Source organism: Gossypium raimondii, chromosome 2 (genome assembly GCF_025698545.1).
Source record: "Gossypium raimondii isolate GPD5lz chromosome 2, ASM2569854v1, whole genome shotgun sequence".
Classification (NCBI taxonomy): domain Eukaryota; kingdom Viridiplantae; phylum Streptophyta; class Magnoliopsida; order Malvales; family Malvaceae; genus Gossypium; species Gossypium raimondii.
The window spans coordinates 2,207,058-2,351,236 of NC_068566.1; the positions used below are offsets into that span (position 1 = coordinate 2,207,058).

The 144,179-nt window shown below is 30.1% G+C and overlaps 13 protein-coding genes, 1 long non-coding RNA gene and 1 pseudogene across 14 annotated transcripts in view; 5 read left to right on the forward strand and 10 right to left on the reverse strand.

Annotated features, from left to right (window-relative positions):
• Nucleotides 1–22: 22 nt before the first annotated feature.
• Nucleotides 23–1,203, reverse strand: LOC105787634 (ethylene-responsive transcription factor RAP2-10). The gene has a single exon (XM_012614116.2). The coding sequence runs from the start codon at nucleotides 909–911 to the stop codon at nucleotides 405–407; it is 507 nt and encodes a 168-aa protein (XP_012469570.2). The 5' UTR covers nucleotides 912–1,203; the 3' UTR covers nucleotides 23–404.
• A 27,686-nt stretch (nucleotides 1,204–28,889) lies between these two features.
• Nucleotides 28,890–38,407, forward strand: LOC105787635 (kinesin-like protein KIN-4A). Its single transcript, XM_012614118.2, has 26 exons — nucleotides 28,890–29,434; nucleotides 29,975–30,121; nucleotides 30,225–30,374; nucleotides 30,541–30,794; nucleotides 31,381–31,568; nucleotides 31,653–31,777; nucleotides 32,280–32,316; nucleotides 32,773–32,864; nucleotides 33,090–33,194; nucleotides 33,287–33,400; nucleotides 33,600–33,693; nucleotides 33,908–34,020; nucleotides 34,401–34,499; nucleotides 34,575–34,688; nucleotides 34,797–34,913; nucleotides 35,012–35,092; nucleotides 35,627–35,698; nucleotides 35,914–36,007; nucleotides 36,082–36,113; nucleotides 36,429–36,526; nucleotides 36,611–36,709; nucleotides 36,802–37,020; nucleotides 37,169–37,331; nucleotides 37,424–37,579; nucleotides 37,660–37,965; nucleotides 38,123–38,407. The coding sequence occupies exons 1-25, from the start codon at nucleotides 29,318–29,320 to the stop codon at nucleotides 37,870–37,872; spliced, it is 3,093 nt and encodes a 1,030-aa protein (XP_012469572.1). The 5' UTR covers nucleotides 28,890–29,317; the 3' UTR covers nucleotides 37,873–37,965; nucleotides 38,123–38,407.
• Nucleotides 38,408–39,263: 856 nt separating this feature from the next.
• On the reverse strand, nucleotides 39,264–42,439 carry LOC105787636 (probable inactive receptor kinase At5g67200). Its single transcript, XM_012614119.2, has 2 exons — nucleotides 40,949–42,439; nucleotides 39,264–39,981 (listed from the first exon to the last, which is right to left on the reverse strand). The coding sequence occupies exons 1-2, from the start codon at nucleotides 42,363–42,365 to the stop codon at nucleotides 39,422–39,424; spliced, it is 1,977 nt and encodes a 658-aa protein (XP_012469573.1). The 5' UTR covers nucleotides 42,366–42,439; the 3' UTR covers nucleotides 39,264–39,421.
• An 8,852-nt stretch (nucleotides 42,440–51,291) lies between these two features.
• Nucleotides 51,292–55,338, forward strand: LOC105787637 (uncharacterized). The gene is made up of 3 exons (XR_008191654.1): nucleotides 51,292–52,076; nucleotides 52,952–53,896; nucleotides 54,554–55,338. It is a non-coding gene; the product is annotated as an uncharacterized LOC105787637 (long non-coding RNA).
• Nucleotides 55,339–63,642: 8,304 nt separating this feature from the next.
• Nucleotides 63,643–66,374, forward strand: LOC105787638 (probable 2-oxoglutarate-dependent dioxygenase At3g50210). The gene is made up of 12 exons (XM_012614120.2): nucleotides 63,643–63,714; nucleotides 63,810–63,925; nucleotides 64,016–64,137; nucleotides 64,216–64,279; nucleotides 64,352–64,419; nucleotides 64,657–64,715; nucleotides 64,804–64,960; nucleotides 65,086–65,105; nucleotides 65,188–65,234; nucleotides 65,605–65,685; nucleotides 65,962–66,051; nucleotides 66,143–66,374. The coding sequence occupies exons 1-12, from the start codon at nucleotides 63,681–63,683 to the stop codon at nucleotides 66,269–66,271; spliced, it is 987 nt and encodes a 328-aa protein (XP_012469574.1). The 5' UTR covers nucleotides 63,643–63,680; the 3' UTR covers nucleotides 66,272–66,374.
• A 1,758-nt stretch (nucleotides 66,375–68,132) lies between these two features.
• LOC105787639 (uncharacterized) lies at nucleotides 68,133–70,050 on the reverse strand. Its single transcript, XM_012614121.2, has 3 exons — nucleotides 69,535–70,050; nucleotides 69,359–69,465; nucleotides 68,133–69,118 (listed from the first exon to the last, which is right to left on the reverse strand). The coding sequence occupies exons 1-3, from the start codon at nucleotides 69,991–69,993 to the stop codon at nucleotides 68,377–68,379; spliced, it is 1,308 nt and encodes a 435-aa protein (XP_012469575.2). The 5' UTR covers nucleotides 69,994–70,050; the 3' UTR covers nucleotides 68,133–68,376.
• A 4,142-nt stretch (nucleotides 70,051–74,192) lies between these two features.
• LOC105787640 (probable WRKY transcription factor 15) lies at nucleotides 74,193–75,644 on the reverse strand. Its single transcript, XM_012614122.2, has 3 exons — nucleotides 74,910–75,644; nucleotides 74,689–74,814; nucleotides 74,193–74,598 (listed from the first exon to the last, which is right to left on the reverse strand). Exons 1-3 carry the CDS (start codon nucleotides 75,578–75,580, stop codon nucleotides 74,445–74,447), a joined length of 951 nt encoding a protein of 316 aa, XP_012469576.2. The 5' UTR covers nucleotides 75,581–75,644; the 3' UTR covers nucleotides 74,193–74,444.
• A 9,380-nt stretch (nucleotides 75,645–85,024) lies between these two features.
• LOC105787641 (U-box domain-containing protein 4-like) lies at nucleotides 85,025–89,231 on the reverse strand (annotated as a pseudogene).
• A 5,909-nt stretch (nucleotides 89,232–95,140) lies between these two features.
• Nucleotides 95,141–98,019, forward strand: LOC105787643 (beta-1,4-xylosyltransferase IRX14). The gene is made up of 3 exons (XM_012614123.2): nucleotides 95,141–96,179; nucleotides 96,277–96,816; nucleotides 97,340–98,019. Exons 1-3 carry the CDS (start codon nucleotides 95,449–95,451, stop codon nucleotides 97,572–97,574), a joined length of 1,506 nt encoding a protein of 501 aa, XP_012469577.1. The 5' UTR covers nucleotides 95,141–95,448; the 3' UTR covers nucleotides 97,575–98,019.
• Nucleotides 98,020–99,125: 1,106 nt separating this feature from the next.
• On the reverse strand, nucleotides 99,126–102,033 carry LOC105787644 (protein RER1A). The gene is made up of 4 exons (XM_012614124.2): nucleotides 101,576–102,033; nucleotides 100,186–100,366; nucleotides 100,018–100,083; nucleotides 99,126–99,407 (listed from the first exon to the last, which is right to left on the reverse strand). Exons 1-3 carry the CDS (start codon nucleotides 101,944–101,946, stop codon nucleotides 100,027–100,029), a joined length of 609 nt encoding a protein of 202 aa, XP_012469578.1. The 5' UTR covers nucleotides 101,947–102,033; the 3' UTR covers nucleotides 99,126–99,407; nucleotides 100,018–100,026.
• Nucleotides 102,034–102,780: 747 nt separating this feature from the next.
• LOC105787645 (F-box protein SKIP2) lies at nucleotides 102,781–105,517 on the reverse strand. The gene is made up of 3 exons (XM_012614126.2): nucleotides 103,873–105,517; nucleotides 103,321–103,381; nucleotides 102,781–103,241 (listed from the first exon to the last, which is right to left on the reverse strand). The coding sequence occupies exons 1-2, from the start codon at nucleotides 105,392–105,394 to the stop codon at nucleotides 103,362–103,364; spliced, it is 1,542 nt and encodes a 513-aa protein (XP_012469580.2). The 5' UTR covers nucleotides 105,395–105,517; the 3' UTR covers nucleotides 102,781–103,241; nucleotides 103,321–103,361.
• Nucleotides 105,518–117,522: 12,005 nt separating this feature from the next.
• On the forward strand, nucleotides 117,523–119,278 carry LOC105787648 (cyclin-D3-3). The gene is made up of 4 exons (XM_012614128.2): nucleotides 117,523–118,136; nucleotides 118,235–118,436; nucleotides 118,512–118,642; nucleotides 118,721–119,278. The coding sequence occupies exons 1-4, from the start codon at nucleotides 117,663–117,665 to the stop codon at nucleotides 118,994–118,996; spliced, it is 1,083 nt and encodes a 360-aa protein (XP_012469582.1). The 5' UTR covers nucleotides 117,523–117,662; the 3' UTR covers nucleotides 118,997–119,278.
• Nucleotides 119,279–125,119: 5,841 nt separating this feature from the next.
• On the reverse strand, nucleotides 125,120–127,335 carry LOC105787649 (microtubule-associated protein RP/EB family member 1C). The gene is made up of 6 exons (XM_012614129.2): nucleotides 127,130–127,335; nucleotides 126,868–127,023; nucleotides 126,662–126,768; nucleotides 126,078–126,303; nucleotides 125,878–125,991; nucleotides 125,120–125,772 (listed from the first exon to the last, which is right to left on the reverse strand). The coding sequence occupies exons 1-6, from the start codon at nucleotides 127,235–127,237 to the stop codon at nucleotides 125,494–125,496; spliced, it is 990 nt and encodes a 329-aa protein (XP_012469583.1). The 5' UTR covers nucleotides 127,238–127,335; the 3' UTR covers nucleotides 125,120–125,493.
• A 1,802-nt stretch (nucleotides 127,336–129,137) lies between these two features.
• Nucleotides 129,138–132,318, reverse strand: LOC105787647 (probable LRR receptor-like serine/threonine-protein kinase At4g37250). Its single transcript, XM_012614127.2, has 2 exons — nucleotides 130,610–132,318; nucleotides 129,138–129,989 (listed from the first exon to the last, which is right to left on the reverse strand). The coding sequence occupies exons 1-2, from the start codon at nucleotides 132,228–132,230 to the stop codon at nucleotides 129,313–129,315; spliced, it is 2,298 nt and encodes a 765-aa protein (XP_012469581.1). The 5' UTR covers nucleotides 132,231–132,318; the 3' UTR covers nucleotides 129,138–129,312.
• An 11,766-nt stretch (nucleotides 132,319–144,084) lies between these two features.
• Nucleotides 144,085–144,179, reverse strand: part of LOC105787650 (probable receptor-like protein kinase At2g23200) — a 2,704-nt gene continuing 2,609 nt past the window's right edge. Inside the window, exon 1 of the mRNA XM_012614130.2 lies at nucleotides 144,085–144,179. This exon is cut by the window's right edge and continues 2,609 nt beyond it. The gene's annotated coding sequence lies outside the window, so the exon portion shown is untranslated.

The window sequence follows — 144,179 nt, forward strand, 5'->3', positions numbered from 1 at the left end:
AGAAAAAGTAGAAAATAGAAACTAGTGCCAAATAATAATAATAATATACAGTTGTCCAATTTTGTTTTTACAGTGACCAAAATTTGTTACCATGAAACCCCAAATTATCGAAAAGTAGAAAAACCAAAGGGTTTTTCATTACACTGATAAAATAATTATTAATACAAAGTTTTTTTTTTTTTTTTTCCATTTCTTCAGCCGTCCCTTGTATAGAACTTACCTTACTCCACTACGGCGCACGTTAGCTACATCCCACGGTGCATGCTAGCAACTACCACCTCCACTTTCTTTTTCCCTCCCTTTTTTATCAGCTCCCAGCCGCCACTAGCGACGGACCACCCCCCCCCCCACAAAAAAAATTATATTTTAATCATAACAATTTGGAGGGCCATGATTGAATCAAATCACCTTAACCATTCACCATCCGAATCTTCCGGGTCGGGCATCTTGTTCAAATCAACCCGATTTAAAAACCCACCATTACTGGGCTTTAACTGATCACCATAGTCACCACCATTATAGCTATGACCATGATGATGATGATGATGATGATGGGCTGCTGCTGCTTCAAGAGCATCAACTCTAGCACCAACTTCAATAGCTTTCTTCCTTATAGAAGCCGAAGACAAATCGCCGCCGCCGCCGCCGCCGCCGCATCCGATTTTCTCTCCCGTCAAAAGGTCAGGGAAATTCAACCTAGCAGACGGCCCACGCAAGTAAAAAACCGCCGTGTCGTAAGCCCTAGCCGCCGCAACAGGTGTTGAATAAGACCCTAACCAAATCCTCGACCGCTTGTTGGGTTCCCTTATCTCCGCCACCCATTTTCCCCATTTCCTCATCCTTATCCCTTTGTACGGCCTCTCCGTAGACGACTTCCTTGAACCAGCAACAACCCCTGTTCCATTTTCCATAGCTTTTTTTTCGATAAATCCAATGTTTTTCAACTCTGGGCCTGTTTTTTTTTTTGGCTGTATTAAAATTGGGCACGAAGAACTATAAAACTAAAGACAGGGAAAGGAAGGGTTTTTGAGGCATGCCAGTTTTGATTGTTGTGTCTCTCTGTGTGTGTTTGTGTCTGAAAATGGTTTTTTTTTTTTTTTTTTGCAGACAAATTACGAAGGTTTTTATGTTGCGAAAGAACTTTAAAATGAAAAAAAAGAGAGAAAACAAAGGAAAACTGAAAATTCCAGAAAATCCAAATTCACCGACACGAAACTGTGTGAAAGGGAGTTATTATTATAGTCAGGATTAATTCTCACTTTAGTCCCTCTATTATGCTGAAAATTCGAACTTTTTATTTTTATTCCAAATTTCTTTTAAGTTGGTCCCTATGTATACAAATTAAGTTAACTGTATAAACTTAATAGAAAATTTGGTACTTGTGTTTGACACTTTTTTTCTAATGGCATCTAAAGGCAACAGTGTTTAAGCTTTTTAGTGTTTAATTTCTGTTTAAGAGTTGATGTGATGAAAAATTCATAATTAGCTATTAACTTTAATCAAATCAATCCTAAAACCCAAATTAAATCACCTCTATCGGATTGTATTTGATAAACTAAATATAAATTTTAAAAAATTACAATCAAAACTAAATTTATTCTATTAACAAAAATCATGAAAATTCATACCCAACAAATCAACCGTAAAACCTAAATTATACACACACACAAAAGTTAACATTGTTATCTTTGGGTACTAAAATATATAACTTTTCTCAAATACAAATACCGTGTTGGACCAAAAATAACATATGCTCCAAATGATATAATGTCTTATTTTAAATGTTTTATTGAGTTTTGTTAGGGTCAAATGGGCATCAACTCAATTACTGAAATTACTAAAAGATTCCTGTATATACAAATTAAGTTATATTTTATGAGGATATTTTTACCTATTTAATATATTAAATCAATAAAAAATCAATCATAAGGAGATTTAAAACCCCAAACATCATGCCTGATAAATAATTAATTTTACTATTGTAACCAAACAATCAATTAGTTTGATGTGAATTTTTAATAAGTAGATCAAATTTGAAGGTGTTATAAATTTGGTCTTACTTATAATAATATAAAATAGAATTAAATTATGTTAAATTAAAATAAATGAGGATTAAAACCAGAATTAGTCCTTATTATCATTTCTTTAAATATTATTGTTTTGGAAGAAATAAAATAGGGCATAGATGTAGATGCTTTTGTCTTGGCATCTTGGGGTTTGTTTGGGCCTTAATGAGAATATCTCAATAGTCAGTAAATTTAATTCAATTAAAATAAAATAAAATGAAATTAATTTTATATTAATAGGATTTATATCAATACTTTTTACATCATTTATAAAATTAAAATCAATCTAATTTCTCAAAAAAATTCAATCTTGGTTTAAACTTTGATTTAATTCTAAAAGAGAATGCTTGAAAATTATCGATTTTATATTTACAATAGGTCTTCTTTATAACAACATTTCGTTATGATGAGTTAAGTTTTTAGAAGAATCGGTTTTTATATTTTATTTTAACCCTCGATAATAGTATATGGTCTAAATTTTTAAGTAAAATTATAGTTATTTCATATAAACAAGCCTATTAATTATAAATGATCTTAATTAAAATTAATCTTTGATGAGTTGAATTAAATATATCGATTCGATAAAATATTAAATTCCCAAATTTAATATTTTAATGTGAATTTGGAAAATTATAAACTTATAAATTGATTACTCAAATTTAATAACTCGTGATAAATTGATAACTCATATTGATTAACCGAACTTGTTAAATTTATGAACCTTATAATTAATCACGTGAAAAAAAATACATAAAAGCAATAATTACAATATAATAAAATTGTTAAGATATGTTATAATTACAAGAAAAATAAAATATTTGAAACTTATTTTTAATTATGAATATTATATCAATAAATAATACAACTGTCAGTAATAGTTTAAATAGGTGTCATTAAGGTGCTAGTTTAATAATTAATTAAAGAAATAAATTATTTAATTGGAATAACTATAGAAAATATATACGAACTTTGATCCAATGTGTAATTTCATACGTGAACTTTGGTTTTGTACAATTTTATACTTCAAAATTGATTTGATTCAGTTTTACAAATCATTTACAACATTATCGAATTAACATCATTTTACGTTGATGTATTCATTTTTTAAAATATGTACAATCAATTCAAATTAAAGTTTCATGCATATAATTGTATCAATCAAACATTATACGAGAGTTATGTATATGTTTAATATTTATCCCTATTTAATTAGGTAAAATAATTATGTATTTAGCAGGCGGTGATGAGGGGTTGTCGTTTTGTGGGCAAGTGAAGTGGAATTCAAAAGGTAAAGAAAAAATAAATGTCGTTTTGTTTTTCTCAAGCGTTTTTAATTAATTGATTGATTAAAATTTTAATTTTATGACGATTCTTTGTCTGTTTTTGTGACTGTTTTTCGTTTAATGATAAATTCTATCATTAGTCATTCAATTATAAATAATTTTTCATTTTGATCCCTTAATTTAAAAAGTTACAATTTGATAATTAATGAATTGAAATTACTTTTTAGTCACATGATTGTTAAGTGCCTAACTATGGTACTTTTTTAATTTGTATAGTAATAATTTTAATATTAAATTTATACTTTTTGTCAAATTAACCTTAAATCTATATAAAAATTATAAAATAAACTCAAATTTATTTAAAAAATTAGAAAATTCAATATAAAAATTCAAAATGATGAAATTGGATTACAAAAAATAGATCAATTTGGATCTCTTAACATGATATTCAACTTGTATAAAGCTTAATATGATTAAAGACAAATGTTCATACTAGAAAACTCAAGATTCTGCGCAATAAATTTCAAAATTGTTCAATATTTAGACATAATAACGGAAATTGACTCGATGTCAACTTTTTAACCAAAAGTACAAAATATACCGCATAATTTTCTTTTTCAAACTCAATTCAAAATTTTAATTCATTTAAATTATTTTTCAAAACCCACATCATAAAAACACATTATATCCCGAATCTTTTTCCATTCTTATAATAAAACATCTCCCCTCATTTTCTCTCACTTTATCTATTTTTGAAATTTTCATCTATTTTATTTATTTTTCGAATTTTCTATGTATTTTAGAATTTCTTAGAATTTTTATATAAACTTTTCTAAATTTGTAAAAAGAATTTCATGTTTTTATTGTTTTATGTAGAATCAAGATCAAATTGACAAAAAAATATAAAAGCCGAGGACTAAAATTGTTATTATACCAACTAAAAAGTGTCATCATTAAAAACGTAAATGACCAAATTGTAACTTTTTAAGTAAGTGATCAAAATAAAAATTTACTAGTAGTCGGAAAACTAATGATGTAATTTACCTTAAAATAACTTATTTATTATATTAAAGTCAACATATGAAACATAAGGTTTGTATTTTATACTCTATGTATTAATTTACACACTGATGTAACTTATAAAAAATATTAATAATCAAACATTTTAACTGCTAATTAAATTAATTAGTGGATGACTTCACATGATTTGATGAAAGTTCATGTATTAAGTTTAGATCTTCATCTTTTCATTACCTTAAAGCTTTTGCCTTTTCGATTATAGGTAGGGGTGAAATTAAAAATTTTTATTGGGGAAATGTTTAGGGTGTTTTATAATTTTACAATTTTAAAGGATTATAAAATAATTATATCATTTTAAGGGATAAAGTCCCTGCCTAATCTTTTTAACTCGGCCATTAAATATGAAGTCAATATACTAACTTAAGTATCAAAAAACGTCTTAAAGTACAATTTTCGGTATCTTTTAAATTCACATTTATCTTCTAAAATATTAGTACAAATATCTAATAAAAGCCTTAAAATTTTAGGTAAACTATAAAAATAGTCACTTTTGTTTGACTCATATTACATTTTAGTCACTTATGCCTAAAATTTTACGTTTTAGTCACTTACGTTAGGGTTTTGTTACGAAGTGGTCACTTTGTCGTTAAGCTCTATTACCTCCCTAACGACAATCCTACGTGACAGTGCAAATGAGTTTTAAATGCCAACTTGAATGTCCACCTGGGATGAGAATATGTTTTTAATTAAAAAATTAAATTAATTACACATTGAACTGGAAAATAAAAACTTTTCGTCTCTTTTTTCTTTTAGTTTTATTTTTTTTATTTTTATTGAAAAAACTATTGTCATCTTTGTTGAATCGAAACAATCGAAATCAAATTGAGTGTTTCATCAATCGATTGTTTTTTTTTTTGTTCAACATGAAAAACAAAGGATGGATTCAATGGAAGGTCCAAGTTCATCTTCTTTGCATCCATTTTCTCTTTTACTAAATAAGTAATTTTGCTCTAAAACAGCGACAACCCTAAAGTAAAAACCTTGTTATTTTCTTCCTTTGCATCCATCTGACTTGATATGCCTTCCTTTTTCATATTTTCCTCGCAAAACAAGAAACCTTTGAAAAGAACCCAAAAGATCCAATATTTAGTGTTTTATCTCTGAAACCCTATTTATTTTCTTTTCCCAAAATCCACGTATTGCTTCTTTTTAAATAGGAGAAAAATCGAGTTTTAGGGCAAAATTTTGTATTCTATTCTCATCTCAGCTAGACATTTAAGTTGGCATTAAAAACTCATTTGTACTGCCAAGTAGGACTACCTTTAGGGAGGTAATAGAACTTAACGGCGAGTAACCACTTCGTAATAAAACCCGAACGAAAGTGACTAAATCATAACATTTCAAATATAAATGATTAAAATGTAATACGAACAGAACGAAACTTACTATTTTCCAAAAGAAATTAAAAAAAAACAAATTTAATATGTGAAGCAAAGGGTAGGTCGGTGGTCGGTGGACAGATACCGTTAGGAATTGACTTTTCCCTACAAAAACGAAAACCATAAGAATTGATGGTCATTTTCGTCCTTGTCGAATATGATTTTCCTAGGATAAAATTGAGGATACTATTGGAAACTTTCAATAATGGTCCAACAACTAAATAAAAAAGAAATGGACCAACCCCCCTCCCTCTTATTTACTTATCATAATTATTATTAATGGACGGCTTAATTATTTATTAGCTGTTTAATTTGCGAGATTATATAATTTTATATCAATTCTTCAAATATTGTTTATATTAGATTTCATAGAAAATATCCAATCATGTACCCATAATTACATCAATTTGATTGGAACAAGTCATGAGTAATACTAATATAATATTTCTAGGTCTTATCCTTGCATTATATAAATTGTTAGATATAGTCTCTTATTTTATTACTCTTTAAAGTCTCACAAATTTTGACAAATAATTTGTGGTGCCCTAGGTAAAAGTATCATGGAGAATTTTGTATTAGCAGTTAAGTTGCATTTTACTCTTTTACTCAAAAGATGGGTAATTTAGTCCTTATATGTTAGATCAAAGAGCAAAGTAGTCCTTTTATTAAAAATTTCATCTATTTATGCTGTTAAAATTTGGTTTCTATAAGTCAACATGAGGTACACGTGGCACATCACATGTTATTATCTAGTTATTCCGTCAACCATCCTAGTTTTTAATAGTACAAATGGATGAAATTTTTAATGGAAAAGGACCAATTTGTTCTTTAATCTAATGTACAATGACTAGTTTGTCCATATTTTAGTTGAAGGGGCAAAATGTAATCAGACTTCTACTACAGGGACCTCCATGGTATTTTTCCATGCAAAAAAAATTAATTTAATCATAAAGTAGTTCTGTTGAGGAGAGGTCGAAATGGCTCGAGGGGAAATTTCTAAAGTGTCGACGATGGTTGGTAATGTGCCTGGGATATACTGACCACTGTTGAAGGGTTCACTAGCTCCCGATGGATGACACTTCGAAAACTTTTCCCAAAGCAAGTTCGACCCCACTTCGACAAGTTTCGATGCATTGTTTATTAATTGTCAATGGAGCACAATGTAAGTTGGATTGTATTATGGGATAATGTAACTTTTGGCCCTTGCACTTAGCAAGTAGGCCTACATTGTCCCCCGAACTCCTTTTTAATCCACTTTGACCCTTGAACTTTAAAATTGTTATTCATTTAAGCCCATATTGTTAATGATTGTGAAAAAAAGGGTATAATGTGACTTTTGGCCCTTGAACTTGGTAAGTAAGTCCACGTTGTCCCTAAACTTAACAACTAGGTTCACTTTGGCACCTGTATTTTTTTGGGTCTATTTTGAACTTAAAAACTAGGTCCATTTTGATCCTTGAACTTGAAAAGTATAAAAGTTTGATGATGTGGCACTTTGAGTTTGAAAAATATATTTTTTAAAAATAATGATGTTGTATAATCTCAGAGTGTCATATTCAATGATTTTAATAACCGGTGGTTATAATTTACAATACTAATAGCTTATAAATTACCACAAATGTCCTAAAGGCTAAAGCAAAATAGTAATACTAACTTACAAGACCAATACCTTATAAGTTACCAAAAATGTCGTAAAGGCTAAAGCAAAAGGATTAATTACTCCAACAAGTGAGATGATTTATTTTTACTTTAGAAAAAATCAATTCCTTTTCTACACTTAAACTTATAATTAATAAAATATATATATGATTAAATAAGATCTGATTATATTAAAATGAATAAATACTAAATTTATACATGATTTTTAAATTGATGCAATTATACATATGAAATTTAAATTGTGGTTCATATATCTATATGAAACTTTGATTTTGATTCAACTGTATATGTTTTAAAGAAATGACTGCATATATTTATTTTCATATCGATTAATATAATTTATTGTGCATGCAATATATCAACGTAAAATGATACTAATTCGATAATGTTGTTGATAATTTGTAAAAATTGAATCAAATCAAAATTAAATACGCACATTGAATATCCTCACCAATTGGAATTACAAAAGGAAAAGGAAAATTAAATATTTTGATGGATTAGATAGATTGAGCATGTGCAATTAATGTCAACATTGAATTAAATGTCATTCAAAAGAGAAAGAAAGAAAGAATTAAATGAAAACGAGTAAGTATTTTGAGACAAACAAAATGAAGAAAAACAAATAAAGGGGTAGGTTTGAAAAATAATATAAATTAAGATAGCTAAGATCCTATATCTAATTTTTCTCCTATAGACTATGACTTTTGATCCAATACAACAACAACAAATTAAGTATTTACAATTCCAAGTGTTTTGGAATTAAGGGTTTGCAGATCTTTTATTTTTCTTTATTTTCCCCTCCCCAATTTTAATTATTTAAAGAATTAAATTATTAAATTTTTGAAAGAGGCAAAAATTGTTATTATTGATTCAAAAGGATTAAATTGAATTATTATAATTTAAGAGAAGTTAAAAATAAAATTGTACCATTTATCCGAGTGAGGTCAAAACCCCTCGTGCTTCCCCATTGCTTTAGGGACCGCATGAGGGGCCGGGTTAGGGCTTTGTCCCTCAAAATGGCAAAATTTTATTTTAGTTATTTTTATAATTTTGAAATTATAAGTCAATACGATGATAAAATTATATTTTTGTAATTTTCAATTTATAAGTTAGTACGATGATAAAATTTTATTTTTATAATTTTAAAATTATAAGTTAATCTTTTTATACGGGGTTGGCAGGTGCTTCGCCCCTCACAAAATGGAAAAATTTTTATTTAGGCCTTTTAAAATTTTTAAAATTTTAAGTTAGTAAAGGTAAAATTATACTTTGCTCCCCTAAAAATGTAAAATTTTGATTTAATCTTTTAAAAATTATAAATATATAGGCTATTAAAACGGTGAAATTACATTTTTGCTATCATAAAATTACAATTTAATTTCGGTGCCCTAAAAAAGTTATTTGGTTTCGCCTTTAGTTCTGATCATATATGTTCTTTTTGATACAATGTTTAGAACTACCTATATATTCTCCTCAACTCATAAATAGAATGATAATGCACTTTCTCTTGTATTGACAACAATATTCATACTAATCGAAGTAAGATTCAATCGGCCACACACAAACTCTTAGTAGAACCTGTTTTTGTTGATTAAGATTGCGAAATTCATGGAAAAGGAAGGTTTAATTTATTATTTCTTTTATGTTAAATTAGACCATTTAGATAAGACAGACAGGTTGTACCAAAGAGAAATCTTTTAAAATTTAAAGCTTTTCATTGGGATTATAATTATAATTATAATTATAATTATTGCTTCCCAAATCCCTAATTGTCCGATTGTAATATGGAATTGTGCCAATGACGTGCTACCCAAGATGCATTGCTTAGGGTTCAATTAAAACAAAACAAAAGTTGTTCTATTTTTCTTGTAGATTTCAATGCTTTTTTAATGGGATATTATTCTCTTGAATATTAGCTGTTTAATTTTAGGGTTTAGGGATAATAATATATATTAAATGCAATGATGTAATTTAATAATATAAAACATGAAAGGTTCGATAAGCGTTTAGCTGTTTAAGTTAAGTATTATTAAGCTTAAAGTCGGTTCAATCGATAGTTCAAATTGCTCGAGTTTAGCTCGATAATTATCGAATCAAGTTCAATTTTTTTTTTAATTTGAACTTGAGTAGCTTACGAATACTAGTGTCTCATTTACACCCTGATAGGAGACAATGTGTAACACCTTCGATAAATTTTTGAATTAGGAACTGTGTCGGATCGGGTTAGGAAATATTAGAGAATTTTAGAACCAGATGAATATGAATTTCTATGAGTAGCAATGAACGTAACATTTCAATACTCGAATTCAACGAGCGTATCGAAAATAGGGGTGTTACACAAGTACCTCCAAAATTTTAAAAACTTTTATTAAGCCTTTTAAAGTTTTTGAAGTTTTAGTTACGTCTTTCAAACTTTTTCAAAAATTTCATTAATTCTTTCAATTTTTTTTAAAAAAATAGTTAATTCTCAATTTTCTTTTAGAAAATTTCATCAGAGCTCTAATTTAAAAGGGCATTTTGCTAGGGATTAACCTCTATTTTTTTTTTGGTAACACAACTAGTGCGGCTTGAATCCAAATCACATCTAAAACAGTGAATACTTTAACCATCAGGCTAATTAATAATTAACCTCTAATTTTAAATCAAACTATTAATTATCATATCATAAACGTTATGTTGTCAAATTATGCATGCCATTGTCGATGGCTTTTATTATGAGGTTAGGGTATTTTCCAATAGCCTCTTTTTATATATATATTTAAAATAATTTTCATTATTATATATAATATAATATTTATAATTAATAAACAGACTTTACTCTCAACCAACTATGTTAATGAATATCCTGAAAATTTACAAGTTTTATACTAATTGTTTAGCTAAAATTAGAAAAAGAAAAACAAGCATCTATTACTTTTGCAAGACCAAAAGGGACGGATCATTGAAAAATTTTAACTATAATTTAAAAAAAATTATTTTAGCTCTTCATTTAATTTTTCGTCTCTTTTTGCCCTTGAGCTTATGCTGTTTGTCAAATCACTCTAAAATGAAGGAAAAAATTAGCGTTTGTTAACTTTACTGACATGACATCAACTCAGTCGTATAGATCATGTAGAAAAGAGACAGGAAGTGGCCTTGCCCCCTGAAAAAGGTAAATTAACTTATAGCCCTTTATACTTTATGAAATTACAAATTAATATATAATGGTAAAATTACACTTTGGCCCCAAAAATTTATTATTCATTCCCTCCAAAGCAATTTTCTGGCTTCACCCTAGATATAGATACTTAATTATTGTATTATGCTAGTTGCCTCAAATGTCTTTAAACTATTATTTAAATTTTAAATTGGTCTTTGAATTTCATCATAATGTTTTAACCGAGTCTTCAAAATATTAATATCATACCAATAAGATCCTCTTGTCAACTCAGTGATCAACTTAGATTTTAAACGCCAACTTAGTTCTCACATGAAACTTATCTAAAGCATGTGTGGACGTATTAATTGTATAAACAACTTAAACCTAACATTTTAAGAAAAGTCAGTACCATCAAAGTTTATGAGAGGCATTTTTAGCATATTAAACTTAAATTATTCATGCGATAAGTTTACACGTGTTTAAAATTTGATCTTCATACTCTAAATATATTTCATGAAATATTTGAGCTAATATTTAATACACATGTTGATATGATAACCTAATTACTACAATACTAATGCTTTGATAATTCGAGGGACGTCAACTTATTCGAAAAAAGTCTTCTAATTATTATTCGTTTGGAGTGAAAACTAGCTTGCGAAAAGTAAGAAACTAGAGTGAAGGGCAGAGGTAGCTAAGCCATTCACTAAGATATTTGTTTGATAGGCAAATTTGACTTTGAAATTTCATAAAGAAAATCTTCTTTCAAAATACATTGCATGTAATTTTTTCTTCTTCTTTGGATTAATGGTATCTGGTCATGAGACCGATACAAAATCTAAGTCAAAATTAAAAATAAAATCAATTCAATTAAGAGTGTGTCTGAATGGGCGGTGCGTTTATCTGTAATCAATGTAAAAATAGCAGCGGCGGTGATAGTAGATACTGTAATGATATTGTAACGTGAGACAAAAAATAAGCTAAACACACTGCACTACACCCCGCCACCCATCCAATTCCACCCTAAATTTAATATTTTTTTTTATATCTCTATTACTTCACAACATATATTTATGTTGTGTTATTTTCCATGACGTATTATTAATTATATATTTAACTCATTCCTCAAATTTATATAAATATTTTTAATTGCGATGAAACGTCATAAAAATTATATAAAAATATTAAGTTTGAGAAATAAATTATGTTGGTTTTACAAATAATAATTGGACCTCCAAATCCAATTATTGAATTAAGAAAAGTCAAGAATTTAGGTGAAGGAAAGCAATTAGGAAAGTTGGTATATTAGATTTTCAATTCAACTAGTTTGACACCACACCACCGGCTATTTAATTGTTGCTTTATTATATAATAATTATTTATATTATCCTAGTATCGGTATTGTTGTCGGTGTGAGAAAATGTGAGTTCTAAATATTGTATAAAAAATATAAAGACTAAGAATCGTGATGCTACACTCATATGAAAAGTAAATAAAAAAATTAAAATTTATAAATATTAGAAGTGTTTAATTGGGTGATTTGGATAACAACCCAGCTTATATTAATCTAATTAATCAAAGTCTTTTTAAAAATAAACCGTCGAACTAAAATTCATCATAGATAAATTAATGGTGTTTTTTATCTGAATAGATTAATTTATCTAACGTTTCTTTAGGGATAAATATCAAAACTATAAATAAACTTTGGTATGATGTGTAAGTCTATACAGAAATTCGATCGATCTAATTCTCATATAATATTAGCACAATTATTGATATAGTATCATTATTTTATGTTTATATCGTATAACAAATAATTATATCTATCCAATATAATAATAACTCGATATATTTATTTCTTTAAATATATATAATTAAATCAAAGCGAAAGTTTAGTGTATATATTTGAACTATAATAAAATTTTATGTGTATAGTTATACCAAATCAAAGTTTATATATCAAATTATACATTGAATCAAAATTAATTAAAATGTTAAAATTTTAATAATGTTATCTCTTAACAAAATTTCCCTTTTCATATATGCTACGTTAGTCATAATTTTGATCTCCTACGATATTTCATTTTATGGAAATATACATGTGAAAAAATTGAATACATTCATTTAAACAAGTCAATAATGGATTTTTTTTAAATTTTATATTATTATCCTTTGATCTAATGGGAAATTCGAGGAGGAAAAACAATAATAAAGACGTTTATTATTTTATTATTCTACGTCGATTAATAATGCATGTTGGAATATGGTTTTAGATTCATCTTTGTTTAAAAAATATAAAGTGGATTGAGTGTTAATTCAATTGGTATCGGTATTATTGTCAAGAATATGAGATTCATAACTTGATTTAAACCAGAGAAAGAAACAAACATATTCACGATATATTCCCTATAATAACTAAGTTCATGAATTATGGCCACTAAACAGTCCGAACAGTAAGGTACATTGGTCAAGATTTCATGATCACTTTATCCCCACGCAAATCGTTTACCCGTAACTATTTAATATCCTTATGAATAATTAATCACGTTGTTGATTGGAAATTTGAAACGGATATTCGAAAATAAAAATTGCTTAATTATAGTATTGATTTCAGAATTTTTATATTTTGTGGTAACTGTGTTGAGTATTGTCCAACAAATTGTTTATCATTAATGATTGAAGAATATGATATTTCTACTTATGACCGTCACAAATTGAATTATAATTAAATTGCTTTGGGCAAGACGTGGATTCGAGTGCGCTGAAGCGCGTTATCCTCTTATTTAAGTGTTGAATAGGGACTATGGATAGTTTTAGACATTATATAAAAATATATATAAATATATATATATATATATAGAAAATATTTGGTACACTATCGGTGAAGTTCTTAGATTCTACAAGTAGAGTTAGAAGTTGACAAATGTCCTATAAGAATATAATAAATATTAAAAGATACATGTGGCAATTTTTCAAAATTAAAGTACAATGCAAGTGTATCAAATATTAACCCTAAAAGTTAATTTGAAAATTAAGGGTCCTTTTTTTACATGTAAAAGTTTTTACGAAAAATGTTTTCTACATCTTCCTATATTTATTTCATAGAAAACAACTTGGTTAACAAAAATGACTTACAAGTCAAAGTAAAATAAGTTATTTTTCCTGTAAAATGACTTACCATTTTGAGAAGCTAAGTCATTTTTCGGAAAATAATTCCTCTATAGATAATTTTATTTTTATATAAAATTTAATTTAAATCAAACTTAATATTATTATATTGATAATAATTTTATTTTTACTTTTAAAAATATTAAAATATTAATATAAAATATTATATTTTTAATATTATTAAACATACATATTTAATTATTAAACATACATATTTAATTATTAAACATACATATTTAATTATTAATATAATTTATTAAATTTATTTAATATTTCAATTTTATTTTAATAATAAATTTAAAAATAATATTTTTCACATATTATTAGAAATATTAAATATTAATATTTTAATAATAAATATTTATTAAAATTATAAATATATTAATAATAAATGTTTTGTAGTATAAATGTTAAAATATGTCATAAGTTTATGTACTCTTCACAAATTTGCATTTTAGTCTCTATACTTTTCAAATTTGAAGACCAAGTCCAATTGTTGACATTGTTAAATTTTTGTTGTCAATTTTCCGATGTCATATTTTTAAATAAAAAGTACTCACTTAGCAGTCATGTAATTAAAAATAATATTGTAATGAACTTAAATTTAATAAAATAATTTTAATATAGGCAAAAACAATATAAAATATAAATTTAGTACAATTGTGAATGATTACTTTGCTTTGAAAAATTAGTTTCCTTCTAAAGGACCCGATGAAGTGCTAATAAAGCTGCTCAATTTTTATTAGAGTAGCTTGTAATATAATTAAATTATGTTTTATCTTTTTATTTTTTGGGTTTCGGTTAAGATCTTAAAACCTCGTCAACAAGTAATTGAACGGAGTAGAAATAAACTTCTTTTTCAGGCATTTAGACTAAATTCGAATCCTAAAATTATCATAATTGAAAAAAAATTATCTGAATACTAAATCAATCCAACAAAGCTCACCTTAAACCATAAAATGGATAAAATCATTGTGATTATATATATAAAAAAATCCCATAGCCTTGACTAATGGTGGGTTTGGATGGGTGATTGGGTGCGGTGCGTTTAGCTTACTTTTTGTCTCACGCTACAGTATCACTACAGTATCTAATCTCACCGCCACAGCTGTTTTTACACTAATCGCAGGTAAATGCACCGCCCATCTAAACTCACCCTAAAAGTTAAATAACAAGTTGATTATAAAAACATGCTTAACTTAAGCAGACCGGACCCCATGATTTTATCACCCATTATTTGCAAAGTTGGGCCCAAAAACAACTTCAAATAAGTAATTAACCCACATATTTTAGGTTTTTTCTTTTCTTTTATAATTGATTCAACTTTCGGCCCAAATAAAACTTTCATTTAAAGCTCAATATATCATATGGGTATTTAAATTTGACATTTTTTAATGTGATGTTTTTGTTGTTCTTTTATCTAATCTGGATATGTACTTGAAAAAAGTTATATATTTTGGTATCTAAATATAATAATGTTGACTTTTTAGTGTTTAATTTAGATTTTAGAGTTAATTTGATGAATGTTTATTGCTAATACTGCTATATTTGAATTTTTTTATAATTTTGTTAAATTTTGCATTTAATTTGTTTGTAATTTTAAAAGGATTGAGTCAATCCCTTAAGAATCTCAATTGTAGATAGATTTTAATCTCGACCGCTGATGTAACTCAATCTGTACCGTTAGTTTAAGGAGAGCTCAACTATAAATAGGGGTCTTTCCCCTCAATTGTAATCATCCTAGGATACTCAATTGTAATCTTTCAAAGTAATAGAGATACTTTGAGAGCATTTACTCAAACACCTTGTGTGCATTGCTTTCTTGTGTCATTTTTCTATTTTTGTTGCTTTTTTCATTTTAAGTTGCTTCCACTTTATTTTCAAATTTCTATCGAGAATTCACACTTTGCGAGAGTTAGACTAATTTAGGCGGATTTGAACCCAAGAAATCACCTAAAGCCGCATGAATTATGGGATTAAAGTTCTAACCCCGGTGACAGTTACAATATGATGGATGTAATTAAATTCATGTTTAGTGTAGATTTGGTGATTGTTAATTGCTAATATTATTAGTTAATTATGAATTCTAATCCGATCAACTCTAAAACCCAAATTAAACACTAAAAAGTTTTGTTACCTTTAAGTAACAAAATATATAACTATTATCGAATCTGAGATATCACATTGGACTAAAAAACAAAAATACCACTTTAAAAATATATCAAACTCAAATATCAAATCACATATTAAGCCTTAAATTAGAAAAAAATTACCATCCTTGTATTTTGGTGAAATTGAATATTTAAATATTTATATTTAAATAGATTAAAATTTGATTTGATTTTTAAAATTTTAATCTAATCTTTAACACCACTAATATTTGCAGCTTTTTTTTTTTTGTTATCTAGTATGCTTACTTGTTTGTAATAATCTGTTTAATATGAGATCATTATGATAATATAAACCCTAAGTAGTAATTATAATAATAAAATTAATACATAAAAATAATTTAATTTCAATGGAGTATAGGAAATGGAAAAATCCCACTCACCTAAAGAAGGGGGAGCAGTGAAGCAAAGGCAAGAATTTGGGCCAATTAAAGCCCATGCTATTTTCAATCTCAAGAGTCCAATTTCACCTTTGCTTATGTTGTTCATATTATTTTTAAGTTAATCAAAATTGTAATTACAAATATTATATCGAATTGATAATCAGAATATATCTAGAATTAAACTATAATAATCAGATTAATAACCGGAATATATCTTGATCTATGCCATAATAATTCACGAAATAGTCTACACACGGTGCAACTTAAACTAAAATAAATCCGAACTAAAAGTTTACACTTTATTTACACAACATAGAACTTAAAACTAAGGGTCTGTTTGATTGAAAGAATTGATTTTCCGGAAAATCATTTCCAACTTTTCCAGTGTTTGATTGGCGGAAAACATTTTCCATTTGGAAAATGAACTCCAAAACAAGGAAAAATGAGTTACATTTTAGGGAAAATGTCTTACCCTTTCAATTTCCGTAAGACATTTTCCGTGCTCTCCTCTCTATTGTCTCCTTCATTCCTTCCTTCCTTTTTGGTAGAAAATTGCTTCTGTTTATCGATTTTCCAGTGCTCTTCTTGTTTTTTTAATTATTCAATACTTGTTTTTTTAATTATTCAATACTTGTTTTTTTAACACAATTACAAATAATTTATTTGATATTAGTTTTTTTCAATTTATAACGATTAATATTGTAGCTTAATAATTGAGTATTATTGTAAATAAATCATTGCAATATATGTAAAATAATTTAAAATATAAAATTTATTAATATATATCAATATATGTAAAAACAATTTTTTGGAAATATTTCAGAAATCGCCAAACAAATTAGAAAATATTTTACAGATTCAATCAAACACCGAAAATATTTTCCAAGAAATCATTTTATAGAAAAGTAAAATATTTTCCGAAATCATTTTACGGAAAATATTTTACTGGCAATCAAACATACCTTAAGTCACAAAAATAATATTATAGATTTGTCCTTAATTTTTTATCTTAAATTTAAAAGCACTTCTTTCATTTATTTAAGTCAACAAATTAAATTTTTTGGTACAATATTGAGAATTACCCATAGTCCCTCTTCAACCCTTAAATAGGATAATAATGCATTTCAGCACATTCAAATCTACGTCCTCCTGCACTAGCAACAATGTCGATGTCAATTGAACTAAGACTCAATCGACAATATATGCATAATTTTTATGTAATTAAACTCGGTTTTATTGATTAAATTTAAAATACTTTTCATTAATAAATTATGAGACATAAGAATCAAAAGATAATGTTTGAATTAAGGGTCTACATGGATGGAAAACTTCAAAATCAAATCAATGAACTTATAATAAACAAGTAATATATAGTCAACGAGGCAAAGAAGCTATGATTTGTAAGGATAATCTCTTTCACAACAATGATGACATGCCCAAGTACATTATATTTTAGTCCTCTTTACTCTTTTTTTTTCCATTTTTTTCCCAATTGGATTTTATTTATTTATTTATTATTATTGAAAATCTTTTGCTTAAAGAAAAAATGGGTCATGGCTTATTGGCCCTTTCATTGCTAATCTTCCTAACAACATAGCAAATGTTAATGTCCCTACCAAATTTGATTAGATTGTTGGGATTTTAAAAGATGGATCTTTATTCAAAGTATTAAAAGACTGACCACATGTTTTCCATTGGTTCTTTTAAATTCACTTTTAAGACTGATAAAATTAATACATCAATTTTGATTTAGTGTAATTATCTGCGTGAAATATTGATTGTGGTTTAGATGTATACATAAAATTTTGCTTTTAATTCAATTATATATATCTAATGAAATCAATACATCAATTTATTTTTACATTGAACAATACAATTATTTATATATGCAGTATATAAGCGTAAAACAATGTTACGGTGACAAGGGTGTTGATGATTTATAAAAATTGAACCAAATCGAAATTTTATGTATGAAATTTTACAAAATCAAAGTTTATATATAACATTACAAGTCAATATAAATATCAATATTAATTGATAATAACTTGTAATTCGATTAACTGCTAAGCATTTGAATTGTTATATAATTTTGATTGTTAATTGGTTTAGTAGTTTAGTAGTGAAATTTGATAAAATTGCCCTGAATTGAAGAAAGTATCTATCCTAGCTCTGATCAAATATTATTTTCTATCAAGAATCGAGATTGAAAACGCGGATATAGTTGAATGGTAAAATTTCTCTTTCCTTTGCCAAGGAGAAGACGCGGGTTCAATTACCGTGTTCACCATGTATCTTTTTCTCAATCTCATAAAATTAGAATGAAACCAATACACAAATGGTTATGTGTAATATAAGTAATAACCTCCATTAATCATGTACTAGTTCATACATTTTTTTTGAATAATCTAATTATAGGTTCTGATCATGTCTGCTTTTTTTTTTTGACACAATGTTTCAAACTATCCATAGCCCTTTCCTAACCCATAAATAGAAAGATAATGTGCTTCAGCACACTTGAACCCGAGTCTTCCTGTATTAAAAATAATACTCATAACAATCGAGTTAAGACTCAATCGACAGATCATACATACTTTTAAACTTTATTAAGTACCGAAAGAAAAATAAAAAAGATAGTTTGAGCTGGTGGAACCAACTTTTTTTTTTTCTCTCTCTCTCTTTTACTTTGAGTTTCCTTGTTCCAAGCATATTTCACAATAGATGCCTCAATGCATCTATTTCCTTTTTTCTCTTTTAGGGTATACAAATTCTCCAAACGATATAACTAGCTGGTGCAACTTTCTTTTTAAGTATATTTACATCGAAGCAAGTGGATTTGGTATCTATATGATCACGTAGCCACTACGAGATAGAATATATTAAAAGAAATTTTGCTTGGTGTTATGAAGGGGATGATTATAACTTTGGGGTGCACATGTTTTTGTGCTGTCCAAATATTGAATGATCGAGCTGTAAAGGTATGATAAATGCTTTGAGCTTTGTAAATAGTTAATCAGTTCGAGACAAACACACATGTTGCATGGTGAATGGGAAGAGCAACTTTTAAGGTTAAATCAACTATCTGTGTATTCAGAGGAGCACTCTCAGCTATGATTGTCCTATGGGAAAATGGGGAATCCCTATTTTTTTCAAATTCACTCATGAATTTAGATTTTGTTATAAGATTTTGTTAAAATGTGATGATGTGGAACTTTAATATTGTATTATATTAATATAAAAATTATTTTTGTTGAGGAGAGATTGGTCTTGAACCCTCAAACAATGGAGGTATTGTGTTTGGGGTGTTTATGTTTTTTTTTCGCCTCTAATGATAGTCCAATCGAGTTCACGGAGTTTAGAAATCGTCTTGCCATCAAAGAAATGTGAGTATTTGACCTTGGTGGGGGTTCAGACTCATGACCTTACATAGCATTAATGGGTAAGAAGATTACAACACTTGGGGACAAAATCGAGTATAAACAGTTCAGACACAATACCTCCACTGTTTGAAAGTCCAAGACCGATCTCCCCTTAATAATTTTTAAGATTTTAAAATGATGAAGTAGCATAATATTAGAATATTTATTATCACACCTTAATAAAATAATAAGTTTAAAAACTGAATTAAATAAAACTATCAAATCTCAAAGTTCATATGAAAAAAAAATTAATTACAAAAATAAACTTAATCTCCAAGTTGAGGCTAACCATTAATTTTAACCCAAAACGCATATCATAGTTTTAGAGATACGACGAGGAGGAGGATGATTGATGATTTAGCAAAGCTTGAGGTACTAAAATGATTTTTTTTCTTTCTATTTTAGTGTTGGTGGAGAATTAGTCAAACAAGAAGAGACAGAAAAAAAAATGGCTGATGAATAATCAGATCAAAAGGTGTGTGTGCATGTGAGAAAAGGCCCACAATTGCCAGGGATTAAAGCAGAAATTAAATGAAATTCAAAGCAAATCAATAAAATTCATGAGAAAAAAAAATGGAATAATGAATGACAAAGTTGTCTACTGAAATTCCATTAGGAGTACCGAAATAAAATTGGCTTAATTCTAGTTTTAATAACTCTATTTTGCTGAATTTTAAGATTTAATTTTTTATTACTTTTATATTGTTATAAAATGACAAAGTCGTTGATCTTTAAGCATCCAGATCCGAGTTTAATCGTGCACAATTGCAACGTGTGCCAAATGTATATATTTTCCATAGTCCTTCGTCTATTGTAATTTAAACTTATTTAATTTTGCGCTGTAGTTGTTCAAATATGTATTTATACTTTTTTCGATAAAAGGAAACAACATAAAGCATTATATCAACTTATTAACATTAAGCAGGCAACGACACAGTCAGATCAACAAGCAGAAAATCTTGTACCGAAATTCGAAGTTCTTCAAATAGTTGTAAAATTAAATTACCAACTACAACACACTTAGCCATATGATCTGCAATCCGATTATGTTCCATTGGGATGTGGCACACTCTTACGTCCCACCTCCTACGCAGGAGTTGATGCAAAAGCCTTAACTCCACCATTCTACCAACAAAGCTTTCTCAAATTCATCCTCAATCCTCCTAAACCCCTTTTCCCAAGCTATAAAAAGGCCTTCCATCATCACTCTAGCCTCAACTCTGAAGACGGATTCCTCACCTAATGATGTCGAATAACCACACAACCATTCAGTATTTGAGTCTCGAAGTACACCTCTAATGGACGCATAAGTTTTATCCAATTCCTCCTCGAACAAGACCAATTTTAATTCGTCCCTGCATAACTCTTCGTCCACGTATAACTTGTATTCCCAAGGACTTGAACACAACTATTACTTTAACAACAACCTATTTGTAATAATAATAATTACAATTTCAATCCCAACAAACACAATAAAACCCCAATTTCATCAACCATCTAAAACATCTATCAATGGGATATGCATTTGAACCAAAAGCGATTAGCCTCTTAACATTAACTTTCAAGTAATTGCAAAAATATCAAATCAAATTGGGTTTAACTTGTACTAAAGGCATTCAAAAAAAAACCCCATGGTTGCTTAAACCACTTTTGTTTATTTTTTACTTCAAAAAAATTGAGCCTAATAAAAACAAAAATAGTGCAATAAAACTTATCCAGGCTACCTAATTAGTAATTACCAAGTTTCCAATTATTCCAGTAAAAGCCCTTTTATATCATTTCAAGTCTAATCAAATTGGAACATGTATAATATTTATTGTTCCTTTTCTTGGTTCACTATATATATATAATCATAAATTGACAAAATATATTTATTTTTTTAACTTTTCTTCTAAAATGTTGTGTAGCTAAATGGTAAAATCTAGAACTTTGTTTTTATTTTTCAGGGCAATGATTTAAATTGGTTCCCCATTCAGTACTCCAAGGCTTTTGTTTTAAAATCAATAATTTCTTCATTTAAAATAAAAAAATTTCAAATTCTATGGAATATCTCTTTACTATATTTTTTTTTGATATGACTCATATTTCGGTTAGATTTAAGGGGTAATTTTTCAACCTACGAATTTAGCCTATAAATAGGTTCTTTTACAAATATTGAAACTCATAATACTTTTGGAGAATTTTGTGTTTACGTTTTGAGAGTTCTTTATTTTCGAATTTCGAGGTCTAATTTTTATCTCTATCTTTTGTATTCTTTGTTCTTTTACCATTATAGTAAAATTATATATATCCGTGGTTTTTTTATTCTTTTTAGAGGGGTTTTTTCCACATTAAATTTGTATGTTCAAATTCTCAATTTCTTCCACTATTTTTATTTGCTCGTTATTTAATCGGGTTGATCCCCAATATTTCTTTTTAATTTAGTTTATTTATATCACTAAATATTTTTAATATATTTTAAGCATAATTCCCATCTTAAAGTTAATTTTTTTCCTTTAATTTTGTCACATAATTTTACATTTAATATGGTGTATTTTTTTTTGTTGTTTTTGTATTTTATAATTTGACAAAACTAATGGAGAAAATTTAAACTCAAAACTAAAAATATTCATTCAAGATTTAAAAATTAAAAGTGATCAAATTATAATCGAAAGACTAAATCACATTCTATAAAATTTAACCAAAATAAAAGCAATTTCTTCAATTTGATGAATTATTATCCACAAAACCCTAAAAATCTCGTATTTGGATGTTGACAATGGATTAACAACTATCATTGAACATGTGTTCTTACTCGTTTTACGGTCTGAGCATAATCATGTTCAAGCCGATAACAGTATTCAGATAAAACCCTTTTAATAATATTGATTCCAAAACTTTAACTTAGTCTAAATTAATCTAAATACCCGGGGACAAAAATTTACTTCCACTTCTTCAAATTGATTATTAATTATATCATTAAATTTTTAATATATATTAAGAGTTAATTATCTAAAAACCAATATATACTATGATGTTTAAGCTTGACCTAAATTAAAACTCTATAGGCCATTTTTTTAATTGCCCACTATTCAACACTTGTCATTTAGCTAATGACTTCTCAACTTACATGAAAATTACAAGTTTTTTTTTCTTATAGTTCTTATGATTTCATCTTGAAAAAAAATTAATCATGATTTTCTTAGAACAAACCCACTTAGATTAATGTTTATTGTTTAATGTCATCATCCATCAAATCAATAAAACTAACAAATGTGAAAGGAAATTGATTGGGTGAAAGGGCATGGATTTTCTAGGTTACTTGGATAACATTCAAGCTTAACGGTTGAATTTTATTATAATTAGGGAAAATCCAATGAATAATAGGTTAGGTGTTAGAAAGGGAAAACTTTGAGGTTGGGATTTTTCTTTCTTTCTTTATTTTAAAAAAAAAATTATTCATTTCTTTGGGTCAAAGATATTAAAAATTTAGAATAATATTTAATATATTCCAAGTATTTTCTTTTTAGGTGTGTCTAGATTCAGGGGTTGAAATTAAATTTTAATTTTTACGATGGCAAAAAGTAATTTCATCATTTGAATAGTCTATATCTTTATAATTTAAAAAATTAAATCAATTTTATCATTTTAAAGGGACGAAGTGCAATTTTATCTTTACTAATTTAAAATTTTAAAAATTATTAGGTCTAAATGGAAAATTTTCCATTTTGACCCTCTAGAATTTTAAAATTTTAAATTAATAAAAAAAAATTGTACTTTACCCCTAAAATGATAAAATTTTTGATTTAATATTTCAAAATTGTAAAGATATAGGCTATTAAAATTATAATTTAATTCGGCCCTCCTAAAAAAAAATGTTGGTTTCGCCCCTGTTCTCACCACATTATTCATGGTATTCTTTCAATTATTTAATGACATTTCAATAATTTTTTCCATGTCATTGACAATGTACTTTTGATAATTTTTTACCTTGAACCTCAAACCTAAAACTCCAAGTCCGAGTTTAGGACTCAGAGAAATTTGATTCAAGATTTGGGACAAAAAAATTACTAACATTATATGTTAATGACATAAAAATTTTATTAAAATATTATTAAATTATTGAAAAGGACCATAAATAATGTAACAAGGAGGGTCTATAAAATAATTTCTCATATTTTAACATTTCAACGGGTAATTTTCCTTCACAAAATGTTACCTAACAAACATAAAAGAGAAACTCTTAGAAATAAATTACAATTTATTTATTAATTTATTATTACATGAAAAATAGAGAAGATTTATTATTTTTAGAAAATAAAAAATAAAAAAAGTAATCTTTGTGGACCCCATCTAAAAATAAATAAATAAAATAGCATGTGAGGGAGCCGAAAAAGCTGCTCATTGCTTAATGCTGATACTATTATTATTATTATTATTATTACTATTTTAATTTAATTATTAATTTAATTATGTTTTATTTGGGACATCGTTTTCGCTCCTTTTTCTTTCTACCACTCCCGCCAACTTCTTTTACCGTCCACGCTTTCCGCCATTCTTTTTTTTTCTTTTCTTTTTTGTAAATTTTATAATTACCCCCCCACCTTTAGCCTTTTTCCTAGTTGGCATCTCTTTGGTTAACCAGCTCAGTAATCTATAAAATAATTAAAAGAAAAAGTTAGGTCCAAATTTCAACCTAAGATCTGTTAATATAAAAAAATTCAATGATTAGTATTTTTACTTAGCAAAACTCGTGAATTTAATCTTTATATTTTTATTTTATTATTTTTAATTTCTGTAATTTTAAATTTTAGTTCTATAAAATAATCATTGTCAAATCCATTAAGTAAGGTTTTGTTATTTCCAAAATCTAATCGTCAAACATATTACCATATGCATCTTTGTCATGTCGACTTATTATTTCTACATATTAACGTCATCATTTTGTGTTAAGACAAAAAATTTAAACTCGAAAAATATAAATATTTAAAATGATCTAATTGAAGAATATGGATTAAATCTACAACTTATGTACTAGTAATTGAATTTGACTACTACTATCTGAGTCAGGACTAAATTTCAAATCTTAGAAAGTACAAGGACTAAAATTGACCAGTTCGAAAAGCATGGCAACTAAATTTGATCAAACAAGAATATAGAAATTAAATTTACAACTTTCACAAAGTACAATAACTAATAGCAGAATTTAACCAATTGTTGGAGTTCAATTGAAAATTTACTTTTAAAATTGTCTTTTATACCACAAGACATCATATATTAAAAAGATAAAGTTATTCATTAAATCATAGGTGATGTGTTTGAATATGATTTATTAACAATGTATAGATTTATACATGACTGATAATTCGAAGTTAGAAATGTAGTTCATGTAGCGATAAACCTTTGATGTAAGGATTCAATCGATTGAATCGAAAATTTATCATCTGGTTTTAAATTTTGGGGATATAATTTAAAATCTAATAGCAAACATTGGACAATATTTTTAGTGTTTCATTAGTTTCTCCATAAAATTACATCACATGACATCTTTTAAGTCTAGAAACCCAATTAAATGATGTACTAGTTTCATTAATCTTAGAACTACCAACTAATTATTTGATTTCTTTGAACAAGATTTCTTTATTTTGTATATTTCATTCAGTTTATTCTTTTTAGTAATTCATCCAACAACACTATTTTAAGGGTAAGTTTGGATGGGCGGTGTGTTTACCTGCGATTAATGCGATAAGATTAGATACTATAATGATATTGTAGCGTGAAACAAAAAGTAAGCTAAACGCATCGTACCACACCCTACCGCCTATTCAAACCCACCCTAAATAAGTAATCATCTTACATTATTATCACATTAATAAAATTGTTATTGATTTCAATATTTTTTTAAAACGCATTAAATGTAAATTTTAATTTGTATGATGCAAATATTATGATTTGTTTTATGTGGTGAGAATTTGTGACTAAAACTAAAAGTTCAGCATTCTACCAATAAATTTGAGTATATATATATTTTTAGTATAATTGATGCATTATTTATATCCATTTTATAATCTAAGAATATTAATTTATTTGGAGTTCGTGGCAAGAGTGGCAGGACGGGTAGGTAGAAATTTTTTTTACCCTTTAAAATGTATAAAATTAGTAATGATAAAATTGTACATTGGTTCATCGAAAATGAGAAAATTTTAATTTAATCCTTTAAAAAATTATAAAATTATTAATTAATATAACAGTGAAATTACATTGGCTCATCGCCCCTAAAAAAATTTCTTACTTCACCTTTATGGCTTCTCTTCCACCTTACTATTTCGACACTTATTAATAGAATGAGTATATTATTAAGGCTTAATGACAAATTTTGCCACTAACGTTTGCATGTTTTGTCAAAATAGCCCTAATTGTATTTTTGAGCCTTTTTTGGCCATCAGTCTTTTTTTTTAATCTGTTTTTTCTAATAGATTTAATGAAAGTACCGTTAAAAAAGTTAACAAGAATGACGTGAAATTTCATATGTGGAATATTTTTAATGAGATGTAATTTATTACTAAGATAACCCAATAAGATAATTACATGTAGAAAATAACAAAATAAATAAATAATACATTAAATTTTAAAACAACTCTTAATTTGAATAAAATAAACGTAATTATCTAAAAAAATTAACTCTATAGAAAAACTTCTCAATAAACAAGCGTATGAAAGAAAATAAAATTGAACCTTAACGTATTCATTAAATTTGTTAGAAAAAGCAGATTGAAAAAAAGAACAGAGGTTGATGGTAAAAAATACTCAAAATATAATTAAAATCATTTTAACAAAACATACAAACATTAATGGCGAAATTTATCATTAAGCATGTTATTACTTGCATATAATAATAATCAAGCCTTAGCTTTAGTATTGTAGATGCTTCAATTTTGATCCAAGTAAATGAGCCTCACCAATGTCATATGCTCACAAATGTAAGCAATCTATTATGTATGTGATCGAGGGTGCAATCCTTCTTTGCACTTATTAATTAATGCAACTTCAATGAATTTATTTAAATAAAAAAATATTTTTTTGTGATTGAAAATAATTCACACCTAATTTTTAGGAATTAATTTTAGTTAATTACTAAAGCTGTCTTTTCATTAATTAATTAAAATAATAATTGTATATCAACATTACAGTATCATTTAACCAAAAATAGGATAAATAAATATTGAGAATAGAAAAAAATTATAGCTAAAATTGGACATTATTAATTATTAGAGTTTCATACTTATTATCCATAAAAACACATCACATGGCATCTTTTAAGTTTAGAGACCCAATTAATCAATGTACTTGGTGTTTATTATCTTTAAATCTAATTTCTTTAATCATTAATTCTCATATTATTCATATAATTTTAAAAAATATATTATTATAAGTTACGATCATATTGTGACATAATACCTAGAACTACCCATAGATAGAAGAATAATATGCTTCAGCATACTCGAATCCATATCCTTCTACATTAACAACAATGCCCATACCAATCAAGTTAAGACTAAATCGACTTTATTCATATAAAATTTGAATAGTAAGAATTTGCAAAAAAAGAAGAAGAAGAAGGATGAATCTCAAAACTATATATAAAATTTTGATTTGATCTAATTCTTGTAAATTATTACCACAATTGTTGATATAATATCATTTTATGTTTATATATTGTATACATAAATAATTATATTTATCCAATATCATTTATTTTTTTAAATGTGTATAATTAAATCAAAATTAAAGCTTCAGGTATACATTTGAACCACAATTACAGTTTATTGTATATAATTATTTTTTATAATAAAGAATTGTAAGAGGCTAATTAGGGTAATTTACCAATAAAAGCTTTTTTTTTTCAAAATTTACCGAAATGAGCCAACTATTTAATTATTTACCGGAATGGTCCATTTTCCGTGAAATCGCGTCCACGTCAGAGCGACTTGTTGACGTGGAAGGAAATCGCGCCCTCTAGGACGCGATTTGCTGACGTGGCATGAACAGTTTATGTTTTTTAGATTGGAAAACTTTGAAAGGCCATAACTTTTGGCTCGGTTGTCCGATTGAGACAAAATTTTTTTTGATTTCAAATAACTTTTCGAGATCTACGCACTGACAAACAGCCAAAGGCGGTTTGCCACAGTTTTCATCGAAAAAGATCCTTTTTTGCCCTTAAATTTCGATTTTTTGCCCCTAAATTATGTATTGTAATTAATATTTATAATATTGTAGCTCAAATTGTCAATCTGTCTATACTATTGTACTAATAATATATATTAATGTAATATTGAAGAGTTAATTGATTAAAAAAATAAATGCAACAAGTACAAAAAAAAATTCAAATTTATTGGCAAGAAGATTCGAACCAAAGTACTAAGAAAAAGAGCAAGCATCTTAACCAACTAAACTAAACTAATTAATTGACATATTATAAAAACACTGTTATTATCTTAATTATATTACTTACGTTCTAACGATTTATCGGACCTATTCCATACACGTGTCAAATCAGAAAAAATAATACAACAATTCTATAAAAAAAATCCGGTGTTTAATTCAAATAAATAAGGAAATTAATGATTTGAATGTTTCAAAATTTAAATTTAAACCGAAAAAATCAAAATTTAGGGGCAAAAAAGGATCTTTTTCGATGAAAATCTATGACAAAGCTTCTACATTTGTTAGCGCGTAGATCTCGAAAAGTTATTCGAAATTAAAAAAATCGTCTCAATCAGACAACCGAGCCAAAAGTTATGGCCTTTCAAAGTTTTCCAAGCTAAAAAACATAAACTGTTCATGCCACGTCAGCAAATCGGGTCTTAGAGGGCGCGATTTCCTTCCACGTCAGCAAGTCGCGCTGACGTGGATGCGATTTCTTGGCGCGTACCCTGACATCGAGCTGAAGTGGACGCGATTTCGCAGAAAATGAACTATTCCGGTAAATAAGTAAATAGTTGGCCCATTTCGGTAAATTAAAAAAAAAAAGGACTTTTATTAGTAAATTACCCGGCTAATTACCAAAAAAACCCCCAAAAGGGTTAAAAAAACTGTATTTTGGTATTTTTCGCTTTTTCGCGGTATAAAAATGGAACAAGAGCATGCTGGGGTCGAAAGGCCAATTTGGTAACAAAGAAAAAAAGAACATTTCGTTAAAATTAAATTAAACCAAACGAACGAACGAACACTCACCGGTGGGAAAAAAGTTTAGAAGCAGTGAAGAAGAAGAAAAGATCCCTTCAGCGGTTGTTAATGTCTATATCTTTCATATAACCTCTTCCTTTCCGTTACTCTTTCCCTTTTTATATATACCAAATTCGTTATAACCTTCGCCACCACTCCAACCACCGCCACTTCCACCACTGTCCCCGCCACTTTCTTTTCTTTTTCTTTTTTCAAAATCGTAATCTGTGCTTATTAAGCTTACGGTTGAGATCACTCTGTTTTCAGAGAGATTATTTTTCAAAAAAAAAAAAGAAGAAGGAATCTGAGGCTTTGATATTCAGTTTCTGTGTTTTTGCTTCGGATTCTTTTTATTTGTTGTTGTTTTCATAAATGGAAGTAACGGAGAATTGTTCGGTGAAAGTCGCCGTTCATATAAGGCCGTTAATCGCAGATGAACGAACTCAAGGTTGTACCGAATGTGTCACTGTCACTAAAGGAAAGCCTCAGGTACTCTGTTTTTTAGCTAATTTGGAGCATTATTTCTTTTTCTTTTCTTTCTTTTTTTCTAGTTTTCGGCTTTAGTGATTACTTTTCTTTAATTATAACAGTTTTGTTTATTTCAATGATTTTTGTTTAGGATACTGTTTTCTTCATATTTGCATGCAGAGCCTGAATAAAATTTCTTTAGATTTTTTTTTTTGGATACCGACGTAAGTGAAGATTGATCGATGAAATTTGTCAGATTACTAAAACATATCATGAAGCTGTAGTTATTTAAGTGTAAAAGGCTTTGGTAAAGTACAGGTTTATTGAGTAGTATTATATATTTATGTCTAGTTGGCTCCACTGTATTTAATAAAAAAAAATTTCAGCTGGAAAAACACGGCTAAAGTTAAAGGTGGTAATGCTTAATGGATTTATGATTTAATTATTTTTTAGTTTATTACTTATTACCTGGAATGATTTTTCTTATGTCCTTAGATTTGATGAAAGATAATTGATTTTGAGAAGCAAAGAATAATTTATTATTTTTGGCTCTGGCTGTAGGTGCAAATCGGGACGCATTCCTTTACATTTGATCATGTTTATGGACATGGTGCTTCTCCATCGAGTTCCATGTTCGAAGAATGCGTTGCTCCCCTTGTTGATGGTTTGTTCCAAGGATACAATGCTACTGTACTTGCTTATGGCCAGGTAATAATTTGTTCAATTGATATATGAGACCTACTTTAAGTTAAATAAGCTTTTTGTATGCCTTGATATTAATGTTCATGATTGATTTATGCAAATTTTGCAGACAGGATCTGGAAAAACATATACCATGGGGACAGCCATCAAAGATGGTTCTGAGACAGGATTGATTCCTCAGGTTATGAATGCACTGTTCAAGAAAATTGAAACACTGAAGCATCAAACAGAATTCCAGCTACATGTTTCCTTCATAGAGGTAAAATTATTTCTTACCAGCTTGAGAATTCAATTGGAATATTTATGGAGTCACTCTAGAATATCTTTAATGAATCGAAAATATAGTTGGGCTATTGGTTTCATTTCTACATATTGCACATCATTTTCGAGGATTAACCTAATTTGTTGATGGTTTGAATATGAAGATCCTGAAAGAAGAAGTGAGGGATTTACTGGATTCTGAACCTGTAAGCAAACCCGTAACTCCTAATGGAAATGCCGCGAAAGTTACAGTTCCAGGAAGGCCACCCATACAAATTCGTGAATCATCAAGTGGAGTTATAACACTAGCTGGATCCACTGAAGTTGCAGTCAGTACACTGCAAGAAATGGCTACTTGCCTGGAACAAGGATCAATAAATAGGGCAACCGGGAGCACAAATATGAATAACCAGTCCAGGTAAACCTCTACCTGATTTTTTCCCCCATCACTCTCAAAAGGAATCTTTTATTTTTATTGATCAAAGTTGTTATAAGAAACTTGAAGCATTTTGTTCTTTTCCCACTATTGAGCCGTTATATATTTGTGAGGATGTTACCTAATAGTGAGTTTTATGTCACTGACGAATTCAAAGAAACTATGGGTAGCACTTCTTCCAAATTTCTAAGCAATCATACTAGAATAAAACAAGATTGTCCTTGCAGGCATTAATCGAATGGGCTGTACAATTAGTTAAAATACTAAGTAACTAGTAAAGGAAGTATTGGTATCCTTACAAATTTGACATTTACAGAGTGTTCTTCTGATAATTAAATTATAATTTCCGATTCCTGAATAGTTATATGGTTCTGTGTGTGTATTTTCCTTTAGATTTCTATAACAACTTTTAGTTGCGAAAAAAATTATTATTCTTTTCCCAAAATTTTTGAGATAAAGTGGTTGAGTGACATACCCTAGTCACTCGAGTAGAATTATTCATTTTGTAACCTACCTGCAAATGTTCATAATTAATGACATGGGCTTCTATTCTGCATGATTTTAATAGTCGGTCCCATGCCATCTTCACAATCACGTTAGAACAAATGCACAAAATCCAATCAGTTTCTGCTGTTAATGACACTTCGGATGAAGATATGGGGGAAGAATATTTATGCGCAAAGCTCCATTTGGTGGACCTTGCTGGATCTGAACGAGCTAAAAGAACAGGTTCTGATGGTCTTCGGTTGAAAGAAGGTTTGTAAATATATTATAAACTTAAATACATGCTTCCTGAGTGTGATGCTGATTTTAAATGTTCATTTTTATTTTCATGAACAGGTATCCATATTAACAGAGGACTTCTTGCACTTGGAAATGTAATCAGTGCCCTTGGGGATGAGAAAAAGCGTAAAGAAGGTGTGCACGTTCCTTACCGAGACAGTAAACTGACTCGACTCTTGCAGGTAAGATTTATTTTGGGTTGATTCATGCAGCAGTAGTTTGAACGAGTGACATTTAGATAACCAAAAAGTGGCCAGATTTCAAAGTTAATTTTATGGTATTATCTACTGTCTCAATTATCTCTTCCTTTTACGAGGACGTCCCAAGCTAAGAACAGTTTCCAACACAATTTAGCGTGATCATTCTGCCATATAGAATTTAGTATGTCAGATGCTTTTTTTAACTCATATGACATTGTTCTCGGTGGACAGTGTACATCATATTATAACATTTCTTTTGCAAAGCTTTAGAGCTATGCTATCCAATCATCTTATTTTCTTTTTGCAACTATATTTATTAAATTGTGGCTGAATATTTATTCCTGTGATTTTTTTTTGAGGAAATTTATTCCTGTGAGTTGATACAGAAGTATCTTGGCTTTTGGTCCATGATATTAAATTAGGAATGTTAAATGAACTATAAAAGTTATATTTAACTTCTTTCTCATTTTTATTTCATTTTCAGGATTCACTTGGTGGAAACAGCAAAACGGTTATGATAGGTAAATCCCTAAACCTAAAGCATACTATATAACCTTGTTTTTAGAAGATATTCTGTATGGATTTACACATATGAAGTCCTGTACACATCTTGATCATGCTATTTCTTACTTAAGATTGCCTTGTCTGCTTGCTTGTTAGGCCAATTATCATTGTTTACTATTTGTCAACCTTACCACCGGTATTAAAATCTAAAATGCAATGATCATATTCATATATTTTATGGGTTATGAATCTTTTCCCTTCCATTGTGTTGATTATATATTCTTGAAAAACCTGTATGTTTCTATTCTGCTTCAGGGTTCCTTTTATCATGTTTTTTCATTCTTGATCTCTGTATTCTGTATCTTGCTTTTGGTAACATGTTAGTGATTATTCCTCAAAATCTTGATTTTGGTTGCTTATATTCTTTTGTTCTCCGACTATGTATCATTGTAAATTTTTTATTTCTTTTCCAGCTTGTGTAAGTCCTGCAGACATCAATGCAGAGGAAAGTCTTAATACTCTGAAATATGCTAATCGTGCTCGCAATATCCAGAATAAGCCTGTTGTAAGTTTTCTAGGCTGTTTCTTCTAACTACTTTTGTTGTAATTCTATCCTATATGTGCTACTTCAGAAAATTGTTCAGGTTTTGAGTTCTTATATTCTGATATGAAAAGTATTATTGCTCCTTCTCCCTTTACCTTTTCATTAAGGTTTTGGATCGTATCATTTTTGTTAGATCATAGACGATCAGCTTAGGTAACCTGACAGATTTGCATTTTTATTGTACAGGTGAATAGAGATTTAGTATCCAATGAGATGCAAAAAATGCGCCAGCAGCTACAGTACTTACAAGCAGAACTTTGTGCTCGAGGAGGGCCTACTTCAGACATACAGGTATTACCGTTATCTACGAAAGTACTGGATTCTTAATCAATTTTTTCCCTGTGGAGATTTTACAATGACTGCATAAAATATCTCTTAAACAGACTCTCAAAGAAAGGATTACTTGGCTGGAAGCTACTAATGAGGATCTTCGTCGAGAACTTCATGAATACCGCAGCTTACGTGCTGTTGCAGAGTGTTGTGAAACCGGTGCTCAAGTATGTTGATGAATATGTAGTTGCTTTCTATCCCCCTTTTGTTTTTCTCTTTCTTTGCAAATTGGTTAGAGTATGCTTTTAACTGGATCTTATTCCTTGATAATAATTGAATATGTTAATTCGTATTTGTTTCATAACATTCTTACATCAGAATTCTAGCTTGGTTGTTATATAACCATACTTTCATTCTACATCTCAGGAAAGCCGTTCATGTTTTGTAAAAATTGATGGACATAAGAGGGCCATTCAAAGTATGGACTTACCTGATTATCAAATGGATGAAGTTCTTTCAGGTACGCACTATTTCACTTATTTGGTTGAATTGCATAATGTTGGAACTAAAAGGAGTTGTCCTTTCACATGAACTTTTCATTTTCAATCTCACCTTGTGTTGTGCTGATGCAATAGACTATATTACTCTATAACATGAAAAATTCCTCTGGATCCTATGCTTCTTCAAAAGATACAGGTGCAATGTTACTAATGGGTAATTGCTGATTTCTGCAGATGACAATCCTGGAGAAATTGATGAAGTAGATAAAGAATTGGAGCATGCACTTCGAAGAAATAACATGGATAGAGAATTGAATGAGTTGAACAAGCGCTTGGAGCAGAAAGAGGTTTCCTTTATGCTTCTTGTTTTTTCTTGCAGACATATAAATTACCAATGAATGGACTGTAGTCTTGAAAGAGCATGTTTATTATTCCAATTGAGATTCATGTTTGACAAGGAAATAAATGTTGATATCTCCTAGGTAGATTTCTTTTTTCATGCTCTAGGCCTCGTGCTAGAGTTCAAAAGAGATCTTCATATTCTGTCTTTTGAATAATTTTTTAAGAAGCATTTGTCCTGCTCAAAAAGCTTTGGAAAGGCACTAGCATGAATTTCTAAAAAACATTTTCCTATCTTCTAAATAGACTTATATGTTTCTGGTAGATTACTGGCAGGAACTACATTGATCTTCTCGTGAACTAATTCAGTGCATTACTTCCTGTGCAGTCTGAGATGAAACTTGTTGGAGGAACTGATACTGAAGCTCTAAAGCAGCACTTTCAGAAGAAAATCACGGAACTTGAGGAGGAAAAAAGAATTGTGCAGGTAATACGACCTTCAGTTTCTGTAGTTTTATATGCCTTCTGCTCCAATGCTTAATTTTATATGACACAATCCCAGCAAGAAAGAGATCGTTTGTTAGCTGCAGTCGAGAACCGTGCTGCTAATTCTGACTCACAAATTCAAAAGGCGCAAGAGATCAATGTGCAGAAACTAAAAGCGCTTGAGGCACAGGTGACATTATGATATCCAATCAGTGTACTTCTATGAGAAAATATTGTTTTTAACTTCTAACATTTTATTCTATTACTTTTTTGTTTTTTTTCCTCTTTCCAACTTCAGATTTCTGATCTCAAGAAGAAACAGGAAAACCAGGTTGAGCTCTTAAAGCAGAAACAGAGAAGTGATGAAGCAGCAAAACGGTTGCAAGCAGAAATACAGTACATTAAGGCTCAAAAAGTTCGTTTTTACATGAGTGATATTTCTATGTGTACATCCATGCATTGTAGAATCAAACATCTTATTATTTTTTGAAACATGCCTCCTCTTTTTTGCAGGTTCAGTTACAGCACAAGATAAAACAAGAGGCAGAACAATTTCGACAATGGAAGGCCTATCGTGAAAAAGAGTTGTTGCAGGTGATTCACTTTTCATGAACAAAATATTCTAGTTCCAGCTTCTCCTTTCTTTTCATGTATCTTAAATGCAGAAGGGTTCATACCTCAAAAACAGATGTCTTTCATTATGAAATATGGTGAATCAAAAACTTGAGTTAGCAAGCAACTGAGCATGCATTAATTTGACTATTGTTATCTAGATTTTATTGAAGTTTATGGTGAACAGGGTACAGTTGTATCACTTGTGCTTCCTTCCAATTCCAATAAAATGTTGCACAACTGTAACAGAGTTAACATCCTCCACTTCAAATCATTATGTTTCTCAATGAAGTACTTTATTATCAGGACCTTCAGTAGGGACATCTTATTAGAATCTTTCTTGTTCACAAATGTTTCCTGCTTATCTAATCTTGCATTGTAATAGACACTAAGAACTATTTTTGTTGGTAAACTTTTCCTTCCAATTCTCTCAAAACTTTGGAAGGTAACTTCTGCCAGTCATGCTTGCGTTTTGTATCCTATGTTTTATTTTGACATTTTACTTTTCTTGAACAGCTTAAAAAAGAGGGAAGGAGGAATGAGTATGAAAGGCATAAGCTCGAAGCCCTGAATCAACGCCAAAAACAGGTAAAGGATCATGACAGACATGATTAATGTTTGATGTTTTATTATTTCCTCGGTGTTTAAAAATGTTGGAATTCTGAGGTGTGATCAGTCAAGTTCCCAAGGGATTTCCCCCCTATATGTGAAACATTGTGACATTCTTTTTAGGCTACTTACACACCACTTAGTTGTCAAGGTTTTATCTGTTCAGTGACCAACCATCAAACTTCCTATTCCAGGTTCTTCAAAGGAAAACAGAAGAGGCGGCAATGGCTACCAAAAGGCTGAAAGAGTTGTTGGAGGCACGGAAATATTCTATACGTGACAACTCAGGTAAATTTACTTTGTGAAATTAATCTATTGATAATTCTTTATCTGATATACTAATTGTTTGTTACCCCTTTCAGTTAATCACAATGGACATACACCAAATGGACAGGTAAATGATGTATGATTAAGCATTTTGTAAGCAAATTTGTTAATCTGGGTCAATAATACCTGATGAAATCTAGTAGCATGTTTATAATCCTGATTCAAAGTGACAGGAGTTCAAACCGTCATTTAAAAAGATATTTTGGTTTTAAAGAGTGAATAAATTAAAATTATGCTTAGTGGTTAGTTTGTATTTTATTTTGCATCTGATCACAAAAGGAACGGACTTTTTTAAGTTATTCTTGAGCTAGGGTTGATTTTGAGTTACTTTAGTTTCATAGCTAATATTGGCTGCTTTTCATTTCGATTTTTGTATCCTTAGAGCAATGAAAAATCTATGCAAAAGTGGCTTGATCATGAGCTAGAAGTAATGGTGAATGTACGTGAAGTTCGTTTTGCGTATGAGAAACAGATCCAAGTGTAAGTTTCTATCGGTTTGCTTCTCTTACGTTCACTTATCCATTATAACCTTTCTGACTGTCTGATGTTTAAATCATTATTTAGGCAAACTGCTCTGACAGAGGAGTTAACCTTATTGAAACAAGTGGATCAGTTGTCTTCAAATGGTGAAATTCCTCACAGAGTAAACAAAGGACATTCTAGGTAACTTATTCTGTATATTCTCTCAAAATATTTTCTGCAAGTATAGTGTAATCAGTAACTATGATGAGCTAATTATGGTTTCCAAAAAGTAGATTGTTATCTATGTCACCAAATGCGAGAAAGGAAAGAATAGCCTCCCTTGAGAACATGCTCAGCATGTCTTCAAATGCACTCACGGCAATGGCTTCACAACTCTCGGAGGCAGAAGAAAGGGAACGTGGGTCGGTTCGTGGGCGGTGGAATCAAGTACGCTCAATAAATGATGCAAAGAACTTGCTTCAATACTTGTTTAACACTACTGGAGAATCAAGGTGCACTTAGTGAAGTCCCAAATCTTTTCCGTTTCATTTTTCTGGTTGAGGTCGCTGCGAGAAACATAAAATTGTGTTTTCTATTTTAAAGGTCATGAAGATTATGTCAAGTTTGAATGTTAATTTCCGTGGTAAACTGTATGAACAGGTGCCACTTGCGGGAGAAAGATTTGGAAATTAAGGACCTCAAACAGCAATTAAAGGATCTCACAGCTCTATTATGGCAAAGTGAGGCACAGAAAAAAGAGCTTGTGAAGGAGCAAATGATGAGGGAGCAAGCTGTTGCTATTGCCTTAGCTACATCAGCTTCGGTGAGATTATCATCTCTGCTGTCACCCGTTTTTTTTATGTTTAATGCATTTTTATATTCTATTCCCATTTTTTAATAAATGGATTTCCACAGGGGAACTCTCGCAGTTCGTCTAAGCACTTTGCCGATGATTTGAGTGGTCCTCTTTCACCAGTGTCACTGCCAGCCCCTAAGCAACTAAAATTTACCCCTGGGTTTGTTAATGTATCTGTTAGAGACTCAGCAGCATTTCTAGATCAAACACGAAAGGTAAATTATCTCTGCTCGATTCAGTCTCGAGATTATTGTCTTTCTGCTCGATCATGAAATTAAAAATATTATCCATACAGATGGTACCAGTTGGACATTTATCAATGATGAAATTGACAACCAAGGGACAAACCGGAAAACTCTGGAGGTGGAAGAGAAGTCATCACCAATGGCTTCTTCAATTTAGATGGAAATGGCAGAAACCATGGAAACTATCAGAATGGATCAAACACAGCGACGAAACCATCATGAGATCAAAGCCTCGTGCACTTGCTCTAACTGACCGGATATGATAAAAGCTTACATTCACCACCTTCTTCGTCATGTATATATACATCTTGACTGTCATAATGGATCTCCACGGCTTACCAAGAAAATAAACCCAGGTAATCCCCTTTTGTTGTTTAATTCTCTGTTCACACAATAATAAACATCGAAAATTTTTGTTGCTTTTCCGACCACCGAGTGTAAACACCCAACAAAACCATGCAATTGAAAATTTTCGGATTTCGTATATAATTCTTTGATCTTCCATCAATGCAGGCATGTTGTAAATAGGGAAGAGGTTGGTCTTCCTGGATGTGTCTAAACAATGAAGCTTATGCAACCGTAGTGTGATGGTAAAGGACTTTTGTGATTTCATTCATATATTTTTCCATTGTTTGTAGTTTTCTCTGCTTTATTTGTTTATTCTTTATCATGAAAAATGGAATGTCTTTTTTGTACGATTGATCGAATTTTTATTTTTTCTGTGTATAATAGTTACAGCATTTTTATTATGTGCCAAGTGTTAAAAAGGTTTATAGAAGTTTAACACTTTGACATGTACGTTTATTTGTGTCTAATTAGCTTTCTTTTTTCAGTGTTTAGTTGTTTTTCAAATGTCGTGTAATTGTGTTGTATCTGAGTGTTATTAGATCAAAGAACCAGATTGTTGCTGATTTCAGTAATTCTGGATTACAAAGCACCTTATTAATGACATCTTTTTTTAGCATATAAATCTTATTACCATTTAATTTATTTATTTGCAACTAAATTGCTCGCTTACTATAATAAAAGAAATTAGTCCAATCAAGTATTTTTAATTAAGTTTTTCAAAATTGGATTAAAAATTGAATTAGTCAAGCCATCAGGATCGATTCTCAATTCAATCGTTCTAACAGCTTTCTCTAAATTGCTATTTTGATGGTAACTTGTTTGATTGGTTTGTTCAATCTAATTTAAACATCATTACTTTTAACCGCAAAAAGAAAATCAAAATAGATTATAACACATTAATTATGCAAGTAAAAATAATGTAATAAATTTATAAAAATTAACAAAAACTAGATTATGACATGTTTGTGATGCAAGTAAAAAATTAATGAAACAAATTTATAAAAAAAAAGACATGACAACTTATGTAAATTTGATTGGTATAATAACAATTTAATTTTTTTGAAGGCAATGGCGTAAAAGGGCATTTCCTTTTATATAATCAAGGGATAATTTAAAATTAAATTCAAACTCTTATTCTTCACAAATTAATGCGAATTTAAGTTCACATTTTTTTTGAATTTATAAAAGGCAAAAACATATAAATATTCTTAAAATAACATCTCTTATTTTGTAAAAGAAAAAATTAGTAATTAATAATTAAATTGATATGAAATTAACTCAATTAACCCTAGTATAGATATGAAAATTGCTAATAAAGCCTTTCGTAGACATGGTATAATCTTACCTCACGTATAATAATAGATAACATTGGATCGTCATATACAAAAACCTTGAATACCAACCACACAATAAAATCCAATTTGCTTCCCTTCTTTGAAACATGCATAATTTTTTATGCATTTGCTATGAATGTCCATAAGATGCCCTATCCTCCATCATTGCACTCTCTTTTATCTCTTGTATCATCTTCAACGCTTGCCACATCGCTGGCCTCTGCTCTGGCGACGTTAAGCTACAAACACTAGCAACTTCAGTCAACATCCCAAGCCGACGATATTCCCCTACATCATCTTCTCGTATCGTTCTAACCCATTCCAACAAGTCATGGGGCACGAGCACTGGATGTTGCGAGGGATGTTTACCTGTCAATAGCTCGAGTAAGAAGACGCCGAAAGCGTAAACGTCGGATTTGGGAGTGAGCTTGCGGTTGGATTTTCGAATCTCGGGAGCTTTATAGGCTAAAGAATCGGGATCTTCGGTTGAAGAAGAGTCTGCGAGGACAGCGAGGCAATAGTCGGTAAGGCAGGCTTCAAAATCGGTCCCGAGGAGCACGTTGGTGGATTTCAAGTTGCCGTGGACGAGCCTTGATGCTTGGTGGATGTAAGCAAGGCCTTGTGCTACATCTTCAGCTATCTTTAAACATGATGTCCAATGAAGTGGCTTTGCCCTTGTGGATCTTGAACCTGTTCATATTATAATCCCACATCAGTTATAAGCAATGAAAGTATATTAATAGCATCCAATGATCCCAAATTCAACTTTTCTTTTCAGAACTAAAGTATCCTTCATGTCCGTCCATGGAGATTAATTCTTTCAAGTGTACGTAACTACTCCTCCTAACAATATTATCTCTTAACGTTTGAACTCAAATTCTCTTGCTGAAAATACAATATGCATTTCCATTGTATCCAACACTTGTTAATCTCAACTTCAACTTTCGAACTTTCTAATAATTCAAAATAGTAAGTAAGCAAATTTGGGTCATTCAGGGCATAGGGTTTAGAATGGATTCAGGTCTAACTCAAAGTTGAATTGTCGACTTTCTATGATCAAATTAAAAAACGAGTTAGACTTAATTGTCTAAACTAAATTTGATCATAAAAAAATTGAAAACTCAAAACTAGAGTTACCCCGAACCTAACCTAACTAGAATTCAAAACCATTCAAACCCAAAATGACTTCAATAAACGACCTGAATTGACCCAAAAATCTGAAATCATATAACTCTAAAACCTGAATCACTCAACCCAAACTTGAAATTGGATCAAACAAAAATAACTTAAAAGTTTTAGTATTTAAATTGATGCTATCCAAATTAATCCAACAAGATTTGCCCAATTGAGATGTCTAGTTTGAGGACAATAATGTTCTAAAAGCTGCCAACTTTTTTTCTCAATATTTCCACTACTGTTTCCTCAATTCATACAGAATCCAATGTGTATAAGTCCATAGCATTACCCCACCATTAATCAAAACATCAACGTGTAAACAAAGGCCCCATTTTGATTATCTTTCAAATATTAACCCCCCAATAGAAAACCCTGCACCATCAACATTAACTCAATGGGAAACTCGGCCATAACTCACTGAGTAAACCCCAAGTCCTAAAACTTACAAACAAAAAAGAAAAAGAGTGAAATAAAATCTTACCATGAACAAGATTGAAAACACTTCCATTGGGTTGATAATCATAGATCACAAGTCTTTCACCTTTGGCTTGAAAATAAGCTCTAAGGGGCACTAAATTGGGATGTACCAACCCACCAACAGCCTCCATATGTTGTTCAAAAGCTTCACCGCCGGTCACCGCTGTTCTGCCAGCGTCCAATCTCTTCACCGTCAAAATCAATTGCCGATCAACCACTGCCTTATACGTAGTTGCCATTGTACCTCTCCCTAATAACTCGGCTGAAGCTCTCATTAACTGTTCTAAACTATAACCTTCAACTTCACCACCGACGAACACTAAATTCCCACTCTTTTTCAGCCTTTGAATTTCCGGCATCATTGTCTTCCTCTCCGGTGGTTCTCCGATATGGGTTCTCGAGTTTCCGGCATTTGAGTTTGTTACTTCCGGTGAAGCTATCGTTGTCGGCTTTGTCCCTTTCGAGTCCACTCTTTGTTTTTTAACCACAGCTAAAGCTAACAATACTGAAAATAAGATTAAAGCAATGCCGATGGTAAACCCAAGGACCACCCCAGTTCTCCGGTGACTCTTCTTCGGCGAAGAAGGCGGTGAAAGAACCATAACCCCACCGCCGCCGCCGCTTTGGGCCTCCGCACTTTGACCTAACGGACCGGATGCTGAAGGAGAACCGAAAAAAGGAGCACGAGAAGCACAAGCTTTATTGATAATCTCCCCACATAAATCAGGGTTCAATGAAAACGCCGTCGTATTGAACTTCGATAAAGTAGGCGTCACTGGTATTTTACCGGTCAGATTGTTGCCGGAAACATTGAAAATGAGTAGAAAAGATTGGTTCAACGCCGGGACTGGTCCGTCAAATCGGTTCCATTCAAGCCGAAGGACATTCAACCGTTCCAAAGCAGTTAAATTAGCCGGAATCGGACCGGCTAACTCATTATAAGAAAGATCAAGAGAAGTTATCCTATGAAGTGACAAGATCGACGGTGGGAAAGTACCGGAAAAATTATTACGACCTAAAAACAAGGATTTAAGGTTGTAAAGAGAGGACAAGTCAGGGATAGGACCTGAAAGTGAGTTGTTTCGTAAGCTAAGGACCCGAAGCTGGTCAAGCTTTGAGAGTGAGTTGGCGGGAAAAACACCACGTAGGGCGGCGTTTTGGAGGATGTAACGGACAACACGGCCTTGGGCACATTTAACGCCACGCCATTGACAATAATCGAAGCGCTCATTGAGAGCGTAAAGCAACTTGTTGTCGAGGTCAGCTTTGGACTTGAAAGAGAGGATCGAAACGGCGTCGGTGGAGAAGAGTAAACTGGTTTGTGGAGGGTAAGTTATAACAGGCCTAGAAAAACAGGGTATTGGAAGCCAGATGAAGAAGAAGAAGAGATGAAGTACAGGTTTGAACTTTGTTTTTGGCATTTTTTTTGGTAAAAAAATTTGAACTTTTTTTTTTTTCTTTTTTGAAAGTTTGAAGCTTTTGATTATTATTTTTATAGTCTGCATTTTGTTTTAATTGATTGTAAGAAATGGAGAAGAAAGAGTCACGTGACTCAGACAAAACATCATTCTTTAGCTACCCCACTCAACAGCGCGTGACAGCTTCACTTCATTTTTTTTTACTCTCACTACTAAATTGGAGACTATACCCGAGAGGTCCCTCTATTATAGTAACCTGATCAAACTAGTCCTTTTACTATTAAATGGATCAATCTAGTCCTCGTGCTATTAAAAAGAATCTAATCATGCCAAGTTGGAATAGTTTTAACATTTAATTTTTTAAAAATAGCGTTTAATATTTAACAACATTGATATTTTTTAAAATTTTTTTATGGTTCTGGAAATGAAATCTTTTGTTTGGAACTGAATTGCAATTCAAAAATAATTTTGCAAAACATTTTTATACCATAAATGTTAACTTTGTTAAGATTTGGACTTATTTGATTCTTTTTAACAGTATAATGACTAAATTAATCAATTTAATAATAAAGGGACTAATTTGATCTAATTTTTATAATATAGGGACCTCCTAGGTATTTTAACCGTATTAATTTACTTTTTGGATATATACTTTATTAGTGAAATGACCCTAAATTATATTTTGATTATCAAATAGGCACTTGAAGTTGTTTTGTTAAAACTAGTCCCTAAAGTTGTTTTGTTATATGAACGGATCTGGACAAAATTTGAGTCTCATTTTTCAGGATAAAAATGAGCTTGAGCAAACATAAATGTACTAATATTGTAAATAAATCAAATCAAAACCCGATTTAACTCGGCTCATAAATATCTCTTCTTGTAGGCAATTTCATGTCAATTTGCTTTGAATTAGTAATAAATTCTTTCTTTTAAGAAAATAAATTCTCTTATTTTATATCCAAAAGTCAAATTGAATGAATAAAAAAACAGTTAGACTGCCTAATATGTACTTAATTTTATGTTTCATCCACAAAATAAATAGTCCCATAAATAAAAGAAGAAAATACTATTACTATAAGATACCAAATAGGGTAAAAGTATCTGAAGATCCTTATATTAGAGTCGATTGCATTTTACCTCTTTCACTCAAAAATAAGTAAATTAAATCAAAGAGCAAATTGATTATTTCATTAAAAATTCATCTATTTATAATATTAAAAACTAATACGATTGACGGAATAATCAAACAATTACACATGGCGTGCCACATGTATCTTATATTGTAGTATAAAGACCAGCTTTTAATAGAAAAACTGGATGAAATTTTTAACAGAATGACCAAATTATTATTTGATCTAACGTACAAGGATTGATTTGCTCATTTTTTAGTAGAGGGGCAAAATGCAATCTAACTTTTGTTACAGGACCTCTGTCGTTATTTTACCTACCAAATAGCCACCAAAATTAGTTAAGGAAATAATAGCATCAGTCACGCGCCAACGAGAGTGCGTATTCATAATCTGATTGCATGAAATGTAATAAAATAAATTAAAGGAAGCAAAGACAAAGATTTGAGTCTTTTAACTGAGTCACAAAATGAAGTCAAACGTTAGTCAAGCAAACGGTTGATTAGCTTCATATATTTAAATATTAAATTAATAATTGAATTAATATTAGAAAATCAAAATCTGGTTAATATATTAATTAAAATTAAGTAGGAGATATTAATATTTAATAAATGTAAATTTCAAATTATAAATTTCTATTTTATACTTATTTTTTTAAAAATATTTCACAGTATTTAAAAAAGTTAAATATTAAATGCAATGCCTTTAAAGATAATATGTTGTTAAAAGAAATAAAACAAGATAAAATTAATTAAAAATATTATTTATCTACTTATATTTTTAATTTTTATAGAAAATATTATATGGGTGATTTTTATTATGAATTACCAAACTGATTAAAAATTAAATTATTAAAAACATTAACTTTTAGTTGATTTATAAATAGGTTATCAAATAAGACTTTTGTCTTATAATATAAATTATCGAAGCCCTCGTTTATTAAACAAATTGATCTAAGTATAAACAATCTCATTATAAGTTTTGATTATGTTTGGTCTTTTTTCTTACGCAATGTTTAAAATTACTTATAATTTCTTCTCAACCAATAAATAGGAGAATAATACGTTTCAGCACACTCAAACTTACTTCTTCCTAGATTAACAATAATACTCATACCAGACGAATTAAGACAGATTCGACAGATGTTAATTTGTAATCGGGGAAAAATTATTAATATTTTAATATATTTTCGTTTCCAAACTTAAGATTTGTTTGGTAGTGTGGCATGATTTCTATGAGCTGTTTCGCAATATGGAATTATTGTTGAAAGATAAAAAGGTTCATTGCTTCATTTTAAAGACTTCAAATTTCTTCATTTGGTGTGTATGCCTACATACATATATACATATCATGCTTTATATATATATATAATTTTTTTAATTTTAATCTTATTAATATAATATTCTATATTATTTTGGATGGTTTTGGATGGAAGATAAATATGTTAATATGAATATTTTTTAAGGAATAATTTATTTTAAATTTTAATAAAATAAAATCAGTTAATATTAATAAAGATTGTAGGTTTGATTGATGTTATAAAGATATTAGATTTGATTTAAATTTTTATATACATGATAAGTACGATTGTATTGATGAATGTTGGGAAAGATGCTACTGCTCGTTCCATGTCCTGTTGTAACGAAATTGTTTCTCTACTTAGGCTATCGAATTGAGCTTTTAAATAGGTTTTGTTTGTGTTGAGTTCGGTCCAAACTTGAGTGTGGCATATTTCACAAAACACGAAGCATAGTTCGATTAGGATTTTAAAAAGTCCCAATTAAATTGCTTAAGGTGATTGGATAAACATGAAAGTCTTATTATCTCTTGGTAATTAAAATATTATTTTTAGATATAAATATCATATTTATTTAATGGGGTTTTTCTAGAACTCTTCATATTGAGAAGTTTAAAGTGAAGACCATGTTTATTTGCAGAGGTTTCTTGATTGTATTGTGAGGTATTTAGGTGAGCGATTTGTAACAACTGGGGTCAGCATTAGGGCTGCAACTATTTCTTTGTGTAAGGGTAGATTGAATTTAAGCCAATTATGTTAATTCTTTTCTGGTCTTATTTTTTACGCTACCTGTTTTCATTTCAATTGTCGTTGCAACGAATGTTAATTTAGATTTATCATATCTGCAAACTAATTATTTTTCTTGATTAAATTATTAAAATATTAATTATATAAAAAAAATATGAAAATGTGTATAATAAGTTATGCAGATGAAGTTATTCCATATTTGTACCTGAAAGAAGCCCTTGAAAAAGCATGCAAATTACACATTATAAATTGCTTTGTATTCTATTAAGTCCTTTTAAGTATAATATAAGTTATTAAATATGTTCAATTTTAAAATAAATGCAATATGTATATTAAAGGTATATTAGTGATTAAATATATGTTTATATTTTTATATTATATCTAAAATTCAACTGGCTATAGGAGAACCCACTTCCTAAAAGGGTGAAGACTTGCATCCTAGATCTAAAATTTTCTTGATGGTAGCATGGTGCCCACTAATTAGAATTTTTTTTAATTGTGAAGTAAAATAATATTAATAATTTGATTGTTTATAATACTATTATTATATAACTTATAAAACCCAAATCTTTTCTTCTAGGGTGAGTTTAGATGGGCGGTGCATTTAGCTGTAGTTAGTATACAAATAGCGATGGCGGTAAAATTAGATATTGTAGCGTGAAATAAAAAATAAACTAAATGCATCACACCACACCCAATCGTTCATCCAAATCTACCCTAAATCTTTGTTAATTACAATAATAAATTATTTGGAAACATAAAAAATTATTTTATGTTTATTTAACCTCCATCTTGTCTCCACTTTCCACTACTAAGTTGGGTGGTGAATCACTACTTACAATGCCTTTTAAAAAATGTATATATTTGTATAATTATAAAGTATATCAATTATATGATTTTAATTAAATTATATTATCATTCAAATAACATCAATTTTAATTAAAAACTATAAAATATATTTACTTTTGAAATTATATCATATTTTTTAATTTTTATAGAAGAAGGGTTAAAAAGTAATTAGAGTGTTTTAATATTTTGATCGATATATTATTTCTTTCAATTTCTAATTTAAACTAATGTTGAGGATAAATTCGATTTAAACCGCGAATAAGTAAAATAATGAAGAAATTGAAAAGATCGAATATAAATATTTTACGTGAAAAAATCTCTCCAAAGAGAGTAAAAAACCACGGGTAAAGATAATTTCATTAAAATAACAAAAACAAAAAGCACAAAATATGAAGATAAAACTAAACCCCGAAACCAAAATAAGAACCCTCAAAACGTAAACACAAAATTCTCTGAAAGCTTGTAAAAGCTAATACCTAAATGTATAATAGAGGTGAAAAACTAAAAATAGAGTTTAACTAAGAGAAGAAAAATTGAAAAATACGAGGCATATAACGTATTAGATATTATTATTCAACCTATATATATTATTATTTATTTATTTTAATTTTCACAGTGTATATTTTAAAATGTAATTTACAACCTAAAAATTTATTAATATCAATTGCATGATTTTTAATCAAATTATATAATCATATTTCAAATTACACTAATTTCAATAACAAATATAAAATGTTTTTGCTTTTTAAATACATATATAAATATTTTAATAAAAAAACTATATTCTCATAATTATATTTCCACTAACATGGGTAGCCCTTCTAATTCATGATTCATGGGATATTCCCCTCTCTACCTTTTTTTGAAAATCCCATGCCATCTTTCTAAGCTAAAATGCACTTGAGACATGTGCTCTTCTTTTTCTTTTTTCTTTTTCTTTTTTTAAAGAAAAAAACTTTTGCATTTCTTTTAATAATATTTCAACATTTGCCTCAATTTCGATGAGGAAATATTTTGATGCCCTAGTTGACCAATCCACAAATGTCATATCAATATTGTTTTATTATGGGTTCGGTTTTATTAATTATTTCGAGCGATTATCAATTTTTGAATTTTTATATTGATTCAATTAAAAAATATTTTTAATTTATAATGTATAAAATAAGTATATATTATTCAAACTCAATAATTAATGTGGATTAGCTGACTGAATTGATCGACCTAAAATCAATTCGGCTATGCCAGTATTTAAACTCTAATTCAATCAAAAAAGTCAATTCAAAAAAAAAAAAATCAACCGAACCGACAAAAAGAACCACATACTCTCCCTTACAATTAAGTTGTTGTTTGTCCGACAATGCTTGAGAGCCAATGTACTATTTTCATGTGATTGATCGAGTTGGCATCTTTAACCTGGTAAAATTATCCATCTATAATGACCAAGTTTTTCATAGGCAATATTTATATTTATGTAATAAATAAGTGTGAATTATTGACCGACTTTATCCATATAAAGGCAAATCCATAATCTGTAATATAAAGGAATATAGAAAGAAAGAAATAATGATTATTGTTTGTTGAGGGCAGAATCAATCTAAAAATCAAATAATTTGGCATAACCCTACCTCCATAATGTTTCTACAAATGGTAATCTGTAGCAGGTTACCTTAGAACTAAACCAGAACATTTGGTGAAGCAAAAACGACTTTTGGCTTGTATTTTAGCTATTAAGTCACTATAATACTTCAATCTATCTTTCCTACCACCCTCCCTACAATCATCTTTTTAGGGTTAGTTTTAAATTTTATCATTTCATTTTATAAAATTCGAGGTATCCATCTTTTTGATTAGTTAAAATTGATCTTTATATTTTATAAAATTTTAAGAAGCGTTATATATTAGTGATAGTTAATCTGAGTCTTAGATAATACCCAAGTCAGCTACCCATGATCCGAATAGGTCCCGCCGAACGATTAAGTGCGAGAAGAGCAGGGGAGTTCACTGATCTAGCTCACATGAACCGAGTGAGAATCGCGACCCTAGTCCGTCTATACCCAAGGTGCTCTCTGAAGGCCCAAGGTGCTCACAGAAGTGAGATCAAGTGTTCTGCAGACGACCCAGAATGAAGCACGTGTCCAATGGGCCTAAAGCCTACTCAGACTGCCAATCCCAGGAATAAAGAGGACTGCGTACACTGTAGGCGACCCAGGACGAAACACGTGTCTAACAGGCTTGGAGCCTGCACGGAATATCAATCCTAAAAACGATGAAGTTAAGACAAAACAATAGGGCCAGATCGTGAGCTGTGATAGCATAAATACCCAAATGCTCTTGTTGATGAGAGACGAGATAAAATTACTCAACAAGAAGCTAATCTAATTGTTGGTCATAAACTTTAATTGCCGATTTCTTGTCATATGTGTTGATTTTTATTAATCTCTTACACAAAAATTATTGAATTGTTAATTTTAAAACAAAAATTTAATGACAAAATTTAATAATATTATCTAATTAAACTAACTTCTTTAATCTCCATAAAATTTTCAGCTCAATTATCATGAACTATGTTTGTGAAGTGGATTGGGATGTGACAGTGATCAATGGGCCAATGGGAGATGGACCTAAAGGCCTTTGAATGATGCACCCAAGCAATCCCAATCCTTAGATCAAATCAATCTAGACTAGATCAATTCTGGTTTACGGCTCCTGATCTCTTAAGTCTCAACTAATTTCGAGTCACTTTATTTTAATTCATATTATAAATTTTTATGATAAAATCGAGTTTAGGGTTTACGTTAGAATTAATTTATTTAGTTAATTTAACTCTAATTAACTAATCATAATAAATTTGAAAGAAAATTTGTACATTTATTTTAAAAGCAGCAAATATTAGTGATTGAGTTTTAGTTCGATTGGGATCGGTGTTGTTGTCAATACAGGAATACATGAGTTCGTGTGCACTAAAACACATTATCCTCCTATTTAAGGGTTGGAGATAGACTATGAGTATATTAAAAAGAGTATATATCCATGATAACAACCTATATTTAAGAAAATTAACTTAATCCGAAGAACATCACTTTTGATTATACAAACAAAACGAAGTTATGATAATTTATAATATTTTAATGGGTAATTGATCTAATCTAATAGGAATTAAACGTGTCAAATCAGACAAGTAATGTAATTTATGAATAAATTAATAATTTTTTAATTACAAAAGCAAAAGTAAGACAATTGGATTTGGCTGATCTTAGTTAATTGGTGATTTGCAATTTGCAATAGTAAAAGTTTCTTTTAGTCCTTCAATTTTTTAATTATAAGTTAATGTAATGATAAAATTACATTTTGATTCTTATAAAAAAGAAATTTTAGTTTAATCCTTCACAAATTCTTAAATAATAATTAATGTAATGATAAAATTACACATTAACCTCTTCAAAATTTATAATTTAAATTTCATAAAATAAATTTCTATTTTCTTCCTTCAACATCACTAACATTTACCTAAGGAGATAATGTTAAGGATGAAGGTTTATTCTAATTTCTTTAGCATCCCTCTCTCTCTTTCTCTCTCCATATTAGATTGGAAATTTGACCTTTGATTAAAAAATAAAATGAAATTTTGAGAAAAAGAGAGAGATTAATCTTAAATTATAAAAGGTTTAAAGGCGTAAAAGCTCTTAAATTTTTAATTAAGTCTTTTTTTACTTAATTGGGTACTTAAACTTTTAAAATACATCAAAAGATTCTCAAACTTTAAAAAAAAAAGTAATTAAGCTCCTGCTTTTTTATGCACTCAATTGCTAAAATGCATAAAAAAGACCATTTTACTGTAAACTTTAACAGTTGACCGTTAAAGTTAACTGCCCCTAACTTTTTCAGTTAAAGTCACCTTGTCTCACAACCACACATTTGACAAAAAAAATCATAAAATATAAAAATCAATAAAAGTTATAAAAATTATTAAAATTTAATAAAAATATAATAAAATATTTAAAATTTACTAATAATAGAAAAATATAAAAATAGTAAAAAAATCATAAAAAATTATAAAAAGTATAAAAAAAGACCTTTAACTGTTAACTTTAACTATTGACCGTTAAAGTTAACAATTCTCATATCACAACATAACGTGACATGTGGCGAAAAATGATAAAAAAATAAAATCAATAAAAGTTATAAAAATTATAAAATGCTTCTTTAGTATGATAATTTTTATAACTCTTTACTAATTTTATATTTCTTTATATTTTATAATTTTATTACGATTTTATAAAATTATATTGTTTTTCTATATTTCTATATATTATATAAATTTTTACGATTTTTATAAAATATACAACTTTTTATGTTTTTTACGATTTTATAATCTTTTCTAAATTTTAATAAAAATTAAATATTTCTTATTTTAATTAAAATTTAATAAATTTAGTAAATTTTATTGATTTTTATTTTTTATCATTTTTTGCCACATGTCACGCCATAGTTGTTACACATGGTGACTTTAACTGAAAAAAAAATAGGGGCGTAACAATTAACCGTTAAAGTTAACGATTAAAGTGCCTTTTTGATGCATTTTGGCAATTGAGTGCAATAAAAGGTAAGGGCTTAATTTGTAACATCCCAAACCCAGCCTAAATATTATGGCCAAATCTGACGTTAAATGAATGAAAATTTAGTTTTCGTGTATCTTGAAACTCGACGCAAACTCTTAAAATCTCGTATTAAAAACATTTTTGTATCTATCTATTTATTTGAAAGCGATGTTTGATTATATTTTCTAAAACGTACAGCATGTTTGGTTGGAGGGAATCGATATGCATTCCCCCAATTCCCCGGGCCCACCACCAAACGGGCGTTTGGTTATTACACCCCGATTCCCTTCTGCCCCTATTACCCCAATTGGTTGTAACAGCCATTCCCCACCGAAAGCGCCAAATAGGGATTCCCCCAATTCTCATTTTCTTTTCCGTTTTCTGCCCCTCATCCTCTCCGATTTTTCCTTCCATCGATTTCTGCTTCTTCTTCTGGTACGTTTCTTTTCTTCTTACGTTTCTTTTCTTTTCTCCATTTTATCAACAACGAAAAATGCTCGCACTCTTTCCTGTTTTTCTTTTCTGTAAAATTGATTTAGTTTTGCTTTTGCCAAAATCTGGAATATTTGTTTTTGTTCTCCTAATTTTGATTCGTTTCTAGCATTTTCCATTCGACTTTTCTTTGTATTGCATGTTCGATTGAACAAATGAAATTTTTTTCAATGTGGTTCTATTATTTGCTTATTCTATTGCATGTTTGTCTGATTCTATTGTTTTCCGAATGGCTTGTGATTTCGACTAGCTGAGTTCTGTTTATTTGCATTTCTTGAAATTTGTTGGAGTTCATGTATTGGTTTCTGTTAATTTAAAATTTGTTTGCACAAAAGATGAAGGCTTTATGCTGAGACATGTTAACTATGTTTTCTGTTAATTTAAAATTTGTTTTCTGTCAATTTTAGTTTTAAAATGATTTCTTGCAATAAATGAGGATTGATAACCATAGTATCTGAAAGTTGTATGTGTGCTTGAGTCCATTTTGAGGAAAAAGGAAGATGAGCATTTCTTAGTTGTGGCTTCTTACTTTACCGAGAACAAATAAGTTGTTTTGAGATGTTCTGAGTCTCCTCAAGCTTCCCTCAGAGAAAAGGCTAACAAGGTAAATATCTCAGTCAACCCTCTATTTTACTTTTAATCAAAAAGATGAAAATATCATTTTTGTTATGCTTTAATGCTAGCCCAGGGCATTGTTTTTTATGGCATGCTTGTAGGTTCTTTCTCATTTCCCCTTTTGTTTTATGTAGCAACTACAATAAGCTCTCATTCTGTAAACTAATGTCATGGGAAATAAAGGAAAATTGAACTAACTTATGCTTAAGAACTTGCTTTTAGCGATATGGAATATATTTTTTTTGAGGTTCACTTGAAATGTTATTTGTATTTTGGTTTCATGATAAGTGTAGGAAGGCCAATTGAGTTACCATCCTGTTTGAGTTAATTAAGGTATTGCATTTATTGATGGCATATTTATGCAAATCTAATGTGTTGTTTGTTGGTGCTTCTTTTAACTAATATTAATTAAAAAATCTAGGAAACTACTATTATCTATTAATTAAATTTTGGTTGCTGCTTCATTTTTTCCCCTTAAACATCAGTTCAGAGAATTAAGATCCTTCATTTTGATCAGTCTTTTGTTTCCTCTCCATTATTATTTGAGGACAGTTCCATCTCTACCTTTTCCTTGAACCTACAGATTGAGATATTTTAAGATGGCTCTCAATTGATGTCACATTATGTTAGAGTTCCCTTGTTTTGGTTTCTCTTCAGCAAGATGACAGTAATCATGATCTTCATATGATATTGTACTTCAATATTTATTGCTTTAAATGTTATGATCTATAGTGCTCTCTGACTTTAAAAAGTTATTATTTACACTAAATACTAATTTAACGCTGGTAGGATACAATTTACTAAGTTAATGAAATAGATGCCACAGTTGATATATATATTTATATATATTTGCTTATTAAACAGGTATTAGTCATTTTGAATGGGGAACAACCTGGTGGTTTGGCAAGTACTTTAGAAAAGTTTTTGAAAGCTGAGACCACACTTGTTCAAATACCTGACCTGATCGACACTGGTGATCCAGATGATTACAATGGACTAGATAGTTCCACAAAAGATCAAAATGATCAAAATACTACAGTACGGACAGCAACACCTCTTATTGATGACTTACTTGGAGATGGTATTGGTACTAATCTCAGCACCAGTGAACTTGATGCGGTCGTTGAAAGCACCCCAAATATCCTATCCCTAATAAATAATGAAAAAGAATAGTAAAAGGGAAGTAGGGTCAAATCCTCAGGGACTGGACTTGCAAAATATCTTGTTCCGTGAAATCCCAGGCAGAATCTTGCCCAAGAAAACTTGGGTTCCTGAAAAAAAAATAACAAAATTAAACGTTTGGATTTGAAAACAAAAAATAAAATAAAAACAAATTTAAGAATATTGAATCGAAAATTAGAGAAATTAAAAATAGAGTTGAGAGAAAGGAAATTCTTATGGGAGATTCCAGCCTCCAGTTGTCTCGTTCCACCTTGGGTTCAATCCTCGGCTTTTAGATGATCCTTCCCAACTTGAATAAGCCAGTTATAGTGGAAGAGGACGCCTACGACCACCAGCTACAAGGATTTAGACTTACGATTTGGTAGAACCTGACTCTAGCCAACAATCGCTTCTGTGGGATCGTCTTATGCTAGATCAACACTTCTTAATGGCGAATCCCACGCCATTTTGTCTCTTGGGCTCACCAACCTCTGACGCAGTAAGCTAACAAACCGACTGTGCAACCTTCCCAAAACATACAAAGCGGCCGCCTTTGCATACGTTGAAAAGCTTACTTCTTAAGGGACATGGATGGAAGTGTCAGCCCCGTAGTGCGGAGAAACGATGAATACTCGTTGAGATGGCTAAGTACGTATTCTGAGCCTCATGAACCCTTTTGGGGATTTTCGACAACCTTTAGCTAGATGGGTTTAGTGGCTCATGGTTGGGGTAGAAAAGAAAATAAATAAAATAAAAATGGAAATTTTATTGAAAGGAAATATGAGAAGAACAAAAGCCTAGACTTTTGGGGAGAGAGTGTTTTCAGAAAAAGATGAGATCCTCTTTTGAGTCACTTCACCCCCTATTTATAGTGCTAGGGGAGATAGTCTAATCCTACTTAAATTCCTAAAAGATAAATACATTTAATTAAAGATAAATAAAGATAAAATAAAATCCTAAAAATAATCCTTAATAATTATCTCAATATTAATTATCCTAATATAATTAAAATAGAGTTTAATAAAATAAAATCTCTTCTTTTTGTATTTCAACCCTTGTGTCCTCCATGCTTGCACTTTTGACACCAACTTTTCTTTGTGTCGCACATTGGCCCATTTTATCTCTAAATTCATGCTTTTGCCCCTTAATTTTACTTTTGTCTCAAATTTAGCCCCTATGAGATAAAAGATCATAAATAGCTCAAATTAGTAGGATCAGACTCATAATAAATACATAATTAATATATAAAAATACGTTATTCTAGAGTGTTATCAGAACTGAAAAATGATGATGATCCCTTTGCAGATGTCTCATTTCACACTATTAAGGGAAGAAAAAATGTGGATGATCTCTTCTATGGGATGAGTGTAGATGACAAGTCAGCTATGAGTGATAATTGTATGAAGTGCACGCCCATTTTTTGCATGGAACACTTTTAATTTAATGAACAATGAGACAAGGAACATGAACGGCCGTTTATGTTAATTTGTGGTTTGCCATTTTTAGAGACCATGTGGGTTGGCGGGGTGCACTAACTCCTTTTATCAATTTCGTCTTAAGCACGTGTTTCACGTTTTAAGTGAAAGGTTGTGTGTGCTCTTTTTTTTTCGAGCTGGAAGTTTTCCTATTTATGGAAGTACTTAGATCGGTAAAGAAAAATTATATACAGAAGTAGATTTAAAGAAACAAGATGCTGCTCAAATCCATGTTGGTTGAAATGCTGTTATATCAGGAATTCCTTCCATGTTTTTGTTCATTGTTCACTATGCTTTTCATTAGCTTGGCTTATGGGCTCTTTTAATTCTATTAATATTTGAAAGAGTTGCTATGTAGTTTAGATTTAGCCTTGGTAGTTAGATATCTCTATCTATTATCTAATACTAGAGAGTGGTAAATATAAAAAGGGAAAGTTCCATATTTTTTGGCTTGGATGCTTATTATGGTTCGGAATTCTTGTGTTGATGTTTGGCTGCCATATTCTTCCAGTGCAAGAAGATCATTGGGGTTAAACATGGTGGAATATTAGGTTTCTTGTTGATTGTTTTGCCACTTTTAGAGACATTCTGTTAGATTGCCTAATTTCCAGTTCATCCATTGGCTTTTTTCTTTTCTTTTTTTCAGCTTATATGGTTGCCTAACTTCCATTGTTATGTTTCAAAGCAAACCAGAAACCTTGGACTGCCTCTACCTATCTTCCATTGTTATGTTAAGTAATACTTTTGTTTAGCATTATGTTAAATAACATCCATGCAATATATAAACAAACATCTTAGTAAATCTAATCCATTAACATTATTTACTTTTAAATAATCTTAATAATCTTATTATTATTATTATTGAATAAGGTTAACCTTACGCGCATAATTAGGATTATTTACTTTTAAATAATCTTAATAATCTTATTAAATATAATTTAATAACATTCTTAATATAATTCTCAAGTTATTTATTACTTCTAATATTTTGTTTTTATTGTAGAATAATTAAATTATTTATTTCATTAATGATATTTTAGTACATTAAATATGTATTGCGCTTTAAAAATAATAAAGTAGATTATATTTTTTATAGTATTATATATTTTAATTTTTAATTCATATAATTATTATATTAAGAATGTTATTAAATTATATTTAATAATAATTATGTTAAAATATGGTTAAATTATTTATTATTTTTATTAAATTATTTTCAATAATAATCTTATTAAAATTTAATAACAATAACAATAATCATCAACCTAAAAAAAATTCTGCTAAGGGTATTCTAGTCATTTTAGTTTTTTTCTTATGCTATTACAACATCATTCCATTCAACAAACACAAGAATACCATTATAGTTCTATTCCATTCCATTCAACCAAACAATTGAATTACTATTACAGCTTTATTCCATTACAGCGAACCAAACGTGCCCTTATAGTTTTGCAGCTGAAACATTTAGAAAGATGTATGTCGAAACCATTTTTAATTTTGAAAAGCGGGGATCGACTTTGAAAACGGAAATGGGAGTCGCCACCGATATTTTATTGAGGTGTGATCGGATCACCTCTTAAATAATTTTAGGTCTGCGAATTTTGAGAAAATAGGTTCGGGAATCGGTTACGCACGAGGAAGGGTTAGCACCCTCGTAACGCCCAAAATTGGTACCGAATTGATTGCTTAATGTCTTAATATCGAAACCTTAAAGATTTTAATGTACGATCCTTGATGAGAAAAACTTGAACAAACTAGATTGAATAATAATATGCATTTATTTCGAGGAAATAAATTGTCACACTCAGTAAGTTAGGGTGTTACAATTCAATTACAATTCAATCTCCGAAATTAAATGTGTTCTTTTAAAAAAAAAGAGTTTAAAGAAGGTTATTTGATTGTTTAAGTCAATCGAGAAATCAGAATCTCGTAAGTTAGGGTTCAATTTCTCGAAATTCTTAAGCCTCAAATATTGTCTTTATTTTAAAAACGAGATAACAAAATGTTGTATCCAGTAAGTTAGGATCAAACATTTTGAAACCTTAAGAATTTTATTTTAATAATCGTGATTTTAATAAAACGGTCGCTTGATCATCTAAATTCATCGAGAAGAATCGAAGCCCAGTAAGTTAGGGCTTGATTCTCTCGAGAACCTACGAACGCCAAGCCTCTTTAAAGCTTATAAAATAAAACGATTATGATGCTTTAATAAAATACAACTTTTACGAATGGAACATGATTGAATAACGATACATCTAATAATTCAATCTTAAATTAGAAACAATTAAACGAATAATAGTGATTTAAATCCTATTACAAACATCCATATAAAAATTAAGCAACCCATAAATTCATAATCAATTAAAAAACAAACAAAAACAATACAATAAAAGAAAAAAAACAGTGATAATAATAAATAATGCAAATATTTGCTACAATTTAGTAAGAGAATAAAAAGGGTTTGAATAAATTTTAATGAAAGATCTTTAAAACACAAAGAAACAGAAAACGAAGTAAAATAAAAGTGAATAGCTTGGAATTAATATCTACATTCTAGTCTATATAAATAAAACTTAGTAAAATAATAGTATACACCTAGTGATGATATATAAAAGTTGAATAAATAGAATAAAATAACAGATTTTAGAGGAATAAGGTTTTTTTATGCATAAAAATAAAATAAAAGAAAAAGAGAATCGTTCGAAAATGACAATATATCATTATATATATGCGTATACTAAAAGAAAAAATCATGTTATATGTGTATGTATATAAAAACATAAAGCATTATTATTAAAAATTAATTTTCTATAAAGATGTCTAGTTACTTATATATGAAAAACAAATATATAAAGAAAGTTAATAATAAGAATAAGTATAATAAAAATAACAATAAATTTCTAAAAAACATAATAACAAGAAGGATTAAATCACAAATAAAATCGAATTAACAGGGAATAAATAAGATTAAGCTAAAGTGAGGGACCATGCTGCAACACGCGTATTACATGGGGGCCTGATTGGGAAATATCCCGCTTCCCCAAAACGCAGCGCCACGACACAGACCAAATTGGAACCCACCTCCAATGCGGAGGGACTAGAGGGTCAAATAACCCATTTAACCAACAACGCTCGGATCCCCCACGGAACGGGTCGGGTCGAGCGTGGGTCACTGAGTAATACGACGCCGTTTTGGGAGCCACTGATTCAGGCCCCAAACAGCGCCGTTTAAACACCCCTCAATAAACAAATAAAAAAAAACCTAACAGGGTTATTCGGTCACCAAAAGAAAAACAGAAGAAAAGAAAAAAAGAAAAAAAACTTTGCCTCTCCCCTCTCCTCTTGCGCCGTTCTCAGGCTAAAACCATCTATAGTCTCTCCGGTAGCCACGAAACCGACGAGAACGACGACGGGATCACAGAGGTATGTACTCACTCCATTTTAACTTATTTACATCGTTTATTGTAAGAAAGCAAAAGAAAAAAGAAAGAACGAAGCCGAAAAAAAGAAGTCGGAATCTACCTTTCAAACGATCTTAGAGAAAGTTTTTTTTTTGTATTCTGCTTCTCTGTATTTTTTTGTGTGTTTGTAACCGTTTACAAAAGCTTTTGCCTTTTTCTTTTATAGGCCAAAAAAACTAAACTAAAAAAAATCAAAAGAATACAAATTTCTCTGTTTTTCTTTGCTGCGTTTGCTCGTCTCTCTCTGCAGTGCACGTGTGCGAGAGGTGCGACGTGGCACGACTGAGGCGAAGGCGCGCGCGTCGAGGGCTCAAACGCACGTCTGGGGAGCAAGGGGCGTCCATCGCTCTGGCACTGGGAACCCTTGTTGCTAGGGTTTTCGGTGTTTGGGGAAAACTTTGGGCTGAGTTGGGTTCTGGGCTAGGCTAGAATTTGGGCTTGTACTGGGCCAATTGTAAATGGACTGTTTTTTGGACTGAATTTGATTTTTTTGGTTTTTTTTTTGCTTATTCTGAATGGGCCCCGGGCAAATAATCGTTGTTTTTGAAAACATAGCTTGTTAATTGAAACCCGTTGTTTTTGTAGAAAATAATCGTTGTTGATAAAATGTTTGAACAATATTATACAGAAACAGAAAATATAGTCTAAAACTCAAAATAGCCTCAAATGTCCAAAGAGTCCAAATTTTACAAAACTCTCAAACCAAAATTTTCAATAAGTCAAATTTAAGAAAAATACGATATTAACCGAGCTCTCGATTGCACCAATCTGTCTAAATCTGAGGATTACTTAAAAATAACAGTCAAATAGAATATTAGTTTTCGGAACTCTGTGTGTAATAGGCAACTCAAACAGATAATTATTAACAGACAATTTAATAGTACTGAATCTTAACAGAGCAGTTCAAATACAAATATATATATTTCCTACCCCAATCGCCACACACCATCTCTGACCATCCTAACACACCACGTGGGGTTTGAAACACCCATCCAACCCTACATACCACTTAGCGTAGTTAAGACACTTACAAGATATTTGCAGCTATGCTACCAGCATAGTGGGCGAGGTGTCGCCTCTCATAGAAACACTTTCTCTACATAATATATCTCTCATCCCAAAATCAGATATAATTAGAGCAGAAATCATGCATAACATTTTAGATACAAATCACATATATAACATTGTTCTCGATTTTATTTTCATATGACATCCCAAATACACTTACAGATAACATAAATTATACTAACAGATGACCAAATTTCATGTTTTATAGTATATTTAATCACATATCGACCTTACGGAAGACCCACGGTCGATCGAGACTACGTGTATGGCCCTAGGAAAAAATTCTAAATTTTGGGCCCACACGGCCCAGACTGTGTGTCACACACGGTCCAGCACACGGCTTGGCACATAGCTATATGGTGTCGACAGTGTTGTTTTTCGGCTTTCACCATTCGCTGACTTTCAGGTGTCTCGTTACATACCTTGACTGATTCTGATGCAAAAACACTTTCCAAACCTATACGTATTCATTTGAACCCAATCAATGACGTACACGAGTGAATTAACAATACAAACTCTCGATTACTTCCTAAAAACAATACCAAACGAACAACTTAAAATTCAAGAACATAATAAAACATTACCACAGAACGAACAACAATCACACACATGAATTAAGTCGCCGGAGGAAAGCCCAATGATTCTCAATCTTCTCCTATAACGTATTAGATTTAATTTAATTATCACCCAACCCAAAATTAACAGTACATTCTTATAACTTCAAACCCCCAAACATCATCGACAACCTTCGACAAAAGTGCAGAAAATGAAAGAACGAAAAGCGTTACTTACACAAACGGAGTAGCAAACGAATTAACCACGATCACCTCCCAAAATTGAGAACCGCAACAGACCACAACCACGAAGCCAAAGAGATTCGAGTAGTAAATTGAAAAAAAGAAAGGAAAGAACTCCAAAGAACAAATGTTGAATTCTTTTTCTGGAAACAAAAATATAATCTAACAAAATGGGGACTATGGAAAACGTGAGCAATAGGGACTTACGGCAGAAAAGAAAAGAATGAACAACAAAAATAAAATCATAACTACCCCATCACCACAAAATCCTACCCCACTTCTCTATCCCAATTGACCCCAATCACTACAAAAAAACATAAAAATACAGCACAAGCAAAATGCCCTTAACTCACACCCACCGACTCACTAAACCACCGAAACAAACACCTAATTATAATGAAAATTAATGAATCAAAACTTAAGATTTTTGAGATGTTACATAATTGCTTTTTTTTTTTTTAAGTTTAAAGGTTTTTTTAATGTATTTTGGTAGTTTAAGTATCTAATTGAGTCAACAACAAAAAAGGCAGGGCTTAATTGTTCTTTTTTCAGTTAGAAGGTATTTTTTATGCATTTTAAAAGTTCAACTATCTAATTGAGTGCAAAAAAAAAAAGTAGAAGCTTAATTGCTTTTGTTGAAAAATTTTGAGGATTTTTACATCTTTAAAACGAAAAGAGAGAGGAAATTATGATCATTTATAATATTTTAATGGATAATTGACCTAATCTATGGTTAATCTAATTCTAATTAAACATGTAAGTAATCTAATTTATGAATAAATTTACAAAATTTTAATTACAAAAGCAAAACTAAGACAATTGGATTTGGCTGATCTTAATTAATTATTGGTTTGCAATAGTAAAAGTTTGTTTTAGTCTTTCAATTTTTCTAATTATAAGTTAGGTAAACTACACCCATGGTCACTTTTGTTTACCTTAGGTTACGTTTAGTCACTTATGTTTGAAATGTTACGTTTTAGTCATTTACGTTATCATGTTGTAACATTTTAGTCCTTTGAGTCATTAATCGTCGTTAATGGTGTAGCAGTGGTGACGTGTACGTTAAATCATCATTTCAAACAAAATTTTAGGTTAAATTATACAATTGATCCCCATATTTTTTTCGTTTTAAGTAATTTAATTTTTTTTCTTTTATGTTCTTTAAACTTTCCTCTTTTTTTCCATTCTTTTTTGTTTCTCCCTCTGATTTCATACATTTCCCATTTCTTTTAACATATTAGGAAGTCGAATTGGCAATGAAAAAAGAAGTAGGAAGTCAACTGTCATCATTTGCCTATAACCAAAACCCATAAACCCATACCATGCTTCTTTCTTCACTACCAATTCGACTTCCTGGTATGTTTAAAGAAATAAATAAGGTAGAAAAACAGAGGGAGAAGCAGAAGAGAATGGAAAAAGAAAAAAGAAAAAAAAAAGAAAGAAAGTTAAAAGAACATAAAAGAATTAATTTGCTCAAAACGAAAAATTATGGGGACCAATTGTATAATTTAACCTAAAGTTTTTGTTTGAAATGATGATTTAATGTGCCACGTCAGCTTACCATTACACCATTCACGACAATTAACGGCTCAGTGACTAAAATGTTACAACAAGATAACATAAGTGACTAAAACGTAACATTTCAAACATAAGTGACTGAAATGTAACCTAAGGTAAACAAAAGTGACCATGGGTGTAGTTTACCCTATAAGTTAATATAATGATAAAATTATATTTTGGTCCTTACAAGATGATAAAATTCTAGTTTAGTCCCTACAAAAAATCCAAAACAATAAATTAATATGATGATAAAATTACACATTCACCTCTTTAAAAATTTATAATTCAAATTTAAATTTCATAAAATAAATTTCTAATTTCGTTCTCAACATCACTAACATTTACCTACCGAGACAATGCTAAAGGATGAAGGTTTCTTCTAACTTCTTTAGCAGCCCCTCTCCATATTAGACTTTCTCTGGAAACTTGGCCTTTGACCTTGCTTATTCTTTTGGTTGGGGTGTTTTTAAAATAGATAAATATATACGTTATGATAATCTCTTCTCTAATAATATTACCTCTCCATTTAGCGTACAAATATCGAACCAATCTATTAACTTCGATTGAATATGCAATATCACGCACGAGCTTTGATTTTGTGTGATTTTATATATGAAATTTTGATTTGATTCAATTTTTACAACCACTGTACATTGAAATATTGCATATGCAAACAATTATATTAATTTAATGTGAAAACACATGTGCATATTTATTTAAATATTCTTCAAATATATACAATTAAATCAAAATCAAAGTTTTATATATACATCTAAACCACAATTCAAGATTTATGTGTATACCAAATCAAAATTCATGTACTAAATTATACATTAGGCCAAAATTCATGGATCAGTTTGATATTTATCCCTTTTATTTTACTTAATAATGAATAAAAATAATTAATATCAAAATAGGATAAGAGATACACAACAGAGGCAAATTTTGCGTCTAACCCTTTTACAATTTAAATATGGTTAAAATATGCTATCACTCCATATACTTCTATAGAATTTTAGATTTAGTCCTTATATTTTAAAATTTTAAAGTTCAATCCTCTTACTTTTTAATTTAAAATTGACTAGAATTCTAACAATATTGGTTGGACTAAAATTTTAAATAAAAAGTAAAAGAACTTAATTTTCAACTTTTTAAATGTAAAGACTAAATCTCAACTTTTGTTAAAATACATGTACTATCAATATATTTTAACCTTTAAATATATATTTAAGATTATTTCTTTTCAGCAATGCGCTGGCATTCTATTGAAGGGTAAATATTTCAATTTCGAAATTAAATAAATGAGTTTTCCTTTTAAAAATTTAGAGTAATTTAATTTTGTTAATTTCAAAATGAGGTTAATTTTTTATAAATTATACATAATTTTGATTAGTATAATACTAAATTTAGTCCTCAAATTTTACATATTCTATCGATTTAGTCCTAATTTAACAAATTTATCTTATAATATTTGTGTAAAGGTTGAGGTTGAATTTGTTGATTTTTAAAAAGTTAAGGCCAAAATGAAAATATATAAATATTGAAGGCTAAATTTGTTATTATACCAATCAAATTTATGTACAATTGATTATTATCTTTAGTTGCTCACTTTCAAATTAATAATAATATTAAATTGCTCTAATTTTCTTAGAAGGATTAATTTTCTCACTTTTAAAACTGAGAGAGATCGGAGAAGTTCTTTTACCGAATAAATCTTAAATTTAATACATAAATTTTAATTGATGTAATCATTTCGATTCAATTTTTAAAATAAAAATTAATTTCGGTTGAATTTTATATATTTAAAATAAATAGATACTTTCTATTTATTTCATGTTAAATAAATATAAATATTTTTATATACAAACATAGATCTAAAATAAAATATTCACAGTAGATCCATTCGATAAAAAAAAATTAAAATTCACATGTCGCGACTCGACTAGACCTAAAAAAAAATAGCATCCTTCTATCTCTATATAATGGACTGTTTTGAACTCCATTTTTGAGCATCAGCTTAGCTATATAGCCATTGCAGCTTATATTAAAAAGAAAAAAAAAAAACACCAAAATGACCACTGACTTCAAATCCATCCCCATCATTGGTATTTCCAGCAATTTTCATTCATTAATCATTCACCCAGGTTTTAGGATTACCATTTTCTCAGCATTTTCTTTCATTTTCTTTTCTGCCAAACAGATGTTGGTCCATTAGTAGCCAAAGGAGATGATCTCAAAATGGGACAAGATCCAAGCGTACGTGAAGTTATCAAGCAATTGGATCAAGCATGCAGAGAAACTGGGTTCTTCTACGTGGTATACTAATTAATTCATTAATGAACTTGTTTTTTTATAAATATTCTTTTTAATGTAAATTTGTATATATGGTAATGAATATATTTGCAGAAAGGTCATGGTGTTGTTCCACAGACACTTATGAACGATGTTAAAGACGTGACCCACAAATTTTTCCATCTTCCTTTGAGTGAAAAACTCAAAATCAAAATGACTCCCAACACTGGTTACAGGTTTTTAATTTATTTCATTATTGTCTGCTAAAATTGACTTGCAAGTTAAATTCATAGCAGTGCTTTTGAATGCTACAGAGGATACCAGAAAATCAAAGAAAATATAACTAAAGGCGTCCCTGACTTGCAAGAAGCCATTGATGTAAGTATATGTTGGAAAACTTTTTTCTGGCATTATTATATAAATTAATAACTTTATGGATGATGATGACAGTACTATAGAGAAGTGAAAAGAGGGATGTATGGATCACTTGGGGAGATTTTGGAAGGATGTAACCAATGGTATGCACATTTTCTCGCTCTAGGAAAAGTTTGTGAACTATTATTGGTCCAAATTTTATTTTCTGCCTTCATTAAGAGTCTTGGGTTCTTCACCTATCTAGAGTCGCTTTCTTGAGCTCTCGATAAAGTTTGGAAACAAAATTTATCGACTCCCAACAAACAACAATTCATAAACCATACCCCGAAACAAGTTCCACCTCGCTCAACAAGCTTAAATATTATTTTGTATGTATATAGGCCTAAAGAACCTGCAAACTTCAAAGCATCAATGGAAGAGTATATCAGACTTTGCACAGGTGAGTTCTTGAGTTTAATGAAGTTTCTTATGTATTAGATATTTAAGGTTGAAGTTTGATTATATCCATTGAATTTCTTTAATATCAGATCTTTCTAGGAAAATAATGAGGGGAATTGCATTAGCATTGGGTGGATCGGCGGATGAATTTGAAGGTGAAAAAGGTGGAGACCCGTTTTGGGTGGTGCGGCTAATCGGGTACCCTGGAAAATCAGCTGCAATTCCCCAAAATAACGACATTGGATGGTACTTCATAACTGAAAAGACAAATCATTCCCACATTTTCTTTTATTTTATTCAATTTCCCGGCTGCTAAGCTAATTGGATATGCCTTCTTGTCTTTTCTCGTTGACCAAACAATGTATTTCCAGCGGGATTCACACAGACTATGGTAATTAATTAGTTAATATCTTTCATGATTAAATTAATTAATTAAAAATATTATCTAATAAATCGAATGATTAAAAACACAGGTTTGTTGACATTGATTAACCAAGATGACCGTATAACTGCACTTGAGGTAATATATATATATATATATATATTATTAATATATATAGAGAGAAAGAGGAGGAATTGATTCAGGTTTTGTTTCCCGATTTAGCTGAGAGTCCGAATGCTTGCAGTAAGGTTCAATAGAACATGAGCACTATTGTCATCTACAGGGCATGGATTCAAACCCTATCAAGCGTGGATGCTTATATCCTCTTGGTAGATGTTGAGAAATAAAACCCTAACTAAAGATGATACCGGCCCATTGAGAGATCTGTCAATTCTTGACAGACGACATTTTTAAATTTCTTTTAAAGGAATCAATCATCTCTCAACAATATAAATATAAATTAGATTCGAATTTATAATTATCGTACACATAACCTGCGTTGCTGCAGGTTAAAAACCTATCGGGAGAATGGGTACCAGCTACTCCCATTCCAGGAACATTTGTATGCAACATTGGCGACATGTTGAAGGTATAAATTGTTGATAATGCAAAGAAAATCATGATTGTTGAGGATTTAGTGGAGATATTGTTATGAATTTTTTACAAAATTGTCTATGCATTTTTATCGTTTTGCCCTTCTGTTACTAGTATAAATAGAATGTTGATTTCCTCCCCCTCTGCAAACATTTTTCTCCTCTGCTTGCTGTTTGCATTTCTTTATAAAATTTGTCGCTTCTATTTAGGAGTTTGAGTTTTAAGCGGAACCGACTGTAACCCCTCCAAACTTTCCTTGAAATTGTTACAGATATGGTCCAACGGTACATATGAAGCCACTTTGCATCGAGTGATTAATAATTCACCAAAGTATCGAGTATGTGTGGCTTATTTTTATGAGGTAATTACATTTATTAATTAATTGATTAATTTCCTTTGTTTTATTTTTTTAATTTTATAAATAGTTAATTTTGATGGTATAAATTAAACAGCCAAATTTTGATACATTGGTGGAGCCCTTGGAAATGTGCGTAGAGAAGAGTGGGGGAGCTCGGCTCAACCAGAAAGCTGTTTATGGGGAGCATTTAGTAAATAAAGTAAAAAATAACTTTGTCCCCTAGAAATTAAATTATCTTTTATGTATTACTATCTGTAATAAATACTAATAATTAATGTAAAATCAATGCCATAAGCAAAACTTGAATAAATATGCTCCAAAATGGAATTAAGTGATTATTATTATTTTTTATCTTTATTTATTATACTCTTGCAGAGAAATTATTTTATTAATCCTTCTCATCACATCATTTATGATTCTTTTTCAATTATTTAATGATGTTTCAGTAATTTTTTCTATGTCATTTGACACATAATTTTGTAACTTTTTTTTTACCTTGAATCTGATTAAACCCAAGTTCAAGGGTTCAAGGTCGAATTTGGTGTTCAAGATTTAGGGTTTGAGGTTCTGGGTTCGAGGTTCAGAGTTCAAGGTTCAAGATTTGGGATAAAAAAATTACTAAAACGTCATTAAATAATTGAAAAAAGACTATATATAATGTGGTGAAAAACGTCCATAAAATAATTTTTGGGTGATTGTGTTGTACTTTTTCCCCTTCTACTGTATCTATCTGTTTTGGTTCATTAAAATTGTAAATAATTTTTCTTAAATAAAATGTAATTTATAATTGATTATGGTGATAATGAAGTTTATTCAATTCTGAGTGATCTAGAAAATTTTATTGATACATAAATGTGAGGTAGTGATAGAGACTTTTCACCCAGTCGAGGAAGTGCTGGAAAAGGGAATTAGTGAAGGAATAAGGGAGGCAAAGTTTGGCTGGAATAGAGGGAGAGAGGGTTCTAAGAGGTATATACAAATGATGGGTTGACCCCTCTTATGCATTTACCAATTCTTGATGGGTCAGCTTGTCACTCATTGGTTCATTGCTAGGTTGGTAATGTGATATGAATTGATTAAGTTGCAGCACATATAGATGATTAGTGCAAGGTGTTTCGTTGAAGTGGTTAGGTTGCTAGAAATGGTTGATTCGCGTACTCCTAACAACATGGCAAAGAAGAGATCGTAGAGGTCGTGCTCTAATGGAGTTTGTTGCTGAGAAGAGTATTTTTTTTTATAGGATATGTGTAACAAACTTTCAATTAAAAAAATCTGCGTATAACTAAAAAAGAAAGGAGGGGAAGATTAAAAAACATAGTTACAATTCAATCCCGAGACGATCATCCACATTTTTAGGTTTTTCTTCACGAAACTTTTCTTGTAAGGTATGAGTTTAGGGATTGATTTAAAAAAAAAACTAAATAATCAAAAAGAGGAGACAGAAATTTTAGAAGTGTGAATTTTCTAAAAAGAAAAAATCGACTGATGACGATAATCACGTTGAAAGATAGATCAAATCTAGAAACTGAAGAGTGTAAGGTTCAAATAGAGGGAAATATATATATATATATATATATATATATGATATAGGAAAATATTTGATATATTACTAGTGAAGTTTTCAAACTTTACAAGCGAAGTTAGAGATTGACAAATATCTTCTTATAAGAGTACATGTGACAACTTTTAAAACTGCTTGTAAAATTAAAAAAATATTACCAATGAATCAAATATTCACCCATGTAATATTTCTTACATAATTAATAAATATATTTTATAGTATTTTACATTTACTTTTAAATATTTTATATTAACTAAAATATGCCTTTATAATTTCTTTCAAGGGTAAAATTGATATTTTATTATTTAATTTATTATTAAATATAAATTATTTAAGTTTATTAAAAATAACAAAAAAATATTAATTATTTAACTCAAAGTATATAATGTCATTTACATTATTCCTTACATATTTCTTAACATTGTTTAATGCTGTAACTAATATATTCAATTGGACCAACCAAATAAATAAGATGAGCAAAGTGTAATTATACATCATAAAAATAAATGACCCATCTTCAAAATTTCTAGTGTACAATAGCAATTTCAATATATAAATTGTTCTTCAATGTTATATAGGAAACAACAATGCCTTACAAACAAGGATTATATCCCATTGAATGAAGGGACGAAATTGTAAAAAGAGTAAAATAATCTTACACAAAAAAATTCATAAGGGTATTCTTTCTTTTTAGCTCAAAAATTCATTAGCGTCTGATTTTCCCCTATTCTAAGCACCTACAACTCAATTAACTTTGGTCCGGCTAATCAAATACCGATTACCTCGGCCAAGTTTCCGGTTGCCGAAGCATCATCCTTTTGATGAAGTGGAACTTGTACACCCAATTCTCGTAACTGATCCACCAGACCGTAAAGAAATTCGAAAGTTAGCCTGGACTGCGCGTTTAGTTCCTCTCTAACCTGCGGTTGAACCCTAAACCAGTCTCCTAGCATTTTGTGAACGTGAGACCGGATCATCCTCCATGGGACAGGGTACTTTTCACAGAGCTTCAAGTACTGAACGACGAGATCGGCTTGATCTAGTTTTCCATCAATAGAGTCTTTCTCGTTATCCGCAACCCAATTGGAAGTTCGGAATCCAGCAAAAAGAGCAGGGTTCTCAAGAAGAGTCTCAGCCGAAAGCACACCGTCGGCACCCGTTTCTTCCAGACAGTTTCGAACATCATCCATATGCCTAATGTTCCCATTGGCAAGAACCGGGATTCTAAGATCGTTTTTAACAGCCTTAATGGCGTTCCAATCGGCTCGAAACTTCTTCCCATCTTTCTCATCTCTTGTGCGGCCGTGAACAGCTAAAAGAGAGCAACCGGCATCTTCCAGCATCTTGGCATACTTCAGTGTATCCTCTAACTTAGGAAACACTCTGATTTTACATGAAACTGGCACATTAAGGTTCAAAGCCAGTTTTTCGACTAACGATTTCACAAGAGGAAGGTTATCCATCAAGAACGCTCCGTAATACCCTCGTCTAGCGATCCGCTGCGGACAACTACACATAAACCACATAGCCATTCATACAAAAGCCAACAATTTCGATCTTTATAATAGCATTTTACTACCCCAATGGCAAAATGTAAGATCAAATATACAATTCAACATCAACTCAATGAAGGATATCCAACATAAAAGTTAAATTTATAATCTTTCTATGGTTCTTCTACATCCAAAGTTAATAAACTCTAAACAGAATTAATTCGAAATGAAAAAAAGAGAGGAAATATAATTTTACCCCAAATTAATATCGACATAATCACAATGAGATTCCACTCTCCTTGCAGCTTCAAGTAATATATCAGGATCATTGGCACAAAATTGAACAAATAATGGACGGTCCTCCTGCAATCATCAAAATTCATCAAAGTTCCAAACAATTTTTTAAAAAAAATTCAACCCAGAAAACTTTACCTTGCAAGTGGTGAATTCTTCAGAACGATACTTTGGGTTCTCGTTAAAAATACGTGAATGTAACATGGGGGTATAAGCAGCCTCAGCCCCATATTTTCTACAAAGCATTCGAAACGGAAGCTCCGAGTTATCAACCATGGGTGCAACGATTAGCTTAGGCCGACCTAGCTTGGTCCAATGAGCCCATGCTCTTTCAAATCGTGAAACCCCGGTTAAGTACTTCCCTGGAGAACCAACAAACGACGGCGTTTCATCGAGGGAAGGAGAAGAAGGCTGTTCCTCTTGGGTCTGTTCTGGGTTGGAACACAGAACGTCATCCTCGGCATCGTTTTGGGGTGGATCCGAGTGGGTGGTTCGGGTTTGAGTTAGGGCCATGAGATGAATGGGGTTAGAGAAGAGGGGTTTTGGGTGGAGATTTAGGTTTAAGATAGCGGAAATGAGAGGCTTTGGTTTGTTCATGGGCGGGCAATGGCGGTTGAAGGGGAATCCATCGCCGCCACTGCTTAGGGATTGTTGGAGAGAAAAGGCTTTTTAAGTTGTAATAAATGGGCTTCAGCTGTTTTCGGGTTTGACTTATGATTTTAGTTGCTCTTAGAAAATGGGCTTGGGCCTCACATACTATGCAATATTTTGGGTTGAAAATTTAAACCCTGATTTTATCAACTAAAGACTTAGAGGCTGTTTGGTAAACAGGGTTTAGACAATTTTAGTTGATTTTGGCATAAACGAAGGATTGAGTAGTTAAACCGTTTAATTGTAATGTTTGGTGAATGGAGATTTGCAACAGTTTGTTGAGTTAAAACCTTCAAAATAAAAAACGTTGGGATGTACAACTTTTTTCACAGCTGATTGAGAATGAGATATGTGAAATGACATATCTGACCATGCTTGCTCAAAAATTACTCCCTTTGCCACATGCTCTCAAACCTAATTAATTTGCAAATAAGGAACTTAAGAAATTTATTTATTTAAATTTTCAAAAATATTCACTAATTAATTTCCGCAATGAAAGTTTTAATTCCTTGGTAATAGTGTTTTATTCCAATAATTTCATCTAATAAAAACTAAAGTATTATAAACAAATAAATATTTAGCAATAAAATGTGTCATGCCCTTATTTGTCATTTTACACATATCATCTATCAGCTAAGTTTTACCAAACACTTTAAATAAACAGTTAATGGTCAAACCAGCCACTGCAATCAGCTACTAGCCAATTGCCAAACAAGGCCTTAATAACACTAATAGTTTACCACTATATATATATATATATAAGTGATTTAATAGCAACCTAAATTCTTTATTATTACTAGAAATTCTATCACGTATATGCATGAAGAAATTACGTATTTAAAATACGAGGTATGGTTAAAAGTAACATACAATAAATAATGAAACATAAGACTTGAAACTAATTAATAATACTACTATATGCAATATGTACGATATTAAAATAGAAAAAATTAGATTAAATTGTGAGTATAATGAGTTTTAAACACATAAATACATTAGATTAATAATAGTAAAATGCAATATAATTGTTCATCACGGTGTTGTCATCGATATTAAGTTGATGTCGAGTTAACTTGTGACACCATATAAATCATTAACATTATCAATATATATACAATTGATGAAGGTAATGAAGTGTGCATAATACAATTAAAATGTACAAAACATTTCAAGATAAAACTTTGGTTAAGCGGTAAAGTTAAAGTTTTATTAATTATTTGTTTGTTTGTTTTTAAAAGTACTCTAGAATAATATAGCTTCTTTTAAATACGATAGTACATTTGTGTAATTTTTCTAACCGAGTTAATGTCCGATTGACTCAATATATAAACTCAATCATGGGTTAAAATAATAGTGACTTGTATATTATTAGACTTGTTCATAGCTAGGCTTCCTATCCAAACTCAAAATTCGCCTAAAATACAAGAGTATTTAAATAAAAGCACAAGACCCAGAAATGGGTTTAAACATTAAAATTAGCCCTGTTTAAAATAGGGATTGACCTTTAACATATAAGGTTCAAACCTAGTCCCACCATCCTCGATGGTGAATTAAATGAAATGAAATTTGAAATTTAATAACTCTATTTTAATTTAACTTAATTTAGTTTATTTATTTTTATAATATTATTATTAAGGATCAGCGTGGTTAGGTTAAAATTTTTGTAATAATTCATAATAATTCAATCCAGATTAGTTCGGTTTTTATTTTTATATTAATTTTGAGTTTTGAATTTTTCGATTTCATCTTAACAAAATGTATTTTGTTTTATAGTTTTCGGATATTATTAGGTAAATTTTTAAAGTGTTTTTTCATAAATATTTGTAAAAAATTGAAGTAAATAAAAAATACTCAATAACTCATGTATATTTGTTTTTGAAAAAATGATTTTTATATCGTATTTTAAGTTATTTTCACTAATTTAATTATAAAATATATTTTATATCATAAAAATTAAAATTAATTATAAATTAAATAAAATTAGATTTCAATTTAAGGTATTCTAAATCTCTCCAAACACCACATTTCAAATAACTTTCCCATTTTTGGGGTTTTTTCTGTCTTAATTATAATTAGGTTCAAATTGATATCACCATTAGTTGGTGTCGTTAAAGTAATAACATAATTTTTTCAGTCTTATTATAGGTTTTTATAATATATGCTCTTTTTTGATACAATGTATAGAACTACCTAGGGTTGTAAATGAATCGAGTTTGAATGAACAAACCTTTGTTCATGTTCGTTTGTTTATTTTTAAGCTTGTTCGTTTTCAGTTTGTATTTGTTAAGAATTTCAAATTTTTGTTCATGTTCGTTTATTTAAAATTATGGGTATTCATGTTTGTTTGTTTAATATTCACGAACATGTTCATGAACATATAATTGAACATGTTCATGAACAATGTTAATAAATAATAAACAAACAAACCAACGATAAATACATACACACATAGTTTAGATATAAAATAGTCAAATATAAATATTAGTAATTATATTATAAATGAAAAATACAAACCAATATAATTTTATTAATGTATACTAATAGAATTTTTATAAGAAAATACCATTAATAAATAAACGAGCTTGTTCGTGAACATAAATAAACCGAACACACCTCTGTTCGTGTTCGTTCATTTATTAAACGAACATAAAAATTTTGTTCATACTCGTTTATTTAGCTTAATAAACGAACGATTCACGAACAGTTCATCGAACGTTTTATTCATTTACACCTTTAGAACTAGCCATAGTCCCTCCCCAACCCTAAATAGAAGGATAATGTGTTTCAGCGCACTCAAACCCACGTCCTTTTGCGCTAACAACAATGTGAATACCAATTGAATTAAGACTCAATCGGTAAAAAAAACAACAACCCTTAACATCTGCTCGACAAGTAAATATATTATTGATCCGACCTGATTAATCCATTAAACCTCATATTTTAACAAAATTAAGCTAATAATTAAAAAAAAAGGTTACAATCAATTCTCTCATCTTAAAACAGGCAAGAAAGACAGATCTTTGCCAAATTAATAAATTGGCTCAAATAATTGAGAGAAAGAGAGTCAAACAAATCCACTATAAGGAGGCAAAAGCAAAGGCATAGCAGTACTTATTTATGTGTTTATTTTTTCGTTTTTGTGTTTTAGTAGGGATGGGTTGAAAATTATTGAATGGTGATAAATACCCAATCCACCACATGTCAATCTTGTTGTTGATAATTAATAATTTTTTATAATAAAATGAAATGGACCGTCCATATTCACTTTACTAAGGTTGACGTTGAGCAAAGCCAAAGCAAACAAAAATAATAAAAAAATTTAAAAAATTAATTTATGAGCATCATGTCGTGTCCCAATCTGTCCCCAATGGCCACAAATTTGTCCAGTCTCTACCCACCCATTTTGACTTTTGCCTAATCCTTTTTCATTTAGACCCTTAGAGATAAGGTTTAATCAAACAATGTTGCTGGGTGAAACTCGAATTCAGTAATTATCGAATTGAATTTGAGTTCAAATACTTAATTTAAAGCAAATATGAATTTGCTAGTATTTAAACTTATACCCTTGTTTAAAGCTATTATGAACATACATAAAAATCTTATATTGATTCATACTGTGAATTTTAAGATCTAATTGAATGAAAATAAAATATGTTTCACTATTTTAATAATATTATCTAACGATTTTCTTAATTTTAGCATAGTAAAAGGACTAAATCATAATTAGACATTAAAATCTATACACCAAACACAAACCATAGTTAATTAGGCTTCCCAACTAGGCGACCTATTTTCCCATAGTCAACTCATCCCTAACAAGAAATTTGGGTCCACATCTTTCCAATTGTTTGACTAAGCCCCTTTCTTTTACTTTATGATGAAAATTGTCGTACTATTATACCCAACATTTATTATTTTTTATTGAAAATTTCGTAATTATATTACAAATTAAATTAAAATTAAATTAAAATTAAATTAATTCAAGATAAAATTTCTAATGTTGTTTTCAACCCTCACAAAAATTTTAATTCGAGATTTTATTTTGAAAACATCTATTTTTTTACCACTCGATTTAACCCACATTGCTTCAATGATGCAAGAGAAAATAAAAAGTAATCTAAAAACAAGAATCCAAAGCAAAACAATTAGAAAAAACAACAAAAGGTGGCATTGGAAACTTTAATTTGGAATTGAATTTTCAATCCCTCAATAAGTGCAAAATCTAATACCAAATCTAACACCTTTTTCTTCCCTTTTGATCTCAAATGGTCTTTCAATTAAAGAAAGCACAAAGCATATAATTTACAAGGAAATAAACGAGCAGATTTGATAATATCCTCGAATCCCGAACATAAACACTAAAATCAACATTAATAATAGAAAAAAATATTGTTCATCTATGAAGATTCAAGTATGGTGGTTTCTGCAACAGATAGAGAATGGCTATGATCACCTTCATATGTAACTATTAGCATTGAAGCATCATCTAAAGCTCTTTCCACATGTTTTCTAGCAGGACATCCTCTTACGCTACTGCACTTATAGTATCCCCTGTTTTAACCAGACAAAACGTGTTAGAAGCAGAACAAATAAGAACTGAAAGAAATTATTTCGAAAGGGTTAGATTTTTATGTTATTTACCTTGGATGTGGTGAACCCTTGATTGGTTTTTGACCATATTTTCTCCATGAATAATCATCCGGTGGAATATCAGCCATTTTCAAGCTTATCGCAGGAACCCTTACCACCCTTTTCGTCCTCTGTTTTCTGTCAAAAAAAAAAAAAAGAAACAGAACAAACATTTTAAAAGAGAGAAACAAAAAACACGGCAAATTCATGCAAGAAAATATGGGATTATGTACCTTTTTTTAGTAGAGCAATGACAACGACAAGAAGAGCTATTGCATTTAATCCCAGAACCCAAGTTCTCAATACTACACTTTCTCTTCAAAGAAGACGACAATGGTGGTTTACCAGCGGAGGAAAGGTTACTAATTTGAAACGCTGATGAAGATGGTTGTTTATTACTGTTATTATCAGTAGTCGTTGTTGTTGATGAATACGAAAAATTGATGGTTGTTGTTGGTGAATCTTTTCTTTCTAAATAAGTGGTCACCGGCAGTGGGATCTGTTGAATCGGAGTTGGTTGATAAACCTTGGTTTCATGCTCTGTAACGGTGGTTGTTGGTGGTGGTGGTAAAGGGGCTCTTCTAAAACGAGCATGGCCGGTCCTGGTTCGACCCAAAAGAGAGATGACTTTCTTGAACTTAGAAACGGCGGCGTGGGCGGTGACTTTACAGTCCATTTCTAAATCCATGGAGGATCTCGTCGGAGAAGATTGGAACTTTTTTTCTTGATTATTGGAGGTGTAATTTTGTTGGGTTTGGGAGAGTAATTTAATGAGTTTCTCGACACTTTCGAGACCAGAAGCGGCTTCTTGAACGGCGGTTTCTTCCATTTTTGATGAGAAACCATTGTTGTTGTTTCTGTAACTAAGCATCAACTCCATAGCCATGTCTGCAAATAAAACCATTCAAAGAAGGGGAAAAAACAAAAGTGAAAAGAAAAAGAAGAGAGAAGGAGAGTTGATAAAGGGCAAGGGTGGACTTATGGTCAAATTGCGTGACTAAGCTGTCATCTTTTAACATTTGTAATTTATTTCGGGTTTTTGGTCCCTTAACTATGATCAAATTCGTGATTTAATCCTAAATACTTCAATAGTGATCTTCAGATTTATAGGGAGGGGCTGATGGTATAATTGCAATATAAGTCTCTCAAGTATTAAAATCTCAATTTAACTTTTTCTAGCTTTTTGGTTAAATGAAAAAGTTGCATTTTAGCCCCTCTCATAAAAGTAAAGCATTCAATTTATGTCATTTCAATACAAACTTTTTACCTTTGCTACTCAAATTTTTTAATTTTATTTCGGCTTTACCCTTCTCCAAATAATTAACACCGTTAATTATTTCAATCAATATTCCACTCAAAATAATTAACGATGCTTTAATCATGAATTTTGTCCTACTTTACTAAAACTAAGGAGTTTCTCCCTCAACTTTAATTTGTCAAAATTAGTCCTTATACTTTACAAAAATTTATAAATTAATCCAATTAATTGACACTACTAAACCTTACTGTTAAACCATTGACTCGGAAATTATCAGTTGAACCATCTATAAGCAACAAATCAACGAAAAAATCAATAATTTAACTTCACATGTTTACCAATAAATGAAATAATTTTTCAATACTCTTTAATTTATTTTAATTTGATCATCGTATTTTATGAAAATTGAGAAGTTAGTATGAAAATCAAAGTGACTTCCAAATAATCACATATAAAACCAAAATCATTAATTTGACCATGAAGTTTCCAATTTTACTTTATAATATAGTTTTCATGTGATTATTGTGGTCCAAAGTAAAATTGGCGTCAAGGAGTGACATAGGGGAAGGTGGAGTCAAAACATTGTCCGGAAAATTTCAGATCTGTAATAATTATTAAATTTAATAATAATATATTATAGTAGAGTAAGAAGAAAGTTGTTGCCAGCATGAAAGAGTTGACTTTTAAGATTTTAGGGCTAATTTCTTGACCTTTGTCTTTGTCATTTTCTTAGTCACGATACATAATTGCCGTATAAGGCCACTCTTTGCCAATCAAGATTGATGTTAATTTTTAAGTTTTTAATAATTTTATATTAATTTTGGATTCGATTATTATATAATTTCATTATAAGCATTAGGTCTTACTCTATTAATACTCAGGTTATATTTTTCAATTTTTAGGAGAGTGAGAAAAGAGAGCATTGTACGAGTAAGACTTTCAATTAAAAAAAATTTCGTGTACTTGGAAAATCACCTAATAATTGAAGTAAAATGTAATTATTTTTAATTACATGTATAACGTGTTTGGGTAATCCATTGTAATTATTAGGTGTTATTGAATTAAGTATAGTTGAAACACTCAAATTCCACTATGCAATTCTTAGGGGAGTGCGACTCGTGAGCGTTCGATCGAATTGAGTGAAAAATTTCGAGTTAATCGAGTTGACTAGTCCTATTTTATCATCCTAACTCAATTTGAATTTTTTTCGAATTGAGTCAAGTGAAATGAAATTTGAGTTGAGAAGAATCGAGTGAAATATTCGGGTTAAATTAAAATATGTCAAATTAAAATATTGTTACAGTATAACTAATCTCCTGTTGAAACACATAAATTTGAAACCATATATATTTGAAAAATTTTTCAAAGCAAAATAATAAAAACTATTTTAGTATGATAAACTTGAATCATTAATTAATTTATTTAGGTCCCAATATTATTATTCTAGAAATTTTTAATTTTTAACTTTATTTATATATTTTTAGATTTTTTTGAAATATTTATAATTTTTAAATTATAAAATTTGAAATTTTATAAATATTCTGAATTTTAAAATCTATTTTGAATTATTTTGTAATTTTGTTGAGAGAGAGACCAATTTGCTCATTTTCAATATTGACAGAGACTAAAAACGTATTTACACCAATTTATTATTCGAATTATTTGAATTGTAAAATTCAACTCGATTCGAACTCGAAACTCAAATAATTTGAATAACTCGATTCGATTAACTTAAAATTCAATTTTTTTTAATTGAATCAAGTTTTATTCACCCCTAAGTGTGAGAATTAGGGTAATTATGTGAGAAATTACAAACACGTACATGATTTAAGTTTAAATTTTTTAATTAAAAGAGGGGTATTGGATTGCTTGAGATCGAACCCAAACTCTCATGCCTACAACATAATACTCTTAACATAATTGTATACCATGATAATAACATTTTAGTATTAAGATATGTATATCTTTTTTAATATAAATATATGTTATTTTACTATCTCCTTCTCTTTTAAATAATAAAAAATTTATTAACGAATGATAATTTTCATATATTTTGATGTACTAAATATTTAATTAATTACAAATTATTTATAATAACAGTATTTATTATTAATTATTTATACTCGACAAATGATCAACCGGTGATGACAATAAGTACATGTTTGATGTTAGAGAGGAAATAGTCCATCAAATATGACATACTAATGTAATTAGCTAAAATTGAATAAGATGAATTTTTTCTTGTTAAATTTAGACATAATGATAAATTAGCTTCTAATGTTTACTCTAATCATTTTCGCTTAACTTTTAAATTTTAATCAATTGAATAAGTGCTTTTGAAAAGCATTTCTGAAAATGAGCTGAAAAGGAGAAGTTAAAAGTTTTAGCTTTTCCTCTCCCAAAAGCACTTTTGGTGCTTAATTACTTTTTCACCCCTTCAATAACATAATATTTTCCTTTTTTTTCTTGGTACTTAATTACAAATGTGTTAAAATCATTAATTAAAAAATATTTTTAAAATACTAATTATAAATATTTAATGGTTATATTTAAATATTTAAAATATAGTTTATATATTCTAATTAAATTTTATAAATAATTAATATTTATTGCTTAAAATATTTAAAATTTATATTTTATATATTAAAATATTAACAAGTTATAATAAATTTTTATATTCTTACTAAAATATAATAATATTAACTAATTTAAATATTATTTAAATGCATATTTGTTACTTGATAATAACATGTCTAAAATGAACATTTTATTTCTCAAAAGTACTTTTGACAAAGAATGCTAATCACTCAAATTTTAAACCAAACTTTTCAAAAACACTTCTCAAAAGCACTTTTCAAAAGCAATAAAGAACTGGCCCTTAATGTATTGGATAGACCCTTCAAACAATATATATATATTGAAGTTTGGAAAAAATTAATATATATATATATATATATATATATTTGTTTGTAAAACAAATATACCCCAAAATTTTTATTTGAAAGTTTGCATAATTCAAATATGAAAAGAATGAATAAAATATATAAAATGAGAAGCAACTAAGAAATATATTTGGTCACACAAGGATAAAAAGGTCAATTCAAATCCTTGAACTTGACATCCCTAATTGCATTTCCAACAAGGATTATATTCTAATTTAAAATGTTTTGGTCTTCAACTCCAATTTCATGGAACTTCAACTTTGACCACTATTCTTTTTGAGTGATTCTTTGTCCACCACATGGATTCACATGCTTCAATTTCACATAAACTACTATATATTGGACAATATGCCCTTTTATGTATACTTAATCTAAGCTTTTTAATGAGTAAATTGTATTGTTTTGAAGGAAATTTTATAAAATAAATTATATTTTTTAGGGTTATTTTTGTCTTTTAAATATTTTATATAAAAATAAAAAATATACACATAGTAAGACTTGAATCATCAAAGGCTATCGTTTTCAATATTTATATTTTACTACTTCAACTAAAGCATCATCTGTTATTTACATAACCTTTTATAAACATATTTGTTACATAATTCTATTTTTCAATCACGTCGTGGTGTGATATAATTTAGTTATTAGTAATATCTTTTAAAATTAATATTAGTAATATATTCTCAACTTTTTATACATGCACAGTTTTTTTCTAAATTCTTAAAATTGGAGTATTTACTGATTATAAAGTTGAAATAAAATACAAGTATACATGTATTTATAAAAATATATTTTGTTAAAATGGTAAAGTTGAAAATATAAAGTTTCCAGTATCTTATATAGGGTGAGCAAAATCCGATTCGATTAAAAAACTCAATAATAAATTTAAATTCGAATTAAATAGTTCGAGTTATTTGGATCAACTCGAATAAAAATCAAAATTTTGATTTAACTCAAATATGAATTACATAATTTGAATTATTCAAAATCCGAATAAGAAAAGACAAAATTACATTATTTTGATAAATGTTTACCTTTTCTAAAGTTAAAAGTCAAAACCATTAAGTTAAAAAGTAAAAATACGTCGTTTTGATAAATGTTTACCAATCAAGTTTAAAGACAAAACAATTATATTGTTTATGTAGTTAAATAATCTTGTATTTCATCTACTAATTAAATAATCGGTCCATGTAAACGCAACATTGAATATTAATAATAGGACTCATCAACTCGACTAACTTAAAATTTTTTATTTGATTCGACTCGATCGAATGCTCACCCCTACTATACTAGGGTTTTTCTTTAAATTATCTTTATAGATTTTGTATTCTTATAATAATATATGTTACATTTTTAAAACAATGAATTTTAAATATTTTTTAGCTAAATTGATGTCTCATTAACTCGTGATAATATTCAATTAAAAACTTAATAATATTATCGATAATAATTTTTATAAAAAAATTGAATAAATCCAATAAGACTAGTTTTTAATAAATTTGTTTTAACACTATTGATCTTTATATCTAGTAACACTATTAATATATCAAATAGGGATAAATACTATAACTATACATGAATTCGATCTAATGTACAATTGTATACATTAACTTTGATTTTGTGCAACTTTATACATGAAATTTTGATTTGATCCAATTCTTATAAATTATTAACACAAGTATTGATATAACACCATTTTATGAGTATATATATTACATGCATAAATAATTATATCTATCCAATATAAAAATAAATTGATGTATTTATTTATTTAAATGTGTATGATTAAATCAAAATTAAAGTTCTAAGTATATATTTGAACCACAATTAGAGTTTCACGTGTATAATTACATCAAATTAAAATTTATATATATATAATTACACATTAAATCAAAATTCATATATAATTTGAGATCTATCCTATTAAATATTAACCAGTTTTTAAACACTAATTAAACTAGTCTATAAATAAAAATTGTGAGCAGGATTTGATGTAAACTTTTGTTGATAATGGAATACTGTTGTGTAGGTTGATTGGCTATTTTTTTTTGCAAAGTTTTGATTCCTTGATATTGCCATCTTCAATGTTCCCAACAAGGATTATATTATAATTTAAAATTATTTATTCAACAGTCAACACCAAATTGCTAAATCAAATAAAAAGAGAACACCAATTGCATGAAACTCAACTTTGACCACACTCTTTTGTGTGATTCTTCATCCACCACATGGATTCAAATGTTTGAATTTTACATAAATTAATATTGGACAATATGTCTTTTTCAGCAACGGTGTTAACTTTTTAATGTTTAATTCGAGTTTTAGGGTTGATTTAATGAAAGTTAATTAGTAATATTACTGGGTTTGAATTTTCATAACTTTGTTAGTAGAATAAATTTATTTAATTTTATGTTTTGTCAAATACAGTCCAATGAATGTGATTTAATTCGGATTTTGGGGTTGATTTGATGAAAGTTATTTGTTAATATTATTAGCTAATTATGAATTTTCATGAAATCAACTTTAAAACCCGAATTAAAATTAAAAAAGTTAACAATATTACCTTCGGTACTAAAATGTATAACTTTTATCAAATAAAAATATCATATTGGATCAAAAATAACATAGGTATCATATTAGAAAAAATTTCTTTTATAAATAATGAAATATTATTTCATATATTGTTTTCATTAAAATTATTCACGAAATATTACTTTTTATTTTTATTAATAATTGTATACGTTTTCATTATTTTGTCAATAATAATTAATTTTTAATTTTATTTTGAGTTAATTGCACTAAACATCCCAAACTATGCAGTCTAAATTGATCCTAAACTTCAAAACATTCTAATTACATCCCCAAATCATCGATGTTATATCAATGAAGTCCTTCCATTGTTAAAAATTAAAACCGTTAATTTAACCATTAAAAGACATGTAAAATCTTATGTGACATACTTTAAAATGAAAATTTTAGAGAAAAATAGAATATTGTCGCATAACTTTTAGAATTAAAAACTAAAAATAAAGTAAAACTGAGAAAAAAAAGAGAGTGGACGATGGTTTCTGTAAAAGCTTTGAAACCCTCAAAACTAAAATTTTTATAACATCCATTTTTACAATATTCATTTTGTTAGAGATTGTGTGATCTGAATCCCGTCACTTGTTGAAGAAATAAATACATGGCAAAAAAAGAGGATCTGTGAGGGCGAAAGGCTAAGGGCTGCACAACACAAATTGAATCCGTATAGAACTATTCTTCTTCTATTTGACTTTGATTAAAACAATATTTTTCAACCCTTAAATAGTTGTAGTCAAAACTCCTCTTGTATTTTTCACTTTTCAACATTAGTGAATTTCTCCTCCTCTGCCCGTGAGTTTTTCCCCGAAAGGTTTTTCACGTAAAACCTGTGTGTGTGTTTTTTTCTTATTTCTTTGCGATCGTTCTACCACCATTATCGACGTTTATTATAACACATTTTTCTTTAAAATTTTCATTTTAAATTATGTCACACAAGATTTAACGTCTCATTTAATAGTTAAATTAACGATTGTAGCTACTGAAATGGTTTTATTGATATAACATCAATAGTTTGATAATGTAATTAGAATGTTTTAAAATTTGAGGATCAAATCAAGATGAGAGTCATAGTTTAGGGATGTTTGGTGCAATTAACTCTTTTATTTTTTATTTTTCATCAAGCAATTTTATTTCTCCTCCAAAGTTTTAATCAAAATGTCTCTTGAAATTCAATGGATCTAATCAGCAAAAGATAAAATTGAATGGATCTTATCTTCTATTCATGGATCTAATCTACTTGTTTAGTACATATATTGGCAATAAATATAAAAATTATTTCACAATCACATGCAAAAATAGATGTTGACCCTTTTATCTACTCAGACCAGACAGATGCACCAGCCATTCAATTATTTTCTAGGTTTTAAAACTCTAAATTTTCCAATATTAATAATAATGGATCTTGGCATTAAGGGTTAAGGGTCTAATTAAAATTTTTAAAAATTTTGAGGGTTTTATTGAGAATTTTCAAAATTTTGGTAAGTCTAATTAAAACTTTCAAAACTTTTAGAAATTTTATGAAAATTTACAAAAAAAAAATTTGAAGAGCCCAAGTGAATTTTTAAAAGTTTATAAATAATAAATTTCAAAAAAAAAATTAGGGGAGAATTAAAATTTTAAAAAATTTTGGGGCTGAGACCCCTAGGCCCTAATGAGGATACGCCTTTGTTTAATAGATAAAAATAAATAAATGTTTGTTAAATCAAATGGTAAGAAGCTTGATATCTTTTAAATAAAGTCTCGAGTTCAAATTTTATGAATGAAGAAAACAGTGTTAGGAAAAATTTATCCTCCATTTAACAATTCAACTCGATTCAACTCTAAATTTAATTCGAATCGGACTATCGATCCTATAAGTTCTTATAAATAAATAAGTATAATGATAAATTTAGTCCTTAATGTTTACATCTTTTGTCAAGTTGACCCTTATTCTCTTTTTTTTTAAAACTAAATTCAATCATCAACCTTTTAAAAGAGTCGAATTTAACCATCACATTTTTAAAAAGAAACAAGTTATTATTTTTTAATGAAAATACTGACTAAAATGTTAAATTTTTAAACATGACAACATGTATGGCAATCCACGTGTCATGTCAACATGAAATATAAGTGGACTGCTACGCAAGTTGCCACGCCAACATCATTAATAGATTAATGTTTTAGACAATATTTCTATTAGAAAAAACGATTCGAATCCTTTCGAAAAGTTAATGACAAAATTTATTTATAAAAAGAAAAGGACCAAATTGACCAAAGATATGAATATTGAGAATTGAATTTAACATTACCCCAACTAAAAAAGGAAAATGAACCAAAATGTTCAAATTTCAGCCACGAGATTGCAACCACAAAATTTGGGCCTGTGGTAGCCTACAAATTAATGTTCAAAACTTTTTATTCAATCATTGTTTCAAGTTATTTATATAAATTATTTAATTTATTTTAAATATTAAAGTAGGATAATTTCTTAATATTACGTGTGGGATTGAAAAACTTGGCTATTAATACATAAAAAAGCAAATTCATGTGCATGGTATTCCATTAAATTTGGTTCATCAATAATTCCTAAATTATGATTTTCATTGTAAATCAGGAGATACAAAATAAATAAAAATTTTAGAAAGTTAAAGTGTAATTTTATCATTATATTAACCTGTGATTTCTTAAAATTTATAGGGACTATGTAAACAAAATTTTTTTTCCAGGCCAAGTCCATTGCCTACCCTTCTCTTGGCATGACATGTGGCGACCACAACGACAATTAGGGGGTTTACACATAATTTGGTGATTTTGAGGGTTTTATTGATTGCTTATATTTGGTTATGAGCTAAATTGAGTGTTGTTTTCGGTTAAGGCTTAATTGATTATTAAATTATTTTATAAGTTTTTTTTTTGGTTATATTAAGCCTTAAAAATATTTCAATAAAAATATTTAAAAATAAAACTTTATTTGAACATTCGAATATTTACTTGGTAGTCATGTAATTTAAAAAATGATGTTATAATGAATCTAAATTAGATGTGTCCAGGGGATGAGCTAGGTCAAGACTTGGTCCCAAAATTATTTTCAAGCTCGAGCCCATTCTGGCCTACCCACTTAACCCAAAAAGCCCGTTTTACTATTAAAAATTAATAAAATAGTAAATACATATATTTTAATTGATATTTTATATTTTTTATAATTAAAAAAATATTTTTATTATTTAAATTGAATTCAGGCTAAGTCGAGTTGACTTGAGGTGAAAAATGTTTGTCCAAACGGACTAGGCTTATCGGTCCAAGCAGGTTACCCAATCCACGGACAAGTTTAACCTAGATTTAACAAAAGAATTTTATCCGTGTGAACTATTAGATTTACATTTTTAAATCCAAAAGTTAGAAGAATTAAATTTCAAATTTAAATAGATTTGAACCCAAAATATTAAAATCTTTACTTATTTTAATTTTACCATTTTAACTAAAACCACGTTTTTATTTATGTAATATTAAAATATACATATATAAAAGTGGATTTTGGTAGCTGAATAGTAGCTTAAATAAGTTTCAATGGACAGGGTTAAGCAAATGGAACAAAATCAAGGTTAATAGATCATAAATTCATGATCTTGGTAGCCTGCAAACAAAGGAAGAATAGCTTACAAATCAATCTGAATGTTTAATAGTGTATGAAAAACAGTGAGTCAAAAATGTATGAAAATCCCTTTCCAACATGCACAATTTCTCATATACACAAGGTATTTAACAAGTTGACTCTCAACCAAATCCTCTAAAAATTTATTTTATTTTCTTCTCTATACAACAAACCCTGTAACTTCAAGCAGCAAAACTTTCACATGCATCACTTGCAACATCAAATGTACAGCAAACATTATAGACCAAAATACCTTGGACGGCAATGAAGGTTGTGTTCCCTGACATTCAGTCACTTTCAGCATTACCATGTCGTTGGTTTCGAAAGTAGCTCAGATGTACCTGTGCCTCCAACATGCAGAAGCTTATGATATTGTTTTTGCTCAGACTTAAATAAAGGAGATGATTTAGAAGCAGTATACCTTCTCTTTAGCTCTCGGAGTGCCGGACCGAGACGATGCCACTAATGGTGGAACAGCTCCTTCTTGCAGCACCACACTACAAGACTTAGAGCTGCATGTGCAGAGATATAAAAGAGCAGCCGCGGCATGTTCCTTTCCTCTCGCTGAACCCAATTCAACAACCTCAACAAGCCTGGGAATCCCACCCTCTTGTGCATTTGCGGTCCTCCCTTCAGGAATTGTAGCAAGGTTTGCCAAAAGAACGACTGCCTTATCAACCATTCCAGCTTGCACAATTCGGGCCTTGTTTTCATTAAACAAGGCTGATGTTGCATCTTTCTTTCCCCTAGGAGTACCATTCCCCAGCAAATCAACAAGAGGCTGGATTGACCCGAACCTTCCAATCCTGGCTCTGTTAACCTCAATGACCGAAAGGCTGAAGAGAGTGGCAGCCGAGTTTTCTTTAGCTACTGGACTTCCAGTCTCAAGCACATGAATCAGAGGCTCAACCGCATTTGCATTAGCAATTGCCGTTTTGTTGTTATAAATATTTGATAAGAAGTGCAGTAACAGCATTTTCCTGAGTCTTTGTATCTGGTGAACAAAGCAAATCAACTAACAAGCTAATTGCCCCATAGTTGGCTATTATAGTCCGATCATCTTTATTTTGCTTGGAAAGTAACCTGAGTTGAGCTGTGGCTGCCCTTTGAGTGTCAGTTGATGTACTCTTCATTTCCTCAACCAACTTCTTAACCTCGGTTGCACGAAGCGGATAGACCTGATTTAAACTCGTGGACTCCATGGGATCAGGCTACTTCACATTGTTTGACTCGCACCAGTTTGCAATCAGTGCCTCCATTGTGTAATTAGGTATAGAAAGCGTGTGAGCCAAAGTCTTCCGTGTCTTGGGGCACACAGTGATCCCGAGATCAATCTATTTCTTGATGAAAGCCTGTTCATATGTTCGTCCCGATGCCACAATCACCGGATCGGTTATTAGCTGTAGGGAAAGGGGGCAAATGAAATCAGGAGGTATAAGAACTGGGCAACAGGTCTGAGATTGTTTTTTTAAGACAAGGCGACGATGCATGTGGGTTACAAGAGCAATAAGTTTATCAATACACTCGACTTCTGTAGTTATTTCAGCTTGTTCAGCATTCTCCTTCAACTTTTCAAGGGCAACAGCCTCTATCAGAATCTCCATGTTTGAATTCAAGCTCAAACTCTCGGCAATTCTCACTAGTATTTCTGAGCTTGGTCCAACACTACCCACTCGATCCCATACGGCTTCCTTAATGACGGATGATTCTTGTTCATATCCTACATGCTTAATTTGCTGCAATCAATCATACCACTTTGTTAGACCTCCTGAAATGTCGATACCTCTTAGCTTTCTTTAAACATAAAAATCGAAACAAAAGGATATCTAATTATTTTCTTACATCTTAAAACTTTACAGGTCAGATGCCATTCACCCTCCAGTAGATGACCTCTCATCTTAGTAAAAACCTTTGGTAATCATTGAGACAATATGATAATTATGATCTACTTGTAAACATGAAAACAAAATACGAGCTTTAACTTCAATGATTTTGGGTTGTAAATTACCTCAAGAGATGCTGAACTCAATTCATAAGGAAGATGCTGATTGGAAGACTTTAAGAACTGGTATATGTATGTCCAAGCTAGAATTTTGAATATTTGATATTAATGACTCAACTTGCAGAACCTAGACATAAAATGGAAGGGAAGGTGATTATCCAAGGTATTGACTGATAGTTGCTTATAAGAAAATTCAGTTTTTCTATGATATTATTATCTAAAACGCACCCATTAAGGCAATTCTCCGCCTGAATATGATCAAACAGTCAAGAATCCGGACTAAACCTACTCGGAAAGGTACAGGTCTAAAATGGGTTGCCAGGTTTCAAATTTCTGTAGCAATTCTTCTACAGAGAGACACAATTCTTCAAATGCCTTGCTAGCCCATTCAAAGAAGATAAATCAGCCACTTGAATCTCCGAGGTCCTTATGTCTCACAACTCTCTTAGCTTTCACGATACCATGCTTCAAATCTGACTCGGTAATTTCATCTGGCTGTATGCCCCTCTTTGGCATTTCATTAAAATGGGTTACAGCCTTCTTTACATATCCTCTTTTACAAAAAGCCATATATAAGAACTGTATATGTCACATTATCACCATCCTCGCAAAGACAACTAAGCAGTTTTGAGCAAGAAGCCTTCCTCACTAGAAATCCCTGCTTATGCAGCTTAAGAACAAAGTTAAATGCCTTTTCTATTAGTCCTGCTTCACTATAACCATCAACCAAGGCAGCTGCATTTCTAGCTAGGCCACCAGCAGGGACCCTATAAGAAACAGTAACAGGCTTGTGACCATGATTCTTCATCTGCATGAACAAGTTAGATGCTTCTACAACTTCTCAACACTAACATATGCCTTTACTACTGCAGTAGACAATCGAAGCAAAAGGTTTGACTCTTCTCCCTTGAGTTCATCTTCAAGAGTTTCAAACAATTCCAAGACTTTAAAACGCAAATTCTCAATGATTTCCAGTAACATCGAATCCAAAATCCTTTCGCACCGGCACTGACACAATTTTTTTCAACTGCAGGCGGTGTCCTCCGCAAGGATTGCCCCAACATCTATTAGAAAAATCAATAAAATTAAAGAGAAATGAGCAGAAGATGAAGGTGTGCATACCGTCGATTCAGTTCCTATATGATAATAATTAAATAAATCAATTAATTTATACAAATCAAAATCATCAAATCAATTTAAGGAATGCAACCGAAATAATTGAATCGAATAAGATCAATTTGATTTATCCACGAGTGAGTCCAACTATAAAGATGAGTGTAACAGTCAAAACTCATACTAATGAGGTTACATTGCCTGGAACTTTGATGCCAAAGAATCAAAACTCAAACTGAAATTTCACCATATATATGATCTAGGAAGACATTTAATTAAGCATAAAACATGCTGAAAAACAGTTCCATCAAAGATACTTCATCTATTTCTTATTCTTATTCTCATCAACACTTTCATTCCCTTATTTGAACTCCTCTTAAATCTTCACAAAGATTACAAAACAATTTTTCCATTTTGATTCATAAAAAATAACTATTATCATTAACCCAAAGCAATTACAGCAGAGAATAATACCAGTCAATAACAAAGATTTTGACTAGACTTGTCCAAGGATTGGGTAGTTGATTTGACTCGACTTGAGCGGGGCTTGGATAAAGATTTTTGTGTCTGAGTTAACCCGGCTAGACCCAAATTTAATTTCAATAATAAAAATATTTTTTAAATTTAAATTTAATTATAGAACATAAAATATCAATTAAAAAACATTTTTGAGTAGTAAAATAAACTTTTTGGATGGGACGGGTGGCCTCGAAAATAGGTCTGGGCATGAAAATTTTCTTAGAATCGGGCTTTGACTTGGTCCGGCTCATGAAGAGCTCTAATTCTGGCATATATATATTGTTGACTTGCAAGTTACCTTTATAAGAATCTGAGATCCTACAATGAATGTGTGTGCGTCGGAAGACAACTAAAGCTTGAAGTCAAAGGTGTGTCAGGTCAAGACGTGAAAGACGATGATGGTGGAGATATGGAGGGCGAAAAGATTATACATCTGACTATGTACCATGGTGGCAAACGAACGACGGTGGTCACTTGGTGGATGCCAAATGGTAGTGGCTTAGTGGATACCAGACGGTGGTGGGTGTGTTGAGACTGGTAATTAGATATAGAGGTTTGGTTTTTACTTTTTAGGCCTTTTAGGTTTTTTAAATATTAAAGGGTAATTATAAAAATAGTCACTTATGTATGGTTTAAATTACGTTTAGGTCACTAAACTTTAATTTGTTACGTTTTGGTTACTATAACATTACCAATTTGTAATATTTTGGTCACTATGTCGTCATCCAGTGTTAATGGTGTAACGGAAGTCTTATGTGGTACAAATATACTGTTAAATACTGACGTGTCAACCACATCATCACCACATAATTTAAAAACATTTTTTTAAATAACCTTTTTTTATATTTTTAACTTTACTTTATTTCCTTTTCCCTTATATCCTTGTTTTTTCGTATTCTTTTCATTCTCTTTAATGTTCTCTAGTCTTTCCCAATTCACCATGTTTGAAGCACACTTCTTCTCTCAAGCTTCATCCACGCTTTTTAATGGATATGATTCAAAGAGTTGATTTAATATAAATTTAAAAAATAAATCTCATATATTTTTCTTGAAGCTAAAAAAGGTAGATTTAATAATTTATTTTAAAAAGAATAATCTCAGTTTTTTCTTCTTTCAAACTAAATGAGAAAAGCAAAATAATGACAGATTTTTCATAGCGACAGTCACAAGCCCAATGATATGTTGTAAACTGACATGTCAAATTAAACTCTTTTTTACACTTAATGAGCTTATACTCGAGTATTTTATAACTTTATTAGTACTTTTTAGTAATTATAAGATTTTACTTTAGAATTTAGTTTTTATGCATTTTGAGTACTTTTTAGGACCAAAATGAAAAAATAATGCCTTTGGGAATTTAATGGATAACTTGAGCTTGTACAAGAAGTGGTGAAGGCCAAAACTTGAAGAAATGTTGCCATTGTGGTCAAGGTCGCGACACCAGATCCTTGGTGTTGCAACACTGAAGCCTTCCATCACCACGAGGACTTAAACTTCAACAAAATCACACTGTAGGTAGAATGTTGATGGAGTCACAACATCAAGGGAGTGATGTCGTGACATCAACCTTTAGGATCGCTACATTGAGCCTTCAAGGTTGCGATATTGTGGGCAATCACCAAGTTTGAGGAGCCCAAGTCATCCAAATGTGCAAGTCACAACAGTAGAGACCACAGTCATGACACTAAAGCTAGTAAACATCCCTGGGAGTAGAATGTTGAGGATGTCACAACACCAATGTCTAGGTGTCATGACATCAAAGTGTGATGAGGCAAAGTCTATAGGGGCAATTCTTAGTCAATTCAAGCTTAAGTCAGCTGTTTAGTAGGGTTTTTTTTATCCATTTTAGATCAACACATCTCAGACTATTTAAGTTACTTTAAGAAATGTTTTAGGAGAGCTTTTTCATTAGAGTAAATTTTAGGGTTTAGTTTCTACTTGTTTTAGATATACTTTTTTGCATTTTTTTTTGCACTCAAAGGTACAGGGACCTTTTGTATCTTTTGAGTTTTGCATCAAACTTAAGTAGATTTTTTGTTATTTCTTAATCCAATCTTACAATCGAATAATTGGGGCTGTGGATTTCATGTTTACACTTCATTTCAATGATCAAATCGAGGATTTCAACTCGATTTCTAAGCATTTCTAAACTCTATTATTTGTTGTGTGATTTAAATATTTAAATAATATGAAAATGAACGGGTTTTGTTTGTTGAATATGGGCATGAACTAGTTTTCTATTGTAGTTGATTAATTGAAATGTTAATTAATTAATTTAAGGTTTAGGGACTAAACTGAAAGGATTTGGACTGGATTGAATAAACATAGAATCCTAAAATTAACACTTTAGGTGAATAATTAGATAAGTGAAATCAAGAGGAGACCTTGTCAAGTATATATTCAATTGTTCCTATTCCGTCTAAGTGATATCGAGAGATTAATTGGTTAAGTTAATGACCAAGAGGAAAAATTAAACAGATTGATTTAATCAATTTAGATCCCTAATCTGAGAATTAGGTCACACTGTTAATTTTTTTAAATGACATTATAATAATAACCTAAATTTAATAAATTAATTTTATTAATATTAATAGTTTTACTTAAATTTTAAAATCTAAAAATTGATTTTTTTTATTCAACATGCTTGAATTATGTTAGTGATCTAATATTCCCTTGTTTGCGCCTTTATTCGAAATCAACATTATTTAAGCTTTGCTTTCACAAAAAAAAAAAATGTTTAAGCCTTAATGAGAAAATGGCCCAAAGTGGCCTCAACAAGGAAATAAAAGCTTTTAAATAATAGGTCAAATTCTGCAATTAGTCCCTATACTATGTTTAAGTAATAGATTTAGTCCCTGTACTTTTTTAAAAATTTGAAATTTTGCTACTCATCAAACAGTAGCGATTAAATTCTACTATTTCAAAGTCTTATGTGGCAAACATATAACCATACGTGCAACGTCATATCAACTTGCTATTTTCACATGATATTCACAGAAAATCCATGTTATTTTACTTATTGGATTTAATGATTATAGTTTGAGTTAAGATTAATATTTCAAAATTTGAAAAGCATAGGGATTAAACATGATCAAAATGGAGAACAAGGACTCAATCCACAACTAATCGGACCAAGGGTTGAATTTGACCTAAAGATTTAACTGCTAACATTTGGTTCAGGATTGAAAATTCAAAAATTGAAAAATGCATAGACTAAACTTGACTTTTCGGGAAGTACATTAACTAAATTTGACCAAATTATGGTATATGATTAAATCACAACTTACGTATAATACATGGACAAATAACAAAATTTAACAAGCATATTTGACAAAATAGATATGACTTGAAGATATTCGATCAATCTCGAGTCGAGTATCGAATATATAAATAGATATTAGTCCATGTATTATACGTAAGTTGTGATCGAGCTTAAAAATAGATATTCGATCAAACTCGAGTCGAGTATCGAGCTTCGAATTTCGAGTTGAGCTCGAGCTTGTCAATATTCAGACTCAGCTCGATTACACCCCTAACCCATAACTCTATTGGACAACCTACGAAGTCTATATCATGAACTTCTCTTTACTCGTAAAGGGGACTCTTGTCATTTCCTTAAAAGACACACAAATGCTATCAACCTCCGTTATCACAATTCTTTGTTTTCTCCAAAAGCAACTCTATCATCAACTTTCAACACTCTTACGATGTGAGTCACTTTAAATTAAGTAATCTGAAATCACGCATCAGTAACATACCATTTTCTCTACGTATAACATACTTACCAAATACCCTTGCATACATAAAAAGATTCTTAAAATTATTGACCAACCTTGTTAATTTTCAAGTCCCTATCAATTAGGTCATATTATATTATCACCCCATCTCCATATTTGTTTAATAATTTAATCAATTAATTAATCAATAATGTGAGAAAAGCTTACACAAATATGGCTCGACTCAACCATCAATAGATCCATTCCACCAAACCGATTCTCTCTTTCCTACTCTACCAATTTTTTTTTTCTAATTAAGGAACCAATAATCTCGTATTACACATTTATTTTATTCATAAATAAAGAAAATAATTAGAATGCTTTAATGAATTATTATAAATATTTAAGTATTTCTCTTAACGGCATAATAATGATTGGTTTTTGCTTGCGATTTACATTTTTTAAAGTTTGATTTGGCCATAATTTACACGCGATTTAACCAACACAAAAATTGGGTAAACTATACTCAAGGTCACTAAACTATTAGTAAGTTTACGTTTTAGTCACTCAACTTCAAAAAGTCACAAAATGGTCATTGAACTATTTTGAAAGTTTTCATTAAGTCATTGAACTGTTAAAATCATTGTTACATGCCTTCCTTGTTCACCTACACCAATTGAAAGCTCTTATTTCCTTTATCTTCTACAGTTCAATTTTTTTTTCATGAAACAACTTTGAAAGTCACGAATCTACAAGCCAAAATCTTTATAACTTTCTTCTCTGATCTCTGACACTAACCATCAGATTGACTTAGATCGTGTGTTCTTTTAAGTATTGATCTACCGTAGGGGCAAAACCAAAAAAAAATTTTGGGGCGCCAAAATTAAATTGTCTATTTTTACGATAGGAAAAATACAAATTTACCATTTTAATAGTCTATATATTTATAATTTTTAAAAGATTAAATCAAATTTTCATCATTTTTTGGTGGCGAAAGTGCAATTTTACCATTATTATTTTAAAATTTAATAAATTATAAAGGGGTCTAAATGAAAAAATTTCTATTTTAGGGGGTCGGGAGCCCTGTCAACCCCCTGGCTCCGCCACTGATCTACCGTACTGAGTGTCATCGTTGCTTAGAGCTCGCTAGCTGAACTCTTTTTTTTTATATAAAAAAAACTTAATAGTCCAATGACTTAAATAAAAACTTTCAAATAGTTCAATGACTTAAATGAAAACTTTCAAATAATTCAATGACCATTTTGCAAATTAAAACGTAAACTTATTAATAGTTTAGTGACCTTAGGTGGAATTTACCCAAAAAATTCTAAATCCCTCAAAAAGAATAAAAGGTTGGTGGGTTATTATTTTTTTGGAAAGAGAAAATAAAAATATGAAAATGCCAAATTTGGTATATGCTTTGATGAAAATCTAAAACATCCTATAATTTGGAAACATAGCTAACTTATTGTAATTAATATTAGGTATAGTTTCTTTAGAGGGTGTTTATGTTTTAGGATATTTATTAACCTTAATTCACTTTCTTATTTATAATTAATTGTAAAATTAATATTGTTGAAAACAATAACTTACTTGATAAATCTCTTAAAGTGTCAAAATAGCAAAATCCCTAGTATTATAAATTTCTCAAATTCCTTTTATATAAAAGTGGTTAATTATATTACACGTCCCTAAATTATAAATTATATTCTAAATTAGTCCAAAACTTTAAGGTAACATAATTTAGTCTTCAAAATATCTATATCATATTAATCATGTCTTTTTGCCAGTTTGGGTTCAAATTTTAGCTCTACTACAATATGAATCGTATTTAAATCATGTGGATCAAAATTTTAAAAAGTATAGCCCCATCATCATATGAACAACTCGGGTCTAACGTATTAAAAAATCATTTAAAATTTTAATGACACTATCTTCATTTTAACTCATTAAATCCAAGTCATCCATATAATAGTATACACGTGTTTAAAATTTGATCAATATATTTTATAGGTTAAAATATGCTATTAGTCACAGCTTCTTTTCAAAATTCGAGTTTAATTGTTAATTTGTTAAACTTAGGTTCATTATAACTTTTTTACTTACATAGTTACCAAGAGTTTTTTTTATTTCAACATTTCACAACAACAAATTTAACAAAAAATGAACTGTGTTAACAGTCGGACTTGAATTTTGAAAATTAAAAAGTAAAATGACTAAATTCCTAAAAATAAAAGTATAGTAACTAAATTCTAACATTTCAAAGAGTATAGGACCTATGACATCTTTTAACTTATTTTATATTTGGTCCACCTCAAATCCGAGCCGACATTTAACAACCCACAGATTCTATACGAATGGAATAAATTGATTAATACAACACTAATATTTTGGGAGCTCGAGTCAAACATTTCAAAAAATTATAGATCAACTTAAAATATGGATAACGATTCGAGATGTATGTTGCAATTAACTCTGTTAAATTAAAAATTAAAATTTAAAAGTTAATTATGCTCTCTTTGTTCTTAATGATAGTAATTAATTGGTTGAGCAGTGGAAGTTTAGTAATAAATTCATTTTGTTTGATAAAATTAATCATGTCCAAAATAAATTAGAATTAAGCTTTTGGTATTGCCACCTGGCTTGGGCCCCTATATCATGGGCTAATGTCTTTGTCCCACACTCTCTCTCTAACTCCTCCATGTTTTCTCCCTCTTCACTTTCAGTGTATACAATGAAGAACAAATTAAGAGCATAAAAGCAACAAGATCAAATTCAGAGTAAATTTGAAAAATAACCCCAAAAATCAATGCATCCCTTGATTCCAAAGTAATCTTTAAAAAAAATCCTTTCTTTTAATCAACTCATTAAGCCCATCCTTCACCGCCAAATCGAACCTACCACAAAAATTTGGGCAGAAAAAAAAATTGATCTTGATTCTCCTTTCTTCTTCTCTTTTTGCTTTTCTGTTGTTGCTTCGGTCGCCGGAGATTTGGTTGTGGCCAAAAATGAAGCTTTCGGCGCTACAACAGAGTTATCTAGGTCGTCGGAGTAATAGTTTCAGATCATCGGGACCGTTGGATTCTTCTTCCGATGGAGCTTTTAAATCGCCGGCGGCCGTTTTTTGGCTTGTCCTCCATGGTCTGTCTTGCTTAATTAGCTTACTCCTTGGGTTCCGTTTTTCTCGTTTGGTTTTCCTTTTGTTATCCACTTCTTCTACCTATACCTCACCGTTTCATTCCCCTACCGAGCTTGCCAAAACCCTAGATATCCGCTCAGTTATTCCCGCTGACCCCGTCGGGAACGTCCCGTTACCGTTTCCTAACAAGACGGCGACGAACTCCCGGGTGGTTGTCGGGCGGCACGGGATCCGGATCCGGCCGTGGCCGCATCCGAATCCGGTTGAGGTTATGAAGGCACACCGGATCATCGAAAGGGTCCAAACGGAGCAGAGGTTACAATTCGGTGTGAAGGATCCCAGGAAAATTATCGTGGTCACTCCGACGTATGTACGGACGTTCCAATCACTGCATTTGACCGGTGTGATGCATTCGTTGATGCTGGTCCCTTACGATCTGGTCTGGATCGTCGTTGAAGCCGGCGGCGTTAGCAATGAAACGGCGTCGCTTATCGCCAAATCCGGTCGGAGAACCATCCACGTGGGATTCAGTCAACGGATGCCGAATTCATGGGACGAACGCCATAAATTGGAAACCAAAATGCGGCTTCGTGGTTTAAGGTAACGGTAATTTATATTATTTTATGCAATTTTAGGGACTAGATTGTAAAAAATTTAGAAATTGATTTGATTTTTTGTGCTTATTTTTTGGGGACAGAATTGTAAGAGAGAAGATATTGGATGGAATTGTTATATTTGCTGATGATAGTAATATGCATAGTATGGAACTTTTCGATGAGATCCAAAATGTGAAATGGTTCGGTGCGGTTTCTGTCGGAATACTTGCTAACTCGGCTAATATCGATGAGATGGTGGTTGAGAAGAGAGGGGAAGAGGAGAATCCTCGAATGCCGGTTCAAGGTCCGGCTTGTAACGTGTCTAATATGTTGGCAGGGTGGCATACGTTTAACACATTGCCGTTTGCTGGGAAAAGTGCGGTTTATATCGATGATAGAGCGACCGTGCTGCCTAGGAAGTTGGAGTGGTCGGGATTCGTTTTGAATTCTAGGTTGCTTTGGAAAGATGGAGATAAGCCGGAATGGATGAAAGATATCGATACATTGGATGGGGATATCGAGAGTCCATTGGATTTGGTTAAAGACCCATTGGTGGTGGAGCCTCTTGGAAGCTGTGGACGTCGAGTTTTGCTCTGGTGGCTTCGAGTTGAAGCTCGTGCTGATAGCAAGTTCCCTCCTAGGTGAGTATCTTATCCTATTCTTCTCCTTATAATATTATTGTGTTGCCTAATGGTACTCAACTAGTTTGATATCGAACTGATTGTAGACTAAGAAACTCGAATAACAGATCACTAACGGAATCAATGCGTCTCGACTGTTAGGTGTGTCAAACTTATAATACATCTTTATATAGGGAGTAGCATGGAGAAATGCCGAATTAAGCACCCGTTCTTACAAATGTCATGGTCAAATATTCATCACTTGTTGATTCATTTATGAAACTAAGTCACCTCGATAGTTTCTTAGAATTAAAATGGTACAATGTGGTATAAATAACCACAAATGTTCGAGAAATCGATTGTGTCGAGTATGATTTTTGCTCATAGACTGGAACCATGTGGTTTATAACTCAAGTAATTAATTATAGCATTACAGTTGTTTTTTTAGCTTATTTTGTTTTTCGACTTTGATAACTCAGGATCGGTTTCTCTTGCTCGGTCTCCTCCCCGTATTATCTTCTCATTAATTTTACACATCATGCAGATGGATAATTGACCCACCTTTGGAGGTCACCGTCCCATCAAAACGCACTCCATGGCCCGATACTCCCCCTGAACTCCCTTCTCACGAGAAGCCAGTGATAGGAATCCAAGAACCAGTCATCAAGCATACTACAAAGACACGAACATCCAGATCAAAACGTCGAAGTAAAAGAAAGCACGATGAAACAAGAACAGACAGACGCACAACAGGTTTCGACAAGACATTACAAAACTAAAAAAATCATTAGCCCAGGAATGTATACACCCTGACCGAGTTGAAACCACCGTGCCAAGACCGAGTTGGGGGGAATGCAGATGGATCTTATCAGGCATTGGGTATGTATCCATGTGCACCCTTTTACCGTAGGCGAGTTTATACATGCATTTCCGTTTACGTTCCTCTCTGAGTTTCAACTATGTATTTTTTTATCTTTTACTCTCTTCTTTTTCAATCCATAGTTTCTTGGAGTGATGGATTATATCTGCTTCATCAAGGAACGTATGTTCGTCGAGTCGTTCTCTTTTGTGTCTCGAGAAATGCTCGATTGCGACATGCTTAGTTTTTACAAATTTATACATATAATCTTTGTAATAGGGAACTATAGAGCTGTGTTTAGTAGTTGGTTTTTGGTAGATACGACACCAAGAATAATAAAGATTCAGTCACATGATTATTGATAATTGCTGGATCTATTGGTAAACTTACAATACTTTTTTTTTTAATTTTATTCATTGTAAAGAACAAGATTTAAAAAAATTACAAAACAAAGAATTTATAAGTTTCCAAATTGGTTATTTATGTCCTGGTTTATCTTAACTCGATTTAAATTTTCGTGCTATTCACTTAAATCAAGTCAAATAAAGTGAAATTTTTGAGTTAATTAACTTGATATATTTTATTTTTTATTTTTAAATCGAATAAAATAAAATTTGTTCAAGTTAAATTTTAGTAAATTTAAGAAAATAAACAAGTTAATTTAAAATATTATTGATGATATGTCTCAAATTTGTTCTTTTGAAATTTTTTAAAATTATAATTTTAACAATTTAAAATTTTGAAGTTCATTTCGATCTTTTTTTATTTTGTTTTGAGAAGGATTAATGTTTTTCACTTTTAAAATTGGCAAAGATTTAAAAGATGTCTACACTAATTTATTATTTAAATCGTAAAATTTAACTTAACTTTAATTTAAAAATTTAATTTTAATTTAATTAGCTTAGAATTAAAAAAAAATTAACTTTTTCAAATCCGATAATACTATAAATGTTACCAACATTGTCTGATCAATTCTTTCATCTTAGTTATCATCTCCAAGTCATTTGTAAATTAGTTCCTTGACAGTAGAAACTAGAACATCAATTCCCCTCAAATCTGAAAATTCATTTCCAAACTCAAATTCCACATAACCTAATTTAATAATAAAAAGTAAACAATTCGAACTCATCAAACCAAACCCAAACCGACTCAAACTCGAAACAGTTTGAAATAAATCGAATTCGAAAGAATATGAATCTTAATGATCTAAACAACTCAAAAATAATCTCACCTGAAAAACTCAAGTCTTAAATCCAAATTCAAAATAACTTGAACTCGAAACCCCGAATAAATCCAATTCCCCCATATAGCAACTTGGTGGTTAGCAATCGACAGTTGACACTTGACAGCCAATGAAACTAAAGACAAATTAATTATATGCTGTCGACGAAGGCCACTTTTGTAAGTTGCAAGGCTGGATTTTTTGTCATTCATTCCAAAGTAAACAGCTAATGAAATCATAATAACAGGGTTGACATAAGATCTCACAATCTTCTTTAATCTAAATAACAACGTGAATGTTATGAGTTAATAAATAGGGTATATTTGTTTAAGATTAAAAAGTACCATCCACATCTAAAACTTTTAATATAAACCAATTGCACTACTTGATTGAGTATTATCAGAAGTAAAAAATACATGTTACCGGCAGAAGTTACAGGCGACGGCAAATGTTGCATGTTCCATCAATACAAAGTGTTCTTTGTCTGGTAACTTTGGTTTTCTTATCTAGGCTAAACTTTCCCAGATGCACCTGAAAGTTAAATCCAGTAAAGAAAAGCATTAGAAAATGGACATACATTCAATGTCCGACTTAGAGGCGAAGCTAAAAAATTGCTTTAGGAGAGATAGAAATGAAACATAAATTTTTGGAGGGGTTAATGTGCAAATTTACCATTATATTAACATGTAATTTTTAAAATCTTGACAGGGCTACAAGGGAAATTTACCATTTTTTGGGGTGACTGGTGATTATCTGATCTATAAACATTCTAATTGAATTCTAAAAATATCAGTACTCTAAACTGGTCATTTAATTACTGTACGGTCAGCTTTGGTCTAACGTGTTTTAAAAAACAGACAATGTCAACAGAATTTGGGAGGCTTGTTTCTTCTTCTTTTTTTAACACGTCCGATTCAAACTGTTAACGCAGTAGGCATACATGTGTTTACGATTTAATCCATGTATTCTAAATATGCTTCACATCAAATCTGAGATACAAATAGACTTGATTTTTATGATACTAATACTTTAAGGACTCAACAGAAAATTTTAAAATTTGAAAACCAGTTCAAAATCTGGGTCATAGTTTAAGGATGTCTGGTGTGATTAACCTTATATACACACACACACACACACTCACCTGAGGAACTTAATCCCTGGGAAGGTTTGTGTTTTCTGTTGGAGATGCCTTCTTGCTGTCGTATCGCTAACAAAAGAAACAAAGTACAACACAATCGATCACACAATCAAATATGCCAAGGAAAAACAGGGATGCCAAGTCACAAAAGGAAGATAGATTCAGAAATACCTGTTTCCCGAATGAGAAAGGGACGTATTTGTACTTGATCATGTGCAGTATCTGTTTCCTCATAGTCAGGATGAATAACATTATCCAATAGAAAAGGAGTATTGGCCAAAAGACAGGCACATCAAACACACTGAAGAATGTCATCACGAAAGCAATGCAAAAGGCCTTTGTGATCGAGTACCTTCACACAGAAAAAAGGCCAACACATGATAGATAAAAATCTTAGCATCGAGCATAAAAATTTCCGAAAGGTAAAGAAGTAAGTTTCATGGCACCCTGTATATGCTTTGCATATGCACCTTAAGTTACGAAACAACTATAGACGAAGAAAAATAGTCAGAAAAAAAGTACATGCCAGAAATAAAAGCTACTTGTTGCTCATGATATTCGTTTCACATTGAATTCGAAAACCTCAAAGCTAAAAATCAATTTGGACTAATAAACTGGATTTTGCCAATAGTTTTTATAACCTGGTAAGGTTTCCCTAAAGAGAACACTTTAGGGCATAAGTTTCTACATATCGATACCATCCAATAGGCCAACAATTATTGGGTATAAATGGTAAAACACATTGCATTCCTATGGAGAGAACTCAGATTCAAGCCCTGGAGATGACATTATTAGGAGGGGCAACCATGAATCCTAAAATGATTAGTCTTCATGGACTGTAAAACAGACCCGGAAAGAAGATACCATCCAACAAATAAGTGAGAATATGTGATAAAGCCTATATTAGAATAACTAGCTTCAATTATTATCCAAACAAACAACAATGAAACAAGCTCCAATTAACAAGTACCTCGGAAATAGAAAGAAAAGAGAAATTTCTAATCATTCTCATGGACTTCAAATGTATAAGCATTGAGCAGTAAGAGTTATGTTACACAGACTCTTAATTTCCCTCAAAGTTACCATGTCCGACACTTGTATTATGACATATTCGAACATAAGTACAAAGGTATAATACTCTGAACATATGGAAAAGCTTAGAAAAACCAAATATATTTATGTCAGTTAGTACTTAATTAACTTTGGGTAACAAAATTCAGGAGCGTGGAAAAAAGAAACCCTACTAATTGGAAACGGTTGATTTAGAATCCATAATTTTTCTTTCATTTTATTAAAAAAAATTCACGATTTCTTCATTTATCAGCAATGATCAAAAACTTCAACATTAAATCCTTCTCTCATAATGCCCTGGGAATTAGAATTATCAAGCAATAAAAGCTTATTTGTTCGATTGAATTGAACTTCTTAAAATTTTAGCGGGTCCAAATCAGTAATAAATTAAATTATCCTAATACTCAAATGAAACCTAATTTAACTATAACAATATTCAGATCATTTGACTAAATCAAAGCAGTTAAAACAAACAGTGAAGAGGGGGAACCAGAATTTGAATTCGGGGAGTCGACGGACGAAAGGGCGAAACTCATCGGATCCACTGACGGGAAGCGAGGGACCATCCTCCATCTCGGGGTCCACTTGAGGGGAAAGGAACCCCATCAGCAAATTCAGCAAGTAGATGCCGAGGCCGTAGGTGACGATGTAAAACCCCTGCACGAAGTACACGCGTACGGCGTAGATCAACACCACCGCAAGACATCCGATCCAACGGTTGAGAACGTGCGGAACCGTTTTGTCCAGGAGGTGCTGGTATCGCCGCGATACCTCGAAAGTCCACCGCGATATGACCGCCGCGGGAGACGACGGGGATAGATCGTCGCCACCAAGGGCACCGCCGGTTGGTCCGGTCTCCATCGGGGGACCCTTACGTCTCTGTGTGTTTTTGTCTTTTTCTATAACGAACTATTACGAAGCTTCTTCGACAGCCATCTGATTTTCGGCTATGCTTTAACACATAGAATTTTCCTTCTGGTTCGATCATCGTCCTATACCGGTTCATTTAAACCGGGCCTATTTTAAATTTAATAATGGTTAAATGTAAATATAAATAAATTCTTAAAATAAGTGATTTATAATTACTTTGAATTGCTTTTAATTTAATTTGAAATTAAAAATTTAATGATAAGATAAAAAAATCTAAATTTAAAATTTTTAACTAAAATATAATAATAAAATAATATCTATTCAAATATAAATGATAAATTTAATTCATTATCTTCCAATTTCTGCACTTTAAACTAAGAATTAATACATAATTAAAAATATTTAATCCTTAGAACTAAGATTTAATTAATAATTTGTTATTTAAATTTTACACTTTTTCTAATGTACCAATTTGATACATGTATAATTTTTGGTCCAATCCGTACTTGACAAATAAATTATATATGTTGGCTTTAATTCAATTTTAGAGTTGATTGAATAAAAATTGTAATTAACTAAAAATTAACATGGCTACCTTTGACACCAAGATATATAATTCGAAAATTATCACAAATATTACATCGAAAAATTGTCAAACTCGGATACCGAGTGATATATTAAAAGTTAATCAAAAGATATATTTGATACAATATTAATAATTATAATTTTAAGCTGTAATTTAAGAATATTTTGTGCAAATGTTTTTTTTTTTGTTTTGTTTTTTTTACAAATTTAACTTGCATTGTGATTTTTCTTTTCTGAAAGTAATTCAAGTGTTTTATTTTTTGGGCCTATCCTTAGATTCAAGATTGAATTGGTAAATATGACCACAAATTCTAAAACTGATTCTGCTAACAATGAAGTCTAAGCTTCTTAAAGTGAAGACGACAATGATGATGTATTCTCCGAAAGCAATGGGAGAGATAATTCAAGGGGTCGGAAAAGTAGTCAGGATACGGTCCCCGGCCTGCAGACGAGCAAATAGGGTGACATCAAAGCATGGAACTTAGCAACTATCTGTCAAAGAAGTCAAGAGCCTTTCATTGGACACAATGCTATCGAAGACGTTTTAGCAGTATTAACGGCGTTGGCAAACCTTCCTCTGGACTTGAGATCCTCGGAACAAGCTCGACGCAGGCAAGTGACATCATGTCAATCACCGCTGATGCCTTGGTTTTGGAGATGAAAGATTATATGAAACCTGGGTTTGAACTAGATATTGATTTCTGCATTCACAGCAAATACAGCTTGAATCAATGCTATTGTTGTTTTTTTTCGAGAAAGTGAAGTATCAAATTCGATTACCAGTATCAGAAGCCGAGTTAAGTAATCCGCCAAGGTTCGGTTTAATGCAACTCGAACTCAACTAGGAAAAGGAAGGAAAAAAAAACTGTTAAAAAGAGTGCTTAAACCCAGAATTCAAAGATCCAAGCAGATTTTATATATATATATATATATATATGCCACATGAAACCAAGAACATTAAAGGGATTCAACGATCCGAATTACACCCAACAACGATAACTTGCTGTACCATACGAACACCTATACGCAATCATCAACACAACATATAATTCAAAACATTCTCATTGCCTTTCCATCAAGGTTTACAAGTTTCCAAGAAAAAAGAAAATCTAAAGCAATAAGTAAGCATTAAAGAAATGACTCGAGAAAATAAACTTTCAAAGGCTGCAATGAGATCAAAGCAAAGAGTAATTTCCCAAACATCTACAATTAGATCATTTCACAAGTTGATATTTAAACTATCATCACAATTAGACCACCTTCTCAATGTGCATGCTACTAAATTCCTACCAGCAAAATGCCCCAACTTTGACCTCAACAAAGCTAACCTACCATTGCTGCTCGTGGAAGCACCAACAGCGGTTACTTGGCCAACCTCCTCACCGGTTTCATGAACTCTGTCACTGACACTAGCCTCGAACCCACAATCTGTGTCGCAAGCATCCATATTGATCAACATCGATCCCCTTTGTTCACGCAACCATTCGCCGGCATCACTACTCACTCCTCTACATTTCCTCACCTTAATTTTTACCAAATTGGGACAACCGGAACCGAGTGCTTCGATGGCTATATCTGAAATCGGACATCCCTTGATACAAAGTTTCTTCAAGGCCATACATTTTGCAGCAATGCATGCAATCTCTGTATCACCAATAGTTCCACTCCCACAAAGAGCTAACCTCTCGAGCTTTGAACAATTACATGCAATGGCCGATAAGCTCACATGGGTAGCATTAACACCAATCAAAACAAGTTCTTGTAAATTAGAACAATGCTTGGCTACAGCAATCAAACCCTCATCACCAATCCTATTAGTTCTCCATCCATCAATATGAAGCTTCCTCAGTAGCTTACAATTCTCAGCTACACAAACAAGTCCATAATTCGAACACTCGGGGGTTTTCACAATATGCAAATTCTCAATTTTGGTGCATTTTGAAATGGCTGATAAGCCTATATCACTTACTTGGAGCCTCTCAAGGTGAATTTCCATTAAAGGACTCCTATTGCTATCACTACTGCCGTAATTGATATCGCAGTTTAAATTCTCTTTATAGTTTCGATTTCGGTTTCCAATTAATTGAAGAACACTATCCCAATCACCTAAACAATGAATAATTTTCACAGTTTTAAGGTTTTTTGATCCAAGCACAAGCGGTGCAAAAGACTGACCGTTAACGAGCTCTTTCAAGCAAATCATTTTCAACGAAGAAGCCGCGGCTCCAGGTCCGATCGGCTCAGCTCCGTCGTGGATTCCTCTAAGCCTTTTTACCGATAACTCTTCTAAATTCGCGCAATGATCAAGGACGGCGTTTAAAGCTTTAGCGCCGAACATGCAAGAGCCACAAGAGAGTTTTCGTAATTTTTTTGAATTCTTAGCAAATGTCGACATTCCTTCGTCGGTGATTTCGCGGCAACCGCGGAGCTTCAACCGTGTGAGGTTACGGCAACGGATCGAGATCGTAAGCAAAGCGTCATCCGTCAAGCTGATCGATTTACGACTACACCGTAAAGCGAGCTTGGTAACGGAATCGAAACGGGTAAACAAAGAAGGCAAAGAAGAAACGATTTCAGATTGAGCGTTGAGAGATAAACGGTGGCGGCTCCAACCGTCAACGCGAAACCACCGCTTGCAGACGAGTGAACACCGGTTCCGATCACCGGGTCCAAGGAACTGGAAAACGAAAGCCAAACACTCATCGGGTAACTCAGCGGTATAATCCACGATCTCCACCACGATTTCGTCGCGAAATCCCTCCCCAGAAATGAAAGCAGAAGAAGAGGATAAGAAGGTGAAGGGATCGCAGAGGGAGTTTTCTCTGCCCAAAACGACGGGAGGAGATTGGCCCATTTTCGGCGGGTGGATAATACGCGCCACCGAAAGGAAAGTAATTGAGAATAGCCTCTCCTTTTTATGGGTTTTTCTTTTTTTTTGGTTGTCTGTAATGTTTCAATTAGTTTGGGGGGGGGGGGGGGTAAAGGTTCCTGGTGGGCAGTGAAATTATAAGGGCGAAAACAAAGAGGTTGAAATTTAGGTACGTTTAATTTTGGACCCGTCAAATGGGGGACGAATGCGTGTCCTCGTCGCAATCGCCACGAGTCGACTCATCCAGTCATCGCCGATTTTTTATTTTATTTTTCGTTTAAAATATGTTACAAATCCCTACACTCTTTGTAAAGTTGAAATTTAGTCTTTATCCTTTTATTTCTAAAAATTTAGTCCTTCTATTTTAAAATTCAAGTACAACTATTAACCTTGTAAAATTATTTTGTTAAATTCAAGCAGAGGTGAATGCAAAGGGTGCAGGTAGGGGTCCCCCCAGATAGAAAACTGTATTTCAGCTCCTTTAAAAATTATTAAATTATAAATTTATATATATGGTAAAATTACACTTTAACTTCTAAAATGAAAAAAAACTTTGTTTAGTTCTTTTAAAAAACTATGAAATCTTAAACTTAACATGTTAAAATTATAATTTTCCCTCTCAAAAAATATAATTTAATTTTGGTCTCTCTAAAATTTTTCTGGATTCACCTTTGAATTCGTGTTCATTACAATGTTATTTTTTATTTTATTTTATTTTCCACATTAAATTACCCAATCATTTATTTATTATTTATTTTTGCCAAAATTCTTTGAGTAAACTATACTTGTAGTCACTCAATTATTTATAAGTTTCTTTTTTGGTCACCCGTGAAAAATTACAAAATGATTATAACTTCATAATTGAGTGGCTAAAAAGAAATTTACTAATAATTAGATGACGGTTAATGCAATTTACCCTTTTTAAAAGGGTCAAATTTTTCCTTCTTTTTCCTTCTTTTTATAAGGTGCATGCTTTTGCGTGTGATGGGATATTGGCAATGGTGAGGCCCCACTATGATTAGAAGGTGAAAGCAACATTTAGTATCTCAAAACTTTTTCCTCTAAATTAATCCTTGAATTTCGTAAAAAATTTAAATTTGGTCCTTTAATTTGGATTTTGTTAATAAATGATAATGTATCACTATGGTATTCTGTCGCATCATCACTGTGGTATTCAAACACGATTTAAATCTCAAATTTTGTTATAGGTGTAGGACATTAACAATCACTTCTCTATAATTGGGGTTGTTATAAATAATGTTAATTGTATTAATATTGTATCAAGCATGCTCTTTAGTTTGGTATAAATTTAAGGGTAAACTAAGCCCAAGGTCATTAAACTATTAATAAATTTACGTTTTGGTCACTCAAATTCAAAAAGTTACAAACAGTCACTAAAGTTTTTAAAAATTTTCATTTAAGTCATTGGTTGTTAAATCGTTGTCGAATGGTCTTCTTTGTTCGCATTGTCTGCACCAATTGAAAGTTCACATTCCTCTTTTATTCTACAAGTCAATTTTTTTCATGAAATAATTTTGAACGTTACAAACTTGGAAACTAAAATTCAAACAACTTCATTCTCTAATTTCTGGCACTAACGTTTAGATCGATTTGGATTTAAGGTATGTTCTTCTACTTGTCGATGGGTACTGATCCACAATACCAATCGTTGAATCGTCGCTTGGAGCTCGCTAGCCAAACTTCGTTAAAAAAAAAAAACTTAACAACCTAGTGACTTAAATAAAAACTTTTAAATAGTTTAGTAACCATTTAGTAACTTTTAGAAGTTGAGTGATCAAAATTTAAACTTACTAATAGGTTCGTGACCTCGGGTGTAGTTTACCCTAAATTTTAATACTAATTAAAAATGCGTAGATAAATTTTAAACACATTTGTACCTATCATATAGACAACTTGAATTTAGCATATTTATAATAATAATATTTTTTGTTTATTTTAACACGTTAGATCCAATGTACCTTTCATTTGTTGATCAAATTCTAAACACATACATACATTTTGCATTAACAAATTCAATATGACATGTTAGGGAAAAGGAAATTATCCTAAATTTTAATGTCAATATTTTGTAATTTTTAACATGTCAAATTCAAACTATTCGTACATTAAATTTACGAGTGTTTAAATTTTTATTTACATGTAGAGCCAACATTAAATGCCCAAGTTGATAGAAAGATATGATTGGCACAATATGAATACTTTGACCATCAAAATGAAACGGTTTAAAATTTAGAGATTAATTTAGGTTCTGAGTTATAGTTTGAGGATCTATGTGCAATTAACCCAAATAAACAAATAAATCATCTTAATTATTAATATTAAAATCATTATAAATTTAATATTAATAATATATGTTTTTAAAAATAAATATTAAAAAAAGGCTGCTATGTGTCTTCTTTTTAGACAATATAATTATTCATAATTATTTTTTGGGGGGAAAAATATGAATATTCATCGCCTCCAGTAAACCACGCCCGTTTACGATTATCTTGAGCGTGCAGCTAGCTTTGTTTTGCATGCGCTAATTATTGAACTGTCCCTGAGGACTACATATAGTTTTAAACAAGCTTCCAAAAGGCTGTTAAAAACATTGGGTACCTACTTTCAACGTTTTTAAAATTGGATCGATGATCGAATCAGTTAAATTATTATCTTTGTTCGATTAATTTATCCAGTTCAATTGAATAAATTATTAAAATAAAAAATATTTTTAAATAAAAAAGAATCTATTCAATCAGTCAACTGATCCAACCCCTTATTTCGAACCAGTACATTGGTTGATTTTCGATACCACCAGTCCAGCCCCATTCCAAAAACAGTGCCTACTTTTTCTACAACTTTTCCCTCTACCCTTTCTCTCTAGACTGAAGAAATATCTTTTTGGAATGGTGAAAAATGAAAAATTTCCATTTGAACAAAGCTAAAAATGATTAAAATTGAACTCTTAATTTTAAGAGACACTACAAAAAGAGAAATTATACCATTTGACCAATGAGGTTAGCGCATGCCAATGACCAAATTTAATGGGTTAAACTGTAATGTTCTCAGTGATCTATTAACGGTCATCGACTACCATTTTTTTCGTCCAGAATGGAAAAACAAAACAACAACAAAAATACAACATTTTCTGATTCTTTTTCAAATTCGATAAATGTTGATTAATCGTATATTTCATTATAATTTATGATTCAGAGTATCATTTCCTATTTGATCTCTTTGAATTTCATATTCAAAGTTACAATCGCATTGATTCATTAAAAAGAATCGATTCAATACATTTCTTATGTACCCATAGATGCTATATCGCATTTGAATCATATTTCGGATCAATCTATCTTGATATGAGAACATGAGTTCGAATGCATTATCCTTCTATTTATGGGTTTAGAGGAGACTTTGAGTAATTTTAGATATTGTGTCAAAATATATATATATGATCAAAATCAATAATGAATTTTTTTAAAAAATCTATTTTTAAAATATAAGATATAGAAATTTTAATTTAATTTGATATAATTTAATTTCTTTTTGATAATTTTATACTATTATTAGTAGGTGTAATTGATAATCATAATCAAAGTGATTGCTTTGATTTTTTATTGTTATTCAGTCATGTAATTAGAGTCGCAAGAAAATCCAATTAACTTAATTAACAAAATAAATAAATAAATTTTAAATAAATATAAAATCTATAAAAAACAATATAAATCAAAAATAAATATAAAGAAAATGCAAAAGATGAGACTTGTATTTGTATAAAAAACAATATTAATAAAAATTTATTATTTTTAAATAATTTTTTATAAACATAATGTTTACATATAAAAAATTTCATTTATATGTCATATATTTTAATCTCTTTTTATTTTATTTTATCTCTTTTTAAAAAAATATGGCGAATAAAATAACCATTATTTCACCCTTTTTTTAATTACATTTTCATTTGCAATGCTCTATCATAAAGTTATTATTTTATTTGAACAATTAATATAAAAATAAAAATAGCAGTCGAAACACCCCTTACCCAAAGAACTCACCTATCACCTGGTGCTCTATGGACAACAATGTTATAACACGATAATCTACTATACAAGCAGGACCATGCAAATGTACCATAACAACTACTAACCTGCAACAGCAGGGCACATTTGGCACCTGACCTCGTGGCATTATAAGACAAAAGACAACCCTCTATATAAGCTCAAATATATGAGAGAACATGACCCTATCTCTTCCGTCTCCTCGTCGTTGATGCTCAATACCAACAATAATATTTTTACATTATTTTCATGTTTATTAAATATATTCAAACAAGTTGGAAATATGTAACAATCTCCAAAATAAGTAATTTTGCCACTAAAGTATCAAATAGTCTTATATTTATGATTTTTTTCCTTCATTCTTCGTCCTACAAATATATCAGATCCTTCATGTGCCCAATAAATGTGAAATATATAATTTGGGCAACCATTGTAGTTACAAATCCAACCAATTGGACTATTCCAATAAACAAAATTGGGCCAAGCATACAGTCACTATTGATGGCCCTTAAGATTTAGCAACAGGTTTATTTATTCAAAACATATACATGTATACCGATTGGATCAAGTGGTAAGAAATTTGATAATTCTTCTTTTACCGACGTAACAGTGAGTCATAACAAAGTAGTGGAACATATAATAGGATTAAAATGTAAATAGAGAAGAATATCAGAAACTATTCACACCACCGATAAATGTTAAGCGTAATAGTAAAGTACATTGTATTCATACTGAGAAAACTCGAATTTGAACTTGGGAAATGACATTGGCGGAAAGGTCAAATATGAACCTTGAAAAGATTAATATTTATGAATGCTAAAACAGAAATGAAAAATGGTTCGATTAAAAATTTGTCAACATCCTCACGATAATAAAAAGGTCACATGTCATATTGCAACAATTGTTGTGACGTTATAAGTTACACAACCAGTGTTCTAACATAGCTCGATATCTGTTAGTAAAGTCTCGAACTGCCGAGTTTAAGTCTTTTGAATGAAAAATAAAACACTCTGAGAGAGTTTCACCTCACATTAGGATCTAACTCAACTAAGTTTGAATTTAATCGGAATTAAATATATAACACAAAATATTTTTTTTAAATACAAAGCATTTAAATATTAATAAAAAAGTAAGGGTAAACTATATTAATAGTCACCCAATTATTAGTAAATTTCTTTTTTGGTCACCCAACTACTCAATTTTGTCTTTCTTTTCTGTCACCAGCTAGAGATGTTAATGGGCCGGGCCGGGTTTGGGTCGGGTCTAAGTATGATATTAGCATACTTTATGCTTGTCCAAACTCGACCCGACTCGAAATCTGGGCCTAAAACTTTGCCCAAACCCGTCCATATTTGCAAAAGACTAACCCAAGCCTATTTCAGGCCCGCCCATATTATTTTCAATTTTTTTTGAAAAATATTTATATTGTTTTATTTTAATATTTAATAATTTTATATATTTTTTATTTATTGAAAATTTTATATAGTCATCTTAACATTTTTTTTATTTTTACATTAAAGTAGTATTATATATTTAGTATAGGTTTATTTTTTTAATGTGTTCTAAATTACATAATATAAAGTATTATAAACTTAAAACATGTCGCGTCGGGCTGTGCTCAGGCCTAATTTTTTTGCCCCAGCCCATTTTTTAGGACTAATATTTTTGTCCGAACCCTCCCAAATTTCGAATGGGCCTAAGTGGGTAGCTCGACTCAGCTATCTAACAATGACAACTTTTAAAATTGGCATAGTAGAAACTTTAACTCTAAACATTTATAAATTATTTCAATTTAGTCTTGAATCTAAAAGAAATTAACCCAGAAATATTTACACGTTATGCAATTTATCTTTTCTTTTAAATTGAAATTTTATTTTATTTGTGACCCCTCCATTCAAGGACTAGACTGTTTATATTTAAAAATTAATATCATTTTCATCTAACAAAACCAAATTGGTTTTAATGTTTATTTATTTATTTATTTATGAGAATGGATGGTCAAATGAATTGTTCACCATTAGCTAACATTGTTCCTTCAACAAATGACAAAATGAAGACCCACAAAATATTGGGAGCATTCCTTGTGGGAAAGTCAATGATGCTTAGTTAAGCAACATGTCAAATATGCAACGCATGCACCCACCAAATATATCTGTCATCATTACCACCATTGATCCCCCAAACAAATCATTTTACCTCTTTGGCAATCATAAATTCTCTTTTATCACTTTCCAACTCTTCACCTACAAGTTCCTTTTTTCTTTTTCTTTTTTATGTTTGAAACATCATGAACTGGATAGTCAAAACATCTTATTTTTCAATTTTTAATAATTTTTATATAATTTCTTTTGGGGTTTTTAAGTGATTGCCATGCAAGTTATTGCTTTAAATTTTTAATAGTCGAATTTGATTAAAATTTGAAGGTTAGGAGTTAAAATGACAAAAATTTAAAAGTTAGGAGCTAAAGTGACAAAAAGAAGTAAATATTATGGGCTAACTTTGTTGTTATGTCATGCATATGGTTTGGTATTTGTTGCATTGATGGTTTATAATTTGTATAGTTCAAAATTTAGCTCTCAACGTTTACATTTTTTTATCAATTTGATCTTTATTTTTTTAGTTAGCTTTTGTCCCCGACCTTTTGAAAAAAGTTCAATTGTTGTTTTTTTTAGGGAAATGTTGACTAAAACATTAAGTTTTTAAACATGGCAGGTCGGAGTACTTCATATTATTTTTTTGAATTTTTATGAACTTTTTATATATTTTTAAAAAATTAAAATTATTTATTTTTTATATATTTTAAAAATTATTTATCGACATGACATATAAGACAAATAGTGTCATGTCAGTATAAAAGTACACATAGACTCAGGGGTGTAGCTAGTAAAATGGAAAATTTTTTATTTATGCCCTTTAAAAATTTTAAAATTTTAAATTAGTAAAGGTAAAATTGCACTTTGGCCCCTAAAATGATAAAATTTGATTTAATTATATAAAAATTATAAAGCTATAGGCTATTAAAATGGTGAGATTGCATTTTACTATCGAAAAATTATAATTTAATTTTGGCCCCGTAAAAGATTTTCTAGCTTCAGCCCTAAGTACAAATTTAAGATTTAGTCCGTACTTAAAAGTTAAAATTTAATTCTTCTACCTTTTTTAATTTAAAATTCCTAGTCTAATTATTATTATCATGGGTAGTTTCTAATTTTCTATCAAAATTTGTTAATTTATCATATTTATTTCTCGTCAATCATATGTCATGTCATACGAGAACAACATAATTAAAATTCCAAGTTGACAAATACTGAAAATAAATATTTACGATTTCAATTACTAGACTAAGATTTTTAAATAAATAAAATGTAAGACTTAATTTTTAGCTTTTTAAATATAAAAACTAAAAATCAAATTATATCAAAGTACAGGGACTAATAGTATATTTAACCATATAGATATGTATTACCTTTCTCTACCTAACATGGTAGTCAAAGCTAAATAGCTGGCCATTGATTCAAATTTATGTTGTTGCCGGGGTGGATGACGTAAAAGCAAAGCAATCCTTCATGGCCGAAAATAAACTTGTTAATTCCACAAGAAGTCCTCAAACTATAACTCAAAATTTAAACCGGTCATAATCTTCAAGGCTTTTTAATTGAATCATTGAAGTATCAGTATCGTATCAAGCGGGTCTTTTTATTAACTTAGCCGTCAGTTTAAACGCTAAATGTTGTTCGATATTGAGCTTTTTAAAAACATTCAGATCTAATTTCAAATATATGTACCTATCGCACGGACAATTTAAATTTTATATGTTAATGAAAAAAAAATATATGATAAAATTTCTAACAAAATGAAATCTAGCTGTGCATAGGCCGAAATTAAATTGTTATATCTTTATAAATTTTAAGGGACAAAGTACAATTTTACCTTTATTAAAATTTCCATTTTAAGGGGGCCAGACCCTTGTCAGCTCCCCTATATCCGCCTCCGGCTTTGCCTTTGCATGTTAAAAAAATAATGAAACGGTCCTTTTTTTTTATTAATAATAAGAGGAAGACAAAAGTGTTACAACAACGTGATTAGCGCGACTCGAACCCAAATCACACCTGACTAGACGAAGGAGGTTCAAATTCAAAATTTTTTTATTGATAATAATTAGCTTCAACTAAATTAGATTTCAATTTATTTTTTCCCATTTCTTATTATATTTGAATTAATAGGAAAACTAATACAGCTATATTTCATTTCAAGGGTTGTTAGATATTTTATCATAAATTTGGATGTTTTTTTTTTTCATTAATTGATTTATGCTTGAAAACTAATACAGCTATATTTCATTTTCAAGGGTTGTTAGAAATTTTATCATAAATTTGGATGTTTTTTTTCATTAATTGATTTATGCTTGATGGATCTACTTCACTGGTAAAAGCGTTTAAGAAATTACCGCAGTAATTAAATACTGTTCATAAATACATATATCAAATCATAATAAATTAAAAGTTTAATTTTGATTTCTCATTTTTTAAATACGAAGATGAAATTCATAATTAAATTTAAATATTAATTTATTTATATCTCCATATGTTTATTAATTTATATTAGATTCGATTAAAGCATAATTAATTTATCAATAATTTATTCATTTCCAAATTTAACAGGAACTTAAGGTATTTACATTAATTAATTTTTCGATTTGTAAATAATTCAGCTCAAGCCACATTAAATTGATTTGATTAATTTTGTTCAATTAATTTAAAAACTACGATTGCATGTAGATATATGTAACTAACCAAGGCGTAGCTAGCGGGGCTTGTAAGGTCCCGACCCCTCTTAAAATTATACTTTGACCTCCTGAAAATGATAAATATTTGATTTAATCCTTTTAAATTTATAAACATATAGACTATTAAAATAATGAACTTAAATTTTTATTATCGTAAAAATTACAATTTAATTTCGATCTTTAAAAATTTTCTCGTATTCAACCCTATAACTAACTAAACATAGTCACTAAAATGTATTAAGTGAAAAAATTATATATGTAGATATTTCATTGATTTTTAGATCCATCCAACAACATTGATTTATGAACCTATAATGGTAACAATAACATGATGTACCAAGAATTACTTGAAATGGTTGTGAAAATAAATAAATTTGCAACAATATTATTTAAAGTAGATATTAACTATTATATAATTATTATTTTATTATTCCATTGTGAAATGTTGATTAATGGGTGAGGAAGAAAATATATATAAAAAAATTATTTGGTATAATATCAGTAGAGTTTTTAGACTCTATAAATAATGTTAGTGGGTTGACAAGTATTTATACGAATATAAAAAGTAATACATATCAATTTTCTAAGATTGTTCGTGGAATAAAAAATACATTATCAACATATCAAATAGCGACCCATAAAAAATTGAAAAATAACTATAATTTTATTCGATTCAATTCAATTTTAATTTAAGAAAAATATAATGCATTTTGTCTATTTTTTTTTCATAGGACATAAAATTACAATTATATGTCGAAATATTCAAAATTTCAACTTTAACCAACAACACGGAAATCTTATTTGTATTTAGTACAATTTTATTAGGTATAATAACAATGTTAACAATTGACCCTGAAATTTAAAATTTGAAATTTGAAAATTAAAAAGTAAAGAGGCTAAATTCTAGAAAAATAAAATATAGAGACTAAATTATAAATTTATGAAGAGTACATGAACTTACGGCATATTTTAACAACAAAATTTTTGTTTTATCACTTAAAATTTAACTTTTATTCCTTATTTTCATTTCAAAATATACATTTTGTAAAGGTTAAAATATATCATATATTTTCATAAATTTGAATTTAATGCTCATACTTTTTTCATGAATTTGAAAAGTAGAGAAACTAGATTCCTAAAATAAAATTATAAGGACTAACTTGTAAATTTATAAAGAGTAGATGAACTTATTACATATTTTAACCATGTAAAAAATGTAAAATTTTATCTACATAAGTACTTGTTATTGATTTTAAAAAGAAAACCATGCTTTTTCAACTCCCAAAGTGACAGATTTCCGTTTTAAACTGTCAACGCATACCCCCGTAAATTTTTTAAAAAAAATAGCATCCCTCGTAAGCGCGTCTTTATCACATTCAGTGGAATACTTTAGATATTCAGAGCGTGTTGTTCACGAACGTTTCTGTGAAAGTGGTGTTATAACGAAGTGACAGAATTGGGGACACCCATGTAAGAAAAATTCGCGATACGAATCGCTTCCTTTTCTTTTTCTTTTTATTTAAATAAAAAATATTAAATAAAATTCATAAAATAATAGCAAAAAATCTATCCATAGTATCAAATAATAATTAGTGACATAAGAAATTTTTATAATTTAATTAATATATTTGGAATATCAAGAATACCCTTAAAATATCAAAATTACTTTTATTAAGTCCAATAACTTCAAAAAAATGAAAATATAAAGTATATATTATTAAAAAGAAAAAAAAGCTGAAATATTAAAATTTAAAGTTTAATATTCCTTTTTAATAAATAAAACTGATGATTTTTTATAATAAATCATTTTGACATTTTACAATTTTTAAAATTTTTATATTTTTATATGAACTGAATTAAATTCATAAATATTTTTATGAATTAATTTACAATAATTCTTACTATTATCAAAATTAATCTTTAATAAATTGAATAATTAACTTAATTATTTTAAATAATAGTGGTAAGCAATAAAATTGGGAAAATTGAAAATCGATTTAATGATAATGTCGGGTTAATTCGAATTGGTTTTGGTAAAATTTATGATTTATAAATTAAAATTAATTAATTTGATTGAAATTATATTTTATTTATTTATAATCAAATTTTAATAATGCATAATGTAATATAAATTAAAATACTAAAAAAAACTAACCATTATAATTAGGATAAACTATCAAAATAGTTACTTTTGTTTGTCTCGAGTTACATTTTAGTCACTTATGTTTGAAATGTTACGTTTTAGTCACTTACATTATCGTGTTGTAACATTTTAGTCACTGAGCCGTTAATTGTCGTTAATGGTGTAACGGTAAGCTAACGTGGCACGTTAATCATCATTTCAAAGAAAAAATTTTAGTTAAATTATACAATTGATCCCCATTTTTTTTGAACAATTTAAATTTTTTCTTTTATATTCTTTTAACTTTCTTTCTTTTTTCTTCTTTATTTTCCATTCTCTTCTACTTCTCCCTCTATTTTCCTCCATTCTCCCTTCTCCCTTCTTCATATTCTAATGGCGGTTTAAAGAGCTGCCTCAAATGATTTTCATGCAACTAGACCCTTAAATCCATCATGTGGTTAAATGCTAAACAACCTTTAGTTGACTGTTTGACGTAATTTGCAGATGCCTCATGTTTAAAATCTCAATTCTTTGAATTAATTATTAGATCATTCAAGCGAAACAACTTTGCGTATGCCTCATGTTTGAAATCCCATTTCTTTGAATTAATTATGTGAAAAATAGAGATGAAGAACGGAGGAAAATAAAGGAGAAATAGAATGGAAAAAGAAATAAAGTTAAAAGAACATAAAAGAAAAAATTAAATTATTCAAAACAAAAAAATAGGGATCAATTATATAATTTAACCTAAAATTTTTGTTTGAAATGATGATTTAACATGTCATGTCAGCTTATTATTATACCGTTAACGATAATTAACAGCTCAATGACTAAAATATTACAACACGTTAACGTAAGTGACTAAAACGTAATATTTCAAACATAAACGATTATTTCGGTAGTTTATCCTTATAATTATAATAAACCCTTGGACAATAAGACAAATAAGTACTATCTACTTTTATTATTTTAATTTCTTTTTGCACATTTTATTAAAAACATTTATTATAAATTATGAAACATATCTAAATCTATAAAATAGACCCAAACATTTATTATAAATCATTTTCATAAAAAAACACATTTATTTTCAATTTTCAATATTAGACCGTAAATTACGCCTTTTGTCATTCATCGTATTTCCATATATATACATACCCAGATTCAAACTATTGTAGAAGTTGATGGAAGAGTGAAACAGAAAAAAAAATGAGATTGAGATTTGCTTTGCTTTTTATGATATTATAATGAAAGGAGAGTATTTAAGTTGTTCTTTGAAAACCCATGGCTCAGCATATTCAAATCCCATCACCATTGATTCTCCAGAAGCTGTATTGCGAAGAAGAAGAAAGCTTTGAAGACGACAATGGAAGTGAAATTTGTGTTGAAACAGTGAAAAAAGAGACATTTTTACCTTCATTCTTCATTGAAAATGATTATTTCTTTGAACAAGACGATGAGTTGTTTGTTTTAATGTCTAAAGAGAAACAGACCCACCATGGGTACATTGATGTTAACTTAAACAAGCCACTGGTTTTAGCTCGAAAACAAGCTTTGGGGTTGTTTTTCAAGGTCAAAGAACACTATGGGTTCAATGCTTTAACCATGGTTCTTGCTGTGAATTACTTCGATAGGTTCATTTCAAGCTTGAAACTTCAACAAGATAACCCATGGATGAGTCAATTAGCTGCTGTTGCTTGTTTATCTTTAGCTGCTAAAGTTGAAGAAACTCAAGTACCACTCCTTTTAGAGCTTCAAGTATGTTACAATTTTGTGTTTCAAAAAACTTGTTATTTGGTTATGAAAAATGGGTTTTTCATCTTCTTTTTTGGGTTTTCTTTTTCTTTTTTCTTTAGGTGGAAGAATCAAACTATGTTTTTGATTCAAAAACTATACAAAGAATGGAGCTTTTAGTGTTATCAACTCTTCAATGGAGGATGAACCCTATAACACCAATTTCCTTCTTTAATCACATTACAAGTAGACTTGGATTGAAGTCTCATTTACATTTTGAGTTCCTTCATAGCTGTGAACATTTGCTTCTTCTTGTCATTACTGGTAATTTAGTCCAAGTTTTCATCTTTAATTATACAATTTGTGCATTTTTTCTAAAATTATTCAATTTGATCCCAGATTCAAGGTTCATGCTTTATATACCTTCAATCTTAGCTGCTGCAACAATGCTACATGTTATTAAAGATATTGAACCATGTCATTACCTCGAATATCAAAAACAACTCATTGGTGTACTCAAGATATGTGAGGTATATAATTACTTTGGGGTTCTTTATCATTGGATCCTGATCGTTTTCCGGCTAATCCCTGGTTTCGTTTTCCGACAGGATGAAGTAAATTCGTGCTACGAGCTCATCTCGGAGTTACTGGAAAGCCGAGGCCACAAAAGTAAGCGTAGATTGGTCCCGAGCCCGAGTAGTCCTAATGGTGTCATTGATGCATCTTTCAGCTGTGATAACTTGGTTGATTCGTGGGCTGTGACAACGTCTTCGGTTTCGTCATCGTCGTATCCACAATTCAAAAGGAGTAGAGCACCGGACCAGCAAATGCGGCTGCCGTCGGTAAACCGTATGTTTGTCGATCCGGTTAGTCGTCCCCCTTAATAGTAATAAGTAGTACTATTAGACATGTCATTTGTAGGATTCCTTTTGCGTATATTGTTGGTTATTGTTCCTAATGTATGATCTGTATGTGTTTAGTTATTTATTGCCTTCCTAAAAATTGGCTATAACATGGGCCGGAAATTGATCGATATCGTTCGTTGGACCGTCGTAGTCGGTTTCTCTGTTTTCCGATAGAACGAAATGCATGTTCTTTTATGATTCCTCCAATGTATGATTGTTGAACAAAACATGCATCAATGACATTCCCTGCATCTGCAAATATCTCTGTTTTCCTACTTTCAGCTTTTTATTAGAAAAAGTATCACGGAGGTGACTTTTCTAGGAGTCAAATTGTATTTTGGTCTCTCTATTCAAAAAATGAGTAAATTAATCCTAATAATTTAAAGCAAAGAGTAAATTGATCTTTTGTGTTAAAATTTCATTCATTTGTACCGTTAAAAACTGGCGTGACTAATGAAATAATCATATAGTGACATATGATATGCCACATGTACCTCATGCTGATGCACAAAGACTAGTTTTTAACAGTAGAAATAGATGAAAGTTTTAACAGAAAGACCGGTTTGCTCTTTTATCTAACATATCAAGATTAAGTTTTTTTCATTTTTTAAATAAAGGGGACAAAATGCAATTATACTCTTCCATGATATTTTTACCATTTAGGATCATATATTATGCAATAGGATTTCATTTTTGAGCTTGAAAACCCTTTATTTTAATGTGATACGCTACGTAAATGCCAAGTTTCTTTCCCATCGCGTAACATCTCTCATGTCATTGTGAATCTCGAATTCGAGATCATATTTCATCTTAAAAGCAAAAACTACAATGTCAAGCTATATTAATTATCAAATGTCATCAAAAATTAATTCATACAAACATTAAATCGAATAATATAATTCATGCATTACTCAAAAAGGTGAAACTTGAACCTAGACCATTTCAACCTTGACATTTGAACTAAAGTTGGCGATAATAATAATCCAAGTTAATTTCGGAGTATATAGATTATGAGATTTCTATTAGTGCTTTTTGAATTGAGCTAGGAATTGATCGGTATACCAGTTTGACAAAGAAATCGATTAAGTTTCAAATAAATCGTTTGAAATCAATACAAAATCAATGATCGAACCAATTCTTTAAAAAAAATTATTAATTTTTATATTTTTTAAATTATTTAATTATTATTGTACTGATGATTAAATCGATTATTATATATTTTAAAACATTACTTTTTATTAAATTCAAATTGAAACAAATGAATAATTATGAGAAATTTCAAATAAATCCATATGGAAGTCAATTATTTGGAGGTTACTAAGTGGCACTGTGGCCCGACGGCCGCCCGAAATATGGGAGGGTTTGGGTAAAAATATAGGCCCGAAATATGGGCTTGGGCAAAAAAAATAGGCCCGATTAAAAAACGGGCCGGGTCTCGGGCACCACTTTTTTGGCCCGGGCCCGGCCCGAATATAATAAATTTTTTTAATTTTAAAATACTTTTAAAATACTTTTTTAAAATTTTTTAAATTTTAAAATTTTTTTAAAATACTTTTTTAATTTTTTTAAATTTTAAAATATTTTTAAAATACTTTTTAAAATTTTTGTTTTAATTTTTAAAATAAATTTTTGGTATTTATTTAAAAACGGACAGGGCCGGACCCAGCCTTATAAATTTTTTCCCGAGCCGGGCCTGGGAAAAATTCTAGACCCATATTTTGGGCCGGGCCAGGCCCAGACCAAAATTTTTACCCGGCCCGGCCCGACCCATGAGCACCTCTACAGTGGCAGGGAAACAAGTATGATTGTGCGACTACAATAAGTGGTTTCCGTAAGTTTGACAATGACTCAAGTTTTTGCCCACTACCAATTTTTGAGGTTTCACTTTCACTTTCGCCTTCCTGTACCTGATTTTGACACTTCAACCTTTGCTGAAAAGTCAAAATACTGCCTCATATATAGGTTATATATATATATATATTCTTCCTTTAATATTTCTAATAGGTTAAAATATGTTATATAATTTTTATGAATTTAATTGATTTATATTTTTATTTTTAAATTTAGATTCAATTGTTAATACTATTAAATGTGTTTATGTGATATTTTAGAATTTAAAAAAACCGTCACTTAATAATAACATAACTAAATAATGATATCGTAATGAATTTGAATTTAACGAAATAATTTTATTATTATTAATAGTTGAACATGAATTTTAAACTTAAAAATTAGAAGGGTTAAATTCTTAAAAATAAAAGTATATAGATTAATTTCTAAATTTACGAAGAATATATTGATTTATGGAGTATTTAACTCTTTTTTAATAAAAAATTCATTGAAGTTATTTAATTTGTAAGATTTCAAAATCTTCTTAGCAAATAAGATGAAAAAAGGAATTATAATAGTGAAAGAAATTACCAAAATAACTATTTAAAATATATATTTAAATTGCTATAGAATTGTTAACAAAATGTACTTCAAATTTTGTTGATTTTTTTAAAATAGCATGTATTTAATAGTGAGATAGTTTTAATTGCTATAAAATCATATATAACACCAAAAAAACTCAAATTTTATTAATTTGTGAAAGTAACAGCTATAAAATTATATAAATGATAAATTGACATTTTTAATGAAGTTTAATATGAATATATATATATATATATATATATATATAGCTATTGATATGAAAATAAAATGAAATTGTTAGAGTTGTGACTCAAATTCTTATTAAAACAAAATACAAGTGGCAAGATAGAAAGATCCACAGGCTGCACAAGAAGAATCCGTATAGAAGTTTACTTCTTCTGTTTGATATTGATTTGAATAAGGTGTTTCAACCTTACTGCATTACTTCTATTAGATGTTGATTAGAATAAGGGTTGCTAAACCTATAAATAGACCTAGTCTATACTTCTTGTAATTATTTAAATTTGATATAGTAAATTTTCTTCTCCTCTGCCCGTAATTTTTTTTTGAAAAAGTTTCTACGTAAAATTTGTGTTCTATTTTTCTTTCATTTCTTTGCGATTTATTGCCATTGTCGACATTCTATTTTAATTAGAAATTGAAGTAATAATGCAATTACAAGTATTATGTTCAAATATGTGTTGAATATTGTTGATACAAAAAAGTGGCGTGAACATAATAATCGATTTACATGATGAAGGTGGAGAGTTGTAAGATGGAGATGAGGGAGTTGGAAAAAGCAAAAAGAGAAGGAAGAAGATGATTTTGGTTATTTAAATAGATTGACATTAGGCTTTTTGATAGTTCAATCAATCGGTTTGTCATTCATCAATAATTTCCTGTTAATTCGAGAAAGTAATGTCACATTATTGAATTGTGAAGTATGTAAGTGATAAGTAATAGATAGCTTGTTGAAATAGCTAGATTATCAAGAGTAACTAACAATCTAGTAAAATAGTTCGCTTGGGAAAGAACATTGGCAAACTAGGTTAGACAATAGAGGTAGTAGTCATGGTTGTTTGAACAAATCAGATTGACCAATCGAACAAGTTGAATTGGGAATAATTTTTCTGGAGAAAGGCTATTGATATGGACTAATTGAATCAAATAGTTGAACCATATTCTTTTTTATAATTTATAATGATTTATTTAATCGAATCGATTTGACCACGTACCGAAAATCTTGGCATTAATTTAGAAAAATTAGTTGTTAGAAGTATTTCTAGTAAGAGGTCATTAATAGTGATGGTGGTCCGCGTATATGTAACAAATATCAATATTTATAAAAATGAAAAATAGGAGAGAGATTTAAATTAGTGAACTTATTGCAACTTTATAAATGTGCCAGCTCAAGTCACTTAATTTTCTTGGGCATTACTTCAAAAATGAAAAATAGGGTCATTTTCTTATAGTTTGGTAGGAATTTATGGGTTGTCCTTTTGGATTCAATATTTTGACTCATTTACTCTAAGGAAACATGTTTGGGTTTTTAATCAATTTGGTCCTTGCTTTTAAAATTTTATGTCCTAAAAAAACACTACATTACAACCACTTGTTTCAACACAAACATCAATTTGAAAATAACATTCTTCATGGCTTTTGTTTATTTTTGTTATTTTAAGTTAAATTACAATTATAATCTCTCTACTATACTTCAATTTGAGATTTAATCTTATATTTTAAATTGACATAACTTGATTATTCTACATATGTAATGTTATTAATTAGTCCATTTAACCGGTATAGCCATCATTTTGACATGGACTTTTTTCAAAATAACTAATGGTGGCAACTACTAGAACAAAAATAATATTATGAAAAATGAGGATCAAATTATATAAAATTAAAAATATAGGGACTAAATCTCGAATTTGTGCTTAGTAGTAGAATAAAACCATAATTTGATTTTTTTTTTTTTTTTTGTATTCCACGCCAATTCTTTTACCCAAAGCCTTTGAAAGTTTCATTCACCAATAGAGTCGGGAGATAAAATTTAAAACCCTGATTAAGAATAGCAGTGTTCTGTTGAAAGATTCATCGACTCCATAAAAACCACAATTCAATAATCTATCTCCCAGATACTTTCAAAGACATTTTTTGCAAGCAGTAATAAATAGTACCTACCGGCAAAAAAACAACTGAATTGATGACACCAGAACTTACAAGTCAAACAGAGTTCTGCCCCCCACATCTACCTAACACTAAAAAACAGTATAATCAGTGTTAATTTTACACAACTGGATTCATCAATTTCATTTTAAAAAGGAGAAAAGAAAAGGGGAGTAGATTCTGCGTGTTTCCCTCAGGTTTTCTCGCCATCCAAACAGTGCTCAAATCTCTGTTACGCCATAAAAGCCGAAAGAGAATTTTGCACCATGTAAAAGAGAAAACTATACCCTCCTGTCTTTTTTACCATGACAGTAAAAATCGAATGCAACTATTTGGATAACTAAGTTAAATCTATGCTAAGGAATAGACACAGAACTGGTGACTGCTGTTTAAAAACGGGGTACCTTTTTTTCCCTTTTTTCCATAGCTTAACCCGAGCACATTCAGGTGTTAGATCACATCAAATCTAGCGTATGGTCCTCTTGAGTTTTTTGAGTAAATTTAATAAATTTAATAAATGTTGTCAGATTATTTCAAGATTTTAAATTTTAATTTTGATATAAACAAATGATGTTACATCCACTAATATAAATATAAAAAATATAAGAATTAAAAATTATCAAATTAAATTATGGGTTAATGTACCATTTGGTATTTGAATGACTTTAAGGTTTTTGGTACAAAATATCTAGAGCAATGAATGTTGGTACTTAAACCAACATTAAATTTAAATACTTAAATTAACATTAAAATTAAACTCAAGGACCAAATTAAACACTAAACCAACCTTAGGTCCCTAGTAGTATATTAACCTAAAGTATAAAAATTAAATTTCACTCGGCATTAATAAAAAACTAATTACAAACTTTAACCCTATCAAAACATGGTGGAAACTGGTGTCTGCTGTTTAAAAATGGGGATTTTTTTTTCCCTTTTCATTTTTCACAGCTTAACCTGAGCTCATTCAGGTGTTAGATCACATCAAAATCTAGTAGATGGCTCTTTTGACTGTGGTGGCTATAATGGCTTACTTACAACAACAAGTAATGCTTTTCAGGATTTGGATTCATTCATTTGTTTTAGTGTAAAATTTTTTACAAACTATGACCCACAAAAATGTCACATAAACAATTATCCAATAAGTAAATTTTTTCTAGGTTTCGGGTTATCTCTCTCTAGCTATGTTCTCGTATACGACAAATATAAGTATTAGACACAAATAGTTAGCAAAAAGCTTTAACCTGTTCAAAGTTTGGAGACTATAAATGATGAGGAATAAGAGGGAAACTAAAGGGAAATTTATGTCTGGATAGTGTACAATATAAAGCCAATGACAGAAGTTTTTGATCTCACCTTGGCCTTATGGCAAAAGCCTGAGCTTTAATTAGCTTTTCCTCATGACCTGTTTTTCCAAGCCTTCAACAAGCATTAAGCACAATGCCTATATTAATCATATAAATACCAATCTGTACAACAAAGACATTATAGACAGTAAAAACAATATTGTAAACTGCAAAAGCATTGGACAATCTCAAAAAAACTATGATTCATTCCCATATATCACACCTTGTATTTAAAATTTAAAAGCCTATATAATTCCATAACAAAGAAACATCTAAAAAAGGAGAGGTGTCTAGCTAAAAATGAACTGAAGCAGAATGGATATGCATAGAGTAGCATGTTATTCTTACATCTTCCTAGTGCACAACATGATCCAATTAGACATTGCAAACAAATTCGGATGAAGGATTATATCATGTCATGTCCTAAACATTCCTAGACACCCTTGGTTGGACTATAGAAACAACAGATAGAATTGCAAAATATACGGCTAAGATTTTTGACAATACTGTATTGTCAAGCAGGTCTTGAGAAGTCTTTTAGTTGGTTGCACTTTAATAAGTCATTAGAGGTGACCCACTGCAGTGAACATCAGAAGCATCAGTAAGCCTTTGCCTTGGAGACAAGGTTATGATTCCGGCAGCATCTACATCAGTGTTCAAAATGTTTTTCCTCTTCTGGGTCTCAGAACCGGATTTCTCTTCCGATGCCTCAGCAATTGGACTCAATGCCTCTGCTTCCTTGGGGTCAAGTGACAGCATGGCTTGAGCTTCAGTCACTACCGATGCGTCGCCATCTGTAGCATATAAAATCCTTTTGATAGCTGCAACAATCTGCAATAACATATGGTAAAACATCAAAAAAATCAATTTTAATGACCCTTTTTACTACATATAACATTTCCCTAATCTAAATCTGAATGTCAAAAGAGAAAATACCGGGGAGTCTTCGATTTCGGGTGTCTGGCAGAGAATCTCAATGTCTCTCAACTTTGCAAAGTAAAAATCCCTCTCTTTTTCAAGACTATCCACAGATAGCTTCAACTCAGTAATCTACATTGTAAAGCAGAAAACATAAATTCATCTGAACTTTCTTTAAACTAATGAAATTATCAATTTGTTCCATGAATATAAAGTACCTGTTCATCATACGCAGCCACTGATGTAGATGGTTTGGATGGTGCCTTTGCTGATTGATTAGAAGGATTCACGGATGAAGGAACATCGTTGCTGTTCCTTCGAGCATGGGAAGATGTAGGTCTAGGAGCAGCAGTTGAACCCTTGGTTGAGGATGGTTGTGGTGCTGATTTCTTGCTTGCTTCTTTTCCTCCCTTAGAAGCCTCTCTCCTTTCTACTGGATTGTAACTACATGTGACAACAGCAGAAACTCACCCATAGATCTTCTCATTTCTTTTAATTCATATATACATATAGCTAAAGACCAGGCCTAAATGCAAGTGTCAAATTCTGAAAAACCTTAAATTCAAGCAGATTGAAACTCTCAAATATGACTAAAAGTATTGCAATATGTCATATTGGTGATGGTATAAAGATAACAATGCTCAATTCTAACAAAGAAATTGGTTATAAAGTCATATAGAACAATTAAAGTTAGCCAAATTTCCTAAAATTTAATACTAAAATTTATTTAAAATTGACTTAGGCAAAAGAAACCATTTGCATGATCTGATTACAAGTAAAGCAAGGTTTAAAAGAAATTTACCTATGAAGACCGCCTCCATTAACCGAATCACAGTATCTTTTCATCCATTGCATGAACTCCAGATTATCAAGCGGTCTTCCTTTCACCAGCTTGCTCACCTCAATATGCTAAAGCAATTAAAAAAAGAATTCAAAACAAAAAAATCAAAAACCAGAAGAAAAATAATAATAAATCCTCAAAAAAGATAAAAACAAAACATAAAAGACCTTGGTGATTTTGAGTTTGTTAAAGACATCTTGAAGCACTTTGTAATTCTGGATCATCTCGTATTCGCTCTTGGCATCGAAATTGACTTTGTGCATCGGCACCATCCCTGGATGAACCGAATCCATCAACTGACAGTGAACGGCACCAGAACATGCCTGAAGAAACCAGATCCAAAAAAAAATCATCAATAAATCGAAATTTTCTTGATTTACATTAGAAATTAGAAAGATTTAATGATTAAAAAAAAAGCAAAAAAAAAACCTCTTCTACTTTGGAGAGATTGAGATGGAGAGTGGTGTTGATCCAAGCAAGGATCTCAGATCTGCCGACGAAATAAGCACCGTCCATCATTCCGATGTTCGTCGCCATTGCTTTTCTACTTCAGGTAGGATGACAATCGAAGCGCTATGTCTTTTTCTTTTTCTTTATGACGCTGCTATTGGTGTAACAGAGAGAGACGTTTGAAAGGGTTTTTAAAATGAGAGAATGGGCGGGATCTTTTCCAATTCAAAAAACATAAGGGAGAAAAATGGAAAACCAGACCAAGTCTAAATTTGATATCTTTAAATTTTAATTTATAGTAATATATAACACTATAACATAAATATTAAATTTTATTAAGTTGTTTATATATAAAATTTTAATAAATGAAAATATATAAATTATCTTTTGAGTGAAAATATATAATTATTAAATTTAAATTAATACAAATATTAAGATATCACAATTGTAATTCCAAGTGGTACGATATGAATAATTATATTCATAATCAAAGTTTCGTGTATGGATTTTAATCATAATCAAATTTTCATATATATATGATTGTACCGAATCAAAGTTTATATACGATTTTTATATTATTCTATAGAATTGTAATATATTTTGTTGATTTAGCCCAACTCAATCATCACAATTACAATAATAATAAAAATTCGATTCAAATAGTTCGATTTAAGGATTTCAAAAGGGTTAAGTGTAAAGCCCAAATTCATTGGGTTATATTAATTTGTAGCAAGCATATTATTATATATGTAATATTATGCCAATTTATTATTTCCGCATATTATTCATATGCAAGAAAATCAACTGATAGACTATTAGTTGGAATTTTAAAAATATAAGGAGTAAGAATGATTCGGTTGAAAAGCATACACCAAATTTACAACTTTACACATGGTGCAAAACTAACAGTAGAATGACGAGGGAAGAATATTTAAGCAGGAAAAATGAAGGAATCTGAAGAGAAACAGAGAGAAGGAAGAACGAGATTTCAGAGAGCAAGAGAGAAGAAGAAAACCATGAGTATTTTCATAACTGCCTCACCCCTTTCTGATTGGTCAATAAAAGGGTCGGTAACGGACAAAATGCACCGTTTAACTCGAACGGTTACTTGCCCTAAACTCCCCGTTTTAAGCACTGATCTAATCCCCCCTTACACGCACCGTTTTCATTAAAATGCTGAGGTAAAACGCTGCATTTGGTTACAATACTGAAATTAACAAAAATACAAAAACAACTAACCATTATTACTAATTACCCCATATCATAGAATTTAACCAAATGATCAAGACTAATAGCAAAATTTAATCAAACGAATTTAACTACTATTTTAGGCTAAGATCGAAATTAAAATTTCAAAAAAAATAAGGACTAAATTTAACAAATTAGAAAAGTTAAGTCAAAAACCTAAGGTTAAAATTTACTATTAATTCTTGTGCTTTACTAAAACTACGGATTTAATCCATATCCTTTAATTGGGTCATTTTTAGTCATTGTACATTTTAAATTTTAAAATTCCATTCCTCCCCGAACAATGACTATTAAATTCACTAGATTCTACTATTTTCAAATTTTAATGCAACAAACATATCATCATATGTGTAATACCATGTCAGTTTGTCATCACATATCACTCGCTAAAAATCCAGTTAACGGATTAGTGACTGTCATTTGTATTAAGACTGAAATTTCAAATTTTGAAAAATATAGTAACTTAGAATAATTAAATTAGAGAATATGGACTAAATAATATACAACTGTACATATAATATGTGGCTAGTAATTAAATTGAGTCTAACGGATTTAATTGCTACTATTTAGATCAAGATTGAAAATTTAAAATTCAAAAAATTATAAAAATTAAAATTAACGAAATTAAAGTATATGGACTGAATTTGCAATTTTATAAAGTTAAAATTAATATAACAAAATTTAACCGAACAACAAGAAGGATTTGATCTTAAAGTTAGTAATAAATATTAGTGCCACATGGAGAAAGGTTCAACACATGATGTTATGCAATTTCCAACCAAACACAAACTTTGAAACAAAAAAAAAGTTAAAAAGAAAAAATTAAAAAAGAAAACCCTATAAGTCAATCATTACATACACTGTTGTCTACAAATGTAATCTCCCATTTTGTGTTGAATTTTTTTTTTTTCAAATCAGTATCCAAAATAGTGTTGTGAAAATGAAGTTGAAGAAGGGATTTTATCAAGAATTTGTACGGCTTCTTTCATTGAAGGTCTCTTTTGTGGTACTGGAGAAGCACAATTGTACCCCAACGTAAAACAAGCCAACAATCCCTCTTCTTTGCCTTCTAATTCGCCCCGGATCGGCGCATCGGCCATCCTCAACGCCTTGATTTTATCTTCGATCACGATCCCATTCCCTTGACCCGACTCGTCCACGACTATGACTTTCCCCGTTAGAAGCTCTAGGAAAATGACACCAAAGGCGTAAACGTCCCACTTGGGGTTAGGCTTGAGGATCCTGAGAGATTCAGGGGCTCGGTACGGTGATAACCCGAATGAGCTTGGGCTTGGACTCGGACTTGGTCCAGTTAGGTCTTGGAGGCTGTCTCTCGATGCCGTCGACCTTTTGCTACCGAAGTTTCGAGCCGAGACCCCGACTTTGGTACTTGTGTCGCATGTTACAAGCCTCTCGAGACCGAAGTCTCCGATCTTCGGTTCCATGTCGGGGCCTAACAAAATGTTGCTCGGCTTCAAATTGGCATGTACGTGTTTCTTGTCATGGAGATAAGCTAGCCCTCGTGCAACACCTTTGGCTATCTTTAGCCGAGCCTCCCATGGAAGATGACAAGGTGACGAGCCAACTTTTCCTGAAAAAAAAAATTTATTGTAAGAAAAACATTTAAAATGTTTAAAATAAAATTATCGTAAAAAATAGTTTTCACCTAAAACTTATGCCAGTCAATTGAAAATTTTCCCAAAAATATATAACTTTTTTTATAGATTTTATATAAAAATTATCATACATAAAAGTAATTTAAGTTTAGGGCCAAATTTCAAAACTGATATGGGCAAAAAATTTAAGGACCAAATTGAAAAAATGATGAAATTCAGGGATTAAAAATTACTTTATACCAATTGGATTCCGAGACTTTAGTTTGACTTTCCCATGCATTAAACAACAATGTTCAGTTTTTCAACTACTCCACCGTCACGGCTCGAGCAATCGAGCGCAATTTAGCAAATACCCATGTTAGTTTTGCTAACGTGCGCATATGTTTCCCTTGGAAAATGTGAGAAAATTGAAAAAAAGAGAAAGCAACGAATGAGTAAAACAAATGTCAAGTTAATTTCTTAGGAGTCGGGTTCGAATTTTGTAACGATATTACTGAAAAAATGGGTCAATTGTTTTTTAAAAATAATAATAATATAAATTGTAATGAAAATTAATTAATATAAATTATAAAACGGAACGGAGTAAGTAACTTACTGTAACGCGAGTTGGCGACGCTGCCATTTGGGACGAAATCGTAAATAACAAGCTTTTCATCGACTCCCCAATAGAACCCTCGAATCTTGACCAAATTAGGGTGCACCATTTTGGCGATAACTCGAACTTGAGTGTCAAAGTCTTTAAATCGAACCACACTATTCTCCCCGATCCTTCGAACCGCTAAACAAGTCCCGTCTTCGAGCACCGCCTTGTACATAATACTCGACCCCGTGGCACCTAAAATGTAAGCTGACGCTTTAAGTAAAGTTTCGAGTTCGAGCTGGTTTTCGCCATCCACGGTCACTAATGTACCTTTTTTATCATGTTCATGCATTCCCTGCCGTTGATTACCTTGACTTTGATCTTCTTCAGAAGGGGTTTCAGATTCTTCATCGTACTCTTCTTTTGTGTTCCTCAAACACGACCATCTTGTAAACCCTCTGGATTCCGACGACGATGATGTCGTTGACCAGTTGTCGTTGACTGTGTCGTTAGCTGTTTGTGTTACTGTGGTGGTTTCAACTCTTTTTTTGTTCTTTAATTTGTGGATGATGAAGAAAACCATGAGGAAAAATCCAATCCCTGCTGTGTCTCCGATGATGATTGCTACTATGGTTCCTGGTTTAAGCCTGTTTCGTTGTGGTTTTTCACCGATGGGTGACGGACCAGGTGTGTCGGCAAACTCTGTTGTTTTCGGAAAAGCTGCGATCGCCGGAGGAGAAGATGACGGTGAAGAAGTTATAGGACAGCTACGGCCTGTTATTTCCCCGCATAGATGAGGATTCCCGGAGAAAGATTTGGGTTCTTGGTTGTTAAACACGTCGGAATCCGGGATTTCTCCAGTGAGATTGTTAAAGGAAAGATCGATGGTGGCATTGGTAGGGATTTTCTCGGCGAATTGCGACGGAATTTTCCCGAAAAGTCTGTTGTAAGACACGTTCAAGTACGTTAAACTGTCACCGCCGAAGTTCTTAGGCAAAGAACCATCGATAAGATTCGAAGAAAGGTCTAAAACTTGAAGAGATCGAAACCCAGCCGGAAGATCACCGGAAAAATAATTGTTCTTCAAAGAAACAACAGTTAGATTCTGGATAGTAGTAAGAGTTTTAGGCAAAGTCCCACCTAACTCATTGTCGGAAAGGTTAAGAAACTGCAAACTTTGCAACCGTCCGATAGTTTCCGGCATCGCACCGGACATCAAATTATTCGACAAATCAAGAAACCGAAGCTCCGTCGCATTGAAAACCGATTCTAAAACCGACCCATTAAGTGAATTGTTGGACAAATCAAGGCTTTCGAGGTGTTGAATGGAACCCAGATCTGACGGTATCGAACCGACGAGCTGAGAACTAGGAAGAGACAAAGCTGTAACACGAGACCCGCCCTCACCGCCGCCGCCATTGGTGTTGCTACAAAAGACGCCGGTCCAAGAACACGGTGTCTGGTCGGTGGAGTTCCAGTTTCGTAGTGCTTGTAAAGGGTCGCTGAGAATGGAGTTTTTGAAAGACAGTAAAAGAAGACCGTCGGCGTTTATGCCGGAACCCTGAACTGCAAGAAAAGTAAGAACGATGAAAATTGCGGAGTGTAAATGGAGTTTAAGGCTGAAGAAGGAAGTCATGATTTGTGGAACTGATGATCCCACATTTCTTCTCTGAGGAGAGAGAGAAATGGTGACATAAAAAGGAGAAGAGATTATGAGTAAGCAAGTACGGTAGTGACTGAGATTTTTATAATTTTTTCCAAGTTTCGTTAAAAAGGAAAATAATAAAATCTATAAAGATATGACCAAATATGTATAAATTAAAAATGAAGACTTCTTTTATTTTGTTGTTCTGAAAATTTTTATTTTTTATTTTTTTAGATTGGGATTGGAACAAAAAAAAAAAGAGTGAATTTCAATTAACAAGTTTGACTTTGGAACTCGACTAAAGGTGTTGAAATTGGATAGATCAATAATCTGGAAAAAAAAATCGATTGACCCATGATTCAGTACGAATTAATTGAACTAAAATAACAAAAAAAAATTAGTTGAGACAACATTCAAATTATCAACCCAAATTCCATAAACCATGACCTCAACATTAATAAAAAGTCGAAAATGTTAAACTAAACTCGACATTTACAGGAGTTAATATTTGAAATCAATCTTGTCAATCAAAATTCTCTTATTTTATCTCCACTCCGATCTCATGAAGTCAATAGTCAAAACCTTATATTAAATATGGTCTAACTTCTTAACATATTTAGGGAAATAATAAAAAGGTATGATTATATCTGTTTTTTTTGAAATAATGTTTAAAATTACCCATAGTCCCTCCACAACCCATAAATAGGAAAATAATACGCTTCAACATACTCAAACCTACATCTTCCTGCGTTGGTAACAACAGTCATGTCAATCGAGCTAAGAACTATTCGACATAAGATGAGAATTCTTGAATAATATATGAATTTACTAATGGCCCCAACAATGAACTGGCAAGACTTGCCCTTCTTAACTACATCACACAGTGCGTGCAATCAATGTTTAAATGATCTTTTTTTTCTTTTCTTTTCCCCTCTGTTACTGCTCTTTGAATTAAAGGATGTTGATATATCGAGACAAAATTAAAAAAGAAGGGGGGGGAAAGTGATAATGGAAGACAAGAAAACAAAGAGGGAAAATAAAAAGGTTGAAAATGACCCCCCAAAATATAACACTGTCTTGTTAGTGGAGAAGCTACTTATACATGATTGCAACTCAAAAAGAAAAATTTTGGTTGGTGGTAAAAAATCGGTTCAAATGATTTCGTTCGATGAATTTTGATCGAGTTGGTTTAATTAAATTAATCATGATTATTAAAATAATTTTGTGTGCAGTTAAAATAAATTATCTCGATAAGTTATTAGTTTTTGAAATTGTAATCAAATTAATGATTTAATTGACTTTTAATATATATATTTTATTTTTAAATGTATATAATATAAAAGTTAATTGAAACCCAACTCAAACTCGATCTTATTTAACGCTAATTTACCATTAAAGTTGAAAAATGCATGCTTTTAAAAAAATTGATAGTGTTCATCATTGCTGCTAAAAGTGTTTCTCAAAAGATTAAATGCCAATTTTAAACATGATTTTGTAAAGTGAAAGATTTAACGAGAGGATGAAAAATTAATTTAATTGATAAGCACTTTTTCAAAATTCAGATTAAAATCCCAATTTAAAATTAATGTTTGACTGTTTGTTTACATTTTTTTTTGTTGGTTTTAAATTGAATAGATCGATTGCTCTCGATTAAGGTTTTATCTGTAAAAAGTCATCTGTTAATTGTATAGTTATTAAAAGTTTTTTTTTATTTACTTTCTTTCATATAAGTGTAGGATCACAATCTATGGTCTTTGTTTTCTGATACAATGCCTAGAACTACTAATAGTCCCTCATCAACACTTAAATAGGAGGATCATATACTTCAACGCACATGAACCCACGTCCTCTTACACTCATACCAATCAAGTTAAGACTCAATCGACAAAAAAATCTATATTTTTAAATGAAGAAAATAGTTTGAAATATTGATATTCTAAGTTTACTCTTACTTTCCACCAATAACCTGGCCATGATAATTGATCCCCCTATAAATTGTCCTCATTTTGGCACTAGACTAGCTGATAAAGATCTCCATAGCTATGTTTTATTAGATAATGATATATTTGGTCCCTATAATTTGTTATTTTATTAGGGTATAGATCTAACATTGTCTAATATTTTAAAGGTTTTAGTCCTTATATTTTTCAAAATTTTGAAATTTAGTTATTTTATTTTTAATTTTAGGAGTTTAATCCTCTATTTGTCTAGTTTAAAATTATAGTCCAATTAAATTTGAATATATATAGTCAATTGAAGTATTGAATTTTTAAATCAAAACTGTTAAATATTAAAATACAACAATTCAAATTTAATAGAAATCCACTAGGCTTATAAATTAGACTTTAAATTTCAAAGCAAAGGGATCAAATTTCAAAAGTCCAAAAGTATAGGACTGAAGGCATAATTGAACCTTTATAGGAAGAAAGCAACATTTAAGTCAATTAACATAACTTTGAGTGTCCGAAATTGATAATTAGGTTTACTTTGATACTTGTACTTTTTGTTTGATTCATTTTAGTCCCTAAACTTGGATTTCATAAAGATTTAATGACGTGCCATAATCTCAAAGTGTCTCATTCAAAAACCAAAACGAACCTCGTTGCCAAGTTCAGTTATCAAAATAGATCAAAAAAAATATAAGTGCTAAAGTGAACTTAATTACCAAGTTCAGGGACTAAAATTATATTAACCCATTTAAGTTTGATAACACTGTAGGAAGCTTGGGATTTTGTTCCCCTTTCCATCCCAGAATTTTAAGATCTAACAATGTAATCTTGTTCACACATGGGACTTGCATTATGTAATCCATCATCATAATCATAATCATCTTTTTCTCATTTTTATAATATTTTTAAATATTTATTGTGGCAGCTTTACAGACCTCGTTATAATAGAATGAAGGGAAATAGACAAAAGTGTTAATAAATACAAGATTAAAAAGATCTTTTTGTACATTGTTTAATGTGGTCCCTCTACTTTGCAATAATTACTAAACAATGCAACTCCTTTTTCCCCATAACCCCTCTTTCCGCCATTGATATATAATGAAAAGGAAAAAGAATGTATGGGAAAAGATCTAAATGCATTCAACCTTTTCTTTTTGCCTTAAAAAGCCTATTATGGCAATAATTAAGGTTTTAATAGTGGTTACAATCTCAATTATTATTTTTATCAACTAGGTTTGTTTTTGCGGTTTATGTTCCGGGACGAATCCATAAATCTTTTCAGGGAGGATCAAAATCGAATAATAAGTTTTTGAGAGATAAAAACATAATTTTATAAGGTATTAAACATGTGCAATTCTATCGCATTTTATATGAGACTTAAATAGTAATTTCTTCATTTGAGGGGGGCCAAGGCCTTGCATGCCCCTTCAGATTCGCCCCTGTGTTTTGGGTTCGCGGTTATTAGTTTCAATAATGTTATTTTCAAGATTCAGATTTGAGTTTTCTGTCTAAAAATATAATGTGACTTCAATTTCAATTTTTAGTACATTTCATATATAAAAGAACTATCATAGTTTTTTTTTTTTTTTTGCATATTTTGTACTCATTGGTCTCGTTGATGTTAAAATTTACCCACTAACATACTTATTTTATGTGAATTATATATCATATCATATGAGAACATCAACGTATATTAACTTGGTAAATTTTGACGAAAAATACTAACAATCGACTCAATTTTTAGAATAAAAAACAAAAGTAGAGACTAAATTATACATTTTATCAAAATACAAGGACTAACATCATATTTTAACTTTTAATAAATCTCTTAAGAGTTTGCAAGTGTGCCCTTAGTTGGCTCCATGGCTGCTTTTTCTTGAAGATAAAAAAGATACTTTTGAAAAGGTACAATTGGATCCACAATGCCCCTTAAGTCAAAGTTTTTTTTTTTTTTTCTCTAGCAGCTTTCCTAATTATTTTAATTATTTACTAAAAAAAGGAAAAAAAAAAAAAGAGGAAAGCTTACATGATAGAATTTAGCAGTAATTGGCATCATTGTTCTACACTTTCACTTTCCGTTTTATTATTATTAATTATTTATGCTTTAGATGAAAATCCCATAAGAAAAAAAGTATTGATATAACAAAAGGAAGAAAAAAAGGAAATTTATGTATACATATAATTAGGTTTAATTTAACATTTGGTACTTAAATTTAATTTTTTCTAATTTAGTACCTAAACTTTTTTGGCCTAATTTGGTACACATTTTTTCCCTAATTTGGCACCTAAGCTTTTTAGGTTCAATTTGGCACTTAAATTTATTAAATATTATACAAATTACGCAAAAAACTAATGGTGTTAATTTTTTTGGTTATGCTACAAAATTATTGTTGGTATTAAAGGAAATTCGTGTTAAAAAATAGGTATTAAGCTATACTTAACGAAATAATATTAAATAGGAAAACATGAGTTTTAAAACCCAAATCAAAAGAAATTCATTATTTTCAATTAATAAAATAATTAATTAATTAATTAAAATTAAAATTAATTGAACATATAAAATAAAAAAATCATATCATATGTCACACGTAGGTCATACATTGCTTATTTTTACTACCTCATAAAAAAATAACATTGTTAGTATATTGGAGTAATTTGTAAAATAATTAACAAGTTCAAGTATCAAATCAAACAAAAAAAAAGATTAGGTATCAAATTAGGAAAAAGAGTCAAGTTCAGGTACCAAATTGGATCCCGAAAAAGATTAAGTACCAACTTAAGAAGAAAAATGTCAAGTTTAAGTATCAAATTAGGAAAAAGTGTCAAGTTCAGGTACCAGATTGGATCCCGAAAAAGATTAAGTACCAACTTAAGAAGAAAAATGTCAAGTTTAAGTATCAAATTAGGAAAAAGTGTCAAGTTTGGGTATCAAATTGGACCAAAAAATGTTGATGTACTAAATTAGAAAAAAGTGTCAAGTTCAGGTATCAAATTGTTATATGTGTTATTTATATTAATTAAAGTAAATTGTAAAAAAAAAAATCTCGTTTTTAACTATTTTGTATATAAAGGTCAACAAACATCTCCACTTCTTGAAGTTGCTTCAGTTGAGCAGCTTTTACTTTTTTTTCTTCAATTTTTCTCAAATCCCAAATGTCTCCATCGCATGTATTCTTCATTGACAAGAAACCAAAAGAAAAGGTGGGATGGTAAAATAATTCAGAAAAATGGCAGGGACGAATATAAGGTTAGGCAGAAATTTTGGTCCTAAAAATTAAAAATGTTTGGTTTTTTTTTTTTAAATATTTGTTTAGTGCGTTCTGAAATAATAAAATTATAAATTAATATATGAAAAAATAAAATTATATTTTGATCTCTTCAAAATTATAATTAAATTTTGGCTCTTTAAAGAATTTCTATATTCATTTCGGCGATGGATTATCTTTTAAAAATCGAGTTTTGAAGTAGGATGATGCAACTTTTAATTAAAATATTAGGATTCAAGTCAAGTCAAGTTAGCCGCACCATCTTATCTTGATAAATTAATCAATATATATTTATTTTAATTTTATAAATAGTTTTATATTTTTTTAATTATAATTTTTGAAAATAATATTTTAATAATATTTCATAATCTGTATGTCATTTAACTTTTGTAAAAAATATTTAATTGTATAAATTATTTAATATGCCGGGACAAGACTAGTAAGAGTAGAAGAAAATTTATTGTTTGATGCCGAGTTATGAAATATTTTGAATGGCCTAACTCTACTAAAAAAACAAGGGTTGGGAAGAATTTTGATTCATACAGATCATCTCGAGGTGGTCCAAGAAATAAAAAGGAATTCTTCAACAAATTCAATATCTAGACGGGTTAGGCGAATCTAGAAGTTGTTACAATATAAAGAGTTTTGGGTGGTAATACATATCCCTAAGGAAGCCAATCACGTTGTTAATAGCATTGCCAAAATCGCTTCTGTCGATGTGGAGAGAGTGAATGTGTTAAAGTCCTTTTGGTTTTCTTGTATCACCAAAAAAAAAAAAATCAAATAAAATCATATTCGAAACAAAGTGGGAACAAAATGTGTAAAAAAATCGGGTCAAGATTAAAACAAACAAAAACCAACTCGTCCCACCCAATTACCATATCTAACAAGAAAAACTGAAAAATTGAAAATTGATCCGAATCGAGGTTTTGGATGATTTATAGAATGGAAGTTCAAAAACCACAGTTACTCATAACTAAAGCGAATCCTATTTTTCATTTAATATGTGATTAATTTTAATTTTATGATATAAAAAGTAATATTTTATATTTAAAATAGTGAAAATAATTAAAGTTCTTAAAAAATATTCAATTTTTAAAAATAACTAACATTAAATTTTATCAAATAATATTCAAAAGCCATAACACAACCATAAATTAATATGAAAAAACGGAATCACACTTAATCGAATTACGATGAATAACTAAAAAAATCTGACCAAACTAAACCGATATCCGCAATGAGTTTTTATTTTCTTATTTTTTATAGATACAAAAATCTTTAGTTTTGATGGCCAAAATACAACCACCAAGAACGTTAATAAAGCTTTTCTAACGAGAAAAATGGTAATTACTTTCAGTTGAAACGACTAAGAAAATTTTTTAAGTCTTTTGCCTTTTAATATAATAATTCTTTGTATTAGTTGAAAACTTGAAATTGTACCATTAAAGGAAAGAAGAAGATTTTGTTTGACAGCCAACTTGTATCTAACTATAATTATTATAATAATAGGGATTAAGTGAAAATCAAAGGCTGAAACTTTCTAATATTTTCGTGGTCAACCTCGGGTTTCGATATCTTTATTATATTTTAATTTGACATAATTTCAATCATTTCACTTATGTCATTAGTTAATTTAAATAGTTAACATTGTTATTTATTCCGATCAAATTATTAACATTAAATTATTTTTAATTTAATGCGTGACGAGATATGTATTTTTTTATTAAAAAAACGTTTCACATCTATTCTTTAATCATATTAATTAACAATGCAAATTATTTGAGTTAAATAGACGTGTTCACGTGTTAGGTTGTTTACGCCAGTTAGGTTGGCTCGACGTACTTTGGATTGTGAGTGGACAAATTTTATTTTATTACTTCAGATCGGTCCAACCCAATCTGAAATTTTTAATAGTTTTTTTATATTTTTTGTTAACATGACATGTCACATTAGCACCGTTAACGATTAAATCAGTCAATTTGATGGTTTTCGTTAACGAAGTGACTTAGTTGATTTTTTTGGTAATTATTAATAGCTCAATAAAGGATGAACCTTTTCCCAGCTTGATTTTTTTTCTTACTAAAAGATTTTTTTATCCTTAAACTCTTTTTAAATACCCTAATTTGTTTTTCTCTAAATCAGGTAATGGCATTATAAAAATAGAAAGATTAAATTATGTAAAGTTAAAGTACGAAATCAAATTTCAGCATAATAAAGGGACCAAAACTATAATTTAACCTATTTTCATGCAACCCTAACATTATTACCCTAAATAATCTAAGATAGATATATGGTATTTAGGAATTTCTTGGCCTAAAGATTGCAAACCTAGCTTTTAGATATGCCAACTTAGGAAACCATTAGCCAACCTAATTATTTGATTTGGAATATGGTGGGATATATATATGAAAGCAGCCAATCTGTTCCTTTTAGGTGAAATTTGGTTGGCCTTAAAATTTTGTAGACCCTTAATTTTTTGGGTATAAAAAAAGGAAAACCTAGCATGACTTAACTATTGCGGTGCAACAAATAATTGATGGTTGATATTCGAGTGACGACTATACTGTGCTAATATGACTAGGTTGCCAAATTCCTGCCTGGTGGGACAATGGGGATTGCTTTATTTTGAGTACGTGGGGTATGGATTCGTAGTTGGGTGCGGTGTGATATGTTTAATTTACTTTTTATCTCATGTTATAATATTTAATCTCACTGTCACTGTTGTTTTTATATTAACCGTAAATAAACGCACTGTCCATCCAAACTAAGCCCTAGTAAATTATTCTTTTTATATTATCGGGTTTAAGTAATATTTAGTCTTTGAGTTTAGTTGTTTTTTTTTATTTATCTTTGAAATTTTTTGTCAGTATTAATTTTAGAATTTGACAATTTTATTAATTTTGATCCTTAAATTCGATGTTAAGAAATGATGATATGACACTATGAAATTGTCGAATCTAAATTCAAGGACCAAATTGATTTTTTTTCTAAATTCCAAGAATAAAATGGACAAAAAAATATAAAAACCAAGTTGAAAAATGTTGTAAAGTTCAAGAATTAAATGTTGCTTTATAAATGGTAACTAGTTTTTGTCGCATGGAATTAATTTAAAGTTAAATCTAATCTTTTTAATATTGTTTGATTAATGAGAATGCTTGTTGGATCGAGTGATAACGATTTTTATATTCCTTAAATAATATTTTATATTCGAATTTTGCAATTGAAAAAAATGATAAGATAACTTGCCCTCAATTCAGGGGTATGATCCAACTTAACTCGTAATTTAATAAAAAAATCAATGTAACTATGGAGATTGAAATCTCATATTGAGAAAAAAAAATGCAGATGTTTAGCTATTGTTTATTAATCACTTTTGGGCTCGGGCTGCTCCAAAAACAGGCACGGGTTTGAAGTTCCTTCTTTTTTGGAACAAGATCACTTCTTGAACTAACTTAGAGTGAGTTTGGATGGGTGGTGCATTTATCTACGATTGGTGTAAAAGAAAAATAGTGAATGTGAGATTAGATACTATAGCGTGAGATAAAAAGTAAATTAAACGCACCACACTGCAATCCACTACCCATCCAAACCCACCCTTAATCTGATGCATGAACAACTCTAACCTAAACAACCTTTAGGTTAGCCATTCACGTAAAATGAGCAAGTTAGGGTAAAATTCGACTCATAATTCTAACTAACTCTAGGTTAAACAACTACATTCATTATTAATCATACATGAATATGGCTCAAACCCAAATCGATCCACGAACATCTTTTGTCATCAATGAGATTTAATAGTTAGGGTTGAGAAAAAAAATGAAAAACGAATAAAAAAATCCAAGCCGATGGTATTTCAACGAGTTATCTTTTGAGAACATGAGAAATTCAATTAGCCGCCCGTGAACAGTTGCGGTTTTTGATCCGGTCAGGGTTCAAACCAATGAACCCCTAAAATACAACCGGGTCATTCGGCGAGGATTTGGTAGTTTCTTCCATAAAGCTCGTTGCCCAATATCTTCCGGCAACTCGTCAAAGCCATGGTTGGATTTTCCAGCAGCTTTAGTGTTTTGTCTTCAGTGGTGTCCTAACCCCTAAACAATGATTATGAAAATATGGGACTGCATTATTAGAGAATCTGAGTTTTTTTTTAATGAAGTTGGAATATTGCTTTACGGTTTATTATTCCATCTCATTGGAGGGAATAAAGTGATGATCTTGTGAGTGGTAATGTGAATGCCATTAATACAATGTTCTAAAATAATCTTAAAAATCCCAAATTGATTTTTTTTTTATAGAGCATGACAGAAATTTTTATTAAAAAAAACCAGACAGATCATGTCTTCGGTTTGAACATTCCAAAAATTATTAAATGTGCTTTGATTCTGATGAGGGGGTTGAGTAACTTTGCTTGTACAACTCACTCTAGCTCTGTAATCAATGGGAAACTATATATATATATATCTAATTATTTCATACATTGGAATTTAAAAAATATATAAATAAAATTGTTAGGATGAATAGTGTATAGTAAAAATAAATAAATTATATATAAAGGAATATTATACGATAATTTTTTAATTTTATTTGGGAGGGTAATGGTTAGTGTATCAAATATTAATATTATACGTAAAAAAAAAAGGGGACAGACACTGGCTTCAGCCTAGACTTGATCATGGGCCAGACCATCAACGACTCGCTCGGAAAATATACTTGGACAAAAAAATAAGACTCATTTTTAAAATGGGTCAGACTTTGGGTAAGATTTTTTGAATCAACATGGCCCGAATTTGCCTAATTTTTTTGTACATGTTGTTGTTTACTATTGTTTTGTTGTCATGCTACTATTTTATTACTATTATTTTGTTGTTATTTTTGAATATTGTATAATTATTGTTTCATTATTAATTTTGCTACTATTTTAGAACCATTTGTTTGTCAATTTGCAACTATCTTAGTGTTATTTAAGTATAGAGGTTTTTTAAATGTATTTTCACTTTGTTGAGAAACATTTATTTTAATGTTTTTAGTGTATTTGATGTATTATATTTTTTAAAATTTGTTTTTATATAATAAATAATATAAAAAAATTAATATGAGCAAGCTGAGCTCGGGTTAGTATTTTTTATCTAGGTCAAGCTTCGGCAAAATTTTATGCCCATTTTCAGGCTGAGCTTGAATTTAGGAAACGAACCTAGAATTTTTCACCAACTCGACCCAACCCATGATCAGGTCTACTTTGACCCCTCGAATTGGGAAAATTGCTTTCCAAGCAAGATTTTCAGAACTAGATACGTGGTCCAACGGTTCAATTGGTTTAATTAAATAGACCGTTAAAAGTTCAGAAAAAATAAAAAAAAATAAAAAAAAATCAGTTCGACCAATCTAGTTCCTCTTCAAAATATTACCTTGGTTAGCCTAATTCAATTTAAACATCATTATTTTTAAATCCAGATTATAAAATAATATAATAATAAACTTACTTTTTAGCCTACAAAAATTTATACATTTCCTAAAATTTATTTCTTGCTTTACCCTCATTTATATGCAAGATTTGTTATAGAAAAATTATTTCATACATTGCTTAATTATAATATATATTGACAATAGATGTTGTTTAATTATGTGAGATTATTGTATTCTTAATTAATATTCTAAAAATATTTAATTTTTAAAAAATTATTTACAAAATAAAAAATCATTAACCTATTAAACAAGGATAAATCTCAAAACTATATTTGAATTTTGGTTTAATATGTAATTTTATACATGAGTTTTGATTTTGTGCAATTTTATGCATAAAATATTGATTTAATTCAATTTTCACAAATTATTAATACAATTATTGATATAACATCATTTTTTATATATTACATACACAAATAATTATATTTATCTAATGTAAAAATAAATTGATGTATTTATTTCTTTAAATATCTATGATTGAATCAAAATTAAAGTTTCATGTATATATTTGAACCATAATCAAAATTTGATGTGTATAATTTACACCAAATCAATATTTATGTATCAAATTGTAAATTAAATCAAAGTTTAAGTATAAGTTTGAAATTTGCCCCTATTAAATAATAATCAAACCAATGGACCAATGGTTTGTGGAAAGTGCGAAAGTTCAAGTCACTATGTAGACTACAAAGGTATCGCTCTTGCTCTGCGTGTGGGCACGTGGTTTCACGTGCGCCTTGATTTTCCTAAGCCTCGGTCGGTGGTTCTCCTTTTTTTTTTTTTTTTTCTTAATGGGCCTTTTATTACAACCCAAAAACTTATGGGTCACTTAACCCGAATCTGTTATTGCCATACGTAGAGGTGTTAATGGCCGGGCTACTCGGCCCGCTTTAGATAAAGTATTTTGGACTTCGGGTCGGCCCATTTCATTATTCAAAATATATAAATAATTTTATATTAATATTTATATGTTTTTATGATTAAAATTAAATAAAACCAACTATTTGGGTGGAGCGAGCCATAGCTCTAAAAAGAAATTTAGTCTCAATATTTACACATTTAAACAAATGTTGTGGGCTACATTTGTTAATCGGGACAAATTTGCCAGAATGTGTAAACTTTGAGTGCTAAATTTATTATTATACAAATAAAAATTATGTAGAATTGATGAAAAAATTAATGATATGATTAATGGTGCTTAGTTGCTCATTTTCAAAATTCACAAAAATAAAATTGTTCAAGTTTTTTGAGAGAGACTA

Bases quoted from the DNA above. Each gene is read 5' to 3' on its own strand.
- LOC105787645 (XM_012614126.2), bottom strand. From the start codon at position 105,394: ATGGGCCAATCTCCTCCCGTCGTTTTGGGCAGAGAAAACTCCCTCTGC. The intron at 103,382-103,872 runs GTAGGTTAGCTT...TCCTTTTCCTAG, and splicing joins TGCTTCCACGAGCAGCAATG to TTGAGTTCGAGTTGCATTAA.
- LOC105787635 (XM_012614118.2), top strand. From the start codon at position 29,318: ATGGAAGTAACGGAGAATTGTTCGGTGAAAGTCGCCGTTCATATAAGG. The intron at 35,699-35,913 runs GTAAAGGATCAT...TTCCTATTCCAG, and splicing joins TGAATCAACGCCAAAAACAG to GTTCTTCAAAGGAAAACAGA. The intron at 36,710-36,801 runs GTAACTTATTCT...TCCAAAAAGTAG, and splicing joins GTAAACAAAGGACATTCTAG to ATTGTTATCTATGTCACCAA.
- LOC105787648 (XM_012614128.2), top strand. From the start codon at position 117,663: ATGGCTCAGCATATTCAAATCCCATCACCATTGATTCTCCAGAAGCTG. The intron at 118,437-118,511 runs GTAATTTAGTCC...ATTTGATCCCAG, and splicing joins GCTTCTTCTTGTCATTACTG to ATTCAAGGTTCATGCTTTAT. The intron at 118,643-118,720 runs GTATATAATTAC...GTTTTCCGACAG, and splicing joins GTGTACTCAAGATATGTGAG to GATGAAGTAAATTCGTGCTA.
- LOC105787643 (XM_012614123.2), top strand. From the start codon at position 95,449: ATGAAGCTTTCGGCGCTACAACAGAGTTATCTAGGTCGTCGGAGTAAT. The intron at 96,180-96,276 runs GTAACGGTAATT...TTTTGGGGACAG, and splicing joins ATGCGGCTTCGTGGTTTAAG to AATTGTAAGAGAGAAGATAT. The intron at 96,817-97,339 runs GTGAGTATCTTA...CACATCATGCAG, and splicing joins GATAGCAAGTTCCCTCCTAG to ATGGATAATTGACCCACCTT.
- LOC105787638 (XM_012614120.2), top strand. From the start codon at position 63,681: ATGACCACTGACTTCAAATCCATCCCCATCATTG. The intron at 63,926-64,015 runs GTATACTAATTA...ATATATTTGCAG, and splicing joins AAACTGGGTTCTTCTACGTG to AAAGGTCATGGTGTTGTTCC. The intron at 64,280-64,351 runs GTAAGTATATGT...TGATGATGACAG, and splicing joins ACTTGCAAGAAGCCATTGAT to TACTATAGAGAAGTGAAAAG.
- LOC105787634 (XM_012614116.2), bottom strand. From the start codon at position 911: ATGGAAAATGGAACAGGGGTTGTTGCTGGTTCAAGGAAGTCGTCTACG.
- LOC105787636 (XM_012614119.2), bottom strand. From the start codon at position 42,365: ATGCCAAAAACAAAGTTCAAACCTGTACTTCATCTCTTCTTCTTCTTC. The intron at 39,982-40,948 runs GTAAGATTTTAT...TAATATGAACAG, and splicing joins TGTTTTCAATCTTGTTCATG to GTTCAAGATCCACAAGGGCA.
- LOC105787639 (XM_012614121.2), bottom strand. From the start codon at position 69,993: ATGAACAAACCAAAGCCTCTCATTTCCGCTATCTTAAACCTAAATCTC. The intron at 69,466-69,534 runs GTAAAGTTTTCT...TGATGATTGCAG, and splicing joins AAGAATTCACCACTTGCAAG to GAGGACCGTCCATTATTTGT. The intron at 69,119-69,358 runs GTAAAATTATAT...GTTTATGTGTAG, and splicing joins TATGTCGATATTAATTTGGG to TTGTCCGCAGCGGATCGCTA.
- LOC105787640 (XM_012614122.2), bottom strand. From the start codon at position 75,580: ATGGTTTTATTTGCAGACATGGCTATGGAGTTGATGCTTAGTTACAGA. The intron at 74,815-74,909 runs GTACATAATCCC...TTTTTTTGACAG, and splicing joins CATTGCTCTACTAAAAAAAG to AAAACAGAGGACGAAAAGGG. The intron at 74,599-74,688 runs GTAAATAACATA...TGGTTAAAACAG, and splicing joins AAGGGTTCACCACATCCAAG to GGGATACTATAAGTGCAGTA.
- LOC105787644 (XM_012614124.2), bottom strand. From the start codon at position 101,946: ATGGAGACCGGACCAACCGGCGGTGCCCTTGGTGGCGACGATCTATCC. The intron at 100,367-101,575 runs GTTCCCCCTCTT...TTCTGTGTGAAG, and splicing joins CTCCCCGAATTCAAATTCTG to GTACTCGATCACAAAGGCCT. The intron at 100,084-100,185 runs GTATTTCTGAAT...TTCTTTTGTTAG, and splicing joins CTTTCTCATTCGGGAAACAG to CGATACGACAGCAAGAAGGC.
- LOC105787647 (XM_012614127.2), bottom strand. From the start codon at position 132,230: ATGACTTCCTTCTTCAGCCTTAAACTCCATTTACACTCCGCAATTTTC. The intron at 129,990-130,609 runs GTAAGTTACTTA...TTTTTTTTTCAG, and splicing joins CGTCGCCAACTCGCGTTACA to GAAAAGTTGGCTCGTCACCT.
- LOC105787649 (XM_012614129.2), bottom strand. From the start codon at position 127,237: ATGGCGACGAACATCGGAATGATGGACGGTGCTTATTTCGTCGGCAGA. The intron at 127,024-127,129 runs GTTTTTTTTTTG...TGGTTTCTTCAG, and splicing joins ATCTCTCCAAAGTAGAAGAG to GCATGTTCTGGTGCCGTTCA. The intron at 126,304-126,661 runs GTAAATTTCTTT...TGTCACATGTAG, and splicing joins AATGGAGGCGGTCTTCATAG to TTACAATCCAGTAGAAAGGA.